We start from the raw sequence: 144,179 nt of genomic DNA on the forward strand, positions 1-144,179 counted from the left end.
AAGAATTGGAAAGAAAATCAACTGTAGACAAAACTGGCAGAAAATTAGGAGACAACCGTGCACATGGGCAATAGAAATCCCACGTAAGGAAAAGGAGGAAGAACTGTGGAAGAGAGACAGGCTGCACACAGTAGTTCCAGTGTTTGCACTGGTTAAACCCCTTTTATCTCACATTCATAAACACAGGCTCTCTATATGATATAAACCACATTTAGCTGTCATTGAAATGCTGTGATTTATGGAACAGGGCTATCCCTAAGAGGGTAACAACACTTGGTGCTTATTTTGGCAGGTGCACTAATTCAAACTGCTGAGCAGCTCAAAGAACAGCTCATGCTAATGACAAAAGGTTAATGATTTTCGTTTCTTTTTCTTTATTATTTTTTTTTATATTGGAAATATTTGTTCAGTTTAGGCACTGCTTCATATGTGACCCCAGCTCCAGCCAAGCAGATGTCAGCTCACTTTGCATTTGGCAGAGGCAGCATTTGAAGAAAATATTATTTTAGTTTCAAACATGACTAAATAGCCATCAGAATTGCTGGGCTAATGAAGAGACATCTACAGACCTTTGCCTTTCCTTCATGTTTGCATTTAACAGGCGAGAAATGATGATCTGTTTCCCTGGTAAATCAGAATTAACCCGTCCAATAGAAAAATCAACATAAATATATATTCACTTTTCTATTTATCAGTTCTGAGTGATATTTTACAATTTCTCCCTGTTCCTCTAATGCTCTTGTTACCTGAAGCTTCTTCTGGCTTAATAGATTTGTCTGTAAAATCTTAAATAATCCCGTGCTCTCCACTGTTTGTTAACTGTCCAAGTTATCTCATTATAGATTTTATAGGTGTTTGTGGTCATGTTTAGCAAGATGGAAACCCGTATAGTCAAATCTTGAACCGCACATCGAACCTCTGATTGCCAAAAGCAGGACACAAAGAGTTGGCTGTCCAAGCCTCAGATTTGTGCTGGCTGCAGAAAGGGCCCCTGTTACCCCCTGTCTGAGCTGAAGGTTTTTAGAGGAACAGCAATATCCTTCACATGTGGAATATTTACTGATACCTGGGGTTCAGCCAACTGGTCCTGAAGAGCAACACCAGGTGGGAGTGAACCAGGGATATTATGCTCTTCAAAACTATGGTTTTAAGAATATTTGATGTAGTTTGCCAGAGCTCAGCTGATATTCCCACTCCTTCCCATGATGAGGGAAACCAGAGCCAAGTTGGAGGAGCCCTGACCCAAGTTTGGGGACAGCATGGAAGCAGAATCATAGAATGGTTTGGGTTAGAAGGAACCTTAAAGGCCATGTTGTTCCAACCCTCTGCCATGGTCAGGGGCACCTTCCACTAGACCAGGTTGCTCCAAACCCCATCCAACCTGGCCTTGGACACTTCCAGGGATAGGGAAAAGAGGAGGCCACTCCCCTGGGCAGGATGTCTGTCGTTCATCAAACCACATGCCCAGGCAGGTTCTTCAGTGTCTTTCATGGGGTCTGATCATCTTGCACTTCCTGCCTTATATTGGTGAAGATGAACATCAAACACAGGCCTGTTCTGCGCTGGGAGCAAATAGGTGTGGGAAGAAACCCTGGGAGTTCTGCACTGGGAAATTAAAAAAAAATTTAAAAAGGAGTTTTTAAACCCTTTTGAGAGCTTCAGAGGATAGATCCTTAAAAATGCAATGCTTTATTGTCACTGTCAGCACGTGAATGCTCAGAGAAGTCCTGTCCTCAGAACACAACAAGGCCACTCATCTCATGTGCAGCAATATCAAAAGCAGCAGAAAAGTCCAATAATAACAACGAAGCAGCAAAATCCTGGCCAGCAGTGAAAAGTAGGTCATTTTGAATGCATCCAAGGGCTGTATCTCCACAAGGAACTGGCCAGAGGCCAGAAAGACATTTGTCAAATTAATCCTGGAAGATCAGGTGCCCGTCCCCCTCCCCGCCCTCTCCTCATTAACCTTTGGCACAAAGGCAGGTTTGAGGCTGACTCCTAATAAGTGTGACTTTTCCTAGATAGCCCAACTTCATTATTATTATTATTTTCTGAACCACAGCTTTGCTCACAGTGAGGGCCATGTTCCTGTTGTTCAGCCAAGTTATCTCTGATACAGGGAGGGGAGCTGGGGAACTGGTCACACCACTGACTCCTGGCTCTTTCTGAAGCCTGACACGTGCAAAACTGCTTAAGGTTCAGCTCTGGTCCCAGCTGGATCATGCTGAGGACCAGCAGAGCATCAGGGTGGTTCACATCATGAACCAAGCCCATCCCAAGCCTGGATTAGAGCTGGAAAGCCCTACAAGCAATTGCAACAGCTTGATAAGTGTCTTATACCAGGAGAATTCTCCCCTGGAAAAATGAGGTTACATTATCCCTTTTTAATGCTCTCTGAGAAGGGCTGGATCTAAAGCGGTTGAATTAGGAGAAGCAGAAGTGAACAAAAATCCCCTGAGGTTTGATAAGTAGCTATTCAGAAAGCTCGAGTCCATCAGCTATTTACTAGGAAGGAAAGAAGGAAACCTGGAAAGCATTAGGAACAGAAAGACCACCAGACATGAAAAATGGGATTTTTAATGCTGAACTTATCAGCAGAAGAGGTCCTCAGAGTTTACAGGCAGAGTTTTAACACCACAGCAGGACTTGATAGGTAAAATGTGTGCAAATTCAACCTTTTTTCCCCACCATCAGTCAATATTTCTCTCCTAGCAAAGTCAAGAGTTACTTTGGCTTTAGTTCATTTTTTTTTTCTGAAGGACTCCTCTCTGCAAAAGATGAGTGGATGACAAAATACGTAAGAGGATGACTAAAGCATTGGATAAAAAAATACATTATGGGCACAGGGTGTAATATCTGGTAATGTTGGAGAGCGTGGATGCCTAGGAAAGAAAAAGACAGGCTGACCACTTTAGTCAAGAGCAAAGAGAAGGATGGAAATCTGGATGCTGGAAGTGAGGCTTGGTCCAGGAATCAAAATCCATAAAACACATTAGTTCTGGGGTGAACACAGTAAAGAGTCTAGTCCAGGTTAGCCAAATATCTGTGGCTTCAATAGAAGCCTTTAGGAAAATATGCAGCCACTAAACCATTTTTACTTAGTGCCCTCCAAAGAGAAAATACTCTTTTAGCTGTTTAAGACTAGTTTTTTCCTCCCACCCCTCCTGACCTGCCTCACAGGGCTGAGTCAGGAGCAAAATAGGGAGGAATGAAAAATCACCATCTGCTTTTGTCGCCCCCATGACCCCAGTACCAGTTGTTACTCCCTGGCCACATTTCTTCCAGCTTGTCCCTACAGATAAGAAACCCTGTGACATTGAATTCACTCTGTGTTAATAATAATAATAATAATAAAATAAAGGAAATAAAATTTTTAAAGAGTGGTTTTCAGGGAGCTTTTTGCATGGAAAAACCTGGAAAGAAGTGTCTGTTGTCTCCTTGAAGGAAGATACATCACTAAGTGGCTGTAACTAATAATCGTGTGATATTGAAGGAGCACAGAATTTACTGGAGCAGTGGGATTACTTTTGTTAAAGCAATAATGCCTCATTTGTTCTTATGACAGAGCTTTACAACAGTTACACAGGCAAGCCTTTAACATCCATCAACATTACTGTCTGGATTGTATTATCTAGGAAATCCCAGAGTCACCAGCCTACAGGTTGAATTAGCTGCAAATTCATTTCAGATTAGAATCCCTTTTGTAAATGCTGCAGTCACTCAGGCAATACCTCGGAGAAACCAGGGGGATGTTATTGAATTTTGTGTTAATAATTCTTTCCCAACCCTTTTATTTTTTCGGTAACCGCTGCTTCTTGAAAGGCATTAAGGCATTAAGCTGACTTTAAAATAACAGCAGCAAATGCTTTTCAAAAAAAAAATATATCTCCCTTTATGTTCTTACTGCAGGAACGAAAACTTTTCAAATACAGTTTATGGTGCCTCTGTCCCTCATTTAGGTGTTTCAAAAATATGTCAGCATAGAGGTCCAGAGCAAATCATCCAAGGACTCCTTCACATTTTTTGGCCATGTTTTGCCCAAGTACCTTCTCTGTACTTGCCTTACCCAGCACACCTTGACTAGACCTCACCTTGGAGTAACCCAGCTCTGTAGGGTGGAAAGATCTCAGGAAGTTGAGATGATCTTTTCCCTTCTGATATTTATTTTTGCACCCTAAAAACTGTTTTTTGGAGAACATTTGTGTTGGGGTTTTTTTAGACATTTTTGCAGCTCCCATGAGAATTAAACCAAGAATAAGGGTCTTATTGCAGTTTTTCTGGTGTAAATGTAGAGCAGGATTGCTGATCAGATCTGGATCCACCTGGGGTGAGTTTGAGTCTCTTGAGAATTTTCATGAGAGTGGAATTCCAGCAAGAATTCTGCAGGCAGGAAAGAGTGTCTGTGACTCGAGTGTTAGAGAATGTTTGAAGAAAATGAAGTTTGAACTTCAACCCACAAAAATTCACAACAGAATCCTGATTTGGAGGATCACACCAAACCAACTGTGGGGCAAAGCTGCCACCACATGACTGCTCAAATGTCACCTGCAACGCTTGAGGTTTGTATCACTGCTGCTGAACTGTTCCCGGACAACCCACTGGCCACCATATTTTTGGCTAATTATGCTGAACAAAGGCTGTATCTGAAAATTCACTTGTTGCCCACGTTATTCACGCAAATCTTTTGTTAGAAAGAAGGGAGAAATCTAAATTAAGGAGCAGATCCCCACCTTTGAGCTTTTTCTTGAGGGATCTCTTCTGTGTAAGATAGACAGAGCTTGGTTTAAATGCCCTGTTACAGTCTGTGTTGATACACCCTGGGATATGGTCATTTTGATTCTTTACATTTCTAACCTGCTATGTTAACATTTTTTGTGTAACTTACACTGCTGCCCTCAGAGAAAAAAAAAAAAGGAAAAATCTCCTCTATGCCCTTTTTATAAATTAGTTTAAAGCTTTAACAAGAGCATTTTATGTTCTGACTGAAGAAATAGATGTTATTTATTGTGCCAGAAACTATCAAAGCATCTGTTTAACCTGAAACCTGTGCTGGAGCTCCACCCTGTTTCCTCCAGGGCTGCAGGACATCAGGAATAGCTATGGGTGAACGTGGGTCTCATAAATATTTATTTTAACTATTTAAGGCCAAGTTGGATGTGTTTTGGAGCAACCTGGGCTAGTGGAAAGTCCCTGCCCATGGCAGGGGGCTGGAATGAGATAAGCTTTAATGTCCTTTCCAACCCAAACTATTCTATAGTTCTATGATTTTGCTACCAAAAATGAATTAATTCTACTAATCCTCAGAGCAGGTTTAACCTGTAATTGAAGGCAAAGCTGTGGATTTTCTTCCTTAAAGAGCAATTGTTCCGTGATTCATGAAGTGCCTGTTTCAGGTGAAGCTCTCTGTTTTCTGGGGACTGGAAAGCCCCAATTCCTACCCAAAACTGAGGTTTCTGTGACTACCACCCCCTTCCAAGACACACACGCTTGCAGACACAGGAGTAATGGCTATTTTAGCCTGTCATTCTCTGCAGCCAAACCCTCACCTCTGTTCGCTGGGGTCTTTACATAACCTGACCTCCAGAAGCCAATTACATCTGTTTTCTTTGTGCTCATGTGTTTCTAGTATTGACACCAACTTCGCTTTCAACAAAGGGTGGGTTCCCATGAACTCAGTCCTTTATTACCAGCTGGTTCTTATTAGAGATTAACCAATAAAAAATGAGTAATACAGTCAGCAGTGTGTTCCTACATGTAGCACTTTTCCATGTGTTTCAATTTACCAATCAACCAATAAAGCCCTGCCCTCCAATGAACTGCATTCCATACCTCACATTTTTTGCTTATTTTGATAAATGTAGCTTTTCATAGATAAAAAGGGCAAGAATCTGGCTAACACTGTCTACTGTTAGCTGGAACACTGATGTTGGTTAGATGAATTAGAGAATGCTACTTGATCTTTTCTCTGACAGCTTATTATGCCTCGGTTCCTGGGCTTCTAAAATTTCTCCTGCAAAGCTCCCTGTCACTGTGCTTAGTTAAAACTTGTCAAAAAATTAACAAACCCAATTTCAGGCTTGTTTTGCTTATTTCCTTCAGCACAAAACAGGCAAGGGAGACTTTGAAAGGATACACTCTTGCTGCTGCTGTTGCAGATGTTTCTGCAAGCTAAAATTCCTTATCCAGCATTATGTGGGGGATTAAAGGGTTCAAACCTGAAAACTGCAGTCCATAAAATGGGTCATTTCTAGTGCAAACTTTTGGGAAGGAAAATACAAAAAGCAAACAGCAGCTTCATGGATTCCTCAATGAGGGAATCTGGGAGCAGACTTGTAAAGTTGTTCTTTGCTGCCGCATCTTCTCTCCCAAAACCCTTTAAACATGTACTTTATATCAAGCACTTAAACAGTTGCACTCAAGCCAGTAAATAGCTCACATGCTTAAAAATAAGCATATACCCAACTATTAATTCATTTTTGTCATTTAACATGAGTTGCTGAAGCCCTGGTTGAGTCTCTGGTGTTAGTGAAGGAAGATCGTGATCCTCACTGGGACCAGGCACACAAACATCATCAGGAATGTGTTGTCTTTCACAAGCAGGTGAAGAGCCTTTGGTAGAACAGTCTGAAGAGTTAGTTTATTTACAAATTTTAAATTCAGCAAGTTACATTTTTCGTTGTCACAATTTTAATAAAAATTCACCCCACTTGTATGAAGGGGTGGTCCATGAAGGGCTATCCATGTCTCCTGCCTGTAAGCAGTCCAGGTGGGATGAATGTTATTAGACCCTTTAATTCTCCTAAATAGACCTTCCTTTTGACACTGAATTCTGAACTTGGCTTCATTATCACTTTTCAGCAGGAGAATGAAAATACAGTAAATCTTTCCATTAAACCAAGCTGCTGAAAAGGGAACTTTATTGTTTTAAGGTAGTTCAAAGTAGGTTGAAAAACTCCCTGTAAAAACAGGCACGAACTCCTTAAACCCCCCTAAGGTATAAATGTGCTAACTCGATGCTTGGTTCCTCTGACTCCTTCACTACCCTTTTCCCATCACAGGCAGGGAAAGTTCAATGGTAGGAGAACACGATCCAGAGAGTCACTGAGAGTTCATCATGTAAGATATGGAAACCTGACCTTGATGCCACCCAGATATCAGCAAACCTGGGATTTTCCAGGGAGTCTCAAAGGCATCTTAATTCTATTAGACCTTCGTGACTCAAGGCACTACAGCACCAACCATCTACTTTTAGGTGACAATCAAACAGCTACAAACCCTCCCCCAGTCTTAAAAATGCAAGGGCTTTGCACACAAAGATGCTCAGAACAGCTTCAGAAAGCAGCTGTCATGAAACACCAACTAAAAATAAGTGAAGTACATTCAATGATGCCTTGAACTTTTCCTTTTTCTTTTCCATTAGGTAGTTTTAGGGGAAACACTGGTCCTGGAGGAGTTAAGGACAAAACTTTGACTTCCAAGGAAGCCCCAGCAAAGCAGGGAAAGGTGTGGATTTATGTCCCTACAGTTATCCTGTATAAATCACTGCAAAAACACTCACTGGAGAATAAGAGAGTTTTGGCTCTGTCTGAAGCCCTTCCCTGAACTGTCAGCTTTGAAGATGAGATTCCCTTGCTGACTCCTTTTCCATTGCCTTCTTCTAAGGCACAAAATATTCTTTTTAGGTGTTTTCCCAGGGGAGCACTGCCTGTTTCCCAGCTGTTGGTATGACAAATAACAGAGACCAAGATCCTGGAAGGATATAGGAGATGACAAACCTACTGCAACTTTTGCAGGCACTGAGTTCCCCTCCTGCTGATAGGGCCAAGTAAATGAGGTTGATTCCTCTCTGGTGCTTTTCAGACAGAGTTGATATCTTTTTGGAACCAAATTCTTAATTTCTAGTTACAATTAGGAGAAGAGGTCAAGAATGGGCTCCTTCCCATCCAATCCTCCTTCCAACACAATCCTCAGTGGTGAATTTGCATCCTGTGTCCAAGATCCCAAAGTCTTGCTGCAGATTCCCATGAACCACGTGCTTCCAGCTCCCTACCAAGGGTGCTGAAGCTTCATGCCATGGTTTCCTCCAAAACACAAGAGTAGTTTCACTGAACCACCACAGTTATGTGGCAAGTACATTCCATTCAATAAATACATTCCATTAAATAACTGATTAAGTCTTATGTGAAAAATAGAGAGTGCTGCAGAAGATTAATTTCCAGAAAGGGAATTTTTCTTTTTTTTTTCTTTTTTTTTTTTTTTAATAGTTGGAATTAGATTCTGGGATGGAGAGAAAGCTGGGGATGGCTGATAACATTTTGACAATGATGAGTGAGGCTTTAAGAAATAAATACAGCCAGGATTATTGAAGTCTTTTTAGCAGCAGAGTTTCCAATGTGGTGGAATCATATGAAAAAATATTTGCCTTTTTCAAGTCACCTAATCACTCTAGAAAGCTGGCAGCAATTCAAGTGATGTACACTTAAAATGTCAGGCTAAATTATAGATTTCAGCCTTCAGAATGTGCTGTTAAGAATAATTCATTTGTGTTTTTCAGTTGAAAACATTTTGAACCTTGAGCTTCTTTCTCTATTACCGGTGTGGTTTTTGTTGTTTACATCAAGGAAGTACCAAAATAAATAAATAAATAAATAAATAACAGGCAAAACAGGAGAACATGGAGTGAGCAACACTTTTTCTGGCGATCAGCAAACATGAAGGAAGGAGAAGGAAATTACGAAGAAAGAAGGGCCAAGTTCTGCTCCCAGCATTAAGGATGTGAAGTAAGTCCCAGGTAAAGCCACAGCACAACAAAGTACTTCCATTTCAGTCCATGGGACTGAACTGGGCTGGGAGAGGGCAGTCAGGTTAACAAACTCTCACCACTGTGCACAGAACACCATTATTATTGCAAGGGGATGATTCATGTCCCAAGGGATTTTAGCACCATCTCTGTCACCAGAACTGAACAATTTAATTTGCTGCTTCAATGACTAGAAAATTATGAACTGGTGTGAGCTGCTACTCAGGAGTGGTGGGGAAAATACTGATAATACACCATCATGTGGCCTTGTCTTCTGCAGGGTGAACACCCCCAGCTCTCAACCTGTCTCCAGAGCAGAGGTGCTCCAGCACTCTGACCCTGTTCTTGGTCCTCCTCTGGAGTTACTCCAACACACCCATGTCCTCACAGAAGAGAAGAGCTGGTCTAGTCGTTGGCTTCTTCAGGGACACCTAATGACAGGGCCACTCCCTTCCTGTCTCGGCTTGGTTTGGATAAATCCAGCTCTGTGGTTTCTATGCTCAGAATTCCCCTTTCTGCTCTACAGACCTAATTGCTACAGACCCAACTTGTACCTGGCAGAAGAAACTCCCACACCCTTGCAGAGACCTCAAGGTCTTTGCAGTGAATTCCAGGAGAGAGCAAAGGGGATCTTGTAAAATATGTCTGAATCAAGGGAAGTGACATATGTCTGGAATATCAAATAAATCATGACAGGGGAATTCCTGGGGGGGGGGAACTGCAGGTTGAGGGAGCTGGATGGGATACCCGATCCTGGGAGGGACCTTCTTGTGTCTTGGCCATGGGGTTGTCTGAGGTTCTTCCCATCAGTGGTACAGTGCCACCAACAGAGATGGGCTCTGGTATCAGCATCACTTTGCTTTTTTGGCTTCCTGCTTCAGTTGTTGCTTCACATCCCCTTTTTGTACTTTCCTCACAATCCCTGGCCCTGACAAACCACGTCACCCAGAAAGGCCTTCCTTCAGATCACTTCCATGACATACCCTTGGCTGTGGCTATTGTTTGTTGTCATTGTTATCCAACCTTGTCCTTGCCCACAAAAGGAACAGAATTAAATGAAATGCTTCATTTCCAATTTCAATTTATTTATCTTTTTTTCCCAGCCATTGCACTTCAGCTGTCCTCTCTTGGCTAGATTAAACAGACCTCTAATATATGTTATTTTTCCTTGGTGAAAATAGTTATGTGCTGTAATCAAGTCTCTGTTTGATCTTTTTAATAAGCTAAATAGACCAATTTCCTTCAGTCTGTTCTTTCAGAGCCCTCCTATATTTGAAACAAATGCTTTTGCAAAGGCAAGCTGGTTTTTTTTTGCAAAGCAGTCTGCTCTACTTACAAAACCCATTCAAGATTCTCAGTACATCCTCTCCAAAATAAAGGCCAAAGAGATATTTTGAGGCTTGACTGTCTCAACTCCTCTCCATCCCTTCTGCCTTCAAGCTGAAGAGGTTCCATCTGGCAATGGAGTTTTGGGTAATGAAGTCATATTTGCAAAGACAAGAGGATGTCATGTTTGATAGGACAAGAGAAAATGGCCTCAAGTTGTGCCAGGCAAGGTTTAAATTGGATATTAAGAAAAAATTCTTCATAGAAAGGGTTGTCAAGCATTGGAACAGGTTTCCCAGGGAAGAGGGGAAGTCACCATCCCTGGAGGCATTTAAAAGATGTGTAGATGTGGCATTTGGTGACATGGTTTAGTAGTGGCCTTGGCAGTTGTGGGTTAATGATTGGATTCAATAATCTTAGGTCTTTTCCAGCCTAAATGTTTCTATGCAGTTTTGCACACCCTTTTTGTAGTTTCTTGTGGGATGGGATTGATTGTAGTTGTGTGCATGTTTTGAGTTCACATCAACCATGATTCCCATGGTGGTCATTGCTTCTCCAGCTGCCCATCCCATTGGATGTGCCATTGGAGATCAACACCTTGTACATCCTCACCCTGTAGGCCACCAGCAGCCATGTCTCATGAGGAAGGAAGACTCCCCTGCAGACAAACCTGACACCACAAGGACCCTGTGCCCCCAAAACGGTGTCGCTCCTTTTCATGGATCAACAGCAGGGCCCTGAGACAACTGTAACAAAAGGGAGAAGGAAAAGCCCTGGTGCCAGGGGAGTTGTGTGGGGTCACCCCACAGCTGGTACCTGAGGTGCTGGTGTTGTCCCCCATCCTGGGTCTGGGGTGGGAGGGCTGTGGGGGCCATGGGGGCTGGTGGGGGAAGAAGCGCGGGGGAAGTGCCGGGCTGGCAGAAAATAAATCACAGCGCCTTGGTGCTGTCATTCTCTGCCCCAACTGGTCTCCACAAACAAAACTTCACTGTCCACTGACAAGAACAAATAAACCCAGTCGGGAGAGACTGAAATTCACAGGGGATCTGAAATATTTACCTTGATACCTTATAAGGCTAATAACCACTTTGCTGCTTTGCAGCCACTGACAGACTAAAAAAAAAAAACAAAAAAAAAGAAAAACAAAACAAAAACCTACCTAAAATGTTTGGGGCTTTTGACTAGTCCAACCTGTCCTGGCAAAAGCATCAAAGCAGGATTAGAACAAGGTTTTAATTATACACACTTTCTCCTGCCCCCCCCTTCCCCTTCTCCCCTCCAAATCTCTCGTGTTTGATTCTGAAGATCAGTGGAGTCAGCCAGATATTACAGTTAATATAAATGATTTCATTCAAGCTCCTCCACCAAAGACACAACAATTTTGAAAGCTGTAGGTGACCCTTTTGCGTGCTCACCAAGTTCTGTTGCTTTCTTTCATATTCTTGCAAACCACATTTTTCAAAATTACCTCTAAGAGTCAGAACCTGATGCATGCCAACAGCTCCAGAGAAATAACTAACTCACCCTGGGAGGAAATATCCATCATCTTCTGGACATCAAATAAATCCTGCTGGGGTCAGGACTGGGTTTGGCCAATGTTCCTCAGCAGTAAAGTACTGGTCAATAAAAATATGGCTACATTCATTTACTGAGTAAGTATAAAACACAACAAATGCTATGGGAGGGAATAACTTCATTTCTCTGTGTTTTTTCCTTGACTGCACAATTGCATCAAGGCTTTAAGTCGACAGTTGAAACAATTTGAGTTGAAGTTGCTGAAGCAGCGCCGTGATAGATTTGCGTCATCTGTGAATTGGACACAGTGGGTTAATTGTAGCACTGACACACCAGGGATTACTTACCCCCGCTGATCAAAGGAAACTCATCCCAAATGGGTGAGGCTGGAAGGGATTTAAGCCCTGGATGGCCCTGACAGTTCAGACTGATCTCAGCGGAAGACATTGAGTGTTTCGCCGCGCTGAGCATTACCAAATATTCAAATATGGAGCCTTACGGTGAACTTCTGATCTTCACAGTTGAGGACATATTCTCCTTTGAAAGGAGGTCAAAAGTTTTAATTTTCTGGGGCTTCAGATCAGATTACAACCTCAAAAGTAGCATTGCCAAAATACCAGTTTTTAAAGACACTCTCCCTCCACTTCTGAACACAGCTAGTTTGGTATCACAGTTACAAGGATGAGGAGAGGGAAAAATTCTGTCTGAATAGTTCAGTCAGTGTCAGGGTGACCCTGTGTTCCACAGCCACAAAATTATGCGCTTGATTAAGAAAGAGTGAGAAATATGACTGCTTGAAACACAAGAACAAAATCAGAATTAAATCCATTTTTGGTTTGCTGCTTGTCAGACCCCGCATGTGTTTTTTAATTTCTCCCTCCTAAAGCCTCTCCTATGCTTTTAAACTGTGCCTGACTCATAGCTGTGCTGGTCCACCTTTACCCTGAGCGTGAAATCATGGATTACAGGGCTACTGTACATGGATTTATTACCAAAAGTACCAGCTCTGCCTGTGTATCCTGTTTTCATTAGCAGTTAAAAAGAAGCAATTGCGTGTGTGTGTAAACACATTTAAGAAAACCCACTTATTTTCCTTCTTTGTTTTTATTTTCTTTTTTAATCAGAGATTGAAGTTTTGGTTGGCTTCCCATCCCCGAGTCTCTATAGTTGCTCTGTAAAATTCTGCCAGCACGGCAGAGGTTTGTCCCTGCCCTCCGTCATGACCAGTGATCCCAGATTAGGGAACTCCCTCCCACGTGTCTCCAAGGTGCCCAGCCCAAGGTTCTTCATCAACACCACAGTAATGGGCTGGGCAACCACACCTTTTTCCACTTAATGATTTTCAAATATTTCACTTTTCAGCTTAATGACATGACTGTACTGCATCTAATGTGTTTTGGTTTTTTTTTAATTGAAGGAGCACAGCTTTTCAGCACAGGATTCACCGTCATAAAGGAGGATGCTTTTCTTCCCAGTTGAGCCCTATCCCTTCCATTCGTGTGTGTCAGTGGCATTGATTATATCCTTAAACCCCAATTCTCCAGTTCCTTGAGGTGGGGTGGAGTGGCTTTCAAATTTCTGTCATTCGGGAATTCATTGGATTTTCCATAAATATTGTAGGTCCCTGAATTCACAATTAGAAGTCCCTAATTGCAAATACAGTGAGTGGTTAAATATTATCCCTGGGGGTTGGAACCAGATTGAGCTTTAAGGTCTCTTCCAACCCAAACCATTCTGTGATTAAAGATAATAATAATAATTCAGTGATGCAGGAAGGATCATGAGACCGATTATATTTTTAGGATAATAGGAAAAAAAAAACCTTATAATTTTTTCCTTAACTAAAACAGCAAAATCAGTGACTATTTTACATCTTGAGTAGAACTCTCAGGAAGTAGAAGTAGAATTGACCAAGAGGAGTAGCTGCATAACAACTTATTTGAGGCATGAGGTTTTACTGCTCTTGGTACAGCACATTCACCCACAGAGTGCATAGGAAGAGAAGTGATGCCCAAAGCCAGCCAGGATGCATAGAATAAAAAAGAATGGAAAATATTTGGCTGAACAATTTTATTTTGGGAATTTTTCTTTCTTTTTTTTTTTTTTTTTTAACAACAGTTAGTTTGGGAGCAAACTCCTCTGGGAAAATGTCAAGAACAATTATTTTTTTCTCTTTTTCTGTGGTCTGCATCTCCAGTGGAAAACACTGTCACTGACAGATGGTATCTGTGGTAACCCCAAATGCCCAGCTGAAGGCTAAAGAATGTGCCTCAAAATCCAAGCAGAAGACCTCAGTGAAGAGGAGATGCTTTCATTTCCTCTCCATTTACACGGCATATTTTCTCCACATGCCTCAAGCCATTTGGGGTCATCCCACAAGCCCATTATTTGAATTTATGATCATTATTTGGTATTTGTGTTGCATGAGGGCTGAGAATCAGCTCGGGGGTCTTATGGTGTGAATGTCCCCCAAGGAAGGGAACACCAGTGGCCCCAGCAGCTCCCATCTGCCTTTAGCATTTCCTTTTATCCCCACTAATTTGTTCCTCTCCAGCCCTGGTGGGAAGGCTGTAACGTTTTTTACTGAGAAGGCTGTGAAGGCATAGGGGACAAAATGTCCTGGGACAGGCTGGAGGAGGAGAAAGTGGGGACAGAGGAGCCCCAACTGTTGCACTAAAGAATTAAAACCAAAAAAGATTTGCAGACCTTCAGCAAGAGCCACCAGGAAGAATTACACCAGGTCATGGGCAGTGCTGTATATCACGTCCAACAAAGAAAGACAGTTTATATTGTTGAAATATTGCAGGTTACTTTAGGAAGCCTTATTTATTAAAGTCATGATGTGTTTAATAATGACAGCTTATCTTAGTGCCAGATATGAATGAGTTGCTGGAGCAAGAACTGCCAGAGCAGAAAACCCACAGAGTGATGGTCAGACTCCCACAGACCCCATTTCATGCGTGTGCGGAGCAATATACCCTGGGAGCAGCTTCTGGGTCATGTAAAATTATCTTACTGAAGACCATCAGGAGAGATCTCACAGGTCTCCTGTGTGTGATATCTGGGTGTTTGTGGCTGATGCTGGACAGTCCCTCTGGCTGCTCAGAGGCAAACAGTGCCACTTGGCCACGTGGAGATCTGGATGAAATTTAAACTACAAAGGGGTTAAATTTCAAACCAAGTCCATGTCTCCTTTGAAGCCTGCCCGACCCTTTCCCCTGCATCCTTTTGGTTTCCCACTGATAGGGCCCCAGGGAGCAGGGGATTAGGGCTCTGCCAGGTCCATGGCCTGTTGCTGGAGGCTGGGGCCAACTGATTATGTGCATGGTCCAACTGGGAGTCATCTTTCAGTTTTCCCTGACAAGGATCCAAGCATCCTTCTGCAGACACAAGGAGCCAAACAGTCCAGAGGTGCAATTTGTCCATCAGTGCAACCTGTTATTAAGCCATTCATTGCACACCACTCCTCTCCCTTGCTGTCACATCCCTGCTTGTTTTCATGCCTCTAATTTGTCACTCCCAAACAGGTTGAGAATGTTGGAGAGCAGGGACTGACCTTTTGATTTGGCCCATCTATTTTCACCCCAAAGCATTTCTGCCATCACTGCTTCCTCTGAAAAATCCCACGTCACTCATTTCCAGGTGACAAAAAAAGCTGAATCTGGCTGTGCTGGCTCGTGCTGCTCTGCCTAACCAGTGTGGGAAAGCAACATCAAGAAGGAAACTATTTTGCTGTGACAGAGACAGCCAGAGATAGACAAGAAGAGAAAATCTGGCTGCCTTTGCTGCACCAGAATTTCCCTTCATGACGTACCACATTGAGTCTGGAGAAGGACCCAAGTCCCAAAATGGTGCTTCTACCAAGATTAAAAGGTTAAAAAAAATATTTCTTAAATTATTTTTTCTTTTGTCTTCTTAATTCTCTTTTACTCTTTTTAGTCCACTAATAGACCCCATCTCGATACAAACTGTTCCCATCATTAGATTCCCTGATTTCCTTTTCCCACAGTTTGGGATGGGAGGTATATAATTTGACTTTTCAACACATACTTCTGCTGTTACAGACCCTCATCCTGCAAATGCTCATGGGAACTCAAGTTTAAGTTTTGAGGCAGGAATTGAAGCAGAAATCAATATAGTCCCAATAACAGTCTTTATCCTCATATTTAGCCTAAAAGAAGTCTGGAGGTTAAATTGACTCTAAGTGCAACATGTAATAATTCTGCAACATGTCATCTCCCAGTTCTCAATAAATGAAAAAGCTGAGTGACATTTTACAGGGGATTCTTTGGTAGAAGTACATGGATGCTCCTATGAAAATGTGGCATTGATACACCTCCTTCCATGACTCTGAGAAACAGCAAATGTCTTATATCCCAGGATGTGAATAAACTATTTGCATAAATTACGACCAGACAATTAAATAACTGAGCCACATTCTGAAGAGATTTCTCAGGCTGAAATCCGTGCTTGAGAAATGGTCCAAAATTCCACAATCGTTCACCAAATGACTGTAACTTCGAACATCTGGAATTTAAAACTTTCAACGTCTCTTCTCCATAAATTTTAGCCACCTCAAGGTCCTTCTGCCACAACTACAACTTGCCTGACATGTTTTAGTGCTGGAGGTTAAAAATCACACTTTACCTCAGCTCTGTCAGGGTCAGATTTGTGGAGGGTAATTCTGTTGGACAAGATATCTTTGAGATTGCTTCAAAACCTGTCACTTGGGGGAAGAAATAAGACTTTTCCACAGTCCCTTTGAGGAGGAAACTGTTCAAGTGAACAAAAACGGGCTGGCTCTGCTTGCAACAGGGGAAAGAAAAAGTGAAGCTAAATTACCTAAACAGCATCTCAGCTCTTTGCAATATGGCACAGTTTTGCAGCCAGATTAAGTGAGTAGATTAGAGCCCTTGCCAGGGTTAAGTCCAATCACATCAAGAATCGAGCAATAATTAGTGAGTAAGCCAATTTTCCCAGAAATCTCCAGAGACCAGCTTTAGGAATGATGGTTTTTCCATTCTACTTAGCGCTCCATGGCACAGTTTCACAAAGCTTTTCAGACCTTCCAACGTCCAGATTTAATGGGTGGTATTTCCTATTTTGACTGGTAGAGAGCTCATCTATACATCTCTGAACATGTGCAAAAGGTCTTTTGCCAAACCCTTCTTTTCTCTCACCCTCCTTTCACAAGGTTTAATGGATAAAAGAAATTTCCTTTCTCCCATGTCATGGTCCACATGCCATCTTTGCTTTTTTCAGCATTTTTTGTACTCTTCCTGTGAGGCTGCAGCTTTGCTTAAATTAAAGCAAAGAGGTGAACTGTTGGCATCCTAGTTCATGGTTCAAACACCTGAGTTCTTAGTAGGAAATAAAAATAAAAGTTTATCCCCTAAAGAACAGGATTGCTCTTAATGTAAGTGAGTTCCAAGAAAAACTTGGAGGTATGGTGTTTCTGGAGAGAAACATTCCAAAATTATTGCCTCTGAGTGTGGGTAGGGTCAAATTAAGAGTTGTCATAAAATACGGTGTTGGTGGAGAGACACTCAGTAGCTTGTGCTTCCAGCCTGTCTTGCAGGTGGGATGAGCCCAGAGATGGCCCTTATGCTTATTGAAATAAAGTTATTTTTTGAAAAAAGAAAAATCTTGATCATTTCCTGGCTGTGTGGAGTTTCTTCCAGCTCTCCCTTCTTTCTGGTGTGCTGTGGGACGCTCGTGGGCTGCAGCTGGTTTGCCTTTGTACTCCGTGTCCCTCCTATGCTCCCTCGTCTCCGAAGGTGGACTCTCCCAGGCAGATGAACACTGTCAAGGAGAATGACAACTCTGTGGCAGAAGCCCAAGAGCCCTGGGCTGAGGAGCAGGAGGCCCTCTGTTTGTTTATTTGGTTCTGGCATGTCAATGAACACGTAGCAGATCCTGCTCCTACCCATTGTGCTCCTCCCCGCCTTGGCGAGAGCTTGCGTGTGTTGTACAGCATGGCCCAAGCCAGGAGGTTTCAGGGAAGTTCCCTGCGTGTCTTCTCAGCTCAGAGAGATCCTCAGCTGCTTCTGAAGTCCTTGTGAAGTTGTGATGTTAACCTCGATGTCCTGGACAAATTCCAATGTAAGTAATTACAAACTGCCTATCTTATTTCAGCCTCCTATGTCAACTCCATGCAGTGTACTTTGGCTCTGACAATTTTTTCTCCATTTTTCTGTCCTAAACAGTTGCACAGCACTGCTTTGTGGAATTACCCATCTCCCACCTCTGGTGGTTGTCCAGTGTGGGATGCAAATTTTGTCCCAGAAAGAAATGAAGAACAAGTAAGTCTCCACAAATTCTCACTCTTCAGACAGTGGAAACATGACTTCTCCACTAGGTCTGCACCTCCTCACAGGGGATAGATGAGACCAGGAAGCTGGCAGCTTTATTCCAACTATTTTCAGTTGATGGATGGCTCTATAACGCTATTAGCAAAAGCCATCCTTCAGAGCCCTCCTGAGGGTAGGTTACAGCACAGAGCTGCCTCCAAACCATGGACCTGCAATCAGCCCGTGGCCACCAGATAACTCACATAAGATAAAATCTCTCTCCTACCCAATGGTGAATCACAGTTTGTGATGTTCCCCTGTCTGGGATTAAGGGTGCAAGAGGATCTCAAATGAGTTCTGTGTTTCATTTCTGACTGATGTTCTGCTACTGTCCAGAGAGCTGAGAAAGAAGGTAAGCTGTCTTCTGAGTGATAAAAAATTGGAATAAATACCCCTTCTTGCTAACAAAGAAACTTTCCACAACCCTTTCTGCCCTGCCAAACCAACTGTGCCTTCCCAGCCACAAAGCAGCCCGTCAATCTGCCTTATCACACCCTGATCACACTGTGCCCTCAACTCCAGATTTCCCCCAGGACTTAACATCTCTGACCCTTGGCCAGACAGTACAGGAAACATGCAATAAAAAAGTTACTAGAACCACTCAGCACAGTAAATGTGGGGACATTTGTGCACCCTGAGAAAAACCACAGGCGCAGCTGCCTGAAGCCAAGACACTTACTCACCTTCAGATATTTATTATTCCTTTCTTCCAACCTGCTTCCTCGTTACCATCTGTCTCTGAAGCAGGAGGAGTGCATTCCAGATTATCCTTGATGCTGAAAATGTGGAAAGACAGTGATATAAATGGCAAACTGTGTGCTCAGAGGTCATGGGCTTTCCCACACATCTCTGCTGGCCACCTAACCTCTGCCTCCCACCCACTCCTAGTTGTGGAGCATTTCCATAAGGTTTCTTTAAAAATGAGGGGATGCTGCTTCAGACTCATTTTTAATAAAAAACCCCCTGCATCTTTATGTATCTCAGTGATGTTTGGGAGTTTGTTGCCCTGTTGTGACAATTTACATCAGAGTACATTGAAGTCTCTGAGAGGTTTCTGTGACCATAGATCTTGTGCCTACTTTATTCACTTCTGCTCAGCTCTTTTTTCATGGTCGATGTGAATCAGATCTCCCGATTCAGTGTTAGTGGGGCAGGAGAACCGGTTGCAGAAAAAGGTGAATTTCTTCTTCGAGTTTATGTTTTGAAAACTCAGCCTGAGCAATTACAGCCTCATAGCTGAACACACCTATTTTAGGTGTGAAACAAAGCTAATACACATGCACAAATACATAAAGGACGAATAGTTTTCCAGCTAGGACAGGCAGCTGGAGTCTTTAGGGGAATAAAAGATTTCCTCTGATCCACTCTGCCTTATTTTGACCCTTTGAACCCTGACAGCATGGTATCTGTGGGAGACCCCACAGCCAGAGCAGGCTACGTATTGATGTCTCTAAAGCTCTAACATAGGAGGAACAAATGTTTTAACCTTGGCTTTTAGTGCCATTACATATTTTTGTCATGTAAGGCAGTGTTAAGAGTAGTAAGTGACTGTGTTTTGTTACAGAGGAAATAAGGAGCCTGAATCTTTCCTCTCCCCCATCCAGGCACTCCCTCCCCATAGCCCTGTTAGGCTGTGGAGGCACTAAAGGCCATACAGATGAAATTTTACACTGAACCTGCTTCCTTTTTCCAGCACCACGTAATTTGCCACATCAATACAGCTCCCACCCTGGGATCTGGAAATTCTGTATCCCTTTTCAGAGATGGCCCTTTGATTTTTCTTGGACCTGGCTGTGTTTTTAAGCCTTTCTAAGATAGCTGCACAGGAGCAGGAAATTCTGTAGACCCCACTCTGTCTCAGGAAGAAGAGATGGAGCCAAACTCCTATTAGCTCTTCCTTTTCATTTATGACTGTTTGGAAGGAAAAAAAAAAATCATCAGACAAAAAGCCAGGCACAGGCACTTTTATTGAACTTCTTTATTCTTTTTCCTTTTCTTAGAGTGTTCAGCACAAAATGTTTCCATGCATGGCCCATGCCCAGGTCGAGGGTATCTCTCTGCAGAGCAGCCTGTGGGAAAGCAGAGCAGTTGTTGGTTCTAGAGGAGTTTTCAGCTTCAGCGCGTGAATCAAATACCTGAATCAAATTATGATGTGCAGCTGTGAAAATTGTGATCGTGAAACCTGATTACAATCGCCCCCCCTGCCTCCCTCCAGAGGTCAGTGACAATATACAAAAGACCTTCCCTTCTCCAATGTAAATATTCCATGAAACAAAGATGACTTTCTCCATAAGCCTTGTGTTTCTCAGGGAAGGAGGCTGGACAGTGCCAGCAGAGTTCAGAGCTCGCGGGAGGTCAGGATGGAGACGCTCTGTTCTCTTGGCGATTGGTCACTGATTTTTGGAAACATTTTTTTCCCTTGGCTGCCTTGTCTCCCTCACCTCACTAACCATTTAAAGACAACTGGTGCTGATCCCTAAAGGACCATGTTATGTTTTGTTTTCTAACAAACAAACATCTCGTTTGACTGCGAGCCTCTCCACATCTATTTTCCAGGCAGTGAAAGCCACATAACCCTCCACCTTCAGAGATTCTCACTTGTGTGTAAACAGGAATCATTGTTTCCCTAGGCTAGGTATGTTGTAATGACATATATACAGAACACAGGGATCTCCTGCTCATTGTTTAACTGGTTAAACTTTCATTCTCCAGCCAACACCCCATTACAGAGAATGCAATCTGAACCAGATGGGCCCAGGTCACGATGCCTAAGGTTCCTCTCAGTGAGATCAACCTTAGGTTGCATCTGAAGTCTTATTTCCCTGTTTGCTGGAGTGGATGGATCTACTTCTTGGAGTAGAAGTGACTCACACAAGTAAAGTATTACAGAATTAGCTTTTAAAACATGCATGGAGCCATAAACTGCCCTGGATGCAAATGTTTTCCGTATGCAGAACATCTGCTGCTGCTGCTGTTTCCAGGCGGGCTTTGCTGTCAAAGTGTCAGCCTGGTCTTCTGGTCAGGCTGCTCCACTGGGAGGTTGGAGACCTGGGTTCAACCCTTTGCATGGCACAGAATTCTTGGATGCCTTAGGGAACAGCCGTCTGTGAAGGCAGGAGTGGCAGATGGAAACACAGAGAGTCTGGAGGGTGGGATGTGCAGGACAGAACACAGGGATGTGCTGCGTGTGTTGTCCCTGCTCAGAGGGAGCACAGCCTTCCTTTGTCCCATCTGCTCCTTGGGAGTGGCAGCTGGTGAAAGTGATGGGATACGGTGGGAACACAGAGTCAAGGCCAGCATGGCAGAGCTGGGCTGGGCTCCTGCAGGACCCTAATCCAAGGACTCTGGGAGAACTCAGAGCTGTGGAGCACACAGGTAGTAAAGCAGAATGATTGAACAGGGAGGAGCAGTTCCACCTCCCCTGCCCTCGGGGTTTTCTTGTTACGGGATGAAAGCCCCAAAGCTGCTTGTGAACTTGGGCCATGGGATTGGCAATTTGCTGGGCTCTCTGCCAAGCCACGAGGCCAGATGTTCCTGCCGTCATCTGAAAACCACTGTCTCAGTCAGTAAACATCACATCAGTCCAAGCTCAGACCTGATTAAAGGAAACTTTGGATTTTCCACTTAATGAAGAAGGGGTGAAAGGTAGGAATGTACAAGAGATTGCTCTTAGCCAAAAATGAATCAAGAAAGTCAGTGTCTTTATTTGACTGACTACAACTACTGTGTAACTTCAGACTTGGTGCAACTTCAGTGTGACACGGTCACCAGCAAGACTAAAAAATCCTGGGTTTCAGTCAGAGGACCCTCCCAGAGTTCATCTGGTTCCTGAGCCTTACAAATACTCACATTTCTTAAGTTAAGAAACCTGGGCTGGAAAAATGCACCAGAGCAAGGTGTCTGTGGGAAATTCCAGCTCCTTATTGCTTCCATGTCTGATGCTTCATTGTGGTGTGATGTTCACTTGAGTCCAAACACATGCCAAAGAAAGGTTACCAAATATTTCAGCGTGACAGAAAGATTAACTTCTGTTTCTCTTTTGAAAACCTAAATAAGCCTGCAGGTGGCTCCTGTTGGGTTTTTCTCCCCTCCAACTCTTCATCCTCTGCCTGCGTCAGAACAACATGGGCTGGACATCTTTTTGTGACAGCATTGCTTTGAGATGATGCTGTTGAGGCAGCAGGCTCCAAATTGTGGCATTCCCCCATTATTACACAAAGTCTTCTAAAAATGCTGCCTGAGATTTGGTACCAGCTGAGAGGTAGATTGTTGTATAGATTTGTGCTAGAAATGGATCTTCAGAGGGAGAAGGGCAGGGAATGGGGAGGAGGGGTGAGACAGATGGCATGGCATGGGCTTGGGAGGTAGCTGGACTCATCCTCACCACCAGGCAAATCCCAATGCCCAACTCCAGGTTGTGTGCTAAAGAGCATCCAAACTCATATCTGAACAGGGGCTTTCATTTAAAAATGTAAGGAATTTCCAATAATTTTCAAGGTTGGAGAGATGGCAAAGTGGCATGAATGTGTGTGTACTCAACCACACAGTCTGGGTTACTTATTGTTATGGGGGGAAAGCCATTATTTTGCTATTTTTACTTTTTTAAAAAAATTCTTCCTTTGGAAAGAAGGTGTTCCCCAATACAAGAAACGCAGAAAGGGAGATACTGGGTAAATTACTGAGTGAAAAAGTGAGGTTTTAGGAACCTTGTCAAATCTCATGGAAGATGCAGGCAATTCCAGGGTCAGAATCCTCAATGTCACATAGCTCAGTGCTGATCTGTATTATCTACCTTAACAGTAGAGCATGGATATAATTTATTTTACTGCATGCACTAAGAAAAAACATTCTGAGCCCTAAACAAAGTAGTAAAGCAGATGAAATCAGATCAGCTACTTGGTGAGAGTTAAAAATGACCGTAGGAACATCCAGAGACATTCAACAAACCATTAAATGCTTTTGTTCCTGGCAGCCTGGACTGGCCAACTCGATAGTCGAGAAGTAATTTATTGAACTACTTTGTCCTCCACATGCACATGTGTGATGTAAACAGAGAGATAATAAACAGCAGCTGGGGATCCCTTTTTCATGCAAAAGGGGAATTTGTTTGAAATTTTTCTTGCTTCCAACTGTAAAAATGTTTACTTTTTTTCAGACTGGGACAAAAACCTTCGTATCACAAAGCAGCGTTAATCATCCTGAGTGACAGCACGGGGACAGAGAGATGAAAAAGGGGTGGAAGCTCGAGCAGTTTGTGATGGTTTAAACCAATCACTTGAAATCAGACAATGTCAGTGCAGTTTACTACACATTTTTATGTAAGTAGTCAACGCTGCTATTAACAGCTGGACTTCAAAGTTCAGATGGAGCAGGAGCCTTGAGGTCTGGGCAATGTTACTTTTTTTCCCTCCTCCCCATCCTTGTAGTCATTAACAAGAGTTGGTTTACATGAACATCAAGTGCTGATAAGGATGTCTGAGTATTGACACAGAAATTGCTCAGTAAAGAGAGCAATTTATAGGAAAGCCAAGTGTAAGACATTAGTCATGCACTATTAGGGGACAGCAAAGTTTTACAGAAGGATCTTTTGAACTCGATTGGACTTGAACTTAATAAAAGCAAATTCCAAACGAGAGCTTTGCTTTATGTTGGCTAAACATATTAAACCAATATTGCTCTGTAGGTAATAATAGCAATTCAATTAACCTAATTCTACCTTCATTGGAAATACAATAATTATGAACAATCAGAACTTAATTGCAAACTTATAACTAGTAAAGAAGGTTGAAGGTTGAAAAGGGGTTATTCCCTAATATTTTATCTGCTGATAAATGGAAAATTGTAAAAGATTGCTGCCATCGGAGCAAAATAATTGGAGTGTAATAGCAGTTATAACAGAATTTAATAGAGATAATAATATAAAAATAGAAATCATATCATAAAAATATTTTTTAATTTAATTGGCATCTTAAGGTGGAGAAGCCAATCCCAGGAACTGTGTCTGATTGATGCTACCTGATTTCCATGGTGTTGGAAATCTCATGGAAAATTTATTTTAAAATAATCTTGTACTGAGAAAAACCCAACACAGAATTAAAGTCACATTTAATACTGAGATTTAAAACAATTCTGAGCACTTTTCACAGAACACACTATTAACTTGTAGAACTCATTGCAGTGGGATTTTATGGAGACCAGAAATAAAAATTAATTTAAAATGAAGAAAAAAACCTCCATCAATGACTATTAAAGCCCAGACACACACTCCAGAGCAGGAAACCTCATACCTGCTGATTGCCAGAAGTTGAGAAAGTCCAGAAGGGAAAGATCATTTAATATATCCTGCCCATTGCAATTTTTTTTTTGTAGGTATCTGTTTGTCCCTGGTAGCACTGGGGTGACAGGACAGACAAGCATTTATTCTGATGTGGAAAAATAAGTTACAATTTTTTATCTCTTGACGAGCTTTGGATTTGCTTCTTCCAGGTTGTGAGTAACAAGTATGGAGTTTACACAATAAATAAATGCATGGAGGCTTCCCAGCATCCTGCTGGATGGAGGCTGGACCAGTTTCTGTGATCATATTTATTCCTGAAAACAGCAAAATCATCAGTGGGTGGTTTAAAAAGACAAAAATCTTCTTGGTTCCAAGCCCGGGCGTGGGAACAGGGGTGAAATTCGGAATGTGAGGTACCTAAGGCTGGGTACCACAGTGCTGGGATGAGTCTCTGTATGGATGTGTGAGAGATGTTCCTCAGGGATTGCTGTTGGTGGTGTTGCACATCTCCAAGGTGCACCCACACACCCAGGCTTGGCTTTTCAGTGTGACAGCACCTGTTAATTGTCCAGTTAGGTATTACCTATTAAACATTTACTACCTATTTCCTGTACATGTCTGGTGAGGCTTGCAGGAAATTTAGAACAAATTAAACGGCAGCTGTAATCCCTCACACTCCCCACAGCCCCCGATATTCTAAAATATCAGAAATCCATGTCACGAGCAGCAGACACTTTTAAGGCAGCAGAACTTCCCCTGTGTCCCCAGCCTGGGCAGCCCAGGAGGTTCAATTACTCAGTTGGTATCTCTCCCCTTACGCTCCCTGTCTCTCCACCCACACTTTTGGTATGTTTGATGGGGCTCTTTCATCCCCCCCACTGTTCCCACACAATTTCACATGTGGTCTGAGTGGGGCACTTCCTGCCGTTAAAAAAAGCAAAACCAAGCCCCCTGCAGGAACAGCCTGCGTGCAGAACACCCAAGTTGACAGAGTGTGAGAGAGAAGGACTAATCCATACCAGATGAGCAACAGCAATAGCCCTACTGAGCCAGGCCAAACACAGAGCAGAAGACAGAACAATCCTTTTCTTCCCCCCCCTGCCCCCCCTCCTCCCTGCTCCCTCTTCAAGTGGACACTTCAAAACACTAGGAAAATATTCCAAGGAGCATGGCCCTAACTTTAAACCGATATTGTTTGGGTTAAGTTGCCTACTATGCAATGTTCTTTCTTCACTTTCAAAATAAACCGTAGGAAGCATTAATGCAAATACTGTATAAACACACATTCATTCCTACATTTTAAAATCTGCCCCAGTGCTCAGGCTTTAGTTGCTGTTTAATTTGATGCGAGAACCAGATGTATCTTGAAATTGCAGATCTTCACAACCTCCTTACATGTAAACAGGAGGAAATCTGATCCATATCTGAGACAGAGACCTCCAGAAAGCTGGGTATCCAACCCGGCTGCCTGTCCCTGCCTTTGGATGTGCTTATCATCGCTTTAATTCCATCCTAAATTTGAAATATCAGACCAAAGAGAGGAAGGGCACCAGAGTCAGATTTTTTGGACAAAGCTCAGTGAAAGCCTTGGGTTTTAATTTTTTTTGCTCTGGTAGATTAGTTGGAACCGGCTAAATACTTTATTTTTTATATCAGAAAAGGCAAATTATAAGATAACCCATGTTTTCAGTAAAAGAAGGAAAAAGGAGTAATCTGAAGTTTAAAACTGGTTGTGATATGATCTTTAAATAATATAGACAAGCTTTGAGTAAATACAAACACATAAATTTAAATACAGACATATAAAACTAATATATTTACTAGCTGATATATTTATTCTAATATCAAATTATACTTTCAGCCGTCTTTCTAAAGGACACTGTTCAGTCCAAAGTAATTTTTGGTTCACTGAGAATAGATCTAGTTTTGTCAAAACATTCTGTTTTTTTAAAAATTCACTTTTTACCTCAATCTTCTTACCTGGACCTCTTTTACAGCCTCAAAGTGTCGAGTTTTGGGTATAAGACTTTATGACAAAAAATTCACAAATGCAATGGAAAGTGATCACTGGAAATTTTTGGGTAAAAAGCATTTTTTAATTGAAAGAAACCTCTGGAGAAAAAAAAATTCAACTACCTTCCCATAATATGTTATAAATTAAATACTTAGTTGGGCATTTGTAAATGTAGTTATTCACTTGCAGATTGAGGTGTAATTTCAAAAATGTTCCTCCCCACAGGCACAGTGGGTGAACTGTCACATCCCTCCTGGCTGCTGGTGCCCCGGGGCCCTTGGGCACCCAAAGCTCTCCAGAACCCCAGGGGAGCATCTCAGGGTCTCACCTGGACCTTGCTGTGGTTATAAAGGAGCTGCTAAGCTGCAATGTGGACCTCCATGAGATATTTCCCTTTTTGAAGCCTCCACATAAAGCAAATTCAGGTCTCTCCATAGAAATCCACAGTGCAGAGAGTTTTGAAGATGCGCCATCCCATCACTTTATTACACTGAGGATTGAAGGAAAAACCTGACCCACTTTAAAGAAAATGAATCCCTAATTTCTGTAATTCAGGAATTCACACCCATCTTGGGCAAAGCCCCAGCCTCCAGATGAGGCACTTCCTCACTTACTCTCCATCCCTCATAGGTCCTTTACTTCCACAGGACTGAATCTACTCTGATTACTTTTGGCCATGCCAAAAATGATGCATTCCCACAGTCACCAGAAGGAGCTAAACAAAGCCTATTGGGTCACATATCCACTTCCATAAGAAGTGCCTGGATATATATTTACACAATACTACACCCGATGACAGCTCCAGAGCTATTACACTCCAGCAAGCAAACAGTTCACACTAAAGCTCAGCTTTGCTCCATGTTCGTCACAACAGACGCAGCAACGATCCAAAATCCGCTTTCCCTTTCACATCCCTCTCGTGCTTATGGCCAAAAGGAGTATGAAAATTCCCCAAAGGAAGATCAGAAGCGGAGGGAAACAGCATTAATCATGTGTGAGGACGCCTGGGAGATGATGTCAGCATGCTCCCTCCTCCCTGCTCCCCGACGAGGACAGGGATACACAAATCAAGCTCTCCAGCGCTGTTGTAGCAACACTCACAGCAGAGCAGAGATTTCATTCCTGTTTTTGCTGTTTCAGTGCTCACACCTTGTGACTCTCAGAGTAATACTCCATCATCACTCCTTTCCTCCACTTTTCTCCCTCCTTTGGACCCTCCTTTGGATGGGGATGTCACGCCCGGACACAGGGACTGCAGCTACAGGAATGCACCCCCTCAGCATGCTCATATGTCCATCAAAGCCATGTCTGTTGAACAGAAGAGGTTAACAAGGTCTGTCCCAAACAGGTGGCTCTAAGGGTGACTCGGTCATCCAATTCTGGCTCCTCCAGGGTTTGGAGGTGAGAGGAACAGCTGGGATGGGGAGATTAAACTGAGGAATTGGAGAAGATGGGACAGGTCTCTGTATAAAGCAAAGCAATAGATCTTCAATGATTTCAGTTTTATACTCACAGGGAAACAGTGTGCTTCAGATTTTTCCTCATTGCCATGATGGCATAGAAGGCATCCTCTTGATGCTGAAGCACTGCTTCAAGAAATGATGTATTAAAAGCAGAGACATGGAGACATTTGCATAATAATAATAATAATAATAATAATAATAAAGTTCATTGTGGTTGGCACAGAAAAAGTATGTTAGTTGGAGAGAAAGAGGAGACGGTCCTACATCTACTCTCCTTAGAAAATTTATCCATATGAGGAAAATCTAGAAAATCTCAGTGGTTCCTAATCCTAGGAATAATGTCCCACAAGTAGTGATGGTCCCCAGGATGAAATCTCCAGGTAGACATTATCACTGGATTTTTTCCACTTGTGATAAAGGTGACTCTTTGCTGTGTCTTCTATTTCTCATCTCCTTTATTCCTCAAATGTGGGCATGCTCTTGGTCCTGAAAGCCCTGGACACACAACTGTGGTCACTGATGTGCTTTGATACGTGACTCACCAAAACATGAGACGAAGCTGTGGCCAGATCCTTCCCTATAGATTTTGATGTGTGAAAGGGGAAGGTTTGAGATTATTGAGTGATTATTATTTACATTGCTCACACAATGAGACAAGATTTGTACCCTTAAACTCCAGCACTGAAAAACCAGTCAGCTAAAAAATATTACATATGTGCATACCTACCTTGGGTCCCACTTCTTCTGCCATTGTTTATTGTGCTATCCCACTTTTATGTAAAGATGGAAAAAGTTCACTGGCAGTTGCTCTCTCCTATGAACAAAACCCCTATTCTACATTTTTAAAGCCTGCAGCTGAATAAACGAGGGGAACCTGGCCTTTCTTTACAGGCAGGGGCTGTCAATATTATATGATGCTGGAGAAACACAGGGAGAAGTGAGGCAAGGAATGAAACACCGAGATTTTCTGTTTCAAATACCAAATGTCTGAAGCCAGTGTTAGGCTGTGCCAACACACTGAGGAATGAGTGAAATGTGAAACATGATCTCCCTAAGACGCTGGAAGACATAGAGGCTGGATTCTCAGAGCATTGCTATTAAAAGCCCATTTGAAACTCTGGGTTCTCCTTTGGGAGGATAACAAGAAAACAAAAGGGAATTTGCTGGTAAAAATTATATTTAATTCCATGTTGAATTTAATTCCATGGGCAGAATATCAGGAACAACAATATATTCTTGGTGTTTCTCACTTGTTGGGCATTCTGCAAGGTTTTGTTGCTATTGGTTCTTGGGGCAGGGGTTGCCTTTCTCCCTTGGGTGCATGAATGGCCGAAATGTCATTAGTTGCAATAATTAATCTTTGCTTCTGTGCAGTTTTGAGAAGCAGTGGCTTTATTGAATAGCCTTCTATTTAAATGTAAGCCAGATGCCGTTCTCATAGCCATCACAAACACAAACTATTAGTTTTAGTTCAGGTCACGGCCAGTTTAGTTATTTGAACTTCTCTAAATGGTTGTGCCTCCCAGGTCTCTTGCTCAGCCAGGCTGGGGCACCGAGTCTAAATAAGGCAGAAAATAGTAATTTTTAAACCAAACTTTAAAGCCAGTACAGAGCTCTGTTATGAGAAAAAGAGTTAATAGTTTCAGTTCAGTTCTACCAAGATTAACTTTCTGCTTGTGTTTTCTCTCAGCACCGGTGTTTGCTGGACATTTCCATCCAGGGGCAGGTGGAGCCAGTCTTTGTGTTACAAATATTCCCTCTGAAGGCAGGAGAATGTTTTTTGGGAGCCAGCTTACCCTACATGAGCAAAACCCACTCAGTTGAAGACTTGGCAGACACTTTGCTGTACTTACACCCACATATCACACAGACACTGTTTATAACCCTTACAGCTCCGTATCCGACATTCACATACCTGACTCTAATTAATAAAAACACTTTTGCCAGTCAAAGACCTGCCCCTGAAGCTCTGGGTGTAGCTTGGGAAGACACCCAGTCTCTGCTGTTTCTCTTAGACATTCAGTGGTCTGTGAAGAGCATCAGCTCCAGCCAGATGCAGATAATTGGTGGGAAATGTTTGCAGGACAATTGCAACGTGCTCTGTGATGTATCCACAAAAAGTTAGGGGTCCACTGGGCTGGAGCTGAGCACAACAGCCCAGATTTAACGAAGCAGATGCCTTGTGTCCAGAACTCTATCCACAAGCCTTTCTATGTGTATCTGGATATTGTCATCTAAGGAATGACATGAAGGAACTTCTTCCTTGCTAATTTTGCCAACGCAGGCTTGCAGCGACACAGCGTGTGTGGAGGATCTGGCTCTGGAATCCATGGAGCTCAAAGCATGTACAATATTTTCCAGTTTCCTGATGGGTTCCATGTAATGCAAACAGAGTTTAACTTTTTAACTAGATCATTAAAAGTGTTGGCAAGAAGGTGTTGGTCATGTCACTGAGCTCGTTGCTGCATCACTGTAATTGCTATTAATCAATAGCATCTTGGAGCTGTTGTGCTCACTTAACAGGTTCCAAATGGTTTGACACTGAAGTGAAAACAAAGAGACTTTTTTCCCCCCCTCGTCTCCTTTTCGCACTTTATATTACGTATCAAAAACCTACTCTCTGGATCCTGATATCAGAAAGTCTGGGTCTAATTAATGCCTGAGAACATTTGTCCCCTGCTTTGCTTTTACACAGAGGAAGTGCGATATTCAGATTCTTTCTGTTATAAAGAAAATATATTAAATTTTAAAGTCAATAGTTGGTGGAGTAGCAGCTATATGGGTGTCAAATTCTATGAGGGATGGGAAGGAAAGGAAGCCCAAGGACTTTATCCCAAAAGCAGATCGAAATCCAAATGTTCAAACAGCAACTTAATTACTGTAACCCATTATTGAGATGAAGTGATTTCATCTCTGCTGTCCCATGAAACAAGACCCCCAGCTACTGCCTGGTGAGGAGCAGATGGAGGGGTGTCAGGAATGATAAAAAGTCCCTGAGTATAAATGTAACAAATAGGTTAAGAGAAAGGAATGGCGCCGTGCATATCATAAAACCCTGCTAGGCTTCTCATGTTCCGATAAATCCTGATTTTGTAACGGGATAACAGCAGAGCCCCCTGCTTTGGGTTTCACAAGTGATTAGATCACTGATGTATGGGGCAGGAGATGGGAGAAGGGAGGAAGGGACACCACTGGGAGGCCTTAAATGACCTCTGCTCACTGCTCTTTGATACGGTGAGAAAAGCCCAGCTAGATGGGGCAGGGTTGCCATTATTCCATTGTTAATTTTGTGGTGGCTTCATTCCAAAATGAGCTTAACTGAAAACAAATTTGCTGAAGCCTGTGCAAGGAGACCTGATGGAGGGCATGGAGGGATGAAGAGCCCATCAGGAGGGTGGAGCAGCAACTCTTATCTGTGAGATTTTTCTCCAAAATCATGCTGTTCACTTCCAAGCATGGCAGGGTGAGGAAAAGTCTTTGACAGACCCTAAGGGTGATGCACAGAAAGCTCAGGAGAGATGTAAAGGCTCCTCCAGCAGTGTGGTTGAACCTTAAAATGATATCCCCATCATTCCTGAGCAGGAACATCCTCATCTTCCCTGGGATAGGGAGCACCATCCTGAGTTCAGCATTTGTAACACTATTCATTTATTTTTATATTCCACTTTCATTCCCATTATTTTCTCATTGCATTGCAAGAGCAAAGCCTTTTCTCAAACAAAAAAGCCCTCTTGAGACAGTGATGTATAAACAAGCGAGGCCTCCCTTTAACAAGAGAGAAAAACATTAAGCTTCATTTTGGGCAAAGCACCCACCTATTCATCTTTCTTCGTGCTGTTCCTTTTAACACTGAAAATACCCCCAAGCTCTTGAAATCCTCAAGGTATATTGGCAACGCAGAGGTCAGTAACTTGATCTCAGTGCTAAAAAGACACTAACAGTTCTTGAGGGTAAAGGAAAGCTCGTTAATGATTTTAGCAGATGAACCAGAGGAGGGGGGGAGGGTCAGCTGGTAAATCCCATACTACCCTACAAAAGATAACCTTTGACTTCTCCTGACTCTCTGAACTGCACTGCCAGCAAAACCCCAAGTCCTTGTGGGACCAATAAATCCTTGGGTGTTCATATCAGAGATCCTGTATCCCGGCTGTAAAACATGAGAATCTCAACACAGCCCAGTAGTTAAAAGTCAATGCCGAGAAACCCGCTGGGCTTCACTTACCAGGGATGTGGCACTGGACTCCTTTCCTTCAGAGAGGGAAAAATCCATTTCTGGGCTGGAATTGAAAAATAACCAAAACAACATATCCATAGGTCAAGTCTGCCCTCAGATATGCAGGGCAGCTTGAGAAGTCAATGAGCATCGTGAGTGTTTAGCTGAGGGCAGGGTTTGGCTCCATTTGTTCAGGCATGGAACACGTTCCTGAAGGGAACCAGGCCCAGCCAGGCCTGAATGTCCCTCAGAAAATGAACTCTATAGAAAGGAAAATAAAGACTTGAAGCAAGTGGTGTTTGAGTCAGGAAAATCAAAAGACACTGCTATTTTTATTTTGAGGAGCAGGCAGCATCCACAGGGAGCAGGGGATGTTACCATGTGGAAACCTGTGTTTAAAATGCGCCTCTCTTCCCAGAACGAAGTTGAGATGTGATGCAACTGTTCCTACCAGGGAGTGCTTTCACACCAGTAGCACAACCTTTCTTGGACAGGAGAGTGAAAGTGCTTCTTCAAACTCTGGCTGATTTTTGCTGGGAGCTGAAAAACCACTTTGAGATGGAGACCAACTGCTGGGTCCTGGTTTCTCTCCTCCCAAACTGCCCATGGCTTTGAGGCTTCACTGGCTTCTCCTTAAATCAAACCCAGCAATCACTTCCCTTTCTAAACTGCCAACATCCATTCTTTGGGGTTTGGTGGATGATAGGCAAAAAAATGCAAGGACACTTCCATGTTCATGTCTGTGGTCATTGTCCAGTCCATGACCACTGTCCAGATGTGCCCAGAGGAGCAGGGAATGTAGAATCAAACCCTAAGTGGTTTCAGGATGGAGCTCAACAAGACTGCTGTGGTGAGTTTTGGTAGCAGGCAGTTGGATTTAGCAATGAAATTTCTTCAGCCTTGTGTCTTCTGCTCACATTTGAGTTTTTAAAGTCATTGAATTGAATTGAATTGAAAACACACACAGACACAAACCCAGTGATGCACATGGAAGAGAGATTGTGTGTGATGGGTCATGCAAGAAACATTTCATGAATTACTCAAGAATTCCTCTCCTTCCTCTTTTTAAACACATTAATATAATAGTGAAATAATTACTGCTGTGAATAACAGTCTTATTCAGCTCATAGCTGTTTTATTTCACTTTTGCCAAAGAATGATACACCTACTCCACTCAAACTAATTTTTTTCAAATCCAAGAATAGGTTAAGAACACAAAAAAAATGTTTGGCAAAGGAAAATAAGATGTAAACAGTGGTAATTTCAGAGGTCTTAGCTGTTTTATGTCACAATGTCTTTTTTACAGCTACTTCTGGCCTCAGTTTCCCCAAATTAGCACTACCAGATCACCAATGGCACTGCTTGTGGAACAGGGGAAATAAAAATTTTATTCAATATTATGCTGCTCAGTAATGATGGTAATGAAGAATCCTGTTTTATATCATATAAATATGCCAGATTCTTGTCCAACTAATATTTTCCAATCATTTTCTTTCCATTTTCCTGGTGATTATGAACACATGAACTAAAATGAAATGAAGACGTTATAGAATAAAGTAAGTAATGAGATCAAGGGTCATGAGTATTTGCTCTTGCACTGAACCTGAAAGGAAATCTTCCATAAAGAAGTTTTTCCTGTAAGGCCAGTGGGAAGCTAACAGGAGCATTAAGATGGAAGATAGGATACCTATAAAAAGTTATGTTTCAAAAGAAGGATGTGGGAAGAAAGGAAAGTAGGGAAGGAAATGGTATTTTAAACCATATTAAAGTAAGAAGCGGGTTTCCTAATTCTGCAAGCCTTAATTAGCCCCCTTTTAAAAGTTAGGCAAAATAGATTAATCCCAAAACATTGCATTAAATTTGCCACAGTGCCTACCCTTCTATTTCTGTGGGTAGGAGCTTCACAAAAGAGCTCAGTAATAATAATCATAAAACAAGGACAGCAGCCCAACACACAGTGAGCAACCCCTCAGTAATAAACTGGAGTGTGGAGCTCAGACCAACACTCCAATAACAAATTAGTTGGTGCAGCGCCGAAGGACAACCCAACAATAACAAACCAGTGTGTGCAACCCAAGGCACTCCAGAGCAACCCAACAATAACAAACCAGCCTGCATGCCTGATGGGAGAGAAGAAATTCCGCAAGGAAACGGGTTTCAGGCCGAATTTTCCAAGGGGTTATTATTATTAACAACAGAGAGTTAAGCTATTAATGTTTAAATTAAGAATAATACCAGAAGGTATTACCAGAATAATACCCAATCCTGCTCCCACTGGCTTTAATGGGACTAGGAATGGACCCAAAGTACCCTGAAGGGATTTAGCCAGAGAGGAGAACAAACTTTTACCTGTAACTAATGAGCCCACCATGGCAAATGGAAATTTTGTTCATCTCCGCTGGATAATGTGAGCTGGGCTTTATTGGGAGATGGAAACTCTTTAAGTCCTGGCACCAGGACTGTGCTTGTGGTAACCTGCTCTCAGATGCTACTGAGCTGGAGCAGGGTTAGATCACCTAAAGCGAGGATGTCTTTCCACCTCGCTGTTTTCCTACTGTGATGAAATTCCCAGACTGGTCTTCAGATGGGATAAAAAGAGACTAGGAGCCAACATAAATCTGGCCTTTTGCATGAACCCCCTTCCAGCATTCCCTCACCAACACATACCCACACCCCATTATATGCATTATGCTGTAAATATATTATGGTTACTTTTTCAAGCCCAAATCCATCCTCAGGGCCTCTCTGTGCAGAAACCCTCTGTGTCAAAGCCTGTTCCCCCCCAGCCCACTGAGCTGTATCTGGCTCCTGAGGTCCTGAGCACAGCCCTGAAAGCTCAGGCACAGCAGCCTCTCCAAACTTCACAGCTTGAGTTCACATCTGATGGAGTTTATACCTCCCAGAAGCAAGTCTATGGAAAGAGCAGATATATATCAGAATGGATCCTTAGGAGTAGGCATGGTTACCCGGGTGATATCCAGCCCGAAATATGTTCTTTAATAAGTGAAGATGGTAGTTATTCCCTTGTTGTCTTTCTGTCTTGGTGAGAATAGGAAGTCCAGCTCCATCCTTTCCCCCAGAAACATGTCTCAAAAATAGTCCCCGTTGTCAGTCTGGGATTCATGGGGAAGAGGCTGGATGGAATCACCCAGAGATGCAGGAGCAGGTCCAGCATCTCATGGCTGTGCTCCATCCAATATGACCATTCTCCTCTTTTTGTGCCTTCTGACCAAGAGAGCTGGGAAAACACCTCCACATACAGAGGAACATTCTGCTGATGAGGAAGACAAGGAGAGATCTGGATTAGAAAGGCAAGGCAAATCCCATAGAGATTTTGTGAGATCTGTCTTTTTCCCCTGAAAAAGTATGATCCCTAATGTTATAAACTGTGGTTTGGCTCCCACATCCATTTTGCCCAGTGATTACTGCAGAGTGAGCCCTGATTCAGACCAGTTTAACTGGAACCAGAATACAGCTGAAGGTGTTTGGAAATTACTTTCAGTCTTCAACACTCCAGAGACCTGGCTGGGAATGTTGCAAATAGATCAAGGAAATTAAAAGGAACATTGAGGTCACTAGCAGAGGTCAAGAGAGAAAAAGAAGAGTTGACCCTGATTAATCAGAAACACGATGCTGTTGAGAAGAGAAAATATTTTGGGGTTTAGACTCCTGGCAAACAACAGCAAAATACCAACAACTGCCGTTGGATGGATTTTTTTCCTTCCAACCAAACCAGAGGAAATTCCTGAACTGACAATGAACAGGAACAATGAGTGAGTCAGTACCCTCAATGCCAGAAATTCTCTGGATTTCCTAGCCAGACTGATGTCTTTGGAAGGTCAGAGCGATACAGAGATACACTTCTGTAAAACTTGGGGCTTGAAGATGAGCCAAGCCAAGATGCAGATAATGAAGGCAGAAATATTCCAGCTACCCATAAAACACCAGATCTTTGGAGGGAGAAAGAAGACACACTTTCTGTCTCATTCTTTCTTAAATTTTTGCTCATTTATAGCATTATGTCGCTTTTAGCTTTCTCCGAAAGGTGCTTGGATGCTGTGTCTGATGATGACCCTGAGAACCACCTAAAAAGAGCTGTGGGAGGATGATGCTAAGAAATTCTGACTATTAGTACTTTTATCCTGTCTATTTTGATTCCAAGAAGATCTTTTTCACTTGGTAAAATGGGGCCCTGGCAATACCTGACACCAAAGATATGTAAGAGCCAGAGGTAATGTTAATATTAATGCTTTTTTTTTTCCCTGAGTGTTTATGCCTTGCTGTGCTACATCCTGAGTTTATTCATGTTTATCTCCAACCCTCATCAGCATAATTGTGGATGCAGCCTCAGCATGTGAGGCTATTCTTAAACCCAGACCAAGCACAGTCACATATAAAAATAAGTCTAATCAGCATAATTGGCATCAGGGTTCAAATTTCAGCCCAGTAGTGGCCTGTGTTGAGTTTGGGTGGATCAGTTTATGTTCTGCACCCAAGGATGGCACAGATACACATTGACATATTAACACCAGCTCATGAAATGCTCCATAAATGATGTAAACCCAGGAAGTGAGGCAGAAATGAGCAGCCAGAGGAGAATGTGATCTTTAAATCCTAATGGGAGTCTGTCTCTATGCAAACATTTCTGCCATACGTTACTCATCCGTTTACTTGCTATTAATTTACATACAAAACTGTGAACATTATCTCTGGGACTTTTTTCCCCCTGGTAGCTGTAAAGTCCCTAAAATTCCAGTTCCCGGTCCTGATCTCACACTGTTAATACCATGACTAAACACACACACACGATAGATAGGAGCTCTGAAGATATCCAGACACACAAAGCAGATACACAATGTGATATTATTACTGGCATGCTACAAATCTCATTACTTTCAGCAAGTATCAGTGGAGAAGTGACCTCCTTGCAATGTGAACACAACCAGAAACCACAGCCCCAGGCCCTTTTTCAAATTGAAATTTCCTAATCTCACACTACTGTACCAAACACGCAAATATGCAACAATGGATGGAAAGAAAATGAGGGTTCGCTGTATGAGAGCTGGATTAGAAAGGAATGGCTGGAAAACCTAAATTGTAGTAGAAGAACATTCCAGCTCAGGGATCTGATGACACTGGAGCTGAGCTCTGCTCCTGTGGTTTCCAGTCCCACCAGATGGATAACCTTGTGCTGAAACAGCTTCATCCGTATTATCCGTGTGTTGTTTTCCTCCACCACAATCAGCTCAGCTACTGTTATCCTTAGATAAAGATGAAAAGTTAACCTGGGAAAAACAAGGTTTTATTATTATTATTTGTTTCTCTCTGAAATTTCAAAGGGTACAGTGGGAGCAGAAGATATCCTCTGGAACACGCTGTCAGGAACTGCAAGTTGATACAGATGTATTGATTTAATCAGCCTGGATGACACCATTTATTTATGCAAAACATCTGTGGCAAAAATGGGGGACTTTGAAGGCACTGTGATACCCGCCTGGTCTTGTCTTGCACATGAAAATGTGTGATAAGAGCATCCACTCAGCCTGGAAGGGTCAATTTGAGGTGTATTTGCTTAATGTATCCCCTATATTCATGTTATGCAGGACAGCTCAAAGGCCAGGAGGCTGTAAAAGCTTTTTTAAGGACAGCAGGAAATTTTACATTTGAATTCAAAATTATCACCCATTACACCAAATTGAAACAGGCAAAGAAACCAGAAAGCACAAATGTTAAAAAAAAAAGAATAAATTTAAAAAAAAATGAAAAATTAAAGTGATTGTTTTCTGGGATATATCAGAGAGAAATTAAAGAGGTTTTAATCCATGGGAAGGCAAATCTTGTCTGCAAATTTGAGCGATTACATGATCAAATCTGAGATTGTCATCTCTTCAACAACAGCATGAGAAAATGTTTGGAGTTCCTACGTACACCAGCAAAAGTTTACATGATAAATCAGTAGCTTGAGTGCTTCCAGAATACCAGTACAGATGAATGTGTTGAAACTATTGTTTCTGTTGTCTTTTTAATGCTACTGGGAAGCTTTTTGTGGTGAAGCAATAGTTATTGCCAGCTACATTATTACAGTCCCAGTCTAACATCTGCAATTACTATGGAGTAAACGGTTCGCATCCCATATGAAATATAAAAAAAATGAGGAACAGATTTCACTATTATTCTCTCTCTCTGCGAATCCTGTGACGTTTTTTACTGTTTAATCGTGCCTGGGCAGTTTAAAGGTCTGGGAGAAAAGGAAGCCAAGGGGCTCATTTACAATTAGGGATGGCTAAATATCAAAAAAAAAGGGAGGGGAGAGGGGGAGAATTTGGTGGTTCAGGAAAATGTCAGAAGAGTTCAGATGATTATCAGAAATCTATGGAAACTCTGTCTAGAAACCAAGTTTTTTGGTTTTGTCTTCTGTATCCAGCTCATCCCAAGGTGCTGCTTCTCCCTTTCCACTCAGCTCACTTGGCACACCCATCTCTCCCATGACCAAGCACCCACCTCTCCAGCCACCTCCTCTTAACACCACTGTCCTCCACCCCACTTTTTGCTTTTTCTTTCTCACGTTCTGTTCCTCAGAGCCGGGAGGAGATCCTGCCATAAATATCCATCCAGCTTGCTTGCTTCCTTGCTTCAAAGCTCTCCTTTCACATTTTCTTCTGCCACAGTGCCTACAAAGAACAATAAAATTCATAAAAAGTTGTGTTTCCTCCCTCCTGGAGGGAGAAAATAATTTTGCCAATATTTCTGACCAATACGGACTTCGGTGGGGTTGCTCAGAGAGTAAAGGACACCAAGTAATCCCAAAATTCATCCTTTGTCCTATTTTAGTTGCCTTTAGAATGGGCTTTGTTGAGCAAGGTGCCCAAGAAGTTGGACCTTGTGATGAAGATCTCATCCTTGCTGAGATGTTTTGGACCATTCAATGAGAGACTTGGTGCTTGCACTCAGTTCTTCTGGCACAGTGTGTCCTTGAGGGAAGGTTTAATTTGTGGGAAAGCCCAAGCCAACTAGGGCGGATTCCAGCCTTTAAAAAATATATGAAAAAACTGCTTTTATGGAGCTGCCAAGATGTGTGTTTCTTCTGTGTTGCCATCACAACCCTGGATAGGCATTAGACAGCAAGGCCTTGATGTGATGCAGTAAGTCCTGATTCCATATTGGATATTTCTAATGCCAAAAACTACTCCAGGAGTAGCCAGTGCAGGCCCTAGTCCACACAGGATTTCCAGAATGCTTTCACATCTTCAAAGCACTGTACAAACAGGAGCTAATTAAACTTTAATTAATGTCTTGACAGGTAAAAGGTTTCTCATTTTGCTTTTAGCTGATGCTCATTCATGGCCAGTGGAAATCATCTAAGACCCCAGCTAAAACACTCTCAGGGTAAACAGACTCTGGTTTGCAGCATACATTTAGCTAAGAGCTGAGTGAACACTTTTTTGTAAATGTATTTACTTATCCTTTTTAAAAAAAATATTATTTCCTTTTTTTTTCTTCCCTGCACAAAGATAAATAAATAGAAAGCTGGAAAGAAATGACAGAATATATGTAAAACAGAGGGGAAAGGTTAAATACCAAAGTGAAATTGGGCATTAAAACAAAAGTCCATTCTCAGGGTGTAAACGAAGTGTCCAACCCTTTCATCAAAAGTGTTTACAGCTTATTTTTGTAATGTGAGTCTAAGTGGATAATGCAGCACACAGCATGGGGCTGTGCAGAAATACGGCCCTGTTTGTGATTTTAAAAATCATAACATTCTTTGAAATATGAAAATCCTGAGTCTTGATACAATCCATATTATTGAAGCGATGCCAGGCACCTCTATGTATTTGATTAACTTGCAGCAATCCAGGGATTTGATAGAGACCTGATTTAAGAGCACAGCATTTGTAAGGTGGTAATGAAGTGACACAAACTGTGCAGGGATTCAAAAAGGTGAGGAAAACTTCCTCCTTTCCTGCTTAAACTTCATCAGAAATGCTCAGTCTTCGAGTTCTTTGGACAATCAGGTCATTTAAGACCAAAGAGAGGATTCCAGAAGCAAGAAGGGACTTAGAAACTCAAGGTTCTCAAAGTAAAACCCTGATCTTGCTGTCATTATCAAAAACTCCTTGTACCTGGAGGGTTCCAAGGCCTCATTTGCCCATCTACTTTTTTTTAATCCAACATGTCTGTACTAAAAAACTTCTTTCACTTGTTCATGGCCAAAATCGAATCATGGCACAACAGGTTTGTTGAAGACCTGTCCGTGCCCCATCCCTGGAAACATCCAAGGCCAGGTTGAACAGGGCTCTGAACAAATGGGTCTTGTTGAAGGTGTCAGGTTGGATGGGGCATTGAACAACCTGGTCTAGTGGAAGGTGTCCCTGCCCATGGCAGGGAGTTGGAACAAGGTGATCTTTAAGGTCCCTTCTGACCCAAACCATTCTGTGATTCTATGATTTCTGTCCCTCCTTATTGCAGAGGGTTGGACTAGGTGACCTTTAAGGTCCCTTCCAACTCAAACTATTGATTCCAGGATTCTAGGATTGAATCTGCTGCATGATTCTTGTTGGAAGAAAAACCACCAAGGACACCTCAATTAGGTGGTCACACTGGGGCATACTTGCTCTCTGCCTCCATGGATGGAAGCGGTTTTGTGAAAGGAACATGGGTCCCAGTGCCAGGTAGGAATTCCATGTTATGTTGTCTCCTGCCAGCTCTAAACAGCTTCCAGTAAGAGAACTGGGCCATGAGGTTATGTAGACATACCCCAGTACATATGGACTCCTCCTGCGGTTTGGGCGTACCAAAAAGACAACACGGGAATTGGTGTCCACATTTGGGCACCTCCCTGGGATTTCTGGTCAAAAACCACTTCAAGAAAACTGGATCTGGACCAGCTTGTCCTGTATCACCTGATGTTTGTACTGGGAATGTAAATTATGCTGCTTCCCTCTTTCATCACACCTTGTGTTCCTGCAGCACACCGGGGGTGTGTTCTGGCAGGGTTTGCTGGGAAATATTCTGAAACTCTGGAAGGAAGGAGGACTCAGCCATGAGCTCTCAGAAACCCATGTTCTTTTGTGACTGAGAGCTTGCTGGATACACTCACTACAATTTTAACAAGGAGACCATTGACAGAACTTTCTAAAATCATTGGTTTCCTGCACCAGAAAACAAAGAGAGCCAAACCCTTTCCATTGAGTTGCTGTCGATTGTTCTTGTTTCTCGCTTTGCTACAGGAAGCACTAGAAGCCAATATCTTTAAGAACTGGGATCCAAGCAGCTTTCTCAAATCTCCTTGATGTTTTGTTCAGATCAATTTATATAAAATGTTTTTCAAATTCTGGTCAAATTTACCATTAGGAACAATTCCCGTTATTCATTCATTCAACATTTTCCTTTGTTTAATATAATGGGATTTCTCTGAAATTTCTTTTTATGCCAATCAAAAAATGTCTTTCCTTTCCTAGTGGTTTACAGCCCTCATATACATGCAGACAGTTATCATATCCTCTCTTAGTCATAATTTGGCCAACTTAACCATATTTAAATATTTTAATCTTTTCTCGTAAGTCAGTTCCCTTTTGGCCCTTCATTATTTTTATTACTTTTTTATTATTATTATTTTGCTTTTTCCTTTCCTTCTCCCTCCCAGAGCTCTCTCTGTGTTGTTGATACCTTGCTGAGGTTCTCTGAATGGAGCAGCATTAAAAAAATTAGAGGATCACCATCAGCACAGTTTGGAAAACTCTTCTCTCTCTGGTTGATTCAGCTTCATCTCTCTTTTTGGAGTCCCCATAAATGACCAGTTTTCCAGTGCCATATCCTACAGCCAGCAGAGATCAGATAGTCACAAACACCCCTACATGCACGTAGACTTTTTCTGCTCGAGGTGACTTAGCCTGACTTGTTGAGGGTTTGCCAATAATTCAGCTCCAGTGTTTTTCCCAAGTGTTTCCATCCATCTGCAAACTCAAAGCACATTTTGTTTGCTGTTTCTTCCACTTTATTAATGAAGAAATTAGATAAAGTCAGACTTAGTGCATTTTCCTCTCCAAGTAGCACCTCCTTCATCTCCTCAAACCTGACATGTCAAAATTTATCTTAGTTTATGGTATTTCAGCCAACACAGAGACCACAGGCAAGTACTTCTATCCAGGCCAGACTGAGTCAATCTTTCAAATAAGATTTTATGAGATTATCAAACGCTTCACTAAAACACAGATATATTTGCCCAGAAACCATCAGAGCTGTTTCAATCTTCCTGGCCGGGCAAATAAAGTTGGAGTAGCTGGTCACAAGATTGTGAATGTCTCTTATGGAGGTCTTCTGCTAGTTTAGAGCCAAAGGCAGTGCTTTTAAACTAACTTTCTCCCCTGTTAAAACTCTGAGTTCCAGCTGCTGTATCACCACCCCAGAGTTGTTTAGTAGCAGGAGGAAATCCAGGCATAACTCCTTGACTGGAGAGATCTGAGCACTGCTCCTGTGATATTCAGATGCAAAGCCAAAGTGGGCCTGGACACCACATCACCCTTGTTGGTGTCCTGCTGTGCCTTAGCTAAACCCCCTTGTCTCTTGGTTGCCCTGCACAGCTCTGTGGTGCCAAGACTGGCAGGGGGAATTGGTGTCCACCCATGTGGATGTGCCCCTACAGCACCTGTGGGTTGCTCTGGGTCACCTTAACCCAGGCCAAAGGAAATGAAGAACTGGGAAAGGAGAAGCCTAAGACCTGAGGCCACTCTGTGTTGGCTTGTCATCACCTGACTTAATAGTTAACATTACGATTACATTTAAGAGAGAACATAAGGAATGCATTTGTCTGGAATTACTTATCACTTGGAAGTCTAGGCTCCCAAGAAGATATGAACAGCTTTAGCAGGTCAGGCTGGAAGCCCATACCAAATAACCCCCTATCTGAAACAGTAGAGAGAGCCCAGGAAGGAGCACAAATGTAGGTCAGATCTGTAGCAATACTTCCCCCAAAATACTTGCCCAACCTAGAGTGGTTTCTGGCTCAGGCACTTTCTGAACCAGACTTGGAGTCTTTCTGTTTAATACAAAACCCAGATGGATTTTAAAAACCTCTGATGAGTTTTTCTTTCATGAATGCATCCAGTAAACTTCTAGGAGTCCCAGTATCCTGTGGCAGGATTAGAGGAAAAACCATCAAACAGCTGCTTACTATTCTGTCCTTGTCATTCACAATTCCTGAGAACTCCACAGTATCCTCTCAGTCATCTCTTCTCTGGCTGAAGACGCATAGCCTATTTAATGGTTCTCACACTGAAGACAAAGTCTTTAATTACCCTTGGTGCCATCCTTTAAGCCTCTAAGCCTCAGTTTGACTGGTTCCTTTAGTAGTTGCAATATTTCAGGTATTCCAGGTGGAGACGCACCAAAGGTTTATAAAATAACACCTTCCCTCTTTCTCTCTCTCTCTCTTTCTCCCCCTCCCCTTCATTCCTTTCTTGAGAGCTACAAATGCAACCTATTTCACAGGATAATTACTATCATAGATCTAACTCTCCTCAGTTATTAGAGTTAGTTTAGAGTGTAACAGAGTCAGAGTTAGTTTAGAGGATTTCCAGCACGGTCTGCCCCGTGCACGCAATTTGACATTTCTCTATCCTGCATTTTAGTCGATGTTTTCTCACTCAGCCATGTACTTCCAGATGCATTTTTGGCACCTCATCACAGTCAACTTTCATCTTTAGCCCCTGAATAATTAAGTCCTATCACTAGGGTGGACTCATCAGTCTGTCTCCTTTCTCATATCAAGACTTCTCAATTCTTCCCTGGTTTGACACTAGATTCTGATCTATCTGTCGAGTGGAGTGACCCACACAGAACTATGTCATTAGTGACTGCTGAAATGTCTTGGAAAGCATCTTTCCCTCCTAGGATGAGTGATGTGGGAAGAGAAGTAGAAATAAAATTCCTCTTACTCCTGGAAATAAATGACAATTGTTCCTAAAGTCTGCAGACGTCTGGCTATTACATCATCCTGGGCTCTGGTTTTTTTAGCTAACAGTCCCTCAACAAAGGAGATGCATTTCCTTCAAGGAATTTCACCATTTACACATCTGATACTAATTCTTATTGGGCCAAAACAAGAATAGGCACAAGTGATTTTTTCAGTTTATGTTTACTTTTTCCCAGGCCACAAAACACCCATTGACTGTGAAGCTTAGATTTGCTGCATAACAAATGCCTGCTTTCATAATAAGTTAATAAAGCTGTTTCAGAAATAACAGTACGAGAATCTGCAGATCCTGACCTAAGGAAAAAAAAATACAAGCAACATTCAGCTTTAATTTGATTATTTATTAAATATTTATCACAGTATCTGAGAACTGAAGAAATTTCATTCTGCCCAGCTGGTCATTCTGAGATTTTGAAGTCAGCAAAAAGATGGCAAAAGGTATTTCTTGTGCCTTCTGGGAGTTATAAATCACACTTTGAGACTGCAATTTGGTGCTTTGCTCCCGTTTCCCCATCCCTGAGAGAGGGAAGAAGTTTCTTTGCTCACTTACATGGGAGAGAGCTTTAATTCAGGAAGTGTTGTGGAAAACACAGAAATCTGGATTGTCACTAGCCCTGCCAAAAGTTGTTGGTTATAAATAAAATGAGCCAGGAGAAAATCCTTAGTCCTGTGGTGTCAGGGTTTGTAGCCCTTGGATGATCCCTGGGATCCAGGCATTACCTTGGAGCACCACTCAGATCCAAATGTTCCCCACCTTTCTCATCAGTCAGTGCAGATTTTCTTGATGGGCAGTGGCTGAGCAAATATGCACAGAAGGGAATATTTGGGCCAGAAAAGGGCGATGTTGATTACAATCTAAATATTGCCCCCTTTGAAGTGAGCAGGTCTGTGTTTGGGCAGGATCAGATACTCTTTTCTCACAGTTTGAGGCACATCATGAGTTATTTTGTGTTCTTGCTATTGGGAACATGATTTCATTGCAGCCTATTGCAAAGGGCTAACTGAGGTAAAGGGCAGGGAAGGCATTGGGATACAGATGCCCTGTGCTCACAGCCCATTTTCTGGCTGGAAAATCCCTATATTGTGCTACAACACAGCCATCTTCCAGTGCAAGTGTTGGGTGGGGAGAACAGGAGGGTCAGGAGATTACCAGGGTAATTCTCTCTGCCATGCACAACCCCTCCTTGATCATTTATTGAGTTTGAGAAACTGAGATTTGAGCTTTATTCCTGCCTGAGAGGTCTTTATTCTTTCCCTTTCTCCATATTCAGGAGAGTAATAAAGTCAGGAAACGTGAGGAATCTGGTCAATGCTGTATTCCAGCCCTGCCACACATTCCAGTGCCCTGCATTTAAAGAGTGTATTTTGGAAATCAGCCTCCTTTTTTTTCCTACCATTTATTCCAATTCTCATACTTTTCCTAAGCATCTGTTACAGGGAAAAGTCAGTGGGTGTCAGTGTCATTCAGGATCAGGCCGGGACAAGCAGGGCTCTCCTACGTCAGAGCTTTCCAGGGTTTTACCACATTTGGATGCAGCGTGGAGTCAGAGATCTGGGATGAATTGCTCTTCCACATCTTCTTTTTGTGTCACTGAGATAGAAAACAGAAAGCATCAGCTCGCAATAAATTCCCAGATGTGCTAAGTAACACACAATGGAGGTCCTTTCAGCAAACTGTCAGAAGGAGGAGACTTCACTGGGAGTAGGAAAGGGCAGCTGCCTCTCTGCCGAGTTTTGGGCTTTACAGCTGCTCCCCAACCTATTACAACCTCATTTATCCACTTCAGCCCTGTGCCCTGTCTTGCCTGTGCTGCAGACAGGGCCTGTGTGAAGGATAAGGAGCTTCATCCTCTCCAGGAGTGCTGGAGCTGTGATAACAACCCCAGTGCTCAGGGCAATTTCGGAGAGTTTAAGGGTTTTGGCAGATCACGGAATCACAGAATATTCCAAAAGGATCATCGAGTCCAACTCCTGCACAGGACCATCCCCAAGAGTCAAATTGAAAAATCTCATGTGGGAACCATTTTTGTAACTACGAAAAAATCAGATATTTGGTATTTTGTGAGTTGCCACCCTCCAGAAAGAACATCATGGCTGGGTCAGGATCAAGACAAAAGGAAGAAAAATTACATACTTGTGGCTCCAAGCCTGCAGGAAGCATTTCCATACCATGCTGAACACTTGGCTGGTCTGCCCTCAACAGAGCTACAAAAAGATGTTTTTTGTGGCCGGAGAGGGTTTTTTTCTGAATTTGAAAATTCAGATATAAAAAGGCCTTTATTTACAAGTGTTGGAGCAGAGAGGTTTGCAAACTGCATCTCTGAGCCATCAAAGATTTCTCTGTGGGAGGGGGAGTAGATTGGGAAGTCAGTGGTACAGAGCACTGGAATGATCCACCACACTTTGGCTCTGGCACTTCTGGTCTCTTTTGCACTCTTTCCACTGAGCCCCTGTGAATTTTACCTGCACAAATGCATAGAAAGAACAGAAATTAAGCAGAATTCAGCTTTTCACTTATCCCATGCAAGCTTGAACCTTAACCATCTCTTTCAATGTTTTTTTGGGATGGCTCACATAACTTGGGAAGTTATGGGGAACAGAATCACCTGCTCCCCTTACACAAGCAGTGATAAGACCCTCCACGTACCCCCAGCTGTCCAGGTTGGCAAAGCTCAGAAGATTTCTGGGCTCAAAAACTTCATTATCTGTAGCACGTGCAAATAACTGCACCCACTGATTCTTTCTTGGCACATTTAAACAAGAGTCGCATTTTTAAAGATTTCTGTCAGAAAAATTATCCGAAGGAGGTTCCTTTTACGAGTGAAGGTCCACAACATGAGCCTTGCCCCAATTATTCCTACATACTGGGACGACAAATGTGTCTAGCTGGGAGCCTTGCCACTTCCCTCCTTTCCATGGAGAAATAAGGGAAAGGTTGAGAACCGAGGTTGTGAATCCCTGCTGTACCCCTGGAAAGTAATAATAGCAGCATCAGTAATAGCTCTTAAATCAGGAGGACTTGCTGCAGCCTCGCTCCCACGAGCTTTGCATGACAGCCCTGAGCGTTCACGGGAATGACATGTTCCCAGCAAGAACATTCTCATTTGCATTATGGCAGGACATGGAGACCCAAGTTAGATTTTAAGTGTTGAGCAAACCTGATGTGACAACATAGTCCTTGTTTCCATACGCTGTTTAGACTAAGCTGACCCTTTTCAAACCCTCCTCCCTGCTCCCAATGAAAGCTTTGTGGAAAGGCTCACGCAATGCAACGAAGGAAAAGTATAAAAGCAAGAGAGAAAAGGAGGCAAAAAGCATTTGAACCTTCACTGACTCCAGAAATTCCTGCAAGCCCTCAGACTTCTCCATTTTCTAATTGAGGCAACGGGATTACAGGCGACTCTGTTAATTACTGAAATGTGAAATGGACTCATATATGAGTAGTGCCATTGTCTATTTCTGAAAAATAGTAAAATCAGAGACAGGTTAAAAATTTTTTATGTTTTTCTACACAAACACTACTTTAAAGCACACTGTTTTATTAACACAAGGCTGACACATTGTGTTGGCCACAAAGTCACTGATCAGGCCAAAATACATGGAGGAAAATATCATTATCAGACCAAACTACACTCTCCGACTACAATCTAAACTACTCCATGGTAGCTATGCCTGATTTTGCAAAATGATTAAATTCATGTTCTCATGAAACTTCAGCCTCCAATTTGTAAGAAGTCCAGTGTTCGGCTCCAAATCCCTTTGCAGCAGATAGAAATGCTCATTAAATACAACATGCCTTGGATCAGACTCCTATCTGGGAAACTCCTTAAGATGTGAGTTCACATATGTACAATCCACAGAAACAATCTCAGTGGTTTATTTCTATCCTCGTGCAGGTAAAAACTGAAAAGTAAGGAAGCTGATCTTTTCCCAGCAAATAGAAAAATAAGGAGAAAATTACACACTAATAGAATAACATTAACTCTCCTTGTGGGATGAGCAGTCCGAATCAGAGGACCAATTTACTGTACCTAATGATTTCAGGAGCACAAATCCCACAGGAGATAATAAGACTTCACTTTAAATTCAGTTATACACTTTTAAAAATGCTTCCTCTAATTACAAAGCTGTTATTATGGGTACAATGTGTGCATATTAGGTATACACAGAGGAAGGATAACATGTTATATTCACTAAATCAGCCAGAAAATATGCATTTTCAAGAAATAATTCAATGTGTTTTCTTTGTGTTCAGCTTGAAGGTTACTTAGGTTTTAACTACAGGAAATTATAAGTAAGATTATTTTTTCTAGGGTTTGGGGTTTTTTTGTAAAACTAAATAGAAAATTAAGATATATATCTTTTTCTTCAAGAACTATGCCATTAAATATAGTGATGTACAAATTACAAACAACTAAAAGTAGGTTTATAGTAAAATATGAATATAAGATATGATGAAATTAGTTTCTACTGTTCATAAATATGATGTAATATATAAAATAGTTTTCACTACTAATGATTTTCTAAAATACTGTACTGTGATTTTAAAATGGAACTGATATCTGCAATCTTGGCAGAAATATAATCCCTTTATTAGTGTTTGTATCAATATAATGCACTGATTTTAAAGGTTATTTTGTACTGAGAAGAATATTTTATAAAGTTAGATTTCTATACATGTTGTGGCTGTTAATGTGTTCCACGATTTACGACCGATTTTGTTTTTCAGATCGGGACTCCTGTGTTTCAGAGAAATATTTTGCCAACCTTGTTATTCCCTTCTAAAATTCCATTTCAATGGTAATGTATTTTTAAAGAGTGAAGCTCAAGAACAGAAATAGCACATATTTTTTAAAAACTATACAGCCTTGTATAGTTTTCATATACAGCCTAACATTCATCATCATCTCCCCGCTGCTTTAGAACCACTAATGTTATTATTCCCTTCTTTTTTTTTTTTTTGCTAGGTAGAAATATTAATGAGATATCATTTCCCTGCTTTTGCAAAAATCTCTCTCATGTTGCTTGTTGGATAAAAACCCAAAAGCCGGTGAGCAGCAAGACCACACTCGGACTTGCAGCTCCGTAAACTCGCAAAACACGCTTCGCATTTCACCCTTGTTCCCTGTCTTTGCTTTAAGCTGCTCCCAAATTTCAGCAGCAAAAATTCTTCCCATCCCCATCCGTTCCCCATCAAAGGAACCAATACCTTATAACAGAGGCAGGTCAGAAAAAAAAAAACACACGAACAACCAACCGGGCAAACTGATTAAACAGCGGCGAAAAAAACGCTCTTAGACATCAGATTTCCTGAGCTTTTTCCCCTCTCTCGCTGCACTACTTACTTGTAATTATGTCTGGGGCCATTCCTTCCTATTCCACAGGATAAACTGGAATATACTGCTCGGCAGTTTTGTCTCGAGCTCTTTAAACACTAGAGACCTTATAAGCAAACAACCCTTTTTTTTCCTGCCTGTTATGAAATTTTAATGATCTTCCAAGGCTCTCAAAATCAAACCAACTTTCTTCCCTCCCCCTGCCCCAACAACTTGGCTCCTTTGTACCTTTTGTTTCAGAACTGTGCCCAAACTAAATACACCAAACCAGGAGGGATCTATAGCTTTAAAATAGGGGTTAAAGTGGCCCTTGTTTTCCTGCGTCTTCTCGTTCCTGGTAAACTGCGGGATTTTGCTTGGGGAGCGTTGGAAAAAGCAGATTGGGGAGTGGAAACTGGATCAGAGGTGGACAGAGAGTCCTCAAAAGGGGTTTCATGGAGGGGATGAGGGTGCCAGCGCCAGTGTATGCCAAACAGCTTTGTGATGGATGTGTTTATCCTTAAAACTAAGGTCCCATTCAACGCTGCCATGGCCTGGATTGGGAAGGCGGGCGGCGGGAGAAGTGCTGGGCGAACACGGGGGGTGTGTTAAGGCGCCTTGTTTGAGTACTCCCTGAAGTGCCAGGGCAACAGTTTGTATTAAAGGTGATTTGTAGGCCTTAAGGATCACTGTAAAGGACCCCAAAAGGGCTTTATTTTGGTGGGAGAGAGGACAACCTCCCTCCACAGCCTTCCCCACCTCCGGGCACTGCTGGACTCAAAGGACCGCAATGTACAGGGAGCTACGAGGTGACGAGAAATGCTGTAAAATAAGTAAAATCCTGGCTAGTCCCTATTGCTGGAATGCATTTTCTCAGCTCAGTGCTTGTCTGGAGATCATGGGTACTGCCCTAAACTCTGCCAAAGGCATCTTTGCTGTTCTTTTGATCCCCTTTACCTCAATAACTCCAAATTCATAGTATTTGACTCCTCTGTAACACCTCCTGCTCCCAGTCCTGCCCTGCTCAGGCGTAGAAGGAAATTATAGCCTTTCTGAATTTATTCCCTAATTTATGCCAAGTGCTTTTGGTCAGTTTGGAGACAGCTGGCTGGGAATCCTTAAAATGCTGGTTTGTAGCCCTGAGATACAGCAAACAGCCATTACAAGTGGAGTTAACAGGTTGTAGCCAAATTCCACTTCAAAATTTGATGTGTGGAGAGCACCAGAACAAAACATGACCCGACTGGAGCCCTCTCTGCTTCCAAAGGCAGATTTTAGAGAATGATTATATGTAACACTTGGTGTGATTGATAGAGATGTGGGATGTGTGATTGGAATTTCACAACTTTCAAGAGTGTTTTGATGTCTCAAGAAGAGGAGATCTGACTTAACTCTTGGTTTCAGAGGAGGAAGATGGTTGGTGGCTGTCCTAAACCCATCTTGTTGTCCTCATCAGTCCATTGGCATATGGATGGAGGAGAAGAGAAGAAATAGCTATAAGAAAAGTCCAGAGAAAACATTTGGGGTAAGAAGGAGAAGAAGAATTAGAGGTAGGAGAGCAGGTCATAGGTTGCAGACCATGGATTTTTGGGGTGTTCAATAAGTCCCAGAGCATCCCTCTTGACAACAAGTCCTCCATATGAAGGGATGAAGGGGCTGCACTTCCAAATTGCCCCCAGCCCTCCTCATTTAGCATTTAACCCTGTGCAAGGGGCCAGAGCACAGCTGAGCACGGCCAAGAGCTGGCCTGGGAACAGGGTCTGGGTTAGGATTGCACACATCAGTAACTCACTCCCACGGCCCTGGGCAGCATTGTTCTCTCAAAGCAGACATGTTTCCTTCCAAGTAGCAGACATGGAAAGAAAAACACACACAAAAACAAATCATCTCGTCCTTCCTTCTCCGGATGGCGGGCAGCCCGCTCCGCTTGTCACTGAGGCTCGAGGTGGACACGGTCCCACTCTGTCAGAGGTGAGGGGGAAATGAAGAAGTCATCTCCCAAGTCCCTTTGCCTTGGAAAACCCACTCCTGAGGATTGCTGACCCTGCCAAGCTTTCTCCTTGACCTCTCCTATGTGCATCTCCCTCCTACCAACCCATCTCAGCACATCTCAAAGGCAGGCATGGAGTACTTGGGGGTTTTCCATGTGTCAAACTCTTCCTACTCTAAATTAGCTCATGGCTCTGTCAGGCTTCCCTAATATTCATCTAGTGTAGCTCCCTGCCTTTCTGCAAGTTCTGGAGCCTTCCTAATGTCTTTCAAAGTTTTGGGGCTTTGGCTGGGAAGAAATCACTGCAGAAAGAAGCAGAAACAGCTGTGGGTTATTATATCCCTCCTCTTGGGCTGCATTCAGTCCTCATGCCCTGAAGGCATTGAGGGTGAAGCTCTGAAGATAAAAATCCTGTGTGTTTTCAAGGGGATAAACCCATTCTTTGCGATGGGATCTCCACCACTTGCTGTCCCTGCTCTGTTATCTGTCCCTCATCATCTATTTTTTTAAGCTTTCTCTCCTCACAAAATATTCAGTAAATCATAACAGACTCAAAACACAGTTGGGCATCTGTCCTGCTGCTGGGGCTTTTGGCTGCTTTTAGATCATTAAACGGGCCTGGCTTTACACAACCTGACAAATACGAGGTGAACTTTACCCCTGGGTCTGCCACCTTCACACAACAAGGGCACATATTCCACAGCTGGGGAGCTGTTATTTGACTCGGGCTGTACCACAGGTCAGAATTTATGACTTTGTTATTATTATGTTTGTGAGTTTTACAGCCACACGGGTCCCGCGGGAACCCGCAGCACTTTCGCTCGGCCATGTCAGTCAGACATTCATAACGCACCAAAGAGGAAGCATTGAAAATGCTGGGAATATCCTGTCTAACACTGTCTCTCATCTCTCTGACCCTCAGGTAAGGGCCAGACTTTGTTTGCACCCAGCATCGGAGGAAGCTGATAAAGGGCATAAGAGGAACATGGAGGGGGAGTGAGTGGCAATGAACACTCAGCAGTGTTACTGCCAGACACCTCTGCTGCCCTGTTTGTTCCCTCTAATGACACATGTCCCAAATTTCCTGATCATAACAGTCATCATGTTGCTCTTGGTGTTTTATTGCCCTCTGATGTTGAGCCAGGAGCTTCACAATGGGAGTTAACCTGATGTTAATGAGTTTAACCACTCCAGTTCATCTGCTGACTCCTCAGAGCGTTAATGGCTTTGGGGGGACACAGAGAGGTGTTTTCACTCACGTACAACGTGCAAACACACCACACTCTGCCCAGATTTCACTGTGAGCCACCGGCAGCAGTGCTGACAACTCAAAAGCCTTGCTTTTTGTCTTGTGGATGCCTGTGGTTTGTCAGGGGTGGTGTCACTGGTGGGGTAAAATGTCTGGAGTGGGAGCCTTTCCCCAACAGATGCAATGGATGGATGCGCATGAGCATCTGTCAGGCTTCCTTGTGGGGACTGTAGTGAGCAAACCTCTCTGCTGCAATGTGGGTTGTGGGGTCACTGACGTGGTGGCATCTCTTACTGAGCCATCCAGTGTGTTTAGCTATCAGAAATGCTCCTGTTTGGCCATCTGACCCCCCTGCAGCAGCATGGTCCTTCCCATCAAGCTGCCAAAGCCCTCAGGGGATCTTCACTCTTTAGAAAAGCCCAAAGCTTCCCAAGCAGCAAATGCCCTCAACCCCAAGGAGCACGAGCATCTCCTGCCATCCACAGCCAAGAGCTGACAGAAGCTTTTTCACCCTCTCCCTTTCTGGGGACATCCAGGCCAGGGACCAGGATATCTGATGGAGATGATATAGGCCAGGTCTGACATCTTTGCCTGAGCCACTGGCCTCTGAAACCATAAAATACCAAGGTCACAATATCCTCAGAATTTTTCTCCCTTTTCCTTCCTTCCCTGCTCCCTCTTTCACCCTCTTGCAGGCAGGACAGTAACACACAGACCTCCAGGATTCACCTCCCTTAACAGGCATAATGCTAAAGGCAGCAATGGAATTGTATTTTATGAGACCTGGGGTCTGACATTCCTCACATTTGGACGTAGAAAATATCCAAACAATGTCATCCTTTCATTGCCTGTCCATCCTAGGCAAAAAAGGGTGTGCAGATATGTGTAACTATTATTGGGACCCACAGACTTGGGAACACACTGTGCAAGCCAAACTTGGACACATACATTGAACTTAAAAAACATATATAATAAAAATCTAACTCTCAGGTACCCAGTGATTATTCTGTAGCACAGGATAAGCTTTCTAACTGCCTTTTTTTTCCTCCTGTCTGAAGAAATTATTCTGTTCTGCACCTGTCCATGGAATATATCATCTTAATTCAGCATACCTCAGCCCCTGCTGGGCAAAGGCAACTGGATACCCCCAAGAAAAGGCCAAAGCAGGAGTCCTTTAACCTAATAAGGCAGACAAGGCTACAAAGGCATCTACAATTCCCCCGGATTTTCCTCCAGGGAGGCAGGTGCTATCGATCCTCGAGGAGCACAAACATCTGACGTGGCCTTGACTGTGTTGTGCCTTTCCTTTACTGCTGTACGTTCTTGTACTACAATCACTGGTTTTCTAGATGAGATGTAAAGTCAAGGAATCCTACAACGGTTTGGGTTGGAAGGGACCTTAAAGTTCATCTCGTTCCACCCCCCTGCCATGGGCAGGGACACCTTCCACTAGCCCATGTTGCTCCAAGCCCTGTCCAACCTGGCCTGGAACAATTCCAAGCCTGGGGCAGCCACAGCTGCCTTCTCTCTGCAGATCCCTGTCTCAGGCTCTTGTGCTGAGGATGACCCTAAAAGCCATGTGGTTGATGGTAGGAGGCTGCATGCCCAGCAAAAATTATGTACAGCTGTAGGGAGCTGGGACTGATCCTCTTGTCTCATGTTGCCAGCAAGGTCCCAGCAACACGTGGGAGCATGGGAGGGAGAGGAGCATCCAAGGAGGGGATGGTGCTGCTAAAATGGCAATGGGAGGGATTTGCCGAGGACTTGGTGGGAGAACAGGAGAGATTCAGTGTCCCTGGAGCCTGCAGGGTCTCCCACATGTGCCGGCAATTCACACTCCGGCTTTTATGAGGTGAGAGGAGCTGCTGGAAGGCATTTTCCCCAGCTTGTTGAGGGGTGTGATGCAAAGCCCTCCTGGTGAGGGCAGGCTCTCAGCCCAGGTGTGAGGGACAGCAGTCAGTGGAGTTCCTGGAGTCTGCACATGCCAGCCTGGAGAATGGGCATGGGAAAAGGTCAGAAATGTAACATCTGCTTTATTAAAAAAATAAAATAACCCTCTGTTCCAGCACAGAAGTGCTTTCCTGCAGTAGGAGAATTTCCCTCTTTCAGGAGCTTCTGAATGAGGAAACCATAATTTTCAAAAGAAAAAAAAATAGAAGGAAGATGGAGATAAACTTCAGCTCCAATGCTGAAGGCTGAACAAATGCAATCTGCTTTTCTGACGCTCAGCAGAAAGAAAGGCAGAGCTGAGCAGGAAGAAAGAAGGATCTGATTTCACGTGCCTCATCTTAACGAGCCCAACATCACACGTGCCTTTAGCAACAAGAAAACGCTCCGCAGGCACTCAAGTGCCTGTGTGTGTGTTTGTGCACTCGTGTGACGCAGGGCTGAGCCGCGTTGTTCAAGCCCAGCTCCCCGCTTGGGCACGTAAATTAATCCTGGTGGGCGCTTGGATTTGCACTTCACACTCTCAGTGAAATGTTAGACCTTTGTGTGCTGCGTGAGAGGGGAGAAAAGGCAGCTCTTTCCCTGGCACTCGGGGTGACCTGGCGCTGTGTCGGTCCTGGCACCCCCCAGACCCACTCACATTTTTTTATTCCTCGTTACATCCTGCGCGAATTCCTTCTGGTCTGAGAGTTTCCATTCTTGATCTCTGTCCAAAGGTGAGCGTTTGCTGTTGAAAGTTTGTTCTAAATTGATTTAACTATTTTTAAAAGTTCCTCATTGCTGAATAAATACACCTTTCCCCCTGCAAATGTGTTTCCCTGATTTTCTCCTCCAAAGGGAGCAGCAGGGATTTAGTAAAGCATTTTAGAAAGAATAGTGTGGTTGATACCAAGGGAGCCAAATGAAAGAGAAACAAAGAAAGCAAACAGGATATTTATGGCAACTCTAGAGAGCTCTCTGTGTGTAGCCATTAAAATAGCCCTCAAATGGACAATGTTGGCTTTCTGCTCTATCCTCAGACACAGAGGACAACCTTTGAAAGACTCCTATGCACATCCGAGGCTTGTGTGGGTAACTGTGGATTGGCAGGTGAAAGGAAATAATCCTGAGCACGTTCTTAACCTGCATGAAAAGCAGTTTGACTTGTGCACACACTGGAATACACACACTGGTTTGTTTTTAGACGTAGCTTAACCATTGACTTTGCATTTCCGTGGAGAAAACTTACAGTTCTTCAGTGTAAAGAAAAACGTAGCAAAATTAGGCTGCTTCTGTGCCTTTTCCTGCTTCAAATTTTGAGTTGCTATCCATCTTCTTGAAAAAGTGAGTCAATAAAATAGTCCCAAGAGAAAAAATTACTGTACTTTCAATTTTCTAAATAAACATAAGAGAAAAACCCTACAAAGTTTACATAGTTTGCAAGTGCTTCTTAAAAAATAAAAATCACACTGTTTTCACAGTTTAGGCATTACTAATTTCCAGTGAACAGACCTTGCTGCATTAGCAATTTCCATCTCCACTAAATGACTCCAAAAGGGTCCTACACTGCCCAAATGTTCATTTTTTTCTGTCAGAAAAATAAACTGCTGTTTCCCTTTTTGTGCACAAACATTTGTCACTGTTATAACCTGGAGTCTTCCACTCTTGATTGGGAACAGGCTGAAGGGAAGTATTGCCTGAGACATATCTTCCTTGGACAGCTTTGTCTTTTCTGCTCCTTTCTCCAGCAAACATATCAAATACCACTTTAGAAAGCTGGTTTGAACAAGCCAGCCAGTGTTTCAACATTCATTCTATTTTTCCAGCTGAATTTAAATTTTTTTTTAAAACATAAATGGCTTCATTAACGTCAATTTGTGGATCTGTTAAGATGTAGGTGGTCTGATGCCTTAAATATGACTGTACATTTGTTCCACTCCACCACCGAAAAACCCTTCAGTGGGATGCAACGTAAGGAATTACCATCCAGCTCCTTTTTTTTTTGCTTTTTGTTTTCCAAAACAGCTGTGTCACAGATAGCCCACCCCTCCCCTTGCTCCTCTGACCTCTTATTCTGCAATCCTCTTGGATTCCCTCCAGGGAGGGCAAATATTCCCTCCACCTTCCCCCAGAATTGTATGTTCCTTTAACCTTGGAACGATCTTTAGCTGCTAAAAATAGACTCCTAATTCCAGACTTTTGCCGACTCTTCTCGTGCCACAACTGCCTTTTGACATTCTGTTCTCCCCAGTGGATCACATGCCCCGTCCCTGCCTCCCTGCCAAGGCTGACAAAAGCACAACGTGTCACCAAAATTTTTGAACAGGAATTCCAATGACCAGACGGGAAAAAAAAAACAACAAAAAACCCCAATGATGTGTTGAGAAACTTTTTCATATGAAGACCAACAGAAAAAAAAAGAAATCACAGAATTACAGAGTCACGGAAACTCTAAATGGAAAATCATTAGGTAATCCAGGCAGTTTGTTTGCTAATTAAGGATAATCCCCTATGGCACTGGCTGGTTTAAAAGCCCTAAATGAGAGATCTCTCACCAGTATCTAAGATTTTCCACAATCCAAGTTATCTCCCATTGTTTCTGACTGAATTCCTCCTCTCAGAACAGTATCCTGTCCTTTCCCATCACGGACCTCATCACCACCACTCCTTCCATCCCATACTCGTGAAAGGACTTGAGGTATTGAGACTTTCTCCACAGGAAATGTCTATTTTTAACACAAATATTTTCAGGGTAATATCCCCGCCTGGTGTTTTATCAAAACTGAGGTACTCAATAATCTTAGAAGTCTTTTCCAAATTAAATTGTTCTTTGTTTCTAATTAGAATAAATCAGCTTTCAGCTTTCCAATTTTCCTTTGGTTTTGGCTGTTGTTTATCCTGTTTATCCTGATGACTTCTTCAAATATCACAAAATCAGGCAACACTTTGCTGGTAACAAGGGACAGCAGGTGGGGTGATGTGACCTGACCACAGAAAAGCAATTGTCTTCTGGATGTCACCCCCACATACATCCCAAGAGTTCATTTTCCCAATATTAATATACTCTTGCAAAAAACTAGTGATTTGCTGTTTGTCAGCAATACCTCAGATTTTTGTCAGTGTTGGCTTTTTCGTTTTTTTACCCTTTTGTTGTATGTTTGTCCTTTTGACTACCCCTTTCTAAAGGATTTGTTGATTTTGTTTGTTTGTTTGTTTTGTTTATTTATTTATTATATTTTTTTCTTTTCTGCCCACTTTTCTAATCCCTTAGAGCAACAGGGGAAGCAGTAGAAGAACTTCAGGTCTGATGTAGCTGAAAATGCTGTAAATGTAGAATTTTTGCAATAAGTCTATTAGTTGAATGTTTCTTTGCTATTTCTTCCAGAGGAAGCTCCCAACTATGCTGTGGAACTTGAACTTCCTTGTCTCCTTGTTGTTTGTTCATTCCCTACTCAATGTTGTGTTTTGCAGAGACCTGTTCCTGGTTCCCATCACACGCTTTTAGGTTTCTCCATCCAAGGAGCTGCCAGAGGGTCTCTGTGAACACTGTGCTTAAGTCTGGGTACGTGACAGTCCCATTTCACTGTGCTGCTCCAAAGGCCATCCCACGGACCACCCGTGAGCACGAGCTTTCTCAGGATCCACAAATAATCTTTCAACCAAATCCCATAGGAACAAAGATGTCTCTCTGTCTGTCTGAGGAGAAACAGATTTAATTGTTGCACAGCCATAAGGTATCTCTAAAGAATGCACAGAGATAACCACAGAGAAAATTGTATAATGAAGGAATGACTCTCTGGATATTCGAGACCTGAGGCATGGACAGAAGGTGAAATAGAGTTTCCAACTGACATCAATATCATTGTGCCCTATATCACCCCATCCTCGATTTCAATCAGTCACTTGGACCCCATCAGTTACTTCTATTTTGGAGACAAAAAATTATTCAAGAGCACTAGAGTGAAAAAAGGGGAGAAGAAAAGCAAATCTGAAAACTTAATGCAGAGAGCTCTGACAGGTTGGTGGTCTGGTGGGGTTGAATGATCTCTTTCTGGGTTTCCTTGCTGCTGAGAGCAAATCCTCAGGGCTAAAGGTGCACAGCTCCAAGTGAAACCATTTGTAACTGTGTCCTGGTAGCACCATAGATCACTTTCATTTGAGAACTGTCCTCACAATCTCTGCTTGTTCCTGATCAATACTTCACTATGAATAAAAGTGAACAGAACAAATTGGAAAGATTTATTAACCCTGCTGATATGTTAAAAGCATTCTGTCAAAGAATTTGAAAAATGCTTCTCATATTTAGTGTTCAGAGACAGAAAATCCCTTTTGAGAAAGGAAAGGTATGTAAAATACATCAGTACCTCAGTGTGGAAATCCAGACCTGGCTCACTATATACATTACAGATGAATAGGTATTATTGAAAACTGCATGTGGTTCTTAGCGGGGAGAGCAGCTCCACATAAGAATGAGAAAGTAATTGTCAGCACTCAAGGAGAAACACTGGTCACATCTTTAAGGGAGTTGAGAGAATGGGAGGCTTTAAGATGGTAAAACACAAGATTAATGGAATTGGGAGAAGCTGTTGACAGAATTTCTTGAGGGGAATGAAATTGGAAAGTGATACTGGTTGGGACGCGGCCCTTGGAAATTTGCAGCAGTCTGAAGCCATACCCAGATCTCCTCACTGTAATAAAAGCAGGGGCTGAAACCAAATGAGGATTTGAACCGCATGTCAGAAAGTCACTGCTGGAGTGGGATTCCAAAAAGCACGTTGCAGAGCAGCGAATGAATCACAGCCCACAGGGTGCAGAACACACACTAAATGAATCCAGCATGATGCACTGCTCTGCAGGGCAATCACCACCTTCAGCACTGGCACAGAAAGCAACAACCAACCTCAACGTGTCACTTTTGTCCAAAACATTTTTCAAAGGTTAGGGCAACACACAGTACCACTGGGGGTGCCTCCAGAGGAAAGAACACCCCTGGCCAAATCGCTTTCCGGTTTGTGCTTTGGAGTTTACTGGACTGGCATAAAAGAAGAGGAGTATCCTGCAGCCCAGCCCAGACTAATGTGCTGCTACTGGGATGGGGAAGAAACAAGAAAATACGTCAAAGAACACACTGGTTTTGTACGCAGGTGATATTCTGGTGATTTCTTAGCAATGCTAAAACATGAGGCAAGTTCATGGCCAGGAGTTTGAAGGCAGGTCTTTTTTCTTCTGGGCCTGGCAAGGAGGCAGAGAGCTTTATTGGAAGCAGACATAGTTTCCATGCCTTTGTCAACTCCAAATTAGGCTGTTCTTCTGGAGAACATCTTTAATCAACTGGAAGCTGATCAACCCACTTCATGAGTTGAGTTTTTCACTGGAACAATATAGTAACAGCAGAGGCCTCTGAGCTGTGCTGTGTTGGAGTTCTGACATTTGAAGCTCTGGATGGCTTAAGCAAGACACTTTAAAAAAAATACGTATAATTTCTTAATAAAGAGAAATGGGTAGGAATTTCTCCATAAAGAACCTCTACTTTCGGAAAGAACTGTCCCTACTCTGGATGGAAACACCCTCAGATGTCAAGAGGATATTAGAGTGAACAGGCACAGTTCTCCCATAAAGCCATTTGGTGAAATGGCTTGAGAGCACTCAAGGAAAGCAGACCCTTCCAAGAGCAGATCACCCTCCTGGGATGCTGAGGCAATACCTCCTCGAAGCTAAAAACCTATTTTTTTGACTGAAGGGACAGCATTCACCACTGATTGTAGGAGGTCTTCCCTGTGAGGTCTTCCAAATCCCTCATGGCCATGTTGAGCCTACCCAGGCTGTGAAAGCCAAAACTATTCCAGGCAAAGAGAGTACAGCAGCAGGAAAGTCAGCTGGAAACATACTTTTTAAAAAATTTCACAGGGAGAAAGCGAATAAAGTTTGATCATTTCTTCCACAGCACTGGCCTGGAATTAGGGATTATAGCAAGATACAACATGAAAAGCACCTTACTGTATTTTTTTTCATATTTTTGTCTTCTTTGAGGAGTTGGGAGGAGGATTATGGAGAACACAGAAAAAATGTAAAATAGTCATCTTTCTCACTTGACCTGCTTGCTTTCCTAAATAAAGGGACATTGGAACACTTCACACTAAATGGCATTTTCTGACATACCCACAAGTATGTCTTTCCTCCCTATTGCATGATAATCCAACACCTAGGAATGCTCAGCCAGCTGGATCACTCACGGGGCAGACTATTCCAGTAAGTCCCTCAGAAAACAGATGTCAGATCCAGCACTGGAAAGGCTCGTGAAGACCTCCCCCCCACCACAGTCAGCACAAGAGGTTGTTTAGAACCAAACAGAACAAAGAAAAGGGATTTTTTGGGGTGTGTGTTTTCTGGTTGGTTTTAAACTTAAAGCTAAAATAGAGGATGCAAAAGCAGGAGCTGGAGGAGCATTTGATGATTTGGGCAAGTGGGTCTGAATCTCAGAACAGATATTACATTTGGTCTCTAACCCTCAGTGTAGACTAGAAGAGATTCTCAGTGGAATATCAGATTTTCAAGTGACTCTGCAATCTTCCATCACAACTCCTCATCACTAAGTCAAAATATATTAATATCAAACTTTCAAGGCCTTTTCTGAGGGAAGAATGGGCTAATTTCACACAATATTGTCGAAGTGGGGATGAGAACCCTCTTCCATCTGCTCTCCCCAGTTGCCAGGGGCTGCTGTGGTTCCACACAAGAAAATGTTAATTACATGATCATACTGTGTTTCTTTCCATCCAACCCCCTACTTCATTCAAAGCCTTGGATGGAAAGCACAGCGGGAATGAATCCAGGCTGTGCCTCAAATGGACTAGTTTTTGCAGGTCTCGCCTCTTTTTTCATAGTAGTTGGACGGGGCATGAAGTTGTAGCAATCAGATATCTAAAGGCTTTATAGAATGGGGACAATTTAAGGTTGCTTGGGTGTTCTGGATCCAAGCACTTCCTAATCTTCTCAGAGCTTGAGTTTACAACTTAAAACATTTCTTAAATGCTGATTTTAGATGTGCTGCAGAGTTAAAAGAAGACTGCAATCGTAGGAGATTGTAACTTGGAATTCTATTTAAAAAAATGACAAGGAAAAACCCCTATTATTTAGGATCATCTACAGGGATTATCCTGAGCAGTGGAAGTTGGGATTGACTGTCACACTTAGCTGTTGCCCTGAGACCTACAATGGAGTATTTATATAAAGTAGTTGGGGCAAAGGACTTGAAACCCTTTGCTGTAGGAAACAGTTCTGCAATGATCCCATTAAATGGCAGGAAGATGTGCCATATCTGCATTTTCCTCCCCTGATAAATTGCATATAGAGCTTTGATCTCCATGCTCCATACGACTTCCACGAAAAAGTGCCTTTCATATCCCTGGCATTGGAGAGTGTGAGAAGACATGAGGGTCTGGCTCTGTAAGATTTATGGGCGCATTTAGTCAATCACTTCTCCACCCTCCATGAGCTGGGCTTGCCCCAGCGCTGCCCGCCAGCCCCAGCCAAACCAGTGTTTGATCTGAATACGCTGCAGCAAAACCCACCATTTGTGCGTGATTACCCAAATTACAAAGCCATTTTGTAATACGCCCCGTAACGAATTAAATGAAAAAACATGTACAATAATGAGGCCTTTATTTCCCAACTTTTATTTTCTGCAGCGAAATGAATAAATTGAATGATTTGAGCACCGAAACCCTCCAGTCCACCTTGCCCTAAACAAACCGTGGAGTGATTGCAGAAATGAAGAGGTAATTAACTGGGAGTTTAGCTCAACCAGCTGCTCTCTGTATTACCCAGGCAGACTAAGCCTTTGGCAACTGGGTTTGGTAACACCCCTCAGCAATTTGCAGCGTGTCTTTTCTCAGAGCCTTTAACGTGGCCAAAACCCCAGGAATCCACAGGTTTTTAAATGATCAAATCCACAGTTTTTGCCTGCCTGTCATGTTCATGCTGCAGACTTAGCGGATCTCCTAGAATAAGGTTTACAGTCTTCTGGATTTGATTAGGAGAAAATCTGTACTTCATCTTAACTCCTCCACTTTTTCTGCCCTAGACCTGAGGAATGCAATATTGGCTTCTCCCTCAGCAACTCCCACGTTTGTAGCAAACATTATTGAACTGGGTTTCTGTCTGGAGTGTACTATTTTAAAATGGCCTTATTCCCACCTGAGCACTGTGGCATCTCCAGCATTGAAAACTTTTATTAATTCATATATATATTGCTATTAATGATGTATATACTCCGTAGCTTGCCTTAAGTTTGAGAACCTATCACGCTCAAAACTGCCCTGCCTTCCAGGCTGCATTTATCAAATTAATTAAACACTGAATAAAGAAGTACTGATGGCAAATTCCCTCCCTCCACACAGAATATAAAATATAGGCAATCAAGTAAAAAAGCTTTACTCGTTCAAATTTATTTCTATACATTACCCAAGAGCTTTCCAATTTGCTTACACATACAAAATCATACATTCTCTTTTTTTATGACACACATATAATGTAATAAAAAAGTACAAAATAAACTCATTTGGAACTCAAAATCAATAGTTTCTCCCTCTTGATTTTTTGTTTTTACTCTTTAGCAATGAACATCAATATTGCAACAAACACCAGCATGAAGCTTTCAACCAATGTTAAACCTCCTCTCAGCAAGCCAAAGGAATGTTTTCCATAATTTCTGTGGCAATATATTTTGGTGACTAATGTAATCAGAGCTTTGAGAAGTTGTGTCTTCCTCCATCCCTATATGTTACCTGTTATGTGACTGATCTTAATTAAACTTCCGTAATCAATCCCTGTATCACCACTGTTGTAAATGTAAATGCACATGGAGAGCACGTAGGGTGAGAAAATTTCCCACACCATAGTTCCAGACATGTTGGTTGGGAAGGATTTCTTTGCTGGCTGCTGATAATAACCACTGGAAGCAAGCGGAAGGGCTTGAGGGGAGATATTAGCAAAATGCAAACAGATAAGGAAAGAAAAATGGGATATGTTTATCATTCCTGGCAGGGATTCAGTGTTCTGTGCTGGATGAGATGGTTCAGATTCCAGGGAAGCTGCTGTATAGGTGTAGATTGCCCTGAAAAAACAGACTTAGCGCCTTTGATTTTGGTTTGCTCCATATCCAGAATATCAACCCTTTTTTCCTGCTGCAGGCGAACTATCCAATGAGGGGTCCTGAAGTCAAACAGGCTTTGGTAGCTCACTACTAAATTATAACTGCAAGACTATGGGCCCTTAGAAAAAGACCTGCACAAATCTGCAGCTGAATTGAGACTGAAAGTGGCTTTCATTTTATTATTCAGCTATTTTTTTGTACCTCATTCATGTTGCTTAATGTTTATGAGTCCTACTCATGGATCAGGAATTAATGACTAGAGATGGTGCTAATATGGAGCAGAAAAAGGTGACCCCCAAGATGTTTTCTGGTTGACAAACCCTTTTCTTACTCTAAACTTGAAAGAAGCTCAACCTATACTGGCTTTCAACAGAGAACAACTGTTCACTGAGATATATTGATAAGTTTTTCTTCAGTTGGTAAATTTAGAAGAATTTAAAAAGAGGTAATTCTTTTAGAAAATAGCTAACACACTTTATTTACAAATATCACATCAGGAGTCAGGTTGATTTTGCTGGTGAATATTCAGAGTGAACTCCGACTCCCAATTATGTAAAAAAAAAACCTAATTACTTTAATGCAACCCCAAATTCATTTCTGCATAACTTGATTTGGTAGTATCAATTAGTATGGAAAGATTTTTATGTGTAAATCTCAGTTTACTTTTGGCACAAATACCACATAATTTGAGTTTGTGTGCAAAAATGAAAGTGAAACTCAGCTGAGTCCATATGATTTCCTACAATTCTGTTTTCCAGGTCCAGTTTCCAGCAAGCCTTGGACAGTTAGTTGGAAGCTCAAAAACCATTCTGAACCTTGGTTGACTTTTCAGTTTCAAAAAAAAGCCAAGATCGGGGCAATTTTTACCTGGTTTCCAGTTTCATAGGTACAGCTGGTTGAAATTTTTCAAATAAAACAAATCATGACCACTTGGCTTTTCTCCAAACATTCATATTTTTAATGCAACTCCCCAACCCCCCCATTTTTCGACCTCACTACTTTCTTTGGAAAAAATTCAAAAAAATTCTTCGATATCAAAAGGGAAAAAAAAATAAAGACCTTTTCAGTGGCCTACAAAATACAGCTTTTGTTTATTTCTGGGCATTTTGGGGGGTTTTTTTTGGACAGCCACAGCAAGTGCTTTGACTGGTTACCTCAGATTGTTCTGTGCTTTAAATTTCCTTCCATTCATAGCTGAAACACTTTGGGTCTGATTTTCCAATGACAAAGCCAAAAACACTCAACTCCTGGTCACCATCTCCCAGGTTTTTCTGGGGCAATAAAAAATGATTTATCATAAAACAAAACAGGCTGAAAAATGTTATCACACTTGTAAACGTCCCAGTAAATCTTTAAACCCTGCTTTTCACCCTCTGCTTCTAAGGGAAGTTTGACTAAGTATCAGTCAGGAAGGTCACAGCATATCATCATAGCTTAGGCAAAGATTAGCTTCCACTTCTTGCAGTGCTCCTTTTAGACCATGTAAGAGATGCTGTTGAAAATCCAAAAGGTGCAATAAATCCCCCTCCGTCCAACCCTGAGAGAAAATCAGTTGAGTGACCTCAGGCCGTGGAGCAAAAGGTCCCTGTGTGGCAAAGCTCCACAACTCGAGCCTTGTGGTGGCTGCACTTTGTCAGGAATGACCTTTCCTCCCATGGAACTGTTCCTCCTCTTCCTCCTTCTACAAAATCTGCACATTTTACAAGCAAGTGCCCAGACCTCCCAAACATGTGACTCAATCCGTCCTTCAGGGTCCAGTTGGAATGTTTTTCAATTACTGGGCACTTCGTAGCCAGTTGACACCTCGGTGAGCATGTTCTCAAGCTGCTTTTAGCCAGAGACACACAGCTTAAGCTTTTCAGCAGCTGCTTTATCTCTACTTCTCACCCCTACCCCCACCCCAATTTAAGTCTAAGATGAGCCTCCACCCCCAAAGCCCATGATATCTCACTCCAAAGTCCTGTCAGAGCCACAACCAAGGCCATAAATTTCCCAGCTGGGTCACAGTACTCCCTGTTCATTTAGTGAAACGTTATAAATGTGTCCAGGCTCTGAGTGAAACCTAATCCCGACATTCCCCGCATGGCGATTCCTGCAACTGATGGCAGGGTCATCTGGAATTACCATCCCTTATCTGATTGGAAACTCATCACCTGTGTTTCAACACCAAGGGCTTGATAATGCCTCGTAAAATTGAGCCCTCTGCTGTTCCAGGTCTGGTGCTTTGGGATGGAGCAGACACTGGCTGTTGGAAGGATCAGAGGGTACCTGGTCCTGCCTGGCCATGCAGCAGCAGAGCTGAGCTGGCCGAGGGCGATGCTCTCAAACACATCCAAGGATGGCTCATAAGGGTGGAACAGATGGAAATGTCACCCCAAGACAAGGAAAGGCAGCAGTTTGAAACTTGGCAAAACCAGAGCTCTTAGGGAAGGGGTCAATGTGCAGCTGGTGGGAAGCAGCATCATTTCACTGAGACTAAGAATTTATGTTCTATATTTTTTTCATGTGGGACCCTCACTGTGTCACATCTGAACGTCTTCTGGTAGTGGTTACATGACATCCTCTCCTCCTGTCCTGGAGGGAAACTAAGTCTGAAATGCAGTGTTTTTTTTTTTTGGTTTGACAGGAGAAAAGTTAAGATATGCTTTTGGTGTTTTCTTTCCATTTCATCCAGGGAAAATGAAAAAGCCAGAAGGAATCACACCTCAGACTTCACGGTCTGAGCACAAAGACCCACAGGGCAGCCACGTTTTGAACTGTTCAACATAAACCCACAGCTAAACCCTTCAGATGTTTTAAACACCACCCCAGGCCCTGTGCAGGTGCAGAATTAGCTCAGGTCTCAGCAGATTGGGCTGCCACCCTTCCATTTCCCAGTGCAATGCTATCTGTGACTTCCATTGCTAGATGCAAAACAGCAAGTGCCTCTGAGCTATATGCTAAATAAACACAGCTCAGGAAAAGCTCAAACCAAAAACTTCACTTCCAGCCAACATTCCTTCCCCCGTGCCAGCCATTCATTCCTGTAATATTTAGTGGATTGCGAAGAGATTTTGGATTTCCTGTCAGGTTTCTGTCCTTCAGGGAGTTAATTATGACTTGGGACTCAAGGAATGGTGTCTGCTGTGGTGCCACACTCGTGCACATGTTGCTGCTCTGATTTATCATTGTGTCCTTGCTTCTCTCAAAGGTTCTGTTCAAGTCTCTGAAAAAAAAGCAGGGAATTCACTGAGCTGGAGTGATTGATTGGGAGACAGGAGGGGACAGGGGGGTTGATAACTTGGTCTGGGCTGGTGGATGCCTCTTACGCAGCTACAGGGAAAAAAAGAGGTGAGAATGCAAAGACCAGAGATTTTAGTTCTCCTTGGTGCCTCCCCCTCATATCCAGCACTCATAACTCAGTGCTCCTGGTGGGAGAGCCCCTGCCCATGGAGCAGGGAGCAGGCAGGAGGAGGCTTCAGCCACCACCAACCTCGAGGACACAGATGAGATCCCAGGACTGATTCACTCAAACCATTTCTACCCTGCAGGGAATGCAAGTGGGTGCACTTAAATCTGTTTTCAATGAATTAGCGTGGGCAGTCCTGGCATTAACACTGAGCTACTTGCCCAAGTATTTACCCAGCTTCTCAGGTGGGTTTTCCAGCCATGCTGAATTCCGTTCTACTCACTGACTGCCGTGAATACAGGCACTTAAATCTCCCTGTGAGTAACTTCCCCAGCTGTAAAATCGGGACAGTGTATCTCTGCATTGCAGGGGTGAAAGGAAAATAAATACTCCAAAGCTTCTAAGCAGCTTAGGTATTAAGAAAATGAGATACATCTGGGGCTAAAATTTACAGATAGGCCATTTGGATACAATCTGATTAGATTTATCCCCTAGTAAAATTGTGTAATTTCTGTAAGTTCAAGAATGTTACTCTTCTCCCAGTGAAGCAAGAATCTCTGCCAGTTCCTAGGCTTAAGCTATGCCAGCTTTTGGGGAAATATCTCAATGAAGCAGCTGATGCAGGAGCTTCGTGCACTTGTATTCCACCCACTCTCATGCCCATCCTCAGCCACAGAAGCAGTTTCCCACATGTCAGGGTGGCAGCTCCCTGGTGGCTCCCCATGGGTCTCCAAGCTGCAGATGCCTTTGAGCCATGGATCCTGGCTGTGGGTCAGGTGTGGATTCATTGCAGCATTCCTGTCTCATTTCCCAGCCTATACTGGATCAGTGCTTTGTGGGGTATGACTGTGGCTTCTTACATCTGACATAAAAAAAGGGCAGAAAACTGTCCTTTGCGGTGTTAGTGAACAAAACCTGCTATTGCAGGGCCTGGAAAAAATGTGGCATTTAACAGATGGTGCCTAATAACACTGGGACAGTGTTATTCCAGCACAGAGGGGACCTGAGGGAGATAACCTTAAGATAAAAGTTATTGTCAGGGCCATCTCCCTGAAAATACCACCAATCACAAGAGAAGAAACCAATTCCCAGTGTCAGCTTTTTACTGGATTTAATTCCCAGTTAACCAAAGTCATGCCCAGGATTAAATGAATACCCTTCAGATGAAATGCTGGTGAACATTTTCATCTCCTTTTACTGATGCTGGTCACTTCTCTCTGGCTCACCATGGCCTTGTACTGTGGTGGCATCACTGAATCCATGCTCCTGCTAGAACCATGGAATGGTTTGGGTTGGAAAGGATCTTACAGCTCATCCAGTCCCACCCCCTGCCATGGGCAGGGACACCTTCCACTATCCCACATTGCTCCAAGCCCCATCCAACCTGGCCTTGGACACTTCCAGGGATGGGGCAGCCACAGCTTCTCTGGGCAACCTGTGCCAGGGCCTCACCACCCTCACAGGGAAGGATTTCTTCCTAATATCCAATCGAAACCAGATCTCTTTCAGTCTCAAACCATTTCCCCTTGTCCTGTCACTCCAGGCCCCTCTAAATAGTCTCTGTCCAAACTTTCTCTTTCACTCCTCAGTACATACAGAGCCAACTTTGCCATCTCCACTGCAGCATCCCCTCTCAGCCATGCCAGGATTATGGACTGTTTAATTGCCTTGTGACAGCTCACTGGGGGTGATCAAACTGTGAAACCCCTTCAGGAGGCACCAGCCAAGTACAAAATAAATCTCTCTGCAGCTGGAGAGGTATTTTGTGCAAAACATGGCAGTTCCACTGAATTTGTTGCCCATCTCCATCATGCTGCTGTTTCCTTATGTATAATCATTTTTATTAGCACTCAAACAGCACTTCCTAAAACACTTCTGTCATCTTCAGGCTTTGACCTAGTTGAAAAGTTTATTGTTAATATTATTTTCAGACCATTAACAAAGCAGTTGTCAGCTGTTCAGGGAAAGCAAGGTGCAATAAAGCAAGAAGTTTAGGCAGGGCTACTGAGAGACTCATTGTCAACATTGAGATTAAGCTGCCAACGTCCAAGATCACTTCTTTTGTCATGAGGCTGTGTGAAAATATGGATCTGAGCTGAAAGGGGTTTGTAAGAGAGGCTGCTCCTTTTCTTAGACAAGTTGTGTGTCCTCAGATCATCACAACTACAGCAAAAGGCCTCTGGAGCTCTGGACTCTGACAGCAGTACTAGAAGGTTTGAGTGGTCTGTGAATAATCAGCCTCAACTCCAAAAATAATACAGTTTAAAGGATTAGTCCCTAACTGTTTTATCCTCAGACAAAAGCCAAAAGAATGGTGTTGTCTCAGTCAAAGTCTCAGTTTAATGGATTAACATTTTTAAATTTAAACTGAAATTATTAATTTTGCCGAGAAATTAGCTTGAAACTTGTTGCTTAAGGCCTCGAGATCTGGCCAGGAGTATGTTTTTTCCAGCTACACCAGCCTGATCAACAAGAACATATTCCTGTTTCTGAAACCTTGTCTTGCTTTTGTCTTTCTCCCATCACAGCGAGCACAAAATATTGAACTTCGGTGCATTGCAAACTAAGCTCAGAATGCAGCTCCTCTGAAGAACTCTTCTTGAGAAGGTGACTGAGAGGTACAGAGGCTACTGATCTTCAGAAGTGCCTGATACACCCGGGAGATGTGAGGCTACCTGCAAAAAGCAGCAGAAATTGACATTTTGCATGAAAATTCACAAGAAAAGTGGATTTGCCAAATTCATTTATTCACATCCCTGCCCTGTAACTCCCCCACAGCAAGGAAGAGTTACACACCACCTGCAACTGCCCCTGGGAGTATCACCTGGAGCTCCAACACTGCCTTGCCTTTGGACACATCAAATTCCTTTGGAAGAGAAAAGCCTTTCCATGGAGAAATCCAAACGGCTCATTTGGGTTTCTGGGCACCAAAGGCTTCCCTGAACTCCCACAGAGCTGAGCCCACTGTAATGAAGGAATTTTTAGCAACGCTACATATAAAATTGGAGCAGGTGCTCTCAATAAAGAAAATTCTTAACCCTGCTCATATTTATTTCAGTTCCTCTCTGTCTGGGCATTAAGCCACCATTTCAGTTTCAAGCTTTCCTAGCTTGCTGGAAGGGGTGAAGGATAACCTTTTTTTCCCTCCTTTTTTATTTTTTTTTTCTCCCCCAAGAAAATGTGGAAACAGATTTTAACCTCAGCCCTGGAAGCAGGTTGGGTGATTTGCCAGCAATCCTTCTGAAATGAACTGCCAGGCCACCTAATTAAACAAACCTCCAACATTTTTTAAGCTTCTCTCTCCCAGAGCGCACAAAAGATCAATTTTTGTCCTTTTGGAGGGTGGCATGAAGGAGGGAACTCAAGCAGCCTGATCCCGGTTGTCTCCCAGATAGGGATTTATTTCAGAGATGAATTCCACCTGCAGAAATTATCCCTGGATCCAGACTTCGACTGCGGTATTGGAGCCACTGGTGATGGAGAAAGATTTTGGATTTGGGTTATATTGGGCAATGAATATTTAAATTTGACCAATTACTTTTCCTGTGAGGTGCCCAGAGTCGTGTCTCTAGGAATAAAAGCAGTTCCTTGTCCTCTGGCCTCTCACAAAGAAGAAATTTTGCAGTGAATAAAAACAACAACCCGACAAAGCGTCGGCGCATGGGGCACAAATCAGCGGAGCCACATTCCCATTTTCATAATTCATGGGAGCTGCCATATCTGCTAAACTGCTTTGGGCCACTGGGCGAGTGTGGGGTGAAAAAGGAAGGGAAAAAAAAATAATTAAAAAAAAAAAATGGGCTGGCAGGGGAGAGGGAGACAAACAGACCATTCATAAAGGCATCACTGCAGCGCTTTATGGCATTTCACGCTCGCCCAGAGGAATCACTGGGAACACTGGGAGGAGGCTCCGTGTTAACCACTGCAGGGGCTTGAACTCTCCTGCTGGTTATAAATAGATGTCTGCCCCCACCCCACAGCCAATCTTTTAAGGTGGACCCTGCCCAGAGATGCCCTGGGTGGGTATTGAAGGGGAAAGTTTGGCTTTCCCCACTTTGCTGAAGTGCCCAGGGTGCATTTGCAATTAAATCATGCCGCTATTTTTATTGTTTCTGACTCATTAAAAACAACAAAAAAGGCAAAAAGAAAATAAAAAAGGCAACAAATAAAATAACTTTTATTGACTTGAGGCACTCTGTATGAACACTGAACTTTTCCCAGTGTAGCTTTCCTTGCAGTTTCCACACTCACTGGACTGGGTGACTCAAAGGAAAATATTTCTTGCTCAAACTGATTATTTGAAAGAGTTCACAGGAATCTTTTCTCCTCTGGAATGGATGGGCAAATTCCCAAAGCAATACTATCAACTGGGAAAGAGATGAATACCATCTTAGTCAAATCATTTACTAAAAGACATATTGTAAAAATCTGCCAAAAGCATTGTCCTGTGAATTTGTTCAACAGACTCCAATCACTGGTGGATCTGATGGCAATCAAAATCCTGCAGTGACTTTCTCTGCCAAGGAAGCAGATTTTTTAAATAATTAGTTATACGCTACTGAAAAATCAGAAATTCTTTATCTGCAAATATGAAACCTACGACTTGTAGCAGAACTAACTTACTGCTTAACCCCCCCCAAAAAGAAATATTGCTTAAGACATTTTATAGAAGAAAGAATTAAATACTCCCTCCTGAAAAAGAGATGACAAGTTACAATCAAAATTAGGATTACAGCCTGTGCCACTGACACATCATTATATATATAACATATATATGTCGTCTTATATTTATCTCGTTGCATTATCCAGGCTTACAGATAAGGGTTTTTTTCAGCATCAGTATGTGAATTAAATATAAAAAAGTTCTCACTTCTTAGGAAAACAGATAGAACATCAAGTAAAGATATAGAAGTTTGGATATAAATTGACTAAGTGTATGATTGTGAGGAATACATTTTTCAGAGGAGCAGAGAGAAATTCAAATACTCAGTGAATTTGGGAGATTTTAGTTACAAACATACCACTGACAACATTGAAATACTACAGTGAACATGAATCACTTTTTAGCTTGTTTTCTTTGATCAGAGAGTGACCTACCAGTTAGAGACTCTATTTTATCTTTTCGTTTCATTTATAGTTTCCCCCCCAGCTGAGCCCCAGTAAGATTAGACTTAACTAAAGTGATATTTAACTTTGTTATTTCATGCAAGGATTAGCTATGGGGTCTACCCACAGGGTCTGCCATAGGAACCACACTTTCAAGGTGTCCAATATTTTGTTGTTGCTTTCTCTAGAGAAACTGAATCAACTCCCTGAAATCCATAAACATGTAAATCCATGAACTACATCAACAGAGGAAAAAAATTAACTCCTTAAAGTAACTATCAGCTTGTCAGTATTTGTACACCTCATTAAGCTTCTTTAATTCTACCATTAGCCAAAGTTTTCGAAATTCTAACTGGTTTTTTTTATAGCAGCTTGAGGAAAGGAATATCTTTAAATTATTACTGAAAAACTCAATATGCCCTTTGAATTTCACAGCTTAACTCTTAATAACCACTGAAACCCCATTCCTGGTAAGTGCTACAGAACTTGTCTAATTTCATGGTGGGGGCAGCCTGGTCATCTATTTATAGGCTTGAGATGAACATTTGCTGACATCCACATGGAAACAATTGGGAATGCAAAGTGGCTCATGCTGGGTCACAGACTGACACACATTTGTTAATCCCCAGTTCTGCCTTCACCTGAAATTGGAATGAAATGGTGCTCACACCTCGAACTCAGCATCTCCAGTGATCACCTCGATTAGAGCTGATAAGACATTCAGTTAAATAGTGAAGGCACTGTAAAAAAACCTAATTAAGTTTAATTGTTGCACAACGGTTTAATCAATGTGGTTGGTAATTAAGTGCAAATTATGCACATAATATGTTACAGATGTGGAGGGCTGCTTGGGAAACATAGAGGCTACTATGGGATGTAGGAGGGGTTGTAGGGAGAGAAGGGAATTTGTTGCTAAAGTTGCGGTGGAGACTTTGGATATCCAAGAGTGAGGTTATAGATCTCTATATGTCAGAGTAGTTTTAGAGCTTGTCTTATCAAGAACCTTCTTTATTGTTGGGCTTTAAACCAGCAGAAAATGTAGAAAACTCAAGCCCTAAAACAGGGGATGTTGGTGAGATTTGTGATGGTTATTAGTTTTCTCAGAACCTGAGTAATTCTGTAAACACAATAAACTCAAGTTGAAAGAGTCATTCCATTCCAACCCGCTGGTTTTATATCTTCCCACATAACTTTCTAAAAAAAAAATTCTGGATACAATGTCTTGTGTTTAGTCTGAACTTAGAGGGGACTTTTGTTTCTTTGAAAGCTGAAGTACAATTAGGTTGGCTACTATAAGGTTTAAGACACGAGAAAGAAGGTTGTTGGAATGGAATACCTTTCTCTGTATATGCTGCTGGCATCATATAAATAAATCACAAAAATTCCAAACCAAACCAATCTCTGATTCTGTGACATAATTAAATTGCAGTTTTAAAAAGTTTTCTTGTATTTTTAAAAAGGTTTTATGAATTTTCTTTTTGCATTCAGCCTGGAAAAGGTAAAAAAACTTTCTGGCAGTGGGATAAGTTATAATGAGGAAAAAGTTGTTAGCTGCTCTGAAAAAAATTTTATTAAAATTAAAATATTTCATCAGTCTGTGCATGATTCTGCATCAAATATCACTCAAAGAGATGCTTAGGACTGTGTGAGTGTGCACAGAGCTCAGTCACCTCTTTCATTTTCAGCATTTGTGATTGCAAAGGGAGGGACTCTGAGTAGCAACTGGGTAACAGGATAAAAGGATAATCCTTTTAATAAAATGGACTGATTTTCAATTTATTTGAAGAAACATGCAGTTTTCTCTCTTACATTTGATCACCCGAAGTTTATCACTGACTACATGTTCACAGTTCTTTGAGAAAGTGAAGTTTGATAAATCCCAGTTTACAGGTAGGGAAAGTGAGGCACAGAGGGTAAAAATAGGTTCACTTTGGTTTCTCAGGAAGTGTATGATGATATCAGCCTGACTCACCAAACTTCAGCCATCTGTTTACCCTCAACACTTTATTTCTTGTATTATTTTCTCCTCTTTTTACCTGAGCTAAGTCAACTGAGCAGGATACACACGTGACACTAATTCCATCGTTGAGCAGACTCATGATTTTAAGCCTTCTGTCAGGCTCTATAAGACTTTTTAGCTGGAATATGAGGTGTGAACAAAAAGAACTGTTAAAACAATTGGGGTCAGAACCTGCCCACTGGATACGAGAACTCCTGTGGACTTTAATGGGATTATTTGCGTGAATAAAAAGAGCAGGGATACCCCATGGCTTCCTCATTTATTCCCAGCAAATGGAAACCTGGTGTTATATGACCAGAAGAAAATGAAAAAGAGGTGGTTGGAGTGTGGTGGTTCTCCAGTGATTTTTTGTAAGCAACTGAAAAACCCGAAATTTCCACAGAAACTCTCTTGTTTACTGACAAAAACCCCAAACACAATACTTTTCCAATTTTTAGCAACCGTTCTTCCATTACTTTTGGTTTCTGAAAATTGAAGCATCTTCAGCTATATCCATATTTTTCCCTCTTTTGGTTTTCTTCCTTCCTTGCAGAACGCAGCAACTAAATCATCTTAGCAGAAATACAAATTTTAGCCAAAAAATTCAGTTAGGGGAAAAAAAGGCCCCTTTTTTCGTTCCAAAGAAACCCTGGAAGGCAGCTCTGTTAGTGATAATAATTGGAATATCAGACAAAGGTTCAAGATGAAGCTGCTGCAGCTCAGCCCAGGTAGGGCTGTGCAGATGCCCTCAGTAATTACCCCAGCCTGGGTAAGGAAAGGTCAGTGGGAATGGTATCCATGCCCTCCTCACTCCATAGGACAATGAGGTCCATATGTTGCCTTCACTCCCGAGCCGGTTGCAACTGGAAGAAGGTCAGCACTGCCGAATTATGGGGAGGAAAAGTGGAAAAGCGAGAAGAGGTTTTTGCAAAGGCCAAAAAAGTGAGGCTTTCATTTTATATTCAATTTATCTTTTCGCCTCCGAAAGGGGCACAGAGGTTGAGAATTATGATGGAGTTTTTTAATTTTATTAATGACAGGCTTTGTGGTTGCTAAGGGAACTTGACCCAACCAGGGGGAGAAAAATGGCCCAGCTCAGTATTATCAGGATTAATCTGCTGCCTTGAAATAGCTGGATCTTTCTCCACCGGCCTCACGAGTCCTTCCTGCTCTGCCTCTATCTCCACAACCACCTTGTTGACATGAGCCTACTGCTTAATCCTTGGGAGGAAACCTAACCCTTGGCCTCGGAGAGATGTCCCTGGGAGAGGGTGAGCAGAGTGCAGCCGTGCAGGAGGTGAAACCCCCCTGGAGTTCAGCCCTCCAGGCGCTCGCTCCCGTCAGACAATAAAGCCGTGAGACGTTAATTTAACGGGGGGCTTGATTACACCGTGATAGGGCCCTGCTGGTGGCTTCCAACTGCCCCCTTTATAGTATTAGTATTTATTACACCCCATGTTATAAGGCATGGGGATTTGCTTCTGTAGGGCAGTTTGGCTGAGCAATGAAACATAATGTTTCTTTTATTGCTCAATAAACACTGTGCTCTCTTTCACTGCCGCTTTTTCAAGCCCGTTAAGCCTCTAACACAATAATCTTACAGCCCAGCAATGAGAAATCCCAGCCTGTATCCACTTTCGGTTACTTCTGAGGCCTCCTAGAGGCGAGATTCCTGGATGATTTGGTCTCTGGGAGTTTTGCAATCCATACCTACTTTTTTTTTTCTGAAAGGTTTTGGTCTTTGGGACAGTGACAGTCTTTGGAATAGGTTCTTCTCATCCTCCAGAAAAAGAGAAGAAACCTAATGTTGGTGTGAAGGTCACGGCTGTAGAGCCTCTGGTATTTTGTTTTCCCATCCGTGTACATCCACACGTGGGTTTGCATCCCATGATTCAACACACCTGGTCTGGCCCAGGGCAAAGTGCTGACAAGAAACCTCCAGGCATCTTCCACACTTCTCTGCCAGCAACCCCAAATCTTTTCCTGTGACATGCCCACCTCCGAGCTGTTCCCAACCTGGCCGTCTCCTCTGAGGAGACCAGTGTCTGTAGTGCATTAATTGATAGTGTTATGAAGTGTTCAGCTGTCCCACCACGGGCAAGAACAAGATTTTCCAGTGTTGACTTCCCTTCTGCATTAGTTAATGTTTGGAAACTCAGTACATCAACACTCTGGACTCCTGCACTGGCCTCTCATCACCTTGTACGGCTCCTAATGTGCCAGCCCATTATCCCTCGTGCTGTAACGGGATACAGTGGTCACAAATACACCTCCTTGCAATAATATTGCATTTCCAGCAGAGAAATGGAACCATTTTAGACATTGGTTATGTAGGGCAGCTGATTAAGGGCTTAAAAAATACGCTATAAAAGCTTTTGAGGGCATGACCAAACATTGCAGACAAGGATGACAGTGATTTCTACAACCTTTTACAAGTTGCTTAGCTTAGAACTATGACTTTATATTCTTTTTCACATTTTACACTCAATGCAGTGTTCAATTTTTTTTTCTTAATTCTCAAAGAATCACAGATCTTTGTGTTAAATTGTGCCAAAATCTTGCACAGTTTTTGTGTTTAGTATGATTTATTTATCATGAATGATGACAGCAGTGTGTCCACTGGAAACCCTCTTTCAAGCAAGTAGTCTGTCTCTGAAGTTCTCCCTGAAACATAATCTGTTTTTTCCTTCACACTGGACCATTTTAAGCCTTTCTCTCCCTCTTTATTTTTGTCTTCTTAAATAACTACTCTTAATCATCCTTTTCCACATATTTGTAGATCATTTTAATGTCCCCATAGGTCAATGCCAAACATGACTACAGTTAGCAGTTGTAATCTTTTCACTTTTTTCAGTCCATGCAGTTATCCCAGCAGGAATCTCATCCACATGATTATACTTTATGGTGCTGTCCCCCTCTTCTGTTGAGTTTTTGTTTTAATTAAATACCAAAAGTACAATGATACAATTACTGTGCCATCTTCAGTGAAGGTCATGGCAATTTTCATACCTGCCATGATTCTGGCAGCTTCTTCTTTCCAAGAGATTATCAGCATATTGGATTTCTCTTTAAATGCACATACACACATATTTATATAAAGCTCAATTGTCATGTTTAGTTTTTAAAATTATTTCTATGCTTTTCTTTTAAAACAAGTTATATGGGGGGGAAGTATACAATCAATATTAGTATAATTCAGGAAGAAGAGAGAAGATTTAAGTTTCCAGTAACATGGTAACATGTTTTCTGGCAGATACCAAGAGTTTTAATTTAGAATTTTTTATTAATAAACTAGGGAATTACAGCTCTTGTAGCAGCAGCTTCTCTGCTCATTCCTAAGATGATTTAGTTCTGCACAGGAAATTTTGCCTTCAAATTGCAGGTGGCCTCACTTCTTTGATTCCTAAATATTCCAATGCTTCTTTAGGGGATGTTTGTTCTCATTTATTACTCTGTGTATTTAGAAATAGTGGTTAGAATTGCTCTATGGATCTGATTGGAAACCCACAGAGGTCAGCTGGAAGATGTACATTGACTTCCCTGGGTTTGAGAGAGCCCAAATTACCCTCAAGGTCTTCAGACAAGTGCACCAGCTTTAGTCCAAGCTCCCAACCACTTTTATACATAAATAGGACCTGAGAGCAGCAGCATCACAGACTGTCCTGCTCAGAGCTCTTGCCCCTTCACAGAATCACACACCTCTGTTAAACACTTTGTCCTGCCAGCAAAGGGTTAATAAGTACACACTTCAAAAAGAATCCCTTTGAATCATGGCCTGAGAGGGAGCTCAAATATTTTCTCAATGGAGAGTTAGTGGAATTTTCTATAGATCTGGGGTGAAAGAAAAGTCTTCAGAAAGTCTCAGAAGAAAGATCCTTTGAAATGGCCCGACTTATGTTATGATAAGCAGTTCGATAAGCCCACCCATGGTAAAGTTATTAGGAATTTATATCATATGGATCCCATTAACCTAAACGTTTGCTTTCAAAGAAAACTTCTCGGTACATGACTACCACTAAGTCCAAGCACTTCAGGTTTGGGGATTGTGTTTTTACAAATGAATCGAGGGTTATCCAATCAATTAGCTGAATTCCCTGTGTAATTGTGCTTTAAATGAATCACCTGGTACTAATGAGGCTGCTTACCCATTAAAAGAAAAAAAAAAAAACCAGCATTGCCTTTAAGGGAAACACTTTTAAATCTGCAGAACAAAATATCTCACAGTCTATAGTTAATCTTTGGCACTCCCTGCCTTGGGATATACCCAAAGCAGGTAGATTTCCAAGATTAGGCAGAAGGATTTAGGTCATATGGCAGTCAAAATACCACTCAAGCTAGTTTTAATTAATTATTACAAGGCCATCTGAAATCATTACTGAGATCAAAGCCACGTTGTTTAGGTGATAATAAAAATATAGGCTAAGAATAAGGTTGGAGCTTATTCTCCACAGGCAGAAAGCAAAGCAGGACCATGGAGATGACAGATGGAAGAGGAGGAAGGAACTGAATGACCAGTGCTGGTTACACAGAAATTCAGCTTTAAAGCTTGGAAAAGAACCCAGTTATTTTAAACATCTCGCCTGCTACACTCTGCTGCGCTTTGGAAGGGTTTAATACACAGCCTTTTGCCATGAAATAAATTATCTCTGTGCTAAATTATTGAAAAAATTAGATGGATTGTAACCCCTACAGAAGCATAAAGGATTCCAGACTACAAGGGTTATTTGTCTGTCCTGTAGCACGGAGCTATCAGTGGTTTAGTGAGGGATTTTATCATTAACTTATATTGTGGTTCTAAATTAATTCAGTCGAGCAAAAAAGAGAAAGAGAGGGAAAAAAAACATTTAAGGCCGTGCTCTCCACGGTGGAGTCCACAGGCAGGAGGCTGCAGTGGATTATACGGAGCATATTTCTCCTGACCACAACTGGATTGAAACAATTTACTGGATGCGAGCCTTGAACAACAGCGGGTCTGGGATGGGGGAACACCGTCAGCCCTCCTTCCTCCCACCCAGTAAACACTTGATTTTCCTCTTGGGAAATGGGCAACACCTTGTCCCGCTCGGCTTTGTCGCGGCTTGATGGGATGTAACGTGTCAGATCCAAAGGGGCCTTCAAATCCCATTATTAAGCATATTGTTGGAATTATTGCTGGGCTATTTTTGGTTCATTCAGGGGTCAGTGCCCTTCCGTGAGCAGGGAGTTATTAGATATTCCCCTGGACAAACAGAGAGATAATTACTCAGCAAAATAAAAGAAGGCACTTAGAAGTTGGCAAACCTGAGAGTATTCTTGCTCTAATTTAGGGAAACTTCTGATGCTTGGAGCTGGAATTTCTGGCCTGTAGAAAGAGTCTGACTAAACTCTCCCCAACTGTTTTCGGTGAGGTGGAAAAAAACAAGAAACATGCAAGAAGTGCCTACTTTTGATCACCAATGTGTTTTGATCTCATAAATTATGTCTGAAATTAGGCGTGGACTGGAAAGTGTGAGTGTGTTTTCTCTCGGTCTGGGAGCTTCTTGTTTTGAGAGAAGGAGCCCTGTACCTCCACCTTCATCAAATACCTTTTTCATTCCACCTCTGCTTTCTAAAAAGTAGGTTTCTCTTGCCATTTATCAGAGGTGTCACGAGCACAGGATGGAGAAGCACCGCACACCTCCCTTTCTTTCTCCTCTGGGACTTCCTCAGTCTAAACCTCATGCTTAGCTCCAAAGAGACCTGAAAATGTTCCAGTCTATGGAGCAGGTTGACCTGCAACCTAATCTCATCCCAACTGTCATAACACTGTGTTAGCCATGCACAGCTAATAAATCACAATAATGCTGAGTTAATGGAGCGGGCTTTGACAGTGCCAGGATTAGAAGGGCACACAATAAACAAAGAGTGTCTGAGTGCAGAGGTACAGTAGAGCAGTGAAAAATCACCAAGTGATGCTACAAATCTTGTGCTGGTATTTCCATGGGCCTCTGCTATAGGCAGAGCTGTGGGGGAGCTCAACTCCTTCACATGGTCCTTCTTTTCTGTCAGACCATAAGACAAGGCATGAGAGGAGGTTTGGTGTAGGAGCTCAACCCGGTGTAAAGTGCAGCTGAAGAGACAGGTCAGACTGTCTGGAAGGGTATAAAAGGAGGCTGGTGAATTATCTTGCCTCAAGCAGTGATTTCCTCCTAGCGATAGGAATCCTCACTGGCAAGGCTGGGAATTCATGGCTTTGTAGGGAGAACCACAGTCTGTCCATCTGAGACAAAACACTGCCTGAAACAAGCCACCAGGTTCAATTTAAATAGATATAATGAGAAATATAAGGAGAAAAAAATCACACCAGAAAAAGATGTTCATTTTTTAAAGGTCTCAGGATGACTTACTTGAATAGACATGCCCAAAGAATATTCCCTGTAACTTCTACAACTTCCAAAGCAAATGCATGGATAAGTAGTAGAGCTGTGTGGAGAAACTTATCATCTTTTAACAAGAATGCTTTTGGCACTGAATTGTGCATCTCTTAGATCCCAGAATAGATTTTAACATTGTTTTCTTAACCCTGGCATGGGAAAGAGTGGATTTTTCAACCTTTGTTAATGATGGACAAGCCTGAAGACTTTTGATAATTTACTTCACAATGGGTAAATAGCCAAAGTCACCTTATCTGAACCAGTCAGGATGATTTGGTCTGAATAAAGAAGCTGGAAGTCTCATGAGAACAGGACTTCTTACAAGAGTTCCATTATTTCTTCTTTCCAGTAGGAAAAGCGACACAAAGAGGATATCCTATCTTTCTGTATTTCAGGACCCCTGCTTCTCCTCAGGGCTGGAACCAAGAAGCTGCAATATCATGTGAAACTAAAGATTGGGAATCATTTCACTGACCTTTTTGGAAAGATTAAATGCAACTGTAGGTTTATATGCACAAACACATAGTGATAAAGAAACAACATTTCTTTGTTTCCTTTTCTTCAGTTAAGTCTATTAACTGGTGGTGTTATTTTTTCACTTATGTATTCTGTTAAGAGATGAATCAGATCCCCCTTTACTCTCTATTCTTTGGCAATATTTTTGCTGGTAGAACTGGGGAGTTCTCCTCTTAGCAGAGGAGAAATCTTAATTCATCTTGGAGTAACCCAGAGAAGTGAAAGAAGGAACTTAGATTACAAGTTGAAAGAGTAAGTGGTCAACTCAGAGGAACTAATCTTAAGCCCAAGTTCATGTTTAGCTTTCAAACATGAACTTTCAAAATTGCTAGAAATTTGCTGCAAACCCTTAAACCAGTACAAGACCAGACTAATAACATGGAAACACACCATTTGTAGAGGTCTGAGCTAAAAAGAATAGAGAACCTGATGTCAGTAAAAGTCTGAACATCCAGACAATGATGGGACCTTAAGATTTAAATTCTATGTGAACAGAAAAAAAAAAAAGAAGGAAAGGAAGAAAAGAAAAAAAGCAAAGGAAAAGAAGGGCCATGGTCTATGCTGATGCCTGCATTTTTGTTCCCAGCCAGGAACATATCACATGCAGAAATCAAAACTAACCATTGAGCAATACTTTGGGGGGCTGGGGGTGGAAATCTCCACATTTGGGTTTGCTCCAAGATGAGCAGAATGGTGTGATGTAGATCCACCCACACTCCAGTGCCTCCAACAAAATCTGTTCACTGGGCTTTTGCTTATGGTACCTGCAAATGTGACCCTAATGAGCAACTTTCAGTCCCTTCTTTGGTCTTTGGGATCTTGCTCTTTGATGTGTCATAAACGTGGGCATCTGCCCCAGTTCCTGCAAGGAGTTGTTCCTGCAGTGCAACAGCTGCAAAGATTTATAAACTTCTCTGCTTCAGGCAAATTGGTAAATGTCTATTTGCAGCTAATTCTTAATTTGGGTTTTGGGGGTTTTTATGTGTGGAAATGCTGGTGGCTAAACCCTTGGATTGCCTTGGGACTTTTCCATGCTCATGTAACATCTACCCCTTCCTAGATCAAAACAGACATGCAAATCAACTCTTGAATATTTGTGGATGCTCTATTTTCTTGCAGACTCACTTCAACTCCTTGCAGATCCAGACAGAACCCAGATGAGCTTTTTAGCCCAGCACAGCTCTGCCTCCACCCAGAGACAGTCAGACCTCAGGCAGTAAATCCCAAAGGCTTCAGCCTCTCTGGTATTCCACCTCCTGGTACCTTCTCTCTTCCACCTAACGCTTGAGAACCTGGTGAGTTCATTGCCCATTTTATGAGCTATTGAGTGGAGTGAACATGTGACTCAAATGTAATTGAGTTTTAACTGCTGGAAAAATATCTTGTTTCTGCTTGGGTACTGAGTTTATTGGTTTCTCAAATTTTTATCAGTTTTTTACATGTGCCTACACTACAGAGCTCTGGTGACTAAGAAATGGGAGAGGACACTGTGAATTAGGAACTGTAAAAGGGAGGAAACGTAAATTAGTGACGTTCTCTTCTTCCATAAATAAATATTTATGACTCCACCAATAGGTTATCCTGCTTCAGCCCTGTACAAACACCGTCTGCAGCAGAGGTAATGTTGATTTTAAGCAATGTGCCCTCAGATTCAGAGTCCTGTTTCTCAGTGCATGCAATGGGAGTTAGTGCAGCTCAGCTCCTCATAGATTTAAGACTCTGATGCTTGAAATCTATGTCCAGGTGCTTTACAGGTCATTGGGAAACTACTTTATGCATTTCCATTTACATGGCATCTCCTGAAACATTAATCTTTGCAATTGCTGCCATCGAAAATTTATCTGAACTATTGAAGGAACAGTCACTCAAATTCCTCGAATCTTGTTCCCTCAACACATTTATTTAGGAGATTCCATTCCTTCAGGCTGTCCCTCTTCTTTCCTGAGGATGTTTCAAAGCAGAGTGAAATGAGGACTCTTCCCCTGTTGACACTCTGAGTTTGGCTGTGAAGAAGGATGTTATTTCTGCGAGAGCTGGAGTTTCCGAAGGCAGCCAGTTGAGTTTGTTTATTCCCCCATTTCAAAGCCTGCACTGTCCTGTGGCTCCACATCACCAGGGCAGCTTTAGTGCCTGACAAAAGTGTGGAGGAAACCCCCTTGAGCACGAGATGTTACAACCTTCTGCAGAGGAGTGGCCAACCCCCTCAGCCTCCCAATGCTCTCCTGCCAGACCACGCAGCGCTGAGATGCTGAAATATGTTCTTTCCTGGCAGCGCTCAGGAACGGCCAATTTAGTGGGAGAAGGAAGTTGGCAGAGCTCTGTCCGTAAAGACTTTGAAATAGTCTGATTTTTATCAGAAATGACAACAGCAAAAAGAGCATAAGCCAAGGGTGCTCCAAAAGCTGCGCTCGTCTCCTGCCTCCCTCTACTCTCACCAATGTCATGGAGAGAATTTCCTTAAGTTTTCTCCAGGAGACTCTATGGAAGAGTTTGACTCAGTTCCTGCAGTGTCTTGGGTCCTTATGTTTCTAAGGGAAAAAGTGTGTTTTGAGTAAATTATTGACAAAGCAAAAGTGTGACTCTTCTGAGGTCGTTTCAGTGCATGAGGCCACATTCTTCCTCGCAGAGCTGGTGAAAGTAAACAACATTATTATAGATTTTGGTCATGCCCTGGCATCAGTAAGTGCAGTTTCTGTGTTTGCCATATGCTCTCACTGAACTGGAACAGCACTGCATACACAGGGAAATTGTTTAAAGAGCCAGTTCAGCCTCAGAACTCGCTGTCAAAATTATGATGTACATGATTCGTCCTGTGAACCACAAAAGCGTTTTTGTTTGTCAAGTGAAATAATGTGTAATTTGGTAGATCATTTAGGAAAGCTTTTTATTTGTTTGTTCGGGGATTTTTCCCCCTTTTTTTGCCTTTTTTTTTTCAGTATTCCACCACAGGCCTGGAGATTGGAGCATGGGAGTAGTGGAGAGGATCCTGCATCTCCCTGGGACAACGGGACGACAGCAACTCGATGTGAGATTGAAGACAGAGGAGGCAAAAGCCAAGACTTTAAACTCTGCTCTCAGAAGGCGACTTGCTGAGCCAAGTAAAGAGAAGAGGGAAAATTGACACCCCACAAGACATGGACAATTGTTGCCACCGGCTGGGAGGCCTTAAATTACAACCCCATTTTGTATATCCAAAAGCTTACACTTTCTATTTATACATCCCACTTCTTCTGTGCACCAAAAGTTGGATTTGGCAAATGCAGCTATTCCCTGCAGGCATATGGGTGAGGTTTGCTGCAGAGAAAATAAACTTGATTGTTGAAAACCTGTGTTTGCAATTACTCTGAGTTTCAATATTCTGAGGTCAAAATAGATCCTTTTAAAAATCATAATGCTTTGAAACAGATTCGTTTTCTTTCTGAAATGGTTATTGGATTAAAATGAAATATTGAAACGTTTTTGGTAAGCAAGTCATAGCAAAACCCTTCAATAGAAATTATGAAAATGTGGAAAGAAATAAAGTATAGAAAGTTTTTTGGGGTAAAGACCATTTCTGTTAAAAATAATTAGTTCTAAAAATGACAACCAGCTACACTGAGCAGGCCAAACCAGGTTTCCAATACATCTTTTGGGAGATTATTCCACGGTCTGAAAGATCTTTGCTTGGCAAAGGGGCAGGTACAAATAGTAAGAAACGTTTTCTTCAGGGACTTTGGTGGACGAGATGAGAATCTGAGTTCATAAATATTGTCACAGAAAATTGTGGGACTCTCTTAGGACAAAAAGTCAGATTTTGCAGCCTTTTTAATGTGCCTAATTTCCTTAGGAGTGAGGAACAGGGACTGGCATTTAAAAATATATTAAAGGTCCCAGCCAGGACTGAGCCAAGGAGGTCTCCCAAGTTGGGAATAATCCTAAAATTCTGAAGCAATCATTCAAAGGGGATGAACTATTTTTAATCATTTATTTGCTATTTATATTTCAATGACATCTCCAGAGTGTGTCAGCAGAGCTTTCACATTGGATGACCAACTCGAGGTGAATTTTTGATAGAGAAAGAGTAAAAAATCATAACTCCAGGAGCAGGAATAAAAAGCAGATCTAGAAAAAAGATCATAAGCAATTATTTAGGTCCTTGAGATACAGAAACACACTGCAAAAGAGCTTCAACAGGACTAAGAGCCAGAGCCTTTCTCCTCCGCCTCGGACTGGAGCTACATCTGGCACTTCACCCTCCTAAGAAAACAGTGAGGGGCTTGTTCCAAGGAAGGTGCAAGGAGGGCAGCCAGAGCTGCTCTGCATGCTCCTTGCCTTGAAATATTCCTTCGCTGCATGCCCACTTGAAGGCCCCTTTATGCTGAGGAAACTTAGTGTAAATAGGAATCAGGCTCTCAAAGAGCCTGGAAAGCTGTAGCACGAGAGTTCAAACCTTTTCAGTTCAAACCCTTCCAGATCAGAGCAGCTCTAAACCTCCAGCCAGGTTTCCCCCCACCATACACAGTGTGCTCATTAGGGCTGGCTGATGAACTCTGCTAATTACCTTATGCTTGGGGCTGCCATGTTATGGATGGCGAGAACACCAGGGGTGTGTTTTTGGAGGAGAGGAGGGGGCGTCTCTTAGTTTGATTTCTTGGAAAGAAAAAGCTTTTACTTTATTTTATTTTTTTTTAACCTTAAAGTGTTACTTGTAAATGGAGGCCAGAATTTAATTTCAGATAGTGTTACTCCACCTTGTGCAAGTGATTTCTCTTGACACTGCACTGACTACCCGTGCACAAAAAGCCCTTTATGACTTACACGCCAAAGAGCCTGAAGTATTTTTTGCCTCTCCAAAAATGACATTTCATTCTCCCCCTCCTTTTTTTTTTTTTATCACCTGAACACTGGCCTTAAAACCACAGCACGCAAAGGCCCCATGTGAAGTAGGGAAAGGCATTCAGCATCTGCTTATATCCCCAAACTGAAGCACCAGTGTGCCTAAAAAAGCTTGTATTTAAAGGCATTGCAGCTGCATCAGCTCATATTTCATCCAGCCACCAATTTCCTTTTCCCCCTGACAAACAGGCCTCAGAAAGAACCCAGGCCAGAAATTCTCCACGTTAGCGAAACATTTCCTCTTTCCCGTTCTCCCTTCCATTAACATTATTACGCTGCTCCTGGGAAAAGATGACTTTTCCAATCCAGGCAGCATATTTCTCTCTTTTCTTTTCTTTCTGTCTGTTTTCTCCTTCTCCAGGCCAGAGGGAAGGGAAGAACTGGGGTGCGGATAACAAGGGAGAAGGAATATTTGGGCGAAAGGAAATAGAATGTTTCTTCAGGAAGGAGACCCTAAAATCTGCCTCCTTTTTGCATGTGAATGCTGAGGGATGGCAACTCCTGGCTCTTCCTTCCACTGAGTGTGAGATACAAAGAGAGAGAAAAACACCATGTGGGTGACAACACTCATTGAGGCTCAGGTGCTCAAATACAACTTTGGTGACAACATTCACCAAAAGTCAGGTGCTCCCTCTGGGATAAAGTGCTGCTTAAAGCCCATTTGGCTGATCCAGGGGTTAAACTCATCCCAGACCTGGCTTAAGCCAAGTTGCAGCTGGTTAATAAGTCAATATTTACAGTTGTCAGGATATTATACTTGTTTCTAGATGTCCAGCCACCTTCATGGTCTGTGCAATCCCATTTCTGCGTGTCCCACCTCCACTAAAGGTCTCCATCCTCCCACCTTGCAGGACCAACCCTTTAACTCACGCATCTTTACTGCCTGATTTATATCAGGGCTGTAGCAAATGGATTCAACCTACACAAGACCAAAACCAGCTCTGTTAAAAAAAGGAGTGATTATCCTGCGTATCAGGAGGGTTGTACTCGTATCGAGTCTGATTTTACCATGTGCATGTTCGCTTCAGTCTGCTTTTATTTTTCTTCTCCTTCAAGAAATGGAAGGCAGGGTCCCAGAGGACAGAAAACATCTCAGTGAAATTAGTGGCAAAGGACAGCCAGGTCATAATTCCTCACCGCAGAGCAAGCGTGTCGTGACTGAACCATAAACTTTCTGTTATGCCCATAAAAAAGGTGAAACAGCAGCATCTGCTCCCTCAAAATACCCTCTGGCATTATTTTAAAGTCACTTTACCCTATTCTAAGGTAACTAACTCAGGAAATCCATTCTTGAGGCAGCTATTATAAGTTCTAATAGGGAATTGTTTCTTCTTTCTCATTGTGCCTAAAAAGCCAAAAAATAATTTGGGTTTCTCGTGTTTGGTTTTTTGAGAAGTCAACCCAAAAAGCAGGGAGATTTTATGAAAAAGTGCCTTATAAAGGGAGCAGTATAAGAATAGGTTTGACAGATAATTTTCTGCAGGTATTAATTACTTAATCATGCACCAGTGGCTGAATCAGGTATTTTGAATCAATCAGATTTTTTGTTGTGTTTTAGCAATTCTTGGCAATAAGTACTAACACCTCAGAAACGGATTAAAAATCATAATTTCAAAGAGTGCAGGAATGGTTCATTTCAGGAGATCAGATGGAGCAAATTTCCTTTCTGTTGTTCGCTTCCACTTTGACTTTGTAATTCTGTTCTAAATAAACCTTCTGCATAAATTGTTGTTTACAGTGACAAAGGCAAATCACGTCAAGCCAGACCCCTGAGCCTTTTCCTGCAGGATTATCAGAAAGGGGCAGTTTCTCTAACCACTCTTTGTTCCTCCTTTTTTTTTATTTTGTGTTTTCTTGCTTGCTTTGCTGTTTTTGCTTTTCCCTCTGGGTTGGGAGCTTTGTACAGACAGACCTTCCCTTGGGAATGGTTTCAGTTTCAACAAATTGCCATTCCGTGACACCCTGCCAAAGAAGTACCTTGGAAAATTCCCAACCACCTCTAGTCTGTTCTCTGGAGCACATTTCACTTCCAAATCCTTGGATAGTTATGGAGCAAACCATCCCAGGGCATAGTCCCCTCCACTCCAGGGCATCCCTTCTGCAAGGGAGCTCGACCCCACCTTAAAGGGAGGCAATTTATATCCAAGAAGGTTCTTTTGGAGGTGACATTCAGCCTCAGTTTAAAGCTGAGGAGGGGGTTTTCCAGCATTTTTGACAAAAACAGAGCAATGATATTGTGTCTGGTTTTGATTTAGAGCTCGTTGCAGTGTCACACTTAAAAAAATTTAAATTATTCGTATTTTGTAGGGCTTGAAAAGATCAGTTTTATGTTTTTGAAGGTTAAGAGCAGGCAATCCACTCGATTTTTTTGCTTTAGCATCTTCAAATAGAGAATCCTGTTGTATTTAGCAGTGTTAGCAGAAATAAGAAATCACAAACTTTTGAAAAGAAATATACAAGTATCAGTAATGCCAGCTTTTTTTCTAAAAATATTAGTTTTCCATGAATGTTTTTCAATTCTAACATCAATGAAAAAGATATTATTAACTTATTTATTTTTTTCACTTGGTGTAAAAATAACTGTGTAAAGTGCAGAAGATACATAATAAGAAGCAAAAGCATGGACTCGTTTAGACAACCCAGGTTAATTCTTTGGCTGCACCTCTAAATGTTTGATTCTGCTCAGCTCCCTTGAACGTGATTCTTATTTTTTTTTCTCTTTAAATTCACTCTGGAACAACTCACACAAAAATTTTGACCGTTGTTTTGACCGATTTTATTTTTTTTTCCCGCTCTTCCCCAACATGGTTTCTATGAGCTCTAAGAACAACAAAAATAATAAACCCAACGTTCAAGTTATGCCTGGAGAAGTTTTATTTCGGTTTTACTTCCACCAGTGTCAAAATACCATTCTTAGCAGCCCCGGTTCCCTGTCACGTGGTTGGAGATTTTTGTTTCATGCCTTTCTGGTTAGAGATGTCTTGCTTGAGAATTTTATTTCGTGCGTGTCATAGAACAAGTATGTTTTTTATGACATTTATGAATGTGACCAGTCTGGGAACATGCTGTCTGTCTGCTCGGGTTTAAGCCAAAATTGAAGTCATTGTAACTAGAATTTCCAATTTTGGGGAGAGCTGATCCGTCAGCTGGGGGTCAATAAATTGGCAGAGTCATCTTTTATAGCATGAGAAGGTGATTTCTGCCTTAGAGGAATTGTCAGGGTGAGGTTTTGATTATCTGAAATATTCATCAGAACGATTCTTTCTACCTTTCCTGCCTTTCCTTTTTGTTATAAAATTTATATTAACTGTAGTATTAAATAAAAAAAATGCATTTAAATTCTCAGTGCCTGTTACAGAAACCAGTTTTGTCCTGACGTGCAAGAATCAAGCCTGCAGCATCAAAATATCACATAATTTCAGTTTTCTGTTGCATTAAACCCGCCTGTCTTATTTCAGCTCCTCCAACTCTGAAATTCATGATTGAGAGCTGTTAACTCCCAACGATAGCTCCTGGCAAGCAGGGCTTGAGGTTTTTTTAATATTTTATTTTAATTATTTTTAGTTTATAGCTCAGCAACTCGTCTGACCCAGGGGAACACTTAAACTAAATTTGATAGATGTCAAGTTAGGAAAAATAAAGACAGCAGTGTTCTTTCTGCCTGCAATTACAAATGTTTGCTGGAGACTTTTCTGACAGGATTAAGCAGAGCAGAGACCTGGGGAGAGCAGAGAGGGACTGTCACTGAGGTCACCTTGGCTGATGTTCTCCAGAGCCTGGAAGGGGAGGAGGACTAGGACACCCACCGGTAGCAGTTGCTCCTAACTCCAAATGCAGCGGGTTTTCCCTTTTTTCCCCCTTTTCCCTGAGCCCTGATGCGTCTTGCATCAACTGCAGGAGCTAAAAAGAGAGTGCTTGTTTTTTCAGCTGACATTTGGAGCTGTGGAGACCTCTGAGATGCCCCATAGATGGGCTGAAAAACCCCCAAGACAAACAAAAATCGGAGCTTAACGAGCTGCAAAGGAGTGAGGAAATGCTCCAGGAAACGACGCAAAAGCCTGCTTTTGACAGTCTACCCCAAAACCAAATATCAGAAACATCCCCAAAAAATAATAAAAGTAGATGTGCTGGTTTCCAGTCCTTTTTTTTTCTTACAATCTAAAATATTAGAGGACACTGTAAAACCGACTGATGCAATTAGTGAGAAAGAGAGAAAAATGAGACTCCTCAAAGTTCTATAGGAATTATTCAGAGGGCAAAAATGTTGCATCTCTCCAGTATAATATACTGGCAAACTGCATCAGGGAAAAGGAATGGGCTCTCCAGTTTTTTGTCATTAGATCATGGGCTCAAGTCATGCCCAGGAATTTAATACAAAACTCAGTGAAATCAACAGGAGCCTCATTACTGGGAATCAATACTAAGGTACACAAGAAAGGACAAATAGAAATTGTTAGAAAAAAATATTGAGCATTCATATGTTACTTTGAATATGTTCAGTTTTTTCTTTACACTGAAATAAGGGGAGAAATTTCTTACTGGTCTGATCTTTCCATAACTCATTTCAATATTTGTTTTTGGGTGACCTCCACTCCTATAGCTTTACTTATATTCTATCACTGGAAAAGAAGGAGAGGTACAGGCTGGGTATGAATAAAGTACACACACCCAAAATTGGGTTATGTTTGAAGGTTGGAAACTCTTTTTTTACTGCTATTTTTAATAATGAAAAAAATCTAAATTATGTCTAGGGATGTGGATAATTTTTCCCACTCTAAAAAAAAGGCTGACAAAGAAATGTTTCACAAATTGATATTGTATGAAAGTTCTTCATGGATCTTGTGAGATCAGCTGATTCCAACCCAATTTGGGAAATTTTCTGAGTGAAATAGTATTGTCAAAGGGGTGCCCACTGCACAAAGCTCAACATAAAATGCCCTGAATCCTACAACTTTCTAAGCATAAAACCTGAACTACATTTTCCTGCTGGAGATGTCCTTTCCGCTGTGGGAATCAAGGGCGGTACTACTTGCTCATGATTTAAACTGTTTTCACTGCCTATTTTCCAATATTAATAATTAATTTTAAGGTTAAATCCTTTACTGGATGGACAGGTATTTTTATAACACATTAAAGAGCATTTACTTAAGGTGAAGCACAAGCTATTTTTCTTCCCAGCTTTCAGACAAATAAATCAACACACATGTATATATATATATTTTTTTTTTCAATACTTGGTAACAAAAAAAAAACCTGAGGTCATCTGAATTATTTCATAATCAGGCAGGTAAAAGTGGCTTAGCAGATTATGAAACCCCACTGCTGCCAAATTGCTCCATGATGATAATTATTTGCTTCTGTTCTTTAATTCTGGGTGGGCAATGCTGCTTTTCTTCTGCCCTCTGAAAAAAAAAAAAAAAGCAGGATGGCTCTCCCTATGGTTTTTGGCTTAACTGCACACATCTGGGTTTTGTATCAAAAGAAATAAATATCAGCCCTAATTAATCCTCTGAGGCTGCCGGGTACGAACTCCTGAGCAACACAGGCTTTAATTACAGCTTCAACCAGGGATGGAGTTGGTTGGGGAAGTCTGGCTGTTGATTTAATGCACTATATCATGTCCAAAAGGATCTGGAACAACACTGATTTACATCAGCTGAATATTTGGCTCATTTGAGACTCCCTTGGGAAGGAGAGGGGCGATACCTATATCCATACACTCCCCCTGAGTTGTTCAGATGTGGTGTGCAGCAAACTCTATTGCAAAATGCTTGTGAAATCCAGTTTGCTGAGTTCAAATGTTGAAGTTGTTTAATTGGGAAAAAAATAGCGTGATATTGAAAAAAAACCTCCGAAAATATTATGATCATATATTCATATATTTTCTCAATGAATATGAACTCCTTGATTTACTAGTCCTTTGTAAAAGGTTATTTAGAATGATTCAACCACAAGATAAAGCTCCTGTATTTCAGACAAAGAAGTATCTAAATGACAATACTCTGATTACTTTTACGTGTTTACTAATTCAGTTAATTTAAAGATAGACTTGAGGGATTTAGTTGAACAGCAATAAAACTTGTTGAGAATGGGGTTTGTTACACATTTTACAATTCAAAACCTGTCTGTCTGTGTCTCTTGTATTCCCTTCTTTTTTTATTTTTAAGAAGAATTTAAAACCATGTTGTTTGTAAATGTATGAGTGAATTCAGAGCAAGTGAAGGTAAAGAGACTTTTAACACTGTCCTCAGTACAGCCAGGCTTTGTGCAAACTTCCCTCCCTTCCAGTACACCTCAAGTCTAACTTGCAGTAAACCTTATTATTCTAGTCCTTAGTTTATCTACCAAAGGGCTGCCAATGTACTAAATTGTGTGGTTGATTTTTGTAAAGAATGCTAATGAAACTCACTATTATTATACTTATTTTCCCTCCCAACTGAAGCCCAAACTGGAACTGTAATCCCTAAGAGTTCAAATCTGGTGTATTAATCCCCTGCAAAACTCCTCCTGCCTCCCCACGATGCCATCTGAAGTCATCCCTGTGAATCCAGGCTGGTTTTGTTGTGCTAGGCAGAGGTGTGTTTACATGACTATCCATCTATTACAGGATATTATTTTTCCAGTGGAGAGTATTTCAAATATTTCCAATGAAGACTTTTCGTTTCTGCTTTTTTTCTTTTTTTACTGGTGTTACTGAAAGTAAAAAGGAAAGAAATAAAAGCGTACTAGAAATATCTATAATAAAGTCAGAAAAGCGGGGAAAATTGAGAATTTAGAATCATGGAATCATTTAGATTGGAAAAGACCTCTAAGATCATCGCGTCCAACCATTCCCCCAGCACTGCCAAGGCCACCACTAAACCGTGTCCCCAAGTGCCACATCTACATGTCATAAATCCCTTCAGGGATGGTGACCAAAGCACTGCCCTGGACAGCCTGTTCCAATGCTTGATAAGCCTTTCAGCGAAGAAATTTTCCCTAATATCCAATTTATCTCCTCTGGCACAACTTGAGGCCATTTCCAGTTGTTATTTGGGAGAACAGACCAAAATCCACCTCACTACAATGTCTTTAAAGATGAGGCTGATGCTGACATTTGCTCTGCTATATGATGGTCCCGGTGGATGCACAGATTCTAGTCAGAAATCTTTAATTACATACAACATTTTCTGGAATTCCTTGCATGTTCCTTGATTTCACATATATGACATATCTTTTACATAGATATGTCATATGAAGACAAAGTGAAAGAATCCTGCAAATAAGTAATATCATTCTGATTAATACTGGTGTACAGCCTTGATTCATGAAAGTCTTTCACAAACACTAAGGGCCAGATTAATTGCTGTAATGGCAGGAAATCAATGGCGTAATAACCTGATTTGATTCTTTAAAACTTTGCACAGTCACTGCTTCCTTGTGCCCAGTCTGTACATGCTCCCTATGGACAATCCAAGATCTGCCATTAGCTCTGATTTTTTTTCAAATCCTTTGATAAAAGGAAGAAGTAAAATCACAGTTAACTAAACAATAATCCCTGCTATTCTTGAGCAACCAAAGCCCTCTTGAAAGCAAAGGAATGGCTGCAGAAAGGTCATTGCCAGGAAGTATTCAAACACCATTAATCCTCCTCTATCTCCTCACTGCTGATAAGACTCTCTTTAGACCCTGGAGTCAAGTTCCTCTTACCCTGATATGCTCAAGTGGTCACTGTCGTGCTCCTGTTATTCATGTCTGGCTGGAAGGTTGAGTTTCTCTCCCAGTTTTTCCTTTCAGTTCAGTAGCTCTGGAGCCAGAACAATGTGGCCTCATCAATTTTACTCTTCTCCATTACGAGCAAATCTTCTACCAACGAAAACCAAGGGTAACTTTTAATATGAGTGTGCAACATCCATGTTTGTGTTTAAATGTTCACTCTACATTTACCAATGATATAGAAGTGCCGGGTTTGGGCACGTACAGAGAATACAAAATTATCTCTTGACCTCCCACCTCCATGAATGGCACCATTAATTTTGTTGTAACTTCATTCACACCTAGAAATTCATAGCTAGAAATGTGTGTTTGGGCATTACCGCAACACTTAATTTGAGATTTTTTTGTCTTTCTTATTTCTCCAGCTATTTATGGGATCATGCAACCCAAGATAAAAGTTAGTAATATGGGTCCTGCAGTAGTTCATTCCACCTACTCTTTGTCATCTTGCTGAGCTAAACGAAAACCTGTTATATTAATGAATTTTTGGATTCTTTTCAGCTCCCTTACAACAGTATCTGAGCACCTTATTGCTTCTAAACATGTATTTTACTAAACAGAGAGATAAAACAACCCTGTTTCACAGGTGGAGAACTGGGACACTGGAAGATAACAGAAAGGGAATTCAGCTCAAATATACCCTTTTAAATGAATTATCAACACACAGCACAAGTACTACTGCTTGTGGAAGCACAACCGAAATACCTTGTTTCATGAAGTCACCTATCTTCCAAATTAATTTTGATCCTCTGTTTACACTTGCTCTTTATTTTTCAAAACAACCCTGAAAGGCAAAAGCAGAGTTTTGAGCATCTTCATGTAATAAAGGAACAATTAAGCTTTGGTTCATATGGGGAAAAGTTGTTTAGTGCAGTGAAATATCCATCAGACTTTGCATTTCTCAGAGCTACTTAAATAGCTCAGAAAACCCACCTGATTAGGCACTTTGCATATAAAACAAAATCTTGTTTGTTAAAATAGGCTTTAAACATCAAATTAAAGTTGCATGACTCAGAACTGTACACAAATAAATAACTGGCTGAATACTTGGAACAAATGCTCTTTTATTGTGCAATTAATATTGCTGATGCTGCTCTTTAAAATGTGAATGAGTTTATCTTTCTGGTTGTGCATTACTTGTAATGATGGGGAAGGGAGCACTGAAAACATTTGCTGGGATAACATTTTGGCAGGGGGTAAAAGCTGGGATGCAAGAGACTGGTTGGATGCTGTGCACCCTTGGAACCAACCTGACAGGATTGGAAGTGCTAAATTCTGCCAGCAGACATGACCATGGGGCCAACTTCATCCTGTTTATTCAGCGAGCAAATATGTAGTTAAGGTGGGACTGACTGTGATCTAATTCTTCCAAGAGAGACTTGCAAAATTCTTGCCAAAAGAAGCAACAAGAGGTATTGTTATCACTGAGAGCTGCTCAGTCCTTGGATGGTCGTGCAAAGATCATCTTCTTGAGTGAACACATGAACCAGGTGGGTGCTTCCCCCAAGGCCCTGTTTTAACAACTCTCGGGTACAATCTGAAGCTCAAAGACATGTTTAATTGTTTGCTTGAAGTTGAACAAGTGTTTAAATAATTTTCTGCGTATAGAACCATAAATAATGTGGGTTAGAAGGGACTTTAAAGCTCATTCAGTTCCATCTCCCTGACAAGGGCAGGGACACCTTCCAGGTTGCTCCAAGTCCCGTCCAACCTGGCCTTGGACACTTGCAGGGATGGGGCACACACAGTTTCTCTGGGCAACCTATGCCAGGGCCTCACCACCCTCACAGCTCAGAATTCCTTCACAATATCCCATCTAACCATGCCCTCTCAGTGGGAAGCCACTACCCCTTGTCCTGTCCCTCCAGGCCCTTGTCCAAAGTCCCTCTCCCGCTCTCCTGGAGCTCCTTTGTGCATTGGAAGGGGCTTTAAGGTCTCTCTGGAGCCTTCTCCTACCCAGGCTGAACATCCCCAGCTCTCCCAGCCTGTCTTCAGAGCAGAGGGGGTCCAGCTCTTGGAGCATCTTCGTGGCCTTCTCTGAAGTTGCTCCAGCAGCTTCATGTCCTTTTTGTGCTGGGGGCCCCAGAGCTGGAGGCAGCTCTGCAGTTGGGGTCTCATCAGAGTGAGGTAGAGTGGGAGAATCCCCTCCCTTGATCTCCGGGTCACAATTCTTTTGGATGCAGTCCAGGATATGTTTGACTTTCTGGCCTGCAAGTGCACGTTGCTGGGTCATCATGTTGATCTTCTCGTCAACCAGATCAAAAAAAGTCAGGTTGCACTTCCAGTGTGTTTCTGGAGACATTATGCAGGAAATTAACTGATAACTATTTTGCCAAGGATTACAGCTGATATAAATCTGGGTTGCACCTTTGGTTGGAGAATGGAGAAGTTGCCTCAGTCTTTAAAGTAGTGTGTCCGTGAGGAATAATAAAGAACAAAATGGCAAAGGTGTTGGATCTCTCTTGTGTGAACACACAGTTGCTTTAGGTTATGCCATGTTACCATGGAGATTTTCATATGTCATAACTGCAGTTTAGCACAAACATAGTATTTCACATTTTTGTTGTGTTCTCCATGTAAAAATTCATCTCAGCCAGATGTAATTTAGAAAGTGAAGAAGTGTTCCATGATTATTGGTTACATAATCCAAATCTTCTTGAGAAACAGTTCATGAACAGTTTGGCACAGACTTGGAAAATTTCATATTCCTTTGGCAGAGGAAGCTGACTAGAAATATTCAGTGATTAGATTTTCAAAGAGGTTGAACCTCTGCAGCTCTTCACATTTCCATAGCAGCGCTCCAGGGTCCGACACAGCTGAGAATCTGTTCGTTATCATCCACAGGTTTCTTTTACAACTCCCTTAGAAAAAAATGAATCCCTGTGAAATGCATCTTCCAGAGGAAAAAAATACAGCCAGCTCTGGCTGTGCCCTTCAGGAGTACACACAGCTGAAATCCATGCTCATGCCAGTTTATATGTACTGGCACCCCCAAACCACTGCCTGACTTCTGCCTGTACCAGCCTGAATATTGCAAGTCTTTACACTCTCCTTTTTTATAAAGTTAATTTTTAATCACACAGTTTTATGAGAAAAATTAAGGATTTGTGCTGTGAGCCTAATTTCATGCCCTGTGGATTTGCGCATGATTTTTACAGCATGGACATGCACTCCAGCTTTCCCTTAAAGGAGGACAATAAGCCAAATTTCTGCCTCTAACTATCTTATGAAGCATGTAGGAAGTTAATATTTAGGGAGACTTTGGCTCATTGATCAGATTTGACAGATGGATACACAGATACAACACAGAAACAATGACTGCATAAGCCTTAACCCCCTGAGGAGACCAGCTAAAAAACACTTTGTGAGGAGCAGACTCACTTCTTTACAAGCAGTTGCAGAATTGCAGGTGGGATTTCACATGGACTGTGGAGCTCTGGCTTCAGCCAGGAGTGGGTTGTCTCTATAAATGAAACACAAAATAGACATCAAAAATATGTGAAATGGGAAAATCAGAGCTTTCAGTAATTTTTAATTAAGCCAGAAGGGTTGATTGGACATATCTAATATTCTGCTCAGTGTGTTACAGGCTCCCCTTTGTCTGAGATGTATGTTTGGAAAAAAACCCACCCAATCATATTTACAAATGTCCACCGATAAATTTGCCTTTTTTATATTTCCATTTTTTTCTTTTTCATCATAATCAATTCTTTCTTTTCTATGATGACTTGATTATAAATATGGCATTTTGGCCATAGGTGACAGAACCACTCTGGGCCAGATGTGCTGGCTGCCTATGAAGGGCTTGGCCATAGGATGTTAGTGGTTTAAAGTAACAGGAAACCTGAGGAATATCATAAATCAGGCTTTTCTGACTAGGTTTTTGTACAGAGTATAACAAAATGTATTGAATAACTTAAGTATGTGTGAGCCTCCTGCCTACCAAATTACTGGGGTCTGCCAGTGGAAAACACACTAATTTGATGTTGGCCTCAAACAGAAAATTGTTAAACGAAAATTAGGCTTCAGCATTTCAACAAAAAATCAGCTTGGAGCTCAGTGTTAACAGGAGCCCAAGGATTTAACTAACTGTAATGAAAATAAAGAGAGACAAAATTCTTGACTTGCTGAGCCCCAGTCCTGAGGAAAGGTTTCTCCTTCTGGATCCCAACACAGCAGGAGGCACAAAGCGTGTACCAAAGGGTGGGTTGTCTTTCTTTTCTCTCTCCTGCCATGGATTTCACAAGGTCATAGGTTGACATTTTGTACTTTTCCACACTTCTATTGACTTTCATTAACAATAAACAGAAGGTACTGGGCCAAAGTCATCGAGTCCGTGACAGAGTGTTCTAAAACATGAAGCCTCCTGCGTGCAAGGACATCAGGAGGGGCTGAGCTCAGAGATCCTCTCACCTGGTGTGCTGGCTCTACCCTGGCCAGTGCAGGGCACTTCAGGGGAGATATGAGAACCACATCTGAGCTATTCTCTGTTGGGGAGCTCTTTCCAATCCCAATTGATATAAACAATCACATTTCATTTATACTCCTGGAGATAAATCTGCCTATGGCAGTGCAGCTCCTGCTCTAACCACCTAAAATTAGTTATTGCCAATTGATTCATCCAAGGTCTTAAATAAAAGATGATCTATTCTTATCATCCAATTAAAGGTCTTAAGATGTTGCCTGTTTCTCTCCTAGCTCTTCTCTGCTCTGCTTAAATAAAATAATAACCAGAAGTCAAATGTATTTTTTCCATCTCATAACCATTCTCTTTTTTTTTTTACCAATAATTTTAGACTTCCTTCAATCTCTTCCTTTAGACCATTTTGTGGAGACAGTCATGGCATACTGATGTATTCTTGTTCCCTGAAATATGGGTCCCACATCAATGCTTTAGCATCCACACCTTCTCAGATGCCCATGTTTTCCCTTTGAGAAACCACTGCAAAGTCACTTTTAAATTTATAAAGTTAATGGGCTTACGGTGGATTGGCCCAAGTTTTACCATTTCCTCCACACTGTAGATGTTTTTTTGGTCAATTCTCTTTCCTGCCCTGTCTCTCCCTTTCTCCATGGTGTCACTACATGATATACTTGTACATGGACCTCCCCTTATACCAACTTCTTATGGCTCAGAGAGCAGTTAATACATTAAATGTTAGAGAAAGCTCCTGCTTGAAATGCACCCACAAACCATAGTCCTGAGCCATATTTCTTATTCTTTTTTTTTTTACTATATTTTGGGTTCTGGCAGAGCTGCAGGGAGTGAGAGTGGCGTGCAGCCTTTCCCAGACTGTGTAGCTTGGCACCAGAAAACTATTTCTTGGGAGTTCAAAACCTGTCAGGATGCTCTCGCGAAACCGCTCCACATTTAAGACGTGTAACACTAAAATGTCACTTTTGGAGCCCAAACCAGAGTGCCTTCAGCTTTTTGACTGGCAGAAAACTGAAGGATAAGCTCCAGGGAATTTCTACTACAGCTGTAAACTTTCAAAAATACTTTGCTGCTGCAGAAACTATAGAGTGTGGTTTAAATGAACAATATGCCCCCTTCATACCTCAGCACCAGGGAGAACACGCTTTCGACTTCAGCATGAGCAGCCTATGGTTTAATTTTTAAATTATTTTTCACCCACACAGAACAGGTTAAGCGGCTTTTAGCTCAGTTTCTACCTGTCACACAAACCAAACTATATTCCAGACATCTCTGGGAGGAGGAAGAGATGATACAGATGGTTGTGCAGATGTTTGGATCCTGTTCTCTTAATGCTTTACTCAGGACAAATTTAACCTCCTTATATGCCTTGCAGAAGACTAAATCTCAGCCCTATTCCATGCCTGGGATCTTGGAGAAAGCCAAGTCTCTAGTTAATATGTTTATGTGACATTCTGAGCTTGGCTCTCCTCCGCCCTTGTGGGCCAAATCCTAATATGACCCAATGCTCTCTCACATCAGCTGGAGTTCTGCCTGCATAAAGCAGAAGTTAAAACTAAGCGATGCCTCCAGGTTTCAGGCCAGTGACTCCATTTCACAAAAACTCATTGTATTATAAAAAGACACATCAGCTTCAGCCCACTGCAGGGTCACTGTTTTTTGGAATTTTTTGTATTTTGGTTTCTTTTGTGGTCACGGTTTTCAAAAATCTGAAATAGGAGGAGGCAGTCTTCTCCTCCCACTCCTGGGGCTACACCCTTCCCTGAACAAACCTGTTCTCAGCGGGACCTGAATCCCTCCTGGACCAGTTATATCTCCAGGGGCCAGAGCTGTTGGCACCCTGGCCTACTGTGCTCAGTAGAAAGATGTTTTCTGAGGTTTCCAGAGGCTGGGTTAGGTCCTGTTTTATTGCCCAGAGAATGTGGATGCCCCATTCCTAGAAGTTTTCAAGGTCAGGTTGGATGGGACTCTGAGCAAACTGCTCTAGTGGAAGATGCCCCTGCCCATGGCAGGGGGAGTGGAATGAGGTGAGCTTTAAGGTCCCTTCCAACCCAAGCCATCCCCTGATTCTATAATTCTATGATTCTGTTTGCTTATAAACAACTCCCAGCTTTTATTCTGGTCTTATTTTAACATTTACTCCTATATTGTCTCCCTACATTTCATTCAAACCAAAGAAATGATTGATGGTTTTATAGGAACAACCCTGACAAGCAACATAGAAAGAGCTAAACAGTCTTGGAAAAGGGAATTACAGCTCTTATTTTTATTACAGCTGAAAAAAACCCCACTGCTGAATGAAAACATTCAGGCACAGGGAAAATCCTCAAGCACCAATTCCCAGTGAGGGTTGCCTTGGGTTACCTGGAGCCTCCATGGTGTCCACACTTGCACAGCCAATTCTGGACACACATCTCATAGTTCCCAATGTCAAGTTGGGGCTTCTGTGGGACATCTGGGCTGTCCTTTGCAGGGAACAATGAGGAAATTTGCTGGAGGACTCCCTGCCACTTGCACAATACATCAATCCCAATCTAAATCAGCAGAGAGGCCAAGCCTGAACCCATCGGCTGGATCAGCTGCTTTTGGTTGTAAGGGGTAAAAACTTAAGATGGTATCATAAAATCATCGACTAATTAAGGTTGGAAAAGACCTCCAAGATCATAAAATCCAATACCACCACGTCCACTAAATCATATCACAAAGTGCCACATCCACTCCTTTTTTGAATACTTCCAGGGGTGGATGGTGGCTCCACCACGTCCCTGGGGAGCATCACCTCTTTGGATGGACCATGGGTGTGCAGGCCAGGAAAGATTGTGTGCATGGAGATGTCCCTGACATGCTGGGTGTACTTTGGCTGTATGGCCTCTGTGTGGGAAGATGGGCCCCCTCACATGGGGTCGACTTCCCCCAAGGCCGGATGGCTTTGGAGCTCTTTCTCAACAGCAATACTTGAAGTTATTATGAGCCCAGTGAAGATAAAAAAATCAGCCAAATTCATCTTGGATGTCAATCTTCTCTACAAGTGTTTTGGAGGTGCTGTTGAGTCTCTAATCACAGCACAGCTCCTGCACTTTAATTGTGTCTCTGCTTTTGAAACACATTACAGACAAATGCTGGAGTAATCACCACAATCCCATGAATGAGCCGGATAAGAGAGACGGAGAAACTGAGAGGGAGAGACCACACAGCAAGTAGTGTGAGCCATGGGATTAGGAATTGGGATTTCTTTTTCTCTGTGCAGAATCCACGAGGCCATGCTGCCCTGGATGATCTCATGAAAGAAGTATATTTTCCATGTGTGAGGGACTCGTAGCAGTATCAGCTAAGTGCAAATTACTATGATCATTAGCCACTCTTTGAGTGAGGCAGCTGCCAGGAAGCCTGTGTGTATGTTTGAGGGAGAATTCCTAATGTCTGTGTGTCTGGAGGAGGATAAATTCTTCTATTCCCCTCCAGTAGCCTAATTAGATTTTTACTCTGTTTATTAGAAGAGTTCAGTTGCTAGCTTAACATGAAATAAAATCTGCGTGATTAAGAAGTCACGAGCAGTAAAGCTTACAGTGTGCTGCTACAAATTTTCCTTTCGTATCAACAACGATGAAATCCTCCAGTGTTAAATAAAGTGAAAGCAGGAGTGTGTTCAGACCCAGCAGCCAGGATCCAAACAGAGTGTCAAGGACAGAGGGAGGATGGAAAGGGGGTATCATTACTGGAAATGTTGCATTTTTAAGCACACAACAGGCTGGAAGGACCATTCCTCTTTATGGATCTTCACTGTAAAACAAGGATGGGAAAGATGCTGTTCCATTTGCAAACACATTCTTCAGCTCTCCTCACTGCCTTCTTTAGACACAACAGTCTGTCAAGGGTCAGAAGAATATGGAGTAGTATCTAAATCTAAGTCTATTCAAACATCTTCAGTGGATTCCAGATCTAAGCCCTTCAGGGGTTGATAGCCCTGGTGATGTCAAAGAGCCTCCAGAAGTATCTGTATCCATTAGACATTATTTTTTCTAATTCCAAGGTCTTGACCTTGGAATAAAAATCCATTGAAGACAATGAGATGCGCGGGGTTAAGTTTAGATCCTTGCACAAAAAAATGCAGAGGTCTATGATGAGCAGCAAACAATCACTGAGATTTCTGAAATTCAGGGTTTGCCCCTCATTTTCCAGATCTCTGGTGGCACTGGTGAAATCCAGGCATGCATCCCTCAAACCCTCCATGTAACATTGTAGATACTGAAGACTGGGGAACCCAAACCAGGAAAGGGGATGTTCTCTTTCCCCGACTTTGCTGGGAGCAGCTGTGTCACACACAAAGTCACTAGCAACCCTTAACAGGAAATTTTCCAAATGGTCTTCGAGTTGATGACCCCAAAATCCTACTGAGAAAATGTCTCTATATTCACTTACTCGTGGAAAGTAAAATACAAAGTGTTTTTTCTGCCTCCTACTAATCTGAGAAGTCAATTGCAAGGTGAGTTGTTCTTCTAGAGGACCTCCAAGAGCTCTTTCTAATCTGTACCAATTCTGGGCTGCACCCAAAACCTCTGAGTCCAGCCTAACCTGATCAATAGCCACGAACAGGATGAAGTCCTATTTCTCATGAATCATTTAAAAATCCATTAGGGGTTAGAATCAGGGTGCAAATCCGAGGACAAAGTAGGAATCTTGGTATAGAAAGTAAGCTCTGGAGCCTAAAAAAAAAAAAAGAGAAAGCTCAGAGGAGGTTAGGAGTCAAGGGAAGGAGACTCGAAACCTAAAACCTTCCCAAAAAAGCAAAGGGATTTGTGGAACCCAAGAGACTAAAAGTACATTTTGGCCCACAGTCTGGTTTTCCTCAGCACGTGCCCAGCCACAAGAGTCCATGTGGTTCTTCTGTTTTCCCAAGTCTTTTGAAATATAGATGCAACAGTCTCGAATCCCTGCACTTCCCTGCATTCCTCAAGAAATTGGCCCACCAAGTAGTTGTAATTCAGGATACCACCATACACCCAGTGTAAGATTCCTTAACAACTATGCACATTTTTAGGCTCAAATATTTTAGAATTGTTTTCACTGTGCCTGAGCTGTAATTGGCTCAGCTTCCCAAGTGTTGGATCATCTAACTAGAGTGATTTTTGACTCAGAGCCCAGGCACCATATCAAAACATTTATCAATTAATCATAAAAAGTAACTAACATTGTTGTCCACCCAAGAAAAACTGTCACTTACAGACTCATGTATGTTATTCCTTATGAAAGAGCTGCTATATAGAAGTTGATTTCCTGCACAGACCAGGTGGAAAATCTGCTAAAGGCAGAGGTCAAATCTAGTTTAATTTTATACCCTTTGTTAAGAATGTTCTCCCTCTCTCTTTCTTTCTAAAAAAAAAAAAAAAAAAAACCAAGGAAAAAAAAAAACACCCTTGTGCTCCTTTCCAAGTATTCTAAAGTTAATTCATGTGGAAGAAAAAAAGATTAGGATAAAATTTCAAATATTAAATTCAAATGCAGGATTAATGAGTTTTATTTCAAAGCCCCAGAGGTTGTCTGGAATTTAGGACATTTTTTTAGTAGCAGACACGAGACACAGCCAGATGCAGTCGTGTTTTGGACAAGCTCAGCACAAATTTAGCACCTTGAAGGAGAAATTTTATGTCTGTTTGGTAAAGCAAACATTTCAACTTTTCCAAAATCCCTTGTCCAAAAGATATTACTGTTGCATTGGATGAAGGAATGGATTTAAAATAACGCTGACTTGTTGCTCTAGCACACAGTAATTGCCACCCCCATCACCATCACTGTAAGTGATGTAGGTCCTCTACCCCACTCAACAGATCCACATAAATCATATATTGATTTTTTAAATAGTGTGAAGCAACCCAGATTAAAAAAAAAAAAATGGAGCTAAAATAATTTCTGAAGCCAAATTCAAGACAGTCCTTGCAACACTCTGCAGGAAGGAGCTTTTTGCAACTTGGTTTCTCAAAGGCCAGCAGGGAACAGCTTGGCAGAGGTACAAACACTGTTCTTCTCACGCCCTTGCAGATAGGATGGCAAACCCAGGGAGGATGAGCTGCTTCACTTCACACCCGCTCCCTGAGGCAAAGGAGTTGGAGGCCAAACCCTCCAAAGTCCCTTCATTAAAAGACTTTTGTTATCATCACAAAAATTAACAGCCTTCAACTTCCTCCCCAACAGGGTTGTTCCCAAGAAGCAACAAATATCAACAGAGTTTCAGGTCACCAGTGTTAGTTTATCCAACCAGGAGAGAAATTCCTGTTTCCAGTCAAAACTGGACTGAAGTGGTGGCTCAAGAAGGGCTGGTGACACCTGTGAAGCACAGCCTGCAGATCCAGAGCAGGTGATCTGGACCAGGGTGTCTTTTGAACAGCCAGAAGTGTTAAACATTGGCCTGACTGTGCTTTGCCTGAAATCAAAGAATAAAATCCCTGTTGAGTTCAATGGAAGAAGAAGGCAGCCAACATCAGGTTTAGTGTTTTCTACATCAGCACTGAAAACTTGATGGGAAAGGACCAAAACCTTGCAGTGGACACCTTCAAACATTGGAATCTTGTCTTAAAAGATTCCAATTATAGCCAAGAAGAAAACACTGGCGTTTCAGTTTCAGATTCTGGCTTTCCTTCAAATGGACATACCACAGTCTGTAAATAGAACCAAAACCTGAAAAATCACTCTGTTTAAATTCCTTCATTGCCTTAGAACTCTGCCTCACCTGTGGAGAATTAATGTAATTAGCTGTAACACGAACAAGTAATTAGGACCTGGTGACAGGCAAGTTCAGATTAATTATTCCATTTAGAAAAACACTCACAAATGATTTTTTTCTGATTTCTTTTTTAACCATAAATCCTACAAGAACAGGTTTTCTCCCTCCAAAATGGTCCATGGAAGTAGCCTTGTCTCACAATATTTCTGGTTTTGGTCCCCATCAAAATCAGTAAATGTGATGACACACCAAAATATGCAAAGTTAACAAAGGCACTTAAAAAACTTATAAATGTTTTGTTTGAGTTGCAACTAAATTTTCTGGTCAACCACAACTTTATCCCCTCCAGTCGCTCAGAATCACGTCCCATTTCTAACCCTTTTTAACAGTGCTAAAACAAGAAGTTTGGATTTAAAGCTTCATTTTCAAATGGATTTCTTGGACAGAATGGGAGAAGATGGATGTAATTGTCAGGAATTTCAGATTATAAGTGCCTTGAGCTATTCTGAGTGCAGCTCTGAGCCACCACCAAAGGAAGGGAAAAGCTGTGCAAGGCAGTGGCAGCTGCACTAACTGCAACCAGATTTCACTTACGTGAGGCTGATGCCTCTTTTGGTCTTTCTCATCTCTGAACTCAACCCTGGACATTTTCTCAGTGCTTTAAGCTGAAAAAATATCTTATAAGTCAAAAATGTCACCAAAATTTGGTGAAGACTCGGTGTCTTACCTTGTTTAACAAAACAAGCCTAGGTATCAGTGGCACAAGTTTATGCCTCATTTTGGATATGCTAAGAAATGCTTCATTTCTAGACACTGCCCTGGCATATAAACTAGTGAAGGGTCTAGAGAATGAGTCATACGAGGAGCAGCTGAGGGAGCTGGGGGGGCTCAGCCTGGAGAAAGAGAAGCTCGGGGGAGACCCTATCACTCCCTCCAACTCCCTGACAGGAGGTTGTAGTCCAGTGAGGATCAGTCTTTTCTCTCAGGTAGCAAGTGACAGGACAAGAGGAAACAGCCTCAAGATGTGCCAGAGGAGGTTCAGGTTGGACATCAGGAGGAATTTCTTCACTATAAGGGTGGTCAGGCACTGGATTGGGCTGCTCGGGGAGGTGGTGGAGTCCCCATCCCTGGAGGTGTCCAAGGAATGACTGGATGTGGCACTCAGTGCTCTGGGCTGGGTGACAAGGTGGGGGTCAGTTACAGGTTGGACTCGATCTGGGAGGTCTTTTCCAAACTTAGTGATTCTGAGATTTACAACCCTTATCAATACTGCACAGTTTGAGCCAAAACACTCATGTCCAAAAGTTGCCCCCAAAATCAGCTGCATCACTATAACCTATTGTCCAAGAACAGCTAAACTGGAGACTTAGCCAAGGACATGTCATCCAAAGGAAATCAGCAATAGCTGAAACGTATCTGATGCACCAACAGGATGTGAACCCTACACAACATCTTCCTTTGTTGAAATCATATACTCTCAACACAATGAAAACATTGGGCTGTGCTCCCACCCGGACCACGTGAGCACCTCCCAAGGCTGCTCAGCTGAATAGATTTGATGGTTTTCCATTCTTGGCCTGGACTTTGGTGCGAAATATTCCCACAGTTGGACGCTCACAGCAAACAAAGAGTGAAGCATCCCAGTGACCAGAGAATAGACACACAGGAGCCAAGCCTAGGCCTGGGTGGAAGCCTGGTCTGTGACCAGTTGCTCCACACCTGGCTCGGTGCTTGGGGACGTTGTACGTGGTGCCGGGAGGTTTTATGGGCACTCCATCTATCATTGCACTGAAGGAATAAAAAAAAAAGAAAAAACCCAGTAAAAATAATCAAATGAAGATTTTTATCGCCCTAGGAGGAGCTAACCTGGAAATATAATTGGCACAAATAGAGTTGTTCAGCTGACAATAGCACTGGGGTATTGCCACGAGTTTGTTTACCCAAACGTGGCCATCCTCGTTGGGAATTCCCACCCTCCTGGTCTCCGGCCTGGTGAGCTGGTGGAACACCAGCACTGCAGTGATTGCCATGCTGACAGCTTTATTGCCTCCCTGACCTTGCTATTTTTAAAGGAACAGGTTATCTCAGCGTCTTCCCCGTGCCATTATGTCATTCCCACTGCAGGGAGCTGGAGCCTTTGGTCCTCACTGCCTTGGACTGCCAAGGCAGCTGTTCCAGGTGCCCAGCTTAGGGCACTGGTGTAACTGAAAGCTCCTTGGACTGGAGTAATTTTATTTTCCCAAATCACTCAGAAAATACAGCTTTAGTTCTCTTCTTCAAACTTACTTTACCCAAATTGATAGAGAGAGTTGAACTATCTGAATTTTAAGCTTAAAAGAACAGCAGTGAATCCTCTCTGGGGGATGAGGGAAGATGCTCACATGGGATGCTGGGTTGAGCAGGGATCAGTTAAATGTGCACTTGTGTTAGAAGTGAGGAAGTGCAAGTACAGCTTTTAGTGCATGAGGGATTCTCTGGAATAAGAACAATAAGTAGGTAAATGATAAAAAAATGTCCTTGCCCTTCCACTTTGAAAGTTCTCATTGCAAAACAAATGGACAGAATGGCCAGACCTTCACTTAGGGAAAATAAAATATCTCAATTGGCTGAGTGCTACAGAGTTATTAAAAACTTAATGTCAAGATTATCTTTTTTAGAGAACAGACAGCTATGGTTTCAGAAAATGCTAAAAGTTTGGGTTAAATTAGAAAAGCATTTAGTGACTTCGTAACTATTTATCCAAGATTCTCTGTATGCAAACTATTTACTCAGAATGATACAAATAAAATGGAAAATGCCACAGTCTCTCTCCAATTCTAAAATTCCTGCCTCCTGTCCTAATTTCATGAGCAGAGAAGGGCCCACAGCAAAGGTTTGACCAGCTCTGTTAGAAAGCCTTGTTTCAGCTTCCATGAGAATAGAGCACCTTTTCCAGTCTCAGCTGGAATGAGAATGTGAAAAAAAAATTAAAAATTAAATCCTATCTGAGCTAATGCACTCCAAACACAGCCAAAGGTACCCAAGTTGCTTCAAAAAATTTCTCCAACCTCTATTCTTGTTGATCCCAGTGTCAAAGAGGTTGTGAGAGTCTATCACAAAACTACTGGGAAGGTTTTCCTTGGTGCCTCTCAGCCCGTGGACAAACCTTGAGGGGCGTGCATTAAAAGAAATGGTGTCCCTTTCCTCCACAATTGCTACTGCTTAGCCTTTGGGAATGGGAAAATAGGTGGAAATAGGTGCATCTGAGGTCTCTAGGGAATAGGCAGTGGGTGTGAGCTGCTCAGTGACACAGTTCCCATAACATCACAGCAAGACGAGGTGAGTTAAGAGTGAAAATACAATTCAGTTTCTCACCACTCACCCTTCCATTTTTTGGAGTGCAGATAAACAAATTAGAAATGATGTCATGGCTCCCCCAGGACACTGCAACACGCTGTCATTTGTCCAGCCAGAGTACAACTCTTATTAGTATGATATAACACAGTAGTTGGGAACTCAATAGAAAAAACAGAGCTGGAATTTAATGAAAAAACCCTACAGCTTTTAACTCATTGCCCTTAACACGCAGAGCTACTGCAACTGAGTGTCTCAACACGAACGCTCTGAAGACCAAAGAATTAAAGTAAATGCAATCAGCAGATTACTAAATACCAATGGGAAATTTAGAGCCATAGAGCAAAATCCCAGAGCATTAAAGGATTTACCACTTGGCATTGATGAGAAGCAAATCTTTGGATTTCCATTCCTATCCTTAATTAGTAACTGGCGTTTATTTTAGTCTAAACTAAGTCACAAAAGATAACACACCCTAAAAGAAAATAGATAGCAGTGCAATAAACTTCATACAGTGTCTTATTAAAAATTAGAAGACAAAAAAATAATAGATTCAAATGGAAAATCAATTTCCAGGACTTCCATTTCCTTTTGTTTTCTTGTCTTTTCACCCATACTCAGCTCTTTTCTAATAACATCCAGCTCTTTGCGAACGAGGTTACCAAGGGTGGTGACAAAGATAGCATTTGAAACCCAAAAGGGAGGCTCCCTTTTAGAAGGGACATTGTGGGAGTGTTCTTGCTCCTTCACAGCTTGGGTTTTGAAAGTTGTCTCCCTGCCCAGTTCCCAGGGCCTCTCACTGGAAGTGGGATCTAAAATGGATGATCCGTGTTCTTCATGGCCTCAGATCTGAAAAAAACAGCTGTGTGAAATGGAGTATTTTTTGTGTGGTTTCTCTGGGACAGGGGAAAGATAAGGCTCTTGTGGTTCACGAGGAGATTCCTGGCTTGGTTATCTGATGTTCCCATCTACCATTTGCACCAGTGGTGACCTGCTCCCAGCAGCTGGTTTGGCAGGGGCATCCTGGTTTGTTGGCAGCAGCCTGGCTGGGCTGGAGCATTCCCAGCTGCCAAGGTGCACCAGGGATTTGGTGGCTGACTTCCTAAACTGTGATACAGACTCCCACATTTTGAGCACAGCTCTTGCCATGGCTTCAAGTAAAGCTGTAAAATATAAGCAGCTGCTTCAGAATGGGAAAAGAGTAAAAGTCTGTGAGTTAAATCTGAAGCAATATATAATAACAAGGTCAGTCCCAAACAAAGCATGGGCTGCAGGCAGAAAAAAATTGAGGTCCCATCTCCCTGCTGTTAATCACTCCCTGCTTTCCTCCCTTCCCCAGTGAACCCAAGAATACATTTGGTCCCCATAAAAATTTACTACAGAGTGATCTGAGTGTGATTCCTGGGCTGAGGATGAAAAGCTATGACCAGGCATGATGGAGTAGTGAAAGGGTGTCATGCTAGTGAGGCCAAGACAGGGAAAATAGAGCCATTTAAGGAGAAAGGTTTTAGGAAGTTCCCCTCTCTTGTGTAGGTGTGGGCTCAGTGAGTGCCTTGGGTCCCAAGACCAGCAGCAAGACACGTGTGAGCTGGTTGTTTCCTTGTCTTCCACAGTCAGAGGAAAGCAGGACATAGGACTGGAAGGGATCTCTGGAATCATCCAATGTATCTCCTTCTACAGCAGGTACTAGGTCAAATAATTCCCATCATAAACCCATTAAACTCCCATTAAAAAATATTCTATCATTTGCACTGTCTTTACCTACTGCAGCTGCTCCAGAGCCAAATTTCAGCATCTTCTAGTGATTTCTACCCACCTGGGAGACTGTTGGGAAAGCTAATAGAGACATGGGAGAGTCTTAGATAAAAGGATTAAATACTTGTGGCACAAAAGCCAAGGTCAGCAAGCTTTGTCCAAGGGTTAAAATACTCATAGCAGGCTCATATGTGCAACAACACAACCTCTTGATTTATCTGTTTGGTTTGGGATGCATCGTGGTGACTGCCAGGGGGTCACTTCTGTGTTAAGCCCAGCAGAGAAAAGATTTTTCTCTTGCCTGAACTCAGCCTATTTAGCTCTGCAGCATTGCACCTGCTGACTTCTTACCATGCTCCTGAGTGGTCTGGAGCCCAAAATGAATCATAGCATAATTGCAGTGGAGGTTTTGAGTTCCTCTGTCAGCATCTGGGGGCTGAGGAGGGACTATGGGATCTCTCTTCCTTTCTCCTCTCCCACTCCTCTGCAGTCACAATGATGTGAAAGACAAAGCAATGCAGGCTCCACGTGAGAAGTCATTTCTCTGGACCAGGTTTGAGCCATAGTTCAAATGTTATTTCTAGAGGTCTTGCCTGGAATTCAACTTCATCTTGCCAAAGATGGCCATAAATTTCCCTCTCTCCCCTTCTTGTTCTATGTCACAGTGCGGCTGGACAGAGCTTGCCCAAACCAAAAGCGTTGAGAGCAGAAGCAGGGATGAGGCTCCACTAATCCCCAGTTCAAACTGGTTGGTAAGGAGAGTGAAACTGGGCCCATCTCGAGCTTTTTCCAGTGAAGCAAGGAGCCAGCAGGCACGTGCAGTGCCTTGTGTGGTCCATAGGTTCCTGGAGTCTGGGAGTTCCAAGGCCTAGATCCATAGATCTGTCCCTCCAGCCTCACAGTTACACACGTCTTCACAATCAGGGGTTTGAGTCAAATCCAGTCCCAGCATCAAACAGGTTCTCTAAGCTTGTGAATCACCTAAGGAGTAAAACTCCATCAAGTACAGTCAATCCCAGAAGTTGCAAAGTTGATATTTAGGACTCAAAAATTAATGGATGGCTTAAAAATTATGAGTTTTAAAAAAATTACTGCGAATTATTTTTATTTGTCTTGTAGTTTGCAGTCCCTTGGATTGAAAACTGGACACTTGATGGACTTTGACAAAGCTTTCACTGTGAGCTAAAAGAATTAGAGATATGTACCTGAAAATGAACACTGAGTACAGTCATAGGATTGCAGGAGCTGAACCCTTAAGATAAATCATCAATTACCTTGCAAAGTAAAATCATAAGTGAGCTCCCTTTTAACTCCTTCATTCATGGAAGAAAAAAAAAAAGGAGAAAAGAAAAACAACAGCCACAAACCAAACAAAAAGACCCAAACCCCATTTGATGAATTACTTAACAAGTGGTGGTTTTTCAATTTATGGTCATTCATTGCATCCTTATTCCCAAGGTGAATCCCGGTGTACTCCTTTTGAGGCACTGATGGGTATCTGCCCATCTGAGTTAGCAACCCTCTTTATCTCAGAGCCTGAGATAAAGCTCACCAACAGCTCACCAACTTAAATGTATTTTGGGTTTGTGACACCTCTGCTATCGCCAGGAGGAAGAGTGACAGAGGGAATGTGATGGACGAGCGTGGCAGAGCCATGAACTGGGACTTACAGGGTGCCCTGCACTAGCTCAGGGAGAAGAGAGCAAACAACTCCCTCCCTTGTTTTTTTAATTTGCTAAAACAACAGCTCCATATTCCCAGGGGCAAATGTCAGGAATAATTGCATGCAAATTGCACTGGAGTCATGCTAAGGCACCCACTGCCACCCAAGGGCTCCTGAAGGGTTAATATCGAGGGCTCGCTGGAGTTCAGCTAATTTACAACTGAAGACCTTTATCATCTCACACTGACATTGAGGGCTCACATTTCGCACTTAATTACTTGTTCGGCAATCACGCCTGGAAGAGATAGATGTGTTTCTGTGTTTAGCCCAGGCAGCTGTGAATTGTTTATTTACTTATCGTCAGGCCGGGAATGGCTGCAATTTAAAGGTTCAGATCTCTGCTACCCTGAGCCGGGCAGGTCTTCCTTTAAACACTTCCATATTGTGGAATTTCGCTGGAGATGCCCATCTTCTCCTCCTTATCCGGGTAATGGGCCGGCAGGTGTTCCTGGTTATCGGCCACTGTGATTATTTACACCAAACAACTGCTGCCAAGTTCACAATCATAACGAAGGATCTGCCGGGATAAATTCTGGAAGGCAAAAAGCAGGCCAGGGAGATGAAGCGAGATGAACTCCAGTAACTCAGCTCCCGTGGAATGACTCGATCCCTATCTCAGCACTGGAAGAGTTGAATCACAAGGCAGCTTCAAACAGTGGCTTGCAGCAATTCCTAGGCCAAACGGTGTAATTACAACTTAAGCTGTCAAATGGTGACCAGATGGCTTTATCTTTCACACCAGAGGCCTGAGAAGTTGGTAGGTGTGACCTCTCCACATACTGATCCACCTGCACAGCCATGAGGTCTGGGAATGCCCAGCCCTGTGTGCTGACACCCATCCTTGGCTTTGATAACTTTTGAGCAAAGCTGAGTAAAATCAACAGCATCAGTTTTCACAGGGTTGCATCATCCTTAAATGCAGCACCACCAACAACCACTTGAGGGGTTGGACTTGTAAGGGTTGGAACTAAATGATGTCTTCCAACTCGAATTCTATACTTCACCACACATGGATGTAGAGGGTTACTGGGGTACAAATAAAGGGGGGATGCTCCCCATTATTCCCTTGGGGCACACACAAACCTCCCATGTATCTAGGAAAGAAAGAGCTGTGCAGAAGAAGAAGATCTCTGTTTAATAGCTGGCTGACAAAATGCATCTCAGAAAGAGAAGTGGTGAAACTCCCTTCCAAGAGGGAGTAGCCAGAATGGTCTGTCCCTCCAGGCCATATTGCTGCTGTCCTCGAGTTGTGCCTGATGGAGGAGATGGTGGTGGTGGAAGCAGGCTGGACATATCCCCTAAAAATCCTAAGGTAGTTCCTGGAGACTTGCACTGGGCAAAGCCCAGCCCAATTTCCAGTTCACAGGGTTAGGGACTTGCTGGGAAGAATATCCTCATGACCAAGCCTGACAGAGCTCAAGAAGCATTTGGATGATACTCTCAGGCACATGATGTGACTCTTGGGGAGGGTCCTGTGCAGGGCCAGGAGTTGGACTCAATGATCCTTGTGAGTCCCTTCCAACCTGGCATATCCTGTGATTCTCTGACCTGACCCAACACCACAGGCAGCTCTCTTCAGGAAAACCCAGCCTGTTCCCACATGGAGAACACACAGCTTTGCAGCAGGTCTCAGATTAGAGCAGAATTAAAAATAAGGACTTTGGGTTCGATATTAACCCCAGAGAATTGTGCCTGTGGGCAGGTGGAAGGGCTGACACACATCAGCAGCAGAGGTTCTGCCTCAAGGCTCTTGCAGCCGCCAACTGCTTTCGATTTAAAGAAAAGCCTTTCCTGTCCCGAGCTCTTATGAGAAACACACTTTTCTCCCAGTCCCAAGGTTATTTCTATCTCACAGATGAGGAGAAGGAGATCCAAACAGACAGGGAACACGGCAAGGAAGGCTAATGCACAGGGGTGGTGCTTCCTAATATTTTTTCTATTATCATCACTGCTGCAACAAATTAACGATCTCTGAAGATGGAACATTATTAAAATGGTTTAATAATAATATGTAATAAACAATAGATCAAAACTTTCTAGTCTTGAAGAAGTGTAAGAGATATGCACAAAGAAAGAGAATTCCAGGGTGATTCGGATTTTCTCAGAAACAGACACACTAATCTGTGTCAGTTCAGTAAAGATGAAGAAAGAAGGAAAGAATCTCGATAGGTATAATTGAATAAGACAAAAATCTGGAATTTGATGAGAGATAAAGTTACCACTAATTCTCCTAAAAAAAAAAAAAGGAGATGAAATTAAAATGTCAAAAGAGCAATGAGCTGCTTAATTGAACCTTCAGTTTTGGGTGCATTCATGAGTGTGTTGGCAGCACATCTGTGTATGCACTGAAGTAAAAACACTGCAAAAGGAAAGAAAAAAACCCAAAATAAGACTTTTATAAAGGACTGAAGTGAACAGAAATGCTGCAGGATTTACAAAAAAAAAAAAGCAGTGTAAGGCAGAAACAAATACAAAACCTGGACCAGGAACAGCACTGTGTGAACTAACGTGCCGGGGCTGGGATGAGCTCTGCGGGCTGGATCAGTGCAGGCAGCACCAACAAGTTGGACCCAGCCAGCTCCAAGGGTGGCCACCTCCACAACGACCCACTGACATAGAAAATGGAGAGAAATATTTGTTTCTTACAGTATTTTGCTATTTTTCTCCTTTGTTTTAATTTTCTCTTCTGCTGACTGTGGGTTGGCAGCAGCAGTGCAGAGGTTCGGGGTCACAGCCTCAGCTTCGGTAAATAGGGATTTTCAGTGAATTATGAAAATTTAACTCAGATGAATCTTGCTCTGATTTAGCAGATAGAAAATGACAGGAGGTAACTATTGGCTATAACTAAGCTTCTCAAGCCATCAGAGGAATTATTGCCGAGCTGCAAAATAACCTACACAGAGATTAAAGGCAATGGGCACAACGAGCTGTTTCAAAGGCAGGCACAGAAGGGAGGGAGAGAGCACCCCTGGTGCCATGCCTCCAGCCCTGCTGCTTCAACCAGGATTTTCCCACACTTAAATGGAAGCAAAAAAGTTCTCTGAGAGCCTGAGGGGATCTGAGGAGGCAAAGTGGGCTGGGAAGGATGAACCAAGGTCCTGCTTGGTACCGTCGGATGCTGACCCAGACGTAAAGAGTACAGGGAGAGAGGGAGGACCCCACATTCATCAGACACTCGTAATATTTTTGTCCTGAGTGCACAAAACACTGGCTATTGCAATCAAGTGCCTTAGCAATAATATCATTCTCAAATGCCTTTTTCCCCCCAGGCATTTGTAGCAGAGCACTGGAGAAGATGCACTTCTGGAGGCGGTGGCTCTGGGCCTCGAGTGCAAAGGGGGGATCACATACTCTGACAGTTGCTCATCACCCCCCCCCCACATTTCAAAGAGATTTTATCTGTCTGGCATGGAAGATTTCCCAAACTGTTTTTATTAAGGGGAGTTTTTGATGCCAGCAATGAATATTACTATATTACTGAAAGGAATCAAAAGCTAAAGTGCCTGCGTGTACAGTTAATCTATCCAAACAGAAAATGTTTCTTAAAAAATTACAGCACTATTTTTATAACAAACCTCAGCCAAACTCAAAACTGAATAAATATAATGTGTTCTTTTGAAACAAATTTATTTTTTTAATCATGGGCAAAAAAATACTTTCCTTGCTTTCATTCATCAGGTAATACTTCACCCCCCCCCCCCATATTTGAGCACGGAGATTTGCCTGTGACAGGATTTTTGCTTCAGAGGCATCGGATTGAGACACCTCCAGAGGCTGGTGGAAGGTGGATGTGAGCTTGGGTTGGCATCACAGCCAGCCTGTGGTTTCTATCTCTTTTTAACAAAACCATGAATAAGGCAAGAAAATGCCTCAAAGGTACCAGTCTTGATGGGAAAGAGCCACCCTAAATCCACCAAGAGTCTAAATTAAGGCAGAGCAATATGTATTTCTATAAGATTATACAAGGGCATCTATTCCTACTGACATGGTAATGTAAAGGCACTGTCTTTATGTTATTTAAAACTGGCCTGCACAGTCATTACCACAATGTAATTATCATTAGGGTTGCTTATAGTGGAGTTTGGCCCTTCCTCTTTTTTACCATGTTATTATTATTACGGTTTTATTTTAACTAGAAGCCCGTTTAGAGTTTTTCCTGGAGTTTTTCAGTATTTATTTAGACTTGCATCATTGCCCAAGACCACAATTTGAATCTATCAAGCCTCATCCCACGATCTTTTACTCCCCTAAATGCTGCGCATATTTGATTCCGTCATGAAGAGGAGTCGAACCAAACAATTCGCAGCCCGTAAATACCCTAAAATGTAGTTAAAAATTACTAGAGGAGATGGTGGTGAATAGGCAAGCGGGGTAACCTGACCCCTGAGAGCTCACACATCCCCTTTTTGTTTGTTTGTTTGTTTGTTCTGCTGAACTTTCCAGGAGTTTCAGCCGCTGGATCAAACCCGGGGCCTTCCCGTTCTTGGAAAAGCCATGAAAATGCTTTAATTCCTTCCACCGCGTTGATAATTTGTGTACATCTTTTTAAAAGGGGATGACTGGAGCTGCAAGCTGGCAAAGAAAAATCAAAGATTTAAATTTCTTCCCTCTGATTTTCTCGTATGAAAGAAGAAACTGTGTGTGGGTGCCTTGCTGTCCTCCAGCGTTTGTGCTCTGCTTATTCTGCTGCCCCGCTAAAGGTCAAAAGCAGGTAATGTGTGTTGAAATTTCCACAGACCAGGGTAAAGTCGGAGCTTGTTGACTTTGATATCAGTTTTCTTCCACCCGGGGGAAAAAAAGAAAAAAAGGGAAAAAAAAATCATTCCAGGTCCTCATTGATTTTTCATGGAAATTCACCAATTTCTCCTCGTTTCAGATCTGGTCTCTGATTTCTCCCTGATTATCATATCCCTCTGCCCCCCAAATGAAGTCCTGCTTTGTTTCAGCTCGGGATGATGAAATCATTATTCCTGCACGGAGCACGGGGCAAAAATCCCAGGGTGCTGGAGCGTTGGTGCTGAATGACAGGGGTTACTTCAGAAAAACACAAACCCGAGTAAACACACCTTGAGAAAAAGGGAAAATAACGACAGGAAGAGTCGGAGAAAGCTGGAAATGGGAACGTAACGAGCCTGTGCCTTTGTGCAGGAGATGCTAATGAGCCCAGCGTGGCAGAATTAACCACTGTTAGGGCTTTAAATGCTCCTTTTGGAAATTCCACTTCGCCCTGGCTGGGTTTGGTTGGATTTAATTGACTGTCGCTCTCTTCCCTGGCCCCAGCCCTTCTGCTCGTAGCTGCAAACTGATACAAGGGGGGAAAATGGTTTGCATTTCTCCAGCTTTAGATAAGACATCAAAAATTGATGGAATGAGCCATGTGAATTTATGTGTGTGTGTGACCCGATTCTGCAAGGGGCAAAAATGACCTTTAAACAACCAAAATTTCAGTCGTCAACGAGTTTAATTGCTGCAGAACTGGATTAGGACGTTCCCATTGGGCTCCCAAGAGTTAAAGCCACTTCTCTTCACATATATCGATGCAGATGTTGGTATTAATTCACCCTCTTGGGCTCCTGTGGATGTTACAGGGAAAGTATTTAAAACTTACGTTTTAAAACAAAGGTGGGACATGAACACTCCATTTGTTGTTGCTGGAGTCTGGAAAACTAAAGTATTACAGAGAAATTTTTTTATTAATTGTCATCGAGTCACATATTTAAATAAAAGTGTTGTTATGTGGCGACTATATTGAAAAAAAATTAAAAAAAAAAAAAGCTTTTGAAAACTTCAGTTGTAAAAATAACCACAATATTCCCTTCCATGGGACCACAGGAAAGGTTATTAAAAAAGTTCAACAAATCACACTTTTAATATTTGCTCAGAATATTAATCCAGGGAAAGATAGGAACACGTAAGGAAGGTAAAAGTGAGGAAAAAATTGTACTATGAGAAAATTTTGTAGCTTAAAATATTTTTTTTAGATGACACCAAATAAATCCTTTAACATATATTTAGCCATTAGTATGTGAAAATGTTTCATCACATACATAATATATATAAAATATTTATAAAATGTATTTTTATTTATATATATCTACATATATACCTATCTATATATATATCTATCTTGAGGTAGCATTTCCTATACAGCTTTCAGCCATAACTTTGACAAAATATACAGTTCAGTCTTTGTGAATCAGGAGGTTTTAAAACCATTTTGGTGCTTAAACACAGTGCCCTGAAATTAAAATGCAGATTTAATTCTTCAGAATATTTTTCCCAAATGAGTATAAATGTGAAGTCTGCCCTTTAAATTAAATGACAGCAAGAAGTCAGGGAGGGGAAAAAAACAAACCAAAACAAACAATAGCAAACAGTTTGAGATGGATTTTGCTCTCGCAAACCTCATTGTAAATAAGAGACTGGCTCTAATTTAGTTAATGAGATTTCAGCAGTGTAAATTGAATTAGGCTAATTATCCTATGATTAAAATTATCTCTGTCTTTGCAAACAAAATGGATTTTTTTTTAACAGTTAAAGGACTTTTTTAATTGAACAAGAACTGCTGGCATGAGGTGTAAATAAAAGCAGAACTCCCACAGACAGAAAGTTATTGTGAGGAGAAAAAATATTTTTCTTAAGTGATTTATATTTAATTCTATTTTTTTAGAATTTTGATTATTTTTACTATTTAAAATTGCGTCTATAACCCTTCAGATCGAACCCAATTTGTGCTGTCTACATTAAAAAGGGGGTTTTTCCTTATTGCCATCTTGTCTTTGTGCAGCAGACAACACACCCATAACTTGGGTGTCAAATTCCTGTCGGGCTGAGTTATCAGGTGTTTGAACCTTTAGAAAACAGGAAAGGGCTGTGTATAATCTGTTGCACATTATTTTTGTTTGTTATGCTTTTTAAGTGTTGTGTAGTAAGAAAATTATATTTATAACGCCTTTAATTGAACAAAAAGCAGCTACAACGCTCTCCGTGGAGGGCAGGGAAGTATTGCTTTTCATTCCCGATACAGAAAAGGACCCGATAAAGCTATTAAACTGTGTGTTGATAAAGCAAATTGTACTGTAAGTATATAACAAGTGCTGAAAAGATAAATACGCTCCCAATCGCGACGCAAAGCCCCGTTCTCCTCTCCCACCACCAAACTACCAATGCCACCTAATGGAGAGCCCGCACCTCGCACCAGCCCAGCAGGCAGGTTTTGCCCTGATAGCAATCTCTGCTTGGCTTTCCCAGCCTTCCAAAAGCTTTCCAGAGCGATAGTTTCAATGGTAGAATAACAAAATCCCGCGGCAAAGGCTGCACAAATATTTGGATTGCAGCGCTCGGTGTCAACGCTTGAAACGAGCGGCGTTGTCCCGACCCATCCCTGTCTCGGGGGCAGATGCACGTGGCCCCTAAAGTGTGAGTAAAGTGTGAGTCTTGGTTTTTTATGGGGTGCAGGGCTTAGATTTATCATCTCCATAGAAATCCCCCGTTCCTGTTGGGCAGAAAACTCAGAGGTGTGACCCGGTTGCAAAGCAAAGGGAAAATACGCTGGGATGTTCTAATTCTTTCTCTCTGGGATGCACTAATTCCTTCTCTCTGGGATGCACTAATCCCTGTTCTCTGGGATCCACTAATCCCTGCTCTCTGAGGCGTGGTCCTGACATACTTTCATCCTCCCCGTCCTTCATCTTCCCCATCCTTCACCTTCCCCATGGCTCACACCCCCAGCTCACACATCCAGGCTCGCACGTGGCCATTTCCACGAGGAGAGACTTGAGACTTGGGGTGCAGGGAATGAGAATAAATTTGTCTTTGCCTTAAACTGCCCTTTCCCCGTTGTATCTGCTTTCTGCAGATCACAGATATGTGTTCACCTTCCCAGGAATGCTTTTAGATCCGTGTTCAGAGGCAGGCATGCACGGGCTGGTCACCTATGCACACATATATAAATATAGGGGTGAACCGCTGTGCTACAGCAAACAAAGTTCTGACCAGTTTTTAGGATTGATTCCCCAACCAGGCCCTAATTTGAAGATTATTTAAGATAAGCCAGTTAAACACCCCTGGACACAAGACTACCAGCAAGCAGTTGGGATTTTGCTCTCCCCCTTGCAGCTGAACAAAGCCCCATTCTCTCTGACTCCTATATATTTTCCTTTACACTGTACCCAGGATTTTCCTTTAATTTATTTCTGTAGGGCCTGATCCAAAGCTCCTGCTGATTTCAGGAGGTTTGGGGTAGGGCCCTGCACTTCTGCAGCTCCTGACCTGCTGCAGCCAGGTCTATAGTCGGTGATAATTTGAATGATAAACATCAGGCCACACAAAAAATAGTTTAGGAAGGGGTTTGGGGATAGAAAGACAGCAATTTTCTATAAAGTGCACTGTGCTTATGCCAAAGTTTGCATCCCCCCCTACCTATTTCAAGCATATTCTCCTATGGCAAGATTAGGGATAAAAATTTGCTATAGGAAAGACACAGTTTTAAGATTTATATTTTTACATTGTACAGGTTTTGTACAGTTTTTACACTTTAAGCAGCAGACTAAAGGCAATAATTACAGACAGTAGAACTGGAAAGAAAATGCAAAGGATAGCTTTGCTGCTCTCGAAAAAATAATAACATCGATATAACAGTAAAAAACCCACAATAGAAAACCCGAAGCAAATAAGAGCGAGTGGAACCGATTTCCATGTTTACTTTTCTTCCTGCAGTTGGATCCCTGGTCGTAGCCACAAGAACTGCACGGATAGGGCCCGAAATGGGAAATAAAAGACAGGAAAAAGAAATAAAGAAAAAAAATTTAAAGCGGTTTAAGGAAGCAAAGGCAAGTGCTGCAGCCCGAGACAGAGGAGCTGCGGCTCCGCAGAGCGGCGAGGCCGCTTCGCCTGCCCGAGCTCCGTCCCTGGAGCCCTGCGGGGCTCTGGAGGCAGGAGAGGGGAAGGGGATGGTGCAAATCCCGGGCTCGGAGGGGAGGAAGAGGAAGAGGAGGAGAGGGAAGAGAAAAAGTCCAGTACATACAGCTCGATGCGTCCACCAGCCCCCAGCCTCCGCTGCTCGCTCTCTCTCTCCCTCTTAAGTCAAAAAGGAAATGCGGTTCCTTTTTTTTTTTTTCTTTGCAGAATCAGAAAATGAACCATCAGGAAGTTGGCAAAACCTCTGACTAAACAATCAATTGAGGAAATGCAACAAATTCGCTTTGGCGGGGGGGGGAGCGAGGGCCGGCGGGCGGCGCGCAGGCAGCGCAGGCAGCGCAGGCAGGGCAGAGCCGCACAGGCAGCGCAGGGCGCTGCGCACCGCAGACAGGGCTCCAACCCGCAATTCCCAAACAGTCCCGTGGTTTTTGACCCCCACGGATACTCATCCTCCGGGCCAGGTACGCGGCCGCGGACCCGCACCATCTCCCGCGGGTGCGGCAGAACGCGGGGCAGGGGCGGGTGGTGCCGGCCGGGTCCTGAGTCCCCCCAGCCCGGGGGCTCCTGCCCGGCACAAATACCGACAGCAACTCATTTGTCCCCCAAAACGAGTCGGAGGCAGTTCCCTGTGCTCCCGTGCGGGGTGCGCATCTATTTCCCGGGAATTATCGTCCCTTCCCACGGGCTGGGATAAGCAGGATGGAGAAATGAGAGAGTTCTGTGCTGGTATTACTTCTAAAAGTGCAGTTTGCACAAGGACGGGGGAGGCAAGGAGAGTTTTTTGGGAAGATTTTTAATATTCTTTTCACAGCTGTTGCCCCCTTTTTTTCCTATTTTTTCCACATTTCCCCCGTTCCTCCCCCTTATCTTCTCGTCTCCAAATGATGGTCTCTGACTGCTGATAGAGACCGAAATTCTCACACACACCCCGTCCGTGTCCCCCCCCCCCCTTACGTAAAACAAACAAATAAATTAATCGATATAAAGTGCGGTGCGGTGCTGCCCGCCCGGAGAGGGAGCGTTTCGGGGCTACTTCAGGCTACCATCTGGGTGAAAGTCACCCCTCAAACCTCCACAAGGGATTTTTTAACTCGGGGGGGCTCTTCCAGCTGCTGCTGAAGGCTGCTGGGGACCTCCCATCTCCTGTGGATGCGGGGCTGAGAGCGGGGGAGCCGCGGGCAAGGGGAGCTGCCCTCCCCCAAAAATGCGGGACACGCTCCGGGGTCACTGCTAAAAGCAACACAAGTCCGTGTTTTTTAATAAAGAGCGTTCTCTTGCGAGCTGGCCGCTTTCCACCCGCCCCACGGATGAGCTGGCTCTGTAAACACTGGAGAGAAGATTAACACTGCTGTTCTAACCCCATAGCGAGAGCCCTGCCTTGCGAGAGCTCTTACTGCTGCTGATCTATGCGCTCCACAATGGCCCTTTTGTTTTAGGGGTGACAACAGCCCCCAGCCCCCGGTCCCTCTCCATCACCAGCCCTCCCCCGCCCGGGGCTCTGGGTGTCCCCCGCGGTCCCTCTCCATCATCATCTCTCTCCTCCCTGGGAGTTACCGAGGCTCTGGGAGTCCTCCAAGTCCCTCTCCATCACCATTTCTTCCCTGCCCGAGGCTCTGGGAGTCCCCTCAGGCCCCTTTCCATATCCATCTCTGCCCTGCCTGTGGCTTTGGAAGTCCCTCCCGGACCTTTTCCATCTCCTTCTTTCCCCTGCCTGGGAGTCCCAGAGGCTCTGTGTGTTCTCCCAGCCGAAGCAGCGGCTTCAAAAACCCGGCTAATTTTATTTTTTTAAACATTATTATTATTATTTTGATGTCTTTAATTTGGCAGCCGAGAAGAGCTGGGAACAAATGACAGTGCGAGCTGCCAGCGTGGTTTTCCAGCAGCCACTGGCCTGTTGGCAAGAGCCCTTTCCCGCCCTCCCGTACCCCGGGAGAGGGAGAACCAGCGCTATCTGCGAGTGGGAGAGCGGGTCATTTATTAGAGGAGCTCAGTCCAAGAGCGCTGCTCTGCAGCTCTGGAAATCGAGCTCGATGTTTGTGAAAAGGCGGAGGAAAACTGGCAACGGCAAGTTCATTTGCCCAGGAATTCCACAAACACACCAGTCCCGGGGGAAGCTGCGGCCCGGGAGGGGCCGGGCGGGGAGGGGGGTTCTTGTTTTTTGGCTTTTGCCGAAATAGGACCAGGCTGAGGAGGGGGAATGTAGAGTAAATCGGAGGGAAAATAAGAGGCAGAACCGAGTGTCCCGTCCGGGTGAGAGCCGAGCGCAGCAGCGCCGGGAACAGCCCGCGGACCCACCGCAGCCTCCTCCATCCCTCCATCCCTCCCTCCATCCCTCCATCCCTATCTCCATCCCTCCATCCCTTCATCCCTCCATCCCTCACTGGCACCGCCTGCTCATCCAGCGCAGCCCCAGACAGAGTGTGGAGTAAGGAGAAAAGAAGTTGAAATAGGAAAAAAAAAAAACCAAAAAATAAAAAAAAAACAAACCAACCCAAAACAAACAAACAATCAAACAAAAACCATACAAACAACCCCCCAAAAAACAAACTTCCAAGAATAAATAAATTATATTAAAAAGATAAAAAAGAATAATAAAGAAAGAAGAAAGAAAAAATAAAATATAATAAAATAAAATACAATAAAATAAAATAAAATAAAATAAAAACTAAGAAAAAAACAGGAAAAAAAGGGAAAGAAGGGGGGAAAAAGAGTAAAAGGCGGTTCGGCTTCTCCCGCCCTCCTCCCAGCAAGACCTTTACATAGTAAAATATTTCCTTGGATGAGGGTTTTCCTCCATCTCGTTTTACCCTCTGGATCCCTTTTGGTATATCTGTGTAATGAGGTTCCCCCCACCTCCCGTTTGCCCTTTCCGAGGAATACTGGCACGAGCTCGCTGGAGGGTGATGGTTTGACTCGCTTTGACCGCAATCCCTGTGACAGCGACACCGGGGCGCATAAAAACGATATAAAATCGGAATAAAACATCAGATCGAAGTTGGAGCGCCCGGAAAGCTGTCAGACAAAACACGCTGTAGCCAGAATAGGCTTTACCTTTATGAGAGGCTACAAATTGCTGCTATGGACACTTTGGAGACCTTTGAAATCCCTTCATTAGTTATGTGATGCATTTGACATCCGAGCTCATTGTACCCCCGAGGCGTCCAAAACCTTGGAAATCGAGTTTTATTAACCTAATAAAACGCATGCACACAAAATTCGGGGAAAAATTCAAGAATCAAGAAAGTCTAAATAAATCCTCTGACGAGTTGCTGGAGGTTTTTCAAGGCTGTATGAAATGGGAAGGAAACAAACTATTTACTTGTCAGAATAGGATTTTTTTAGGCGTTTAGTTTTTTAGAGGGATTGCTTTATAAAAGAAATCGAACACTCTTTTACACTTCTAACTGACAGGCTGTCTTCCATCCTTGTGCTCTATTTTCCCTACATTATGCAATAACTCCGTCATTTTTAGGAACAAAGGGGAAATATACCCAGAAACATCTCAGCAGCAGCGTGCGTTTTCTGCCCACTAGCAGAGCGGTCTGCATGGAATATATTTTATTCCCAGCCAAAACTAACGATCTTAACGTCCTACATGATGGGAAAGGACGTATTTACAGTGTGGTCATTGTACACCGGGACGTGGAGGTTTTTCTGTGCCATAAACATCACCTGGGAGGAGATCCCGGCGCCGCTTCCCAACCTTTGCGGGCAGCATCCATCCCTCCTCCTGCAGCATCAGGGAGAAGGGATACATAGGTTTTTTTTCCCCGCTCTTCTTTTCCGTAAAAGATTAATCAGAAAAAAATAATAGCAATTTAAAAAAAAAAATCACCTTTGCCATCGCTTTGACCCGAGAAATCTAAACAAGCTCCAAACTCTCCCAAACGCAGCTCAAATTCAGCTGCAGGCGCGGTGCTTTTAGTGCTCGGGGCACACTTTGTTTGCTTAAAACAGCGTCTGGCGTGAGAAAAACACCTTTTTAACTATTATTATTTCCTATCAGATCCCTTCTAAATCGCTTGTTTCCACCAAAAAGCCCCATTCGAGCTGTGCTCTGGGGCCACCGATAACCGGGGCTGTTCGCACCGTAATTGAGGCACAAGTGCCATAAAGCCAGTAGCCATTAGCAATTGGTAAATAAGTGTGCAGACTGTAAAGCTAAGTGTTGGATCCTTTAGATAAGGGCTTATCTGGCCAGCCATTAAACCCACACTTGCCTCTTTAGCATGTGGAGAGGATGGGGGTGTCGACTCCTATAGGAAAATATTTACCTAGTCCCTTTTGCAACGGGAGGATTTAATCCTAACTTGATTTGCAGGGAGAAATCCCTTTCTTGTTTTTGTTTGGTGGGTTGTAATGCCGTGGATTAAAATCCTTAAAAACTTGCTGTTTGCCCGCAAAACAAATAGAAGATAATCTGGGTGCAGTGACAGAGGTCTTAACATATGAGGTGTTTTCTGTCATTCTGTCTTGGTAAAGTTCATCATTTCATCCTATACACAGACTGGTGATTAAAATAAGTTTTATATATATTCCACAGTAAGAAAATAAGAGAAATAGGAGGCAATCCTGCCAGCTGTTACTGAGGCTGGAGTATCCTGGATCTGTGTGGTCCAACTAAATTAAAAGTAAAGTCAGCAGCGAGTCTCCAAGTGCCATCGGGATCAGACCCTGGAGATGTTCACAGCAAGGAAGCAGCTGGGGAGAATCTCTAAACTTTCTACACTGGTTGTCTGATCCATGTTGTTAGGTTGGATAATTGCATGGATCAAGTAGAATTAACAAGATTCGGGTGCTGATCCTGTATCCTCAGTCTTTCTCCTCAACAGAGTTTGATCTACTAAAGGATGCTCACGCAGTGTGGACTGTAGGGTACCGGAGACCACAAATACCAGATGCAACAACACCAGCAAAAACTAGTCCAGGAGGTAACTAGAAAGATGTTCTGCTATTTTACCCAATTCTTTTCTAATTTTTAAGTTTAATATGAAAACTAGGACTTTGTTTTCATTTTTAGAGATGAGAAAACTGAGGCATTGAGGGAAAAAAAGACGTTTATCCAAGGCACAACTTCAGTGACAAAGTGCAGAATTAAAACATAGGTTTTTTTATATCCCAGCCTGGTGTGTTTAGACCAAAGCCACATTGACTTGCAGGTAAAGGCTCTTTCTGGTTCTTATGGAATTTGATAGAATTTTTTGCACTGCTTTCAAAGAAAAGGCTGAGCAGGCTGGTAAATGATCACTTGCTATTGATCCTTTCTGAACAGCTCTCTGTGTTTTGTTTTTATTTAACATAAGCAAATCTCCCAGCCCCATCTGGGGCCTGGCATACAAAGTGGGGGTATTGCAGAAAAATGGGAACTTTGGTATGCTTTGGTCCAGTAGGAAGCAAAATAATCAGTCATACAAGCAGCATTTTCAAACAGGGACCGCTGCAATCTGAACCCTTTCTCTCAACTGAAGCTGTACATTTTTAGAAGGCTACACTTTTTGATCTGTCTATAAAATATGACAATTTTGCTGGCAGCAGAATGCATGAAAGTATCAGACTGAATTATTCATGTGAAAGCCAAGTCCTAACTTTCCATGACACAGCACACACAAAATTCAGGGTTTAGACAGGAGTAGAAATCTTACACGCCTTAACTTAATCCCGGCACAATGGAGCCAGATTAACAGAAAGAACGTTTTTCTCAGCAGCTGTCAGCTTCGAGGACAAGGCTGTGGATATCATCTCACTATCTTCCTATCCCCTCGATGAAACTAAAATCCAGAGCCCCAGAAAGCAGGGGGAACTTTTGCCACTGAGTTAAGCGAGAAGAGATGAAATCTCTCGCTAAAACAACTATATTCCCTTACAGTTGTTTTTGGCCAGTTACTGTCCTGTGTTTGCAATCTGCCTTGCTACAGAGTTGCTCATTTGGGTGCAGGAATCTCATCAACTTCATTGGCAAAGCCATTGTGGCATCAGGGCATCCTCCTACCACACACGGCAGTGAGATTTGAGGGCACCGAGTTCTGCTCAAGGGATTTTTTAGGTCAAACCTTCAAAGGTGTCCTCTGAGAGCTCTGGAAAATTAGATGCCCAAAGGAGGTGGACTCTGTGTGGGTTTGCTCCCCCTTTGCTACGTTTGCAGGTTGTTGATGTGCATTTAGCTGTGCCTCCCATGGGGTCCCATCTGTTATCTGCCCATGTTTATTTAACACTCTCATTGCTGTAAGATGGATGATTGACTGCTAAAATTCAACTGCAATAGGGTTTTCTTGCCCAAAATGTCATTCCTGAGGGCCTCTGACAGCTCCCTTCTGGGATCCCGTAAAAGCCACCCCCCTTCTGGTCCTCTCCTGCATTTGGTCTTGGCAAACGTGCTAAAAAAGAAACGAATGTGCCAATAAGTAGTTTATTGCTCTCACTCATTTGGGATCCACAATGACCCTGAGTACCCCCTGCCTTGTAATCCCATTAGGTTTTGTTAGCCCTCAGCCTCCCACAGAAAGCTTTATTTCAGGTATTTCTGTGCTTTCCAGAAAAAAAAGTGCCGAGGTAAGACATCAATTTTCCTGCCACTCAGTATTTCAGGCTCACTTGCTGAGTGCAACACAAGCCAGCTGTAATTCCAAAGGCTCCAGATGATTTTATGCTTTTTACCTTTGTTTTTACCCTGAGTTGTAACAGAAACGCTCAAAACTAAGACCCGGGTGAAGTTTTAAAAGTCTAGAGAGCTTTCTAAAGCAGCCGAAGCAATGAGCAGGGAGAAGAAACGGGCAAAGCAGCGACGAGCAGAGATTGTGCTTCCCATAAACGCCCTTCTTCTAATTAACCTGAATCAAAGAGCAACTGACCCTTTTATAATGATCATTAGGATGAATTTCTAGGCTGATCTCTTCCTTTTCTCCAGCTGCAGAAGGTTTCTGACCCGGGGATGGGGTTGGAGCAGCAGAGGCTCCACTCCACCTGTCCCGCCGGGAGCATCCCGGTGGGATGCAGCCTCTGCACACTCGGCTGCACAGCTCCGAGCGGAACCCTCTAGTGGACTCTGCGAGCATTTTCTTTTGGAAAAAAAATCGGGAAAAGAGCTTTATATGCACCTTTCATCTTCACCAAACGTATTGCTGAACAGCTCTGTGACACCTTCGTTGCTGCGTTGGAGGAATATTCTCATTATCTCAATATCTTGCCCATTGAAAAGGCTCTGGCCAGACATTTTTTAAAAGAAATTAATAAAAAATACAGCACAAGAAAGAAGCTTTAACACCTTTTTCCCTCGTGGGAAGAAAGCTGAATGTATCTTTTTCATTTTCCAGGCATGAAAGGGCAGAGAGAATTCCAGCCCAAAGAAAAGGACTAAAGGAGAGTTAATATATTTTGGTTATATTTTATAACTGTATGGATCTGATTAAAGGTAATCTTCCTAAAATAATTCCCAGGCTGAGCACTTATTTTCTGGGGGAATATACAATGGTCAAATAGTCTTGTGAACAAAACCAGTTCCATTATTCAAGGGTATGAAATTTAAACAATGGATGAAAAAAAGATGAAAAAACACTTCCAATTTTCCCTTTACCATCCTCACCCTGACTTTTAAGCCAGCCACAGTTACAAAAAAAGTATATAAAGTTATGAAAACTGTACCCAGATTTTAAGCAATTATAGCGGCAGCATTTAGTTATAAAATGTAAATCCAGCATTGAGGGAAAGGTTTATATTATGCCTTAAAATTTCAAACAACTACTATTTTATCCAGAATAGGCTTTGATTTTACTTCCTTTTAAATAGTGTAAATTATACATTTGTGAAATGTAGGGAAGAACAGTCCAGAGCTGAGTATTTAATAATGTACAGAGGGGAGAAGGAGAGACGAAAATAGTGATAACTTATATCCAGATTAAAAAAACCCCACAAACTACTGTTATCACTTCTTCACTGTTTCCCAGCCAGACAAAAAATGTAAATTCCTCATCTCTTGGCTGTATCAGGTAGCTCAGCTCCAGAGCCAGCCCAAAGTGGTGACAGATCAAGAAAAGTTCACTGTCCCAGATTGCTCTGGGTCAGAAAGACCCAAGAAGATTCAAGTCAGATTCAGATACTGACTTGATTTTCCAGGGACTTTGCAAGTACCAACATCAGCCAGTGTCCATGTGTTAGGCCATGATTTTTTAGATTCCACCCCCTCCCTTTTATTTGCCTTTTAATGTCAGATTTGTGCTCAGCAAACACCCCCAGGTGTGCACAGGCACACTCTGTCCATGGTACCACCCTGGAACATCAACCACCCCGGAACATCAACCACCCCTTCCTGTGCCAGCACATGACCTCAGTTCCACTTCCCAGCCCACACTGGGTGTTAAATTCACCTTTATTGGACACGTGTGGGAGGTGTCCCACCAAGAGGCAGCGTGGAACGATGGCCAAGAGCTGATAACCCAACTCTCCTCTTCAACCATCTCTTTGACTTGCTGAGCTGGGGAAGGGAGGAGGCAAAGCATGGAATCACAGAATCATTTAGTCTGGAAAAGCCCTCTAAGACTGTTGAGTCCAACCTTCTCCTAGCACTCCCAAGGCCACCACTAAACCATGGCCCCAAGTGCCACATCTATGAGGCTTTTAAATCCCTCCAGGGATGGGGACTCCACCACTGCCCTGGGCAGCCTGGGACAACACTTGATAAGCCTTTCTGTGAAGAATTTTTCCCTAATATCCAACTTAAACCTCCCCTGGCACTGCTTGAGACCATTTCCTCTCATCCTATCCCTTGTTCCCCAGGAGCAGAGCCTGACCCCCACCTGGCTCCCCACTCCTGTCAGGGAGTTGCAGAGAGTAAGAAGGTCCCTCCTGAGCCTCCTTTTCTCCAGGTTGAGCCCCCCAAGCTCCCTCAGCTGCTCCTGGTTCTTCAGACCCTTCCTCAGATCTGCTGCCCTTCAGAAGCAGGTTTCCCTCTTTCCCAGCCCCTTACTGCTGCCTGGCAGCTCTGACTTCAGGGATGTTCTCAGAACAGTTGGATGCATCAAGCCTGGAAGTTGCAGAACAGTAGTAGCAGAAGCAATTGCATTACAACCACGTCACCTCGTGTTTGCAAAGGTCTCAGTCCACAGCAGCTCTCTTTCTGCAGCCTTTTTGCATTAAACATTCACATTAATTTTATGCTTTGTTTGTTTAATTGTAGGAGGAGAAAACCAACACACTTCCCCATTATCAGAGGAGAGGGAACAGTGGCAGGAAATTAGGTCAGTGAAATTGCCCTGCTGTGTGGAGAAGGGGTTTTGTTCCTTAAGAAATTTCCACTGAAGAAAACAAGTATCCCAAGCAGCAGAGCTGCCTCTTTTGTTTCATCTCAGGCCCCCTTCCCAGTTCTTTGCCATGGATCCAATTACCCTTCCCTGGGAACAAGCTGTGTCTCTAAATTAAATCAAACCGTTTATTTGTCTGGGGCAGTTTGGCTGAGAGACATAGTGGGGTTTTCAGGGAAGCTTCTGCCATCTGAAAGGATGTCTTTCCCATTGTCACTCCTCAGCAGGAAAAGGAGAACCATGGGTGCCTCTGTCAGACTGGCATCCCTATTTTGGAGCCTTTTTTTTACCTTCAAGGGAACTGCTCCCATCCAGGATGGGTCTTCTTTTGTTTGTTGGTGCTATTTTCCTGTCTCGATTCTCAGACTTTTTGAAATTGCATTTTTCCGTGATGGAGGCATTCAAATCTTCAGGTGTGCCAAAACACCTTCCTCCCAAAGTTTGATTTCTTCCAGGCCTCTCAAAACAGAATCCTGTGAATTCATCTGCATTTTTTTTCCAAACTGAACAGAAGGATGGAGTTTTCTCTTCACTTTGAAACTGAAACAAGCTCTTCAGTGTCTGTCCAGACTATCTCCTGTAAGGCCACTTCACTGGGGAAATGCCCCAAAACCACATCAGAACATTGTTTTGGGACTTTAAATCTTCCACCTTTTTCTGTGTGTACTCCATTTTTGATGGGAATTCATCCATAAAGGTCTTTGGAACTCAGATGATGGAGTTGTCTCTCTGTGTGTAGTCTAGAATGGGTTTTATTATGCATATACATATACATTAAAATAATAAAAATACATATTTGGTCTTGGAGGCACACAAAGGAACTCATCAAACCTTCCTAAGAAGAATTCATTAAGGAATGAGATGCAAGGAAGTAATGAAGGGTTCTGGGGATGTGTTACCAAACATAAGGAATTGCTTATGTCACCAAGCAAGCAATCATACATGGAGACCTCCAAAGGAATTCCCATTTTTAAGCATTGCAGTGTTCCCCATGAAAAAAGAACAGGTCTGATGGAGAGAGAAGATCAAGACAGCAACTTCCCAGCAAATCCAGAATCATCCTAAAGGCAAACAGATAAATCTGAACAGGACAGAGACCTACAGCCAAAAAGGAGGCATTGAGGGGGCAATTGCCTTCCTGGGCAGGAGGGAAAATATTACAGGACATAACATCCAGTTTTGCTTTCATTTCTGGGATTTTCCCCATCCCTAATCCAGTCTCCTGCAGACTTGCAGCAATGGTCCCTCAATGGGACCCCCTTCCCACGGGGGAGCAACAGCTCCACACACGATCCATTGTGCTGCTGTAAACACGGAGCGATGGAGAATTAGAGACACATTTTGGGCTCCTGTTTCTGTGGGAGGTTAATTAGTGGTTTGTTAGTATGTTAAGTGTTCTGCACACTGACCTCAGGCTGGGTGTCTCTAATGAACAAAAGCAACTCTCCAGCAACAGGTAACCACGGATTTCTCTGGGACTATAACTGAGCTAATGAGCACGGAGGTACCGAGTCTCCCATCTGGCCAAGAAGTGAGAAAATCCTTCTAAGAAATTCACCCTCTCCATTCCCTAAGGAAGGAGGTTATTAGAATGATCTCAAATCTAATAAAACTTGAAGTCTGGGATAGTTTGAAACCTTCCTTTTTTCTTCACACTAAACTCCAGCAAAGCTGAAGTGGCTTTTTGGACCATGGACTCATAACTGTCAATTTTGTGTCTATGGTAAAGTTCATCAAGAAAGAATTCACCTTTTGTAGGAAACCCCATTTTGATCAGGAAACATATTTTTGCCAATGCTAAGTCCAGCTAGACAGGCTCTTGTCAGGAAGTAGGATAGGGCCAGGCTGAAAATCCAAGACTTTTTCCCTTTCCTGTTAGGATGTCCTTGCATTGACAGGTTATAAAGCTGAAACATTCTCTGAAAAAAACCCTGAAAAACCAACAACAACGCACAGAGGTGGCTCTTGGGTGACCCAATGGCCTGGCCCCTATTTTTTTCCATGGAATTTGGGAAGAATTGCAAAGGCTTGCAGCCTTTGCAAAAGAAATGCTGTAAGTTGCAAGCAATGCTGACTGTGTTGGCTGCCAGGAGTTTCGAGATGATCCCTGGAAACACATTTGGTTTTAATCAGGCCCCTGCACTGTGGAACATCCTGTTTGTCTACACTTATTATTACTGACAAATTATCCTCCTCCAAATCTCAGGGAGCATTCACTTTATCCTCACATTAAACCTGATTGGAAACAGTAGGTTTAATTGGACTCAGCATGAGGCCCAGTCGTAAACTGCACCAGTTCCTTGTTTTATTGTGGCATTCACTAGATGTGTGAAAATACTATATTTCATATACAGAACCCAATTTGCTACTGCAGGGGCTGTTACAGACAATGCACAGATGCCCTGTGCTGCATGAGCAACCTCTGCCCACTCTTGGCTTTTCCCACCCAGGACTGAGAAAATTTGGCCATTCCCAGCAATCTGTGTATGCAATATGACATTCCAGATCTGTCCCAAACACCTGAGAGTTGTCTTCATCACTAACTGAGCCCCACAGTTTGCAGGACTGTAAGAATCTGCCCTGCTAGAGCTGAGGCTTTGAATCTGAGAGGGATAGAGAAGGTGGTACAGGGTATGGATTGTCCTCACTGGTCTTGCTGAGAATCATGAGCATCTTCTTCTTCCCCTCATCAGCTTGAGGTTCTTTCCTAGGAAAAGCCTGGGAAACCTGAGGGGTTAAAGGTGTACAAATTCAGTTTAATGTGTTTGGAGCTTGTGGGGATGGTTGATTTTATGGGAGAAGAGCTGAAACCCTCATGCCTGCCGGAGCCCACCATGGCAGGACCATGGCAGTGACTGACAGTTAAATGTTTGGCTAATGCTCTGAGACCTTTCCAACATCTCTGTTTTTCCCTTGCTGGGATTGACCATCCAGCAGTTGTGCCTCATCCAGATGTGCATTACAGGGAAGGCCAGGTGTTCCCAAATCAGTGAGAAAGTCCAATGAGGTGTCCTGGAGTGGTAATCTTGGGTGGAAGCCCAGAAAGTGAGCTCGTGTCCCACGTCACCGAGAGTTGCTGGCAGGAGCAGAGCTATTAAACAACCTCTTTCCAAAGTCCTGGGTGTGGAAAAGCATGAGACAGCATGATGTGTCTGGGCGCCAGAGGGAGAGGCAAAACCAAACCAGCAGAAGGCTTAGAACCCAACCTGTTTGCTGTTCACGTTTACACAATTTGGGGTTATTCATTTGGCTCAGAAGGTTGTGATCTGCTGGAATAAAGCTTTTCATGACACTCTCTGAAGTGGGTAAAAGGATACCATTCAAGGGATTATCTCAGGTTAGATATTATTTTACGCTGAATTTAGATAGTATTCACATGTGCCATGACTGTAAATACCTTCACAGAATCACAGAATATTCTGAGCTGCAAGGGACCCACAGGGATCATCATTCCATCTCTTTAGTGAATGGCTCACACAAGAATCAAACCTACAGCCTTGGTGTTATCAGCATCATGCTCTCACCAGCTGAGCTCATCTCAGAGTTTCTTGTTCTGGAAGAAAATCTAGATGGCATTTCCCAGTTTGTGAGATGTTTCTCACTGTTTTCTGCAAAAAACCCCTCTGAAATTATAAAAACGTCACATAGGTTGTTGACTAAGGCTCCTTATCAGCAACACAAGCTCACAAAAAACCCCAAACAACAAATGGAAAAAGGAATTGCAAAGGTAATTAATACCTACAAGATGAAGACTTGTCCCAAACCAGGCTAGAGCACAGCCTTCAAATCTCTCTCCAAACTTGTCTTTGACAAAATCTGTAACTCATGCTGTCTGACAAACAGCACCACTCTAATGCTCCTTCCAGTGACACAAAATCTTTAACTATCAATCAGCTCTGCACTTTAGATTGCAGCTTAATCAACTTCTGGTGGCTTTTTTGGAGACTTGTGTTGCTATTTTTTTAGGAGAACTTCTAAAGAGATCCCAACAGAAGGGTTTATTCTTGATGGCTGTGACATTGGGCATGCTCAGCTCATCCAAAAGCAATGTCCATCTGCTCTGCTATTAAATATCAGCCCTGTTAAAAGTAGAAGCAGGTGTGTCTTGCTGAGGTAGTAAATCCTCAGTACTTTTCTAGAAGCATCATGGACATAACCCTGGAACTGGTGTTCCCTGCTATCCCTCAGACCTTGCTTTGGTGCAGGAAGATGTGCAACCAGGGTGACACCACACAAATCCAACATTCAGCCCTTTCCCCCCCCTCTGCTTCTCATAACCTGGTGTGTGAATTCTCCTGTGCCATTTTTGGGTGCTGTCTCCTATGTGCACCTTATTTTCTTTGCCCTAATCGCTGAGGCACCCTACTTATGCTCCTTTGGGGCATTTTTTCAACAGGCAAATCTACAAGAGAGTTGCCAACACACGTCACAGAGTCAAGGCACCCAGCTTTCGTTGAAAGTTCCTTCTATCTTTCTCAAAGCAACATGTTTCCTCTATGATATTTTGAAAGAAAACATACTGCAGTGGTTAGGGGAGATGTGGAGCTTCTTACCAGATGGAGGTGGCCTGACAGCTTGTAAAAAACCCTTTGCAAACATTTAGCAGTAACAGACAACTGACCTCAATTACTGCAGCCTTTCATTTCTCCATCTGGGGAGGGCACTCACGGCTCTGGGGTGATAAACAGGCTGGAAGGTGCAGGGAAACAGCCCGTGTCAACCCAGAGTGCTTTGGAAAATACATCCCACAAAACAAGCCCTTTCTCATGCTGTGTTTTTTTCCCCTGTCAGTTCAGCTTTGGTGCTGAACTTTCCATTTTCAACTGACCAACATAAATTAAAGCCAAACATTGGCATAGAGAGGAAAGATGGAGAAAGTTGACCATTTCCCTCAGGAGGTCAGCCACAAATTCCTGCTGTTGTCTGAGAAATGATGAGCTACTCTTTGGAGACATGACTTAGATCATTCAGTGTCACAGGGAAACTTTTCAGGCGTTTCGACAAGAGCTGAAATATGTCGTCTTTTTTTCCCTCCCTTTTTTAATAAATATACTTTTAGACTATGTGTGTTCCTTTTTCTTCTTTCTTTTTTTTCTTTTAATATAGTCTTCTGTACAAAAAGCCAGTTGTGCACGGTGCTATTTCCTTTGGGCAATCTTACAAGAAATGTTCCCGGCTCCCTTCATGCCACTACAAATATCTCTTTACCTCGGAGAAAAGGGCACATCACTCACTTTGCAGACCTAAACTAATCTGACTGCTCAGAGCTCTAAGATCTCTGGGTGACAAAGTACGTCAAGGAAAATATGTCATTCCCCCCCTTCATCATTACTCTCACTTTCACTATTCATAAATATAGGATATAAATCTATTTACTCTAAAAGGAGTCGTGGGAGACAAGTTAACTGGCGATCGCCTCCCAGCCCACCCTGCTGAGTTTGGAGACACATTCCCAATCAAATGGAAACTCAAATTGCTAAGGATGGAGGTTTAGAAGATCTTGTAGGTGACATTTCCAGACAGAAGGAAAACAAGCTCTCAATTGCACCTCGAATGATAAATAAGGAGAAATGGTTTCAGGCCTTCAGCAGAGGCTCTTCTGGTTTTCACATTTACGGCGGCTCCTTCCTGACTGACTTAACAGATGCAGCCCCTGTTTAACAGGGATGAGTAAAATGCTTCAAGACACCATAAATGTTCATCAAAAACTCACACGAAGCCTGAACTGAGCTTTCTGCTGAGGTTCCTGAAGCTGACTTTTTAAATTCCTCCTCATCATGTAACGGCTCTGGCCCCACTTTCATCCCTGGATTTCGGCCAGGGAAAGAAGTCAAAGAAATTTCTTCTGCTGGGATATTTATTGCATTTGCTGTTCTAGGAAGTATTTGTGACTTGTTCAAAGTTCAAAACATCACCTCAAATTTTGCAGATTGACCTATGAACCTGTTGCAGATTCATTTCTGAGGGTGTAAAATCCAGGTTTGAAGCTTTTACAGTTATTTGGGGGAGGGAAGAAGGATACAAATAAGTGTTTTTACCTCTAATTCTAATTTTTTACATACATCTAAAAACAAATAATTTCCCCAGGAAATTGATGTTATGCTAGATTTTTGCTAAATTAAATGAAATTTTTCTTTTCACTGTCTCTTGTAATTCCATCAGGCTTCCATTTGACACAAGGGATCTGGAGGCCAGTTGGGATCACCTTATTTTTTAATCTGTTGGTGAATTGTGGGAAATCCCACTGGCAAGATACCGGTGGATTAGCCAATAACATCAGCATATTTTTTATACCCTTGACTTAAATAATTACCAAGGCGGGTTCTGCAGAGGTTTTTTTTTCACAGATTTACACTTCACTCCTCACATTTTTCAATTGTTCACACCCACTGTAATTTAGTGGTATGTGAATCCCCAAGCATTTTTGGAAACTACAGATTATTTAATTGAAAGAAGCATCTAGGGATGAGGGGAAAAGCTTTCCATGAACTCTCAGACTCTGCTTCCCACTGCATCACATCCACCGAGACTCAAAAGAGAGGTGCTGAAATAAGGAAGAAAGTATCAGAGGAAGGTCTGGGATGCAGACCACCCCCGTGCATCCAGACATCAGGGATTCAGCCCAAAAACCAAAAGCAGACCTGAACACATTCCCAAGCAGCAAGCACCAGCAAGGACTGTGTTTTACCTCATTAAGACCATCTCTGTAATGTTATTTCCCTTTTTGGGGGGGAAAAAAAGGCCTCTCAATTGTATTTAAACTATAGACACAGTACCAATAAAGGTAACAGCATCTGCAATGTTAATTGTGGTCACAAATTATGCATTGGCTTGTGGTTCCACCAAAACTCTGGAGCAGGATGCAGCTCTCTAACTCTGATGGTAGGTTTGGAAACAAATATTGATCATCATCACTGCAAGGAGACAATGGTCTTGCATTCTTAAACATGGATGTTTCTGTTGAAAGATTTTTTTCCCATTCATTGGTATTTCCAGTACCTTTGCTTTAGTAATGAAAGCAGCATTTCTGCAAACAGCATTTCTGCAAACAGCATTTCTAGGAATAGTTTCTGATGGCTCAGCTGAGCATCACTGAACAGGCACAGTAAGGGAGATGGATATTCTCTGTACCATCTGTGAAAAATTGATGCTGGCTGTGCCAGGATGTAGGTGTGAAAGGTTAATCATAATTAAAAGGCTTATTTTAATAGACATAATAAAGTATTGCAGAGAGTGAGCCTGTGGTAGCCAACAGCAAAACTTGATTTTTTTGGTACGAGAACGGACACAACACCCTTCTGTGAGAAACTTTTCTTCATTTTCAACATGACTCCTTAGCCGTGGCAATATGGGTTCAATTTGTTTTAAAGGTGCATTCTGAGGCTGGAGCTTGAAATTAGGCATTTACAGTTTGAAAGAAAAGCCATCTTTGGGCGGGAAGGAACTTGTAATTTTGTTAAATTACACAGAAAATGAAATTGGAGGAGCAATAAAGTGCCTGAAATGAGGTAGTGAAAAGTTCCACAATGAAAAAGCCCAATGTGCTGCACATGTAAAAAACACATCTCCTTTGCCTTTACTTAATTCTTCACATTTCTCCACAAGCAATAATGACATAGTCTTGCTTTCACTTTTAAATACATGGCTCTTTGTTTCGCTGTTTTTCTGTTAAAATGGGAGGATAACCTTGCTCAATCACATTTTCATTCTTAGCTGTTCAGATTCAAACAACATAATTTGACTCAGACAGGTAAATAATCCTTATTCTTAAAAAAAAAAAAGTATTAAAATCAGCTGTCATGAATTAAAACCCATTTTTCTCTAACCCCAAATAAACATTAGTCAGCCTGCATTTGATTGTAATAACACACTTGTCATTTCAGATATAGTATGTTAGAAGGCTGTTTTTTTTTCTAAAGGCTTTATTGGAATTCCTTGAGTTAAATTTGCTGTGGGTTTATGATGGCTTCATTAAAAATCAGAAACCAAAAGGATGTGGAGGACTCTGAAGAGTTTGTACTAATAGCTTGCAAGATTTTTCATTTTAAAGCTGCTCCTGTTTCAGATGCCCCTGAAATTTGTCATATAGTAGTAATTTGAGGCCAAATGTGAAGCATTAAAGCACTTACTAAATTTATTTTGAGTTGCCAGCTATAGTTGAGATTCATGTGCAATCATGCTTCTCCCTTACTTAAAGTAAATCCAGAGTAAATCTGCTCAAATGCTTAAGTATTCACTGATTTTACACTGTTCAAATGGAGATCTCAGGGAAGATCAGAACTGAAATCCCACTCGTTAAATAACAGTGACATATCTCCAGAAAAGAGTTTTACTTCAAGTAATCACAGCTTGTATTTGGAACTGTTCTGATGCAAAGTTATAGCAAATTTTATAAAGTGTGACTTATCAGTTCTTTCCTATTTTAATCGCAGAACAGAGCCCTGAGGGACAAACACAAAAACAAAATCCAAAATTCCAGTTTCTAGTTGTCTGTTTCTGGTTACTGTGGAATAAGAGCAAATTTCAGACTTTGGCTTCACCCTGAATTTAGTTAAATTCATAGTCAGTGTCCATTAATTAAAATGGGACTATAATTAACCTGGTTTTCATACTGGCAGTGTTTGAAGTCTGAGTACCTAAAAACTGCTGCAGAGATAATGGAATGCTGTCTTCTCTGGATCCTTGGGCTGATGGGACAAGAAAAAATGGGATTGCATTGCAGCAAGGAAAGTCCAAATTAAAAATTCTAAAGGTTTCCAAATGGTGAGAGTGACAAACCAGAACCCTCATGGTTTGGGGAGACACAGTGGCTGCAGAGCTTCAAGGAAGTGCTGAAAGTTTCTTCTGGAAAATGGAAGGAGAGGGACTTTCGTCAAGGGTAGGATTGACAGGACAGAGGGGAATGGCTTCAAACTTATAGAGGGCAGGGTTAGATTGGATATTAGGAGGAAATTCTTCCCTGTGAAGGTGGTGAGGCCCTGGCACAGGTTGCCCAGAGAAGCTGTGGCTACTCCATCCCTGGAAGTGTCCAAAGCCAGGTTGGACAGGGCTTGGAGCAATCTGGTCTAGTGGGAGGTGTCATGTCAGAGGGGTTGGAATAAGATGATCTTTAAGGTCCCTTTCAACCCAAACCAGCTTGTGATTTTATGACTCTGATTGAACATTTTCATTTTGCCATTTCTGGATCACAGCTTTTGGCTCTGATCATTTTTAGGTCAGTTTTAACTTGTCTTCTCGTTTTGTGATGAAGTGGCAAAACAGTACCTGGATATATTCAATGGCCAATGAGTAATTAGGGCAACTGTAACTCACTGTAGGTATTTAGATGGCAAATGGTCATGACATAAAGCTTTTAAGGCATAATCAGTGGAGCAAAGGGGAGCAAAAAGTGAACAGGAGTTAAACATGTAACTTTCTTCCTCAATCACCTCCCAAATCCATACGTCCCATACTCACTAGCCCTCATTTTCACTAGAATAGACCCATTTTACTTTCCCTTTCATATTTTACCCCGTTGGAAGGTAGCCCACTCTCTTATGTCAGACCTGACAGGATGTGAATTATCTCCATCCAGCCTTGACATAACTTCGTGCACGGTGATGTAATGCTCCAAAAAGTCTGGTTTAGGCAAAAAAGAGACGGTACTTATTAACAGGAAAGGAAACAAGCCTCTGTTTGACAACCAGTGGCTGAATATCAAGGAGAGCTTTCTTAGGAGAAAAAAAGATCATTTATGACCATATGAATTACTATTATTTATTCAGAGGGAAGAAATGGCTGTTGAATTTTTAACTAGAATCAGCTGGTTGAGCAACCTACAAGGACCAGGTATTTGGGCATGAATTCCAGGTAGATTCAGACAGAAAGGCTCAAGTCTGCTCCCTGAGGGATCAATAAAACTACCAGAACTTGAGTGAGAGCTGGAACAAGTATAGCCAGAAACGTTTCCCTGTGCTCCCCTCCCCCTAAATGTGGGAGAATCTACCAGAATAACCTTTTTTCTCTTTTTTTTCCCCATCTTCTGTGGGTGCAACATGTGAAACCCCAGCTCTGTCACCCCCTCATCCCTTCAGCTCTGAATCCTTGCAGCCAGGGCTGCATTCCAGCAGCGTGATCTGAAACCATATCCCTCTAAGTTCCTGAAGTATTCGGCATATGTGCCTGTGGACTTGTGAACTTTTCCCTTTTACCTATCAGCAAGGCAGCTCCCCTGCACCCTTTCCTTCCCTCCAACTCTCTGGAAGTAAATGCTGGAGCCCTGATCTCCACTGAGTCATGGAAAGGTCTCCATCATGGCAAAAAACTCCTTATCTATGGGATTTCCGTGCTGTGTTGCTCATCCTGGGCTGACACTGGAAATACTGGAGAGGATCACAGGGACCTCAGGTGGATTTGCAGATTAAAGCACATTTTACTCACTTTTCTGGGTGAACCTGACAACCACCAGCTGATGGAGCATCCCTCCAGGTCAGGAAGAAGTTTTTTATCATGAGGGTGGTGAAACCATGACACAGGTTGCTCAGAGAGGTGTTGGATGCCCCATTCCTGGAATCATTCAGGGTCAGGTTGGATGGGGCTCTGAGCAACCTAATCTAGTTGAAGATGTCCCTGCTCATTGCAGGGGATTGGCCAAGGTGGCCTTGAAAGGTCCCTTTCAACCTAAACTATTTTCTGATTTGTGATGGTACCAGGCAGAAGAGGAGGCAGGAGAATTCGTCCAAGAGTGGCTTGAAGTCTCAAGGGTCAGTAGGGTTTGTGACAGGCCATGGAAGTGGCAAATGACAAATGCATTTTGGAAATGAGAGAGACACATCTAAGACACACCAAAGTGCCACTGCAAATTGGTGCAACCCATCTTGAGCTACATTAAAGGCATCAGCTGCAGGAAAGTAGTGCAGTAATGAGTTTTTATGTCCATGTCTTTAACAAGTATGTCCAAAAGGGCCTTCAGCTCAGGTTTTTCAAGCCTTTCAGCTTAACCTATAGTCATTCCAGAAAGGGAGCAGAGAATCATAGAGAAATATCCTATTTCTAATCAAACTACATGACTCTATTTTTGCAAACCATATCGATGCTTCTATGTATGTGGTTTTTATGGAAGAGGTGGCATGTGTGTCTATATATACTCATATATGATTACACATTGGACTCTTTCTCAGCTGCAAACTTAGATGCCAGTCTACTTTTATTTTCCCCTGCTTAATTACAAGATGAATTTGGTTCCTGGGGAGGTCAGTCTGACTGCAATGGTCACAGCCAGACATCTCGCAATGTCAAGCTTTCCCACGCACAGCTCTGCCAATGTCTCCCAGCCTTGACCTTGAAACACCCTCTGCCATTCCAAGCCCTCAGTGAAAGCTGAAAAATGTGCTGACACTGAAATCCCTGCTGTACACAGACATGCAATATTCCGGGACATTTCAGAACAATCCCCATAGTTTTGCCAATGTGCTCCAAGGCTCCAGGTGCTGGGCAAGAGCTGTGAGAGCTGAGTGCTGTGATAACCATGTTTTGTCGCTGTGTTGTCATTTAAACACTGACACTTAAATCTGACCAAGTCCTATTTATCTCTATTATAATCTAAAGTGGTCTACTTAACTCTCAAACCTGTAATTCTGGTTATTTTTGATTCGAGGAGAAGTAGAAGAGCTGCAAGTCACAGGGTGACTCCAGTGATTTGGAAACCCGGGTTCATATCTCTTGTCAGTCCCCAACAAATGCGTTTGCAATCTCAGGGTGCAACTGGAAACATTTGTCAGTGCCCCTTACATAATACCGGGTTTTATGGAAAAATTGAACCCTCCAGTACATGCAGAGGAAATTCCAGAGCGAGCCTACTGACAGACATGTCTTGGAAGTCAGTTAGTTATTTTGGCAGAGACCCAGGATTTTTTTTTTTAGCTCTGCTTCCCCACCACCCTTTAAATTTTATTTTTTTTTAAAAAGGAGGATAAAATCTCTTTGGAGCAGAGGGTCTTGAAACCCAGGAAATCCCACTGATTCTTTGATTTCAACTTTCTTAAGGATATTTGTTGCAAGTCAAAATGGTGCGTGTGGAAAAAAAAAGCCTTTTGTGAGACAGAAAACTGCCAATAAGAGAAACATTTAGAACAACAAGGCTGGATCTTTGGCCTTTGATGTATGAAAATTCATTGGTTTCTTTGGTTGAATTGAGTAGTTACTAAAACATTACAATCTGGCTGGTAAGTCCTCAGCAGAAACATGTTGTAGCAGCCTAATGTGTGGTTTAAGGAAGGCAGAAATCTGATTTTACTGTGCAAGGGATGGAGCTGTAGAGCCCATGAGTCAAAGGCTCTCACCTGGTGTTTAATTTAGAAGTTGAATCACCACAGAAATGAAGTGCCAAGAGTGTTGGAAAACTGGGAAACTGGGAAGCTGAATCAACCCCAGCTACAGGCAAAATGTGCACTAAGTCCTTGTGGATGGATGTCCAAATAAAATTAGAGAAAGAGGTGTTTTCTAACATGACGTGGAAGAAGGCTAAGCCTGTGTTAGGGTTCAAATATACCAAATGTGCATTTGTTCTGTTATTTTGGAGAATAGGTTACTGTATGTGTAGGAGTTTGTCAAGGTGATGTCCCTAAGTCTCTGGTTTAAAAGACCCTTTCCATCGAATTCCTGTGGACTTTGTTCAGACACCCAACTGCCCTGTAAACACGAATGATCTTTGCCTTGCAGCCCCCCCATCCCAACATGGTTGCTGACTCCGGTGTCCTCATTTTCACAACATCACAGAATGGTTTGGGTTGGAAGGGACCTTAAAGAACATTTTGTTCCAATCCCTCTGACATGACACCTTCCACTAGCCCAGGTTGCTCCAAGCCCCATCCAACCTGGCCTTGGACACTTCCAGGGATGAGGCAGCCCCAGCTTCTCTGGGCAACCTGTGCCAGGGCCTCACCACCCTCACAGGAAAGGATTTATTCCTCATATCCAATCTAACCCTGCCCTCCTTCAGCTTAAAGCCATTCCCCCAGTCCAATAGGTCTAGGTAAGGGTCAGGGAAGTGTGAGCCTGAAAGATGAATATGCTGTAGGTACCAATGACTTCCAGCTGAAAGGGACATTTTCATCCTTTCCTGCTCTCAACACACTCGTCACCTTGACCAGGAAGGGTGAGAGCAGCTTCATGTCCTCCAAAAGCCCTGATGCTGCCCGAGATGACATGGCTGTGGCTGTCACCCCTCTGCTCCTGATCTTGGGTATCCAACAGCACCACAGGGGACCAAATATTGGAGCAAACACACAAGACACTTTTCATAGTTTCCTTGCTCCCCCACTCCAGCCTGGTCTGTGGCTTTTCTGACTCATCCTGTAAACATCAGTCTCTGCAGGGCAGGACAGACTGAAGAGAAAAGGAAAGGGGAAAAAAAAGAAGACGAGAGAAATGGAGAAAAACGAACTCCTCCTTCTGCTTCCCACCACTACCCCTCACTTGTTATTGCATAGGATCTTCCTGGCCAGACTTGACCTGCAAACAGTGGTCACCAGTGAACCATCAAAGGCCTTTCACATCTCCAGCAGCTGCAGGGAGGGTTCCTGTAAGCGCTCCTATCACTTTGACACCTCCAAAGCCAACAAGGCTGATTGTACACTGTCATGGGCTGGGTTTCAGGGACCACCTTCAATGCTTTGGCTCCAAAGAGCTGCTTTTTTCCAATTCATTGACACAGGGGGATATATATCTAAAAACTTGGCTGCAGCAGCGAGTGCATGCCTTGAGGATTACATAGCAAGTGAACTTTGTCAGTGTAAGCCCCAGTCAATAGGAGGAATTAAGTAGAAAGACCTCTATTGTTCCAGCCAGCCTTCTGAAGGCACTGATTGGCAGTAAAATGTCTTAAGTGACAGATGTAAAGTAAATATTGCCTATGCCAAGTCTCTATATTACTTTGATTACCCACCATCAGTCAATTTGTTCTTCCCCTTGCAACAATAGCGGCTGCTGTTACACTTTGGACCCCTCTGATGAAGCCTGAAGTATAATTGATTAACAAACTGAAAAGAAAGGTTACACAAATGACAGCAAAGTGTATCTCAGAAGAAAAATGAGAGTATTGTCTCTGTGCACATGCATGTACCTTGCTATTAGGAATAGAATGATATACCTTCAATAATATATATATATAAAAATATATGTACATCCATACACTCATATATTTATACACATTCACACACATATATCCCCTTAAACTGGCCAACTGCCTCATTAAACATTAGGTCAGTATTTCCAATATCCCCATTGCTTTTACAATGGCAAAATGTCAGGAAGTACAAGGAAAACCAGAGTTCTGAGGCCACCTTATGAATGAAAGCAAAGCTGGGGGTGAAAAGGCTGTTTTGAGCAGGAGATTCCTGGGGGATGGGATGAGCACAGCTCCAAGCATTA

General features: G+C 42.5%; 1 long non-coding RNA gene across 3 annotated transcripts; it reads right to left on the minus strand.

The window, feature by feature from the left end:
• Positions 1-44,323: 44,323 nt before the first annotated feature.
• On the minus strand, positions 44,324-97,057 carry LOC113968535. 3 transcript variants are annotated; one of them, XR_003534546.1, is made up of 3 exons: positions 96,976-97,057; positions 93,529-93,684; positions 44,324-45,520 (listed from the first exon to the last, which is right to left on the minus strand). It is a non-coding gene; the product is annotated as an uncharacterized LOC113968535 (long non-coding RNA). The 3 variants fall into 3 exon arrangements; XR_003534547.1 differs by lacking the exon at positions 44,324-45,520 and adding an exon at positions 71,156-71,318; XR_003534545.1 differs by lacking the exon at positions 44,324-45,520 and having other exon boundaries at positions 93,522-93,684.
• Positions 97,058-144,179: the final 47,122 nt, after the last annotated feature.

The sequence above is a fragment of the Neopelma chrysocephalum genome, unplaced genomic scaffold, assembly GCF_003984885.1.
Source record: "Neopelma chrysocephalum unplaced genomic scaffold, ASM398488v2 Primary Assembly neopelma1_68, whole genome shotgun sequence".
Lineage (NCBI taxonomy): Eukaryota > Metazoa > Chordata > Aves > Passeriformes > Pipridae > Neopelma > Neopelma chrysocephalum.